This window comes from Budorcas taxicolor, chromosome 1, assembly GCF_023091745.1.
Source record: "Budorcas taxicolor isolate Tak-1 chromosome 1, Takin1.1, whole genome shotgun sequence".
NCBI classification, from domain to species: domain Eukaryota; kingdom Metazoa; phylum Chordata; class Mammalia; order Artiodactyla; family Bovidae; genus Budorcas; species Budorcas taxicolor.
The window spans coordinates 141,112,548-141,256,726 of record NC_068910.1 but is presented as its reverse complement, the minus strand read 5'-3'; the positions used below and the strand labels follow the sequence as shown (position 1 = coordinate 141,256,726).

Sequence of the window (144,179 nt, the reverse complement as noted above, 5' to 3'; positions counted from 1 at the left end):
GGAAAGCAGATGTGATTGAGGCGATTCCTTGCTGTTAGCATTACTATGAATAGTTTGAGAAAGATAGTTTGAGAAATATATATATGTATATGTATATATGTGTGTATATATATATGTATACACATAAACAGATGACAAATAAGTAAACAGAAAAAAATACAAATAATTTCAGGATAAGAGATAAGGGGGAAGAGGGACTGAAATGAAAATAATGACAACAACAACAATGTTGGAGGCTATTGGGGAGGGGCAGTTTTAAGTTTCTACCCCTTAGTCAGGGGTAACATCTCTGAGAAAGTAGTGTTTGAGCTAGAAAAAAGACTGAGAAGGAGCCAGGATCATTCTGGTCATGGTTGAAGTGGCAGGGGTCTGGTGAGAGGGAAAGAAGGCCGGGGGAATGAGGTCCTAAGATAAGCAGGGACTAGATCAGAGTGGCCTTCGAAGCTGAGGTAAGGGGTTTGGATTGTATGCCAAGTGCAGCAGGAAGTTACTGAAAGGGCTAAGGTAGAATGATAACCAGGTTTGACGTATTTAAAACCTCAAACAGAGAGTGAAGGAAAATGGAAGAATTTATTTCTAAGGTGAAGAAACAAATTGTTCTGATCTCCTGTAGGTTCCTAGAACAAACGAGGATACAATTTAGTTTCATTGATGAGTCATTTATAGCCTTTCTTTCCCATTGTAATGTCCAGCAAAACAACAAAAGAAGCAGGTTAAATAGGCAAAACCAGTTTCCTTTTCTTTTTCTCAAACGGTATCATTATTTTTTCCAAATACACTAAGTAATCAATGGATATGTATGCACTGTTGCTCAATTCAATTCAGCTGGAAATTTTACAGTTCTTGTGTAGGTGTTTTATGTAATCAATCCCCCAAGACATTGGACCTAGAGCTCTTTCTTTATGAGATTTTTAGGTACCATTTCCTGAAATCTGCTCTCCTAAAGGGTGAGCATGTAAAAGGCAAATTTAATTCTACCTGAGCTCAATTTCTTCTTGCTGGTCTAAAAGTCTAAATGGCACCTAACTCTTCTCTCAAAAAGTAGAACTTCTCCATGAAGTCTTTACTGACACATGCATAGGTAGGCTCATACATGCCTCCTGATAATGTAAACTTTACAAGTATTAACTTATCAAAGCCTCAGAGTAAGTTTAAGAGGTAGGTGCTGTTATAATCACCATTTTACAGAAGAGAAAACTGAGGCCAAGGTCACAGAGTTAGTCAACTGTAGAGTCAAGTTTGAGCTTGGGCAAGCTTAACCATTGTTCCATATTGCTTGCCCTTGATTGTAAGAAGTGACCCTCAATAGTTTATTTATCTCTGTGTGTTCCATTTCACGGTGCTTCCTATGAAGGAATAGTTCAATAAATGTATTGAATCAGTGAACAAATGTGTGACCTTTTAAACTGTATTATTTTATTAGCATAGAGTAATAAACATGTGGGTTTTAGACTGCAACAACTGGGCAGGGTAATGTACTTAATCTCTCTGAGATATGGTAAAATTACTTCACATCTCTAACCCTGTTTCCGTGCTATTGGCATAAGGATGTAGAACTTTTTTAGAATTAAATACTTTTATAAAGTGCTTAGCAGAGTATCTGCAACATAATTAGTACTTATTTCACTTAAGCTTCTTTTATTATTTTTTGAACTAAAACAACCTCTCCAAACATGCTTACACATACCATTTAGTTTTTCAGTTACACTAGTTTTATTAACGTCCTTTAAAAATCAAAGCCCCAAATCCAATCATATAATCAGTGTATAATTTTCTTCCAGGACCCATTCTGGTACCTTGCCCTCAGCAGGACACGTCAGTAGGTAGAAGGGCCAGTCATGGGGAACAAGATGGAGTAAAGGTTCTGTAGATCTCCCTTGATTCTATCCTCCAAGCATCCCCTCAGGAAGCATTTCTAATCCTGCCCATCTCCAGCCAAACCTGGCTTGATGTAAAATTATTTTATCTTCCAGTGATGGCCCCAGAGCATTCTGGGTGACTAAGGAAAAACAGCCAAAGACTCAAATTTTTGCCCCAGATAACACTTAATGAGGCTAATTTATACAACTTGCCAGGCTTTTAGGACCTCTTGCTAATCACTATCACTAATATTGATCCAATGCTTCTTGTGTGCCAGGAGCTGTGCTGAGTGCTTTATTTCCATGATCTCATTCAATCCTTTCTCAAACGCATGTGAGTTTTAAATTTTAATTGTGAACTACCGGAAAAAAATTTTAAAGTGCCACAGTTGCCTCCTTGTGTGTATTGGGAGCTGTGATGATAAAAAACAAATATTTCTTACTAATGTTTTTTTGCCACATTTTTCTTCCAAGGCTAACTGAGCAGGGTTGTAACACCTTTAGAGTCTCCTGGGACCTTCCCTGCAGTGAAGAGGTGTTTGGCAGAGAAATGAGGCAGCGGTTGTGAGGGAAGGCGAGAAGCTTCATTCTAGTTGACAGTTTATTTCTCCCTGGAAGAAGCTGGCAACAATGAACTCCGTCCTATTTTGTTGGCTGCCTTTACTTGCTTCTTGGTAGGAAACCAACGTGGTGCTGATTTATAATGACTTCCTTTTCTGCTTTCTTGATGAGATATTTTAAAGGGTGTGATTTTTTATGGTCCCACTTCTCCCAAATCTGATGATTTCCTTGGAGCAAAGGTACACAAACACTAGAGAAGAGCACCTGAATCATGGCTGATACTCATTACACATTTGTTGAATAAATGCATGGCAAAATCAAAACAAAAAGTCCTTTTTTTTCTGAGAATGGGTGCCACTATGGGATTTTTAAATGATGAAATCTCAATAGCTTTTACATTTTTTGTTTTTGTTTTAAAAGTAATTTCAAAAGAAGATTATTCTAAAATATGTAACACTTAATATTGGTGATTCAGGACAGTTTATTGGATGGACTGTAATTCCTTTAGAATTTATTGAGGTGAGATCATTTACCTGTATACTAAATGGCCTCAAACTGGTATCCTTTAAATTTGTGTAATCTGATTTTCATACATTTTCTCTTCCATTGTCTGCTATTATTTCTTGCTTTTAACATGTTTTACTCTACCAGTTATCTCACTATGCTCTGTACAGTTAGCTCTTCCTGTTTTTCTATAGGTTAAGGAGCCAACTAATGAGTTTTACTAGAACCGTGTATAAGATAAGAATAAATAGTGTTGGATTCAGACTGGAGAGGCTCTTCTTTAAGGGAAAAGAATGGAAAGGTAAGGTAGCTTAGAAATAATCTCCATATAAGTGAGAGAATGCCATACACAGTAGCATTAGTTCTTCCTTGCCCATGTTATTAAAAAGGGATTGGTGGTATGGAGAATTCATTTACTCCTTTGAATACCAAGCAGTTTTTGAGATCCTTCTGTAGTTAAAACCCTGATGAAATTTGGAGATTCAATTGCAACTACATAAGCACAACTCCAGAAGAAGAAGAATTTATAGATCATTATGAAAGAAAGATACACCAGAGGTTGTATTGATAATATAACTTGTATAATAGTTTAGCCTAAGAGTCTATAATGTAACTTTTAAAATATATGTGGCAAAATATTTTGATGTTTTGAAGGAAGAAGCAGTTGTGTCACTCAGGAAGGGGTTTATGAGAAGTGGTATTTGAAGTGAATCATGAAGTGATGGACAGGCAGGTTTTGGACACAGAGAGATTGGTGAGGAGGAATGATGAATGATGTATGCATTAGGGACTGACCAGGGAAGCAGAAATGATATGGATGAATGGTATGGACTGTGGATTTGTCATAAGGATTAGCCTCACAATGGTGGGAGAAGCAGGGCAAAGAAAGGCCCCAAAGAAGATGGTTGGGGGGTCACTAGGAATGCTGAGAAGGAACCAGTAAAGAAATCCGTTGCCTCTGCCTGTGATAGGCAGGCAGTCAGGAAGAAATGCTGTGAAATGGAAAAAAGCCACCTGGAGCCCGCGGGAAAAACTACACCTCACCCCTTAACTATCTTGCTGCGTATCTGACTGTATCGTGTGAGTGTCCTGCAAACGGACCTGATACTCTTCTCCACGGAGCTTCATAAATACCTGGCCTTGGGCAGGAAGAAATTGAAGGAGGGATCTGGCAGGAGCTGAGGGAGCAGTGGACCTATCTGCAGCGCCCACCTAGGAGGTGAGCCACCAGATCAGCAGTAACGTGCGTTGGACGCAGTAATACCCAGGTACCTAGACAGATCCTCCCAAAGCAACTTCTGCTGCTTTATTTCTCCCCTGCAAATCCCACGCACATTTCCTTTTGGCTGCAAAGAGTCGGACACGACTGAGCGACTGAACTGAACTGAACTGAACTCACAACCATACAGAGAAGATGATTTTGGAAAACTTAATTCCAGTTGAACTAATCTTATGAAATTAAAAATCACAAATGATACTACAGATAAAGGAAACATGATGAAAACAGAAAGCAGAGGAGGGAATCGGGTGCCTTACTGGTCAGAGCCCAGTTTGACCAGGAGGTGGGTACATGCCCATTGGGGTCACTGGAGATTGGACTTAAAAAAGGTGAGTAGAGGCTATGTTTTGAGGACTTTACATACTCAGTTGAGGAATTTGTGTTTAATCCTATGAGGCAGGGGGAAGCACTGACTATTATTGAGCAAGAGAGGGAAATAATCAGACCTGTGTTTTAGATTGGTCTGGCAATTAGTGTCAAAGCATTGGACCTAAGAAAGGGAATAGGTGGGGCAATGAATGATCATTCTATTATAATAATCCAAGCAAGAAAATTTACATTTCCAGAGCTCTCTTCTGTTCTCACCAAAGGAGGTGACTCAGAGTCATCATAAGAGGTTGCTCAGGACCATCCTGAGAATAAAAAGTCTTTGTGTACATTGCAAGCCAAGCTGGTTTGATCTATGGCTAATATTGTCAACTATAATGTCCTTGTGGCATATAAGATAACTGTCCTTTAAAACTCCCTAATGCTTCTGCTGTGGTGTGTGAAGAACAAGAGAACGTGTGTATGTAGTTGGAAATGAAATGAGCTTATGCAACCGCATCAGTATCATTTTGAGAGGAAGATGCTATGATTTATTTATTTTCACTTAGTAAAATAATGCTTTTCGGTTTTACTGAGTGGTAATAGGAGTGTTCCCATATGTCGGTCCAGTGCCTGACAATTTGCAAACCACTTACATGTCCATTATCTCATTTGATTTGACAACAACTCTGTAAGGTCAATTTGGTCTGAATTAGTATAAGTGAGAAAACCGAAGCTCAGAGGTGGTGATGACCATCGAGTGACCTCTTAGCCCTTGATGATTCAAGAACACTCACTGCAGTTCCATAGATTCAATGGACACCTTTCTGCCGCTCATCCTTTCATTTCACTCTGTGCACCACTGCCTGCTAATCTTCTTGGGACACATCTCTGGTTTGACTCCGTTTCTGTTCTAAATCTGTCCATAGGTTTTGCACTTCATTGCCTTCAAGGTCTGTTTCCATCTGGAAAGCAGTCTCCTTGTAACCCAGGTGTTACAGTTCCAGCTGTCTGACACCTCACCCTCCTGCAGGATTTTTACTGTCTTCCCCTCAAAGCACAGAACACCAAACATAGGGCAAAGAGGAAAGCCTCCTTTACAAAAATATATCTGAGCAGGTACCTTAACATCCTGAGGAGATGCACACAATCTGAACTAGGCCATTCCATAAATCTTCCCTAACAGTGGTTCCAAGCACATATTCCTGCATGTTTAACAATCATATCACCTGGCTTTTTACTTGTCAAAACACAGCAGAACTCAGTCACTTATCTTGACATTTAAAACACACACTTACACTCAGTCCTGTATGACTGAGATTTCAACAGTGAACAGCAAGTGCATACAAAAGCTATAACCTCCATTCAGTGCACCTCTGCAGTGGTTTGTTCTCCTTGAGGGGTCCCTATGGCATAGCAAGTTAGGATGACAACTTCAGGTCCTATACCTCAGGTCATCTAGGGTTGTTGCTGTTATTAATGCATGGCACAAGGGAGCAGGAGGAGGTGTATAGAAATCAAGTTTCAAGGAATACTTGCAGGAGTTCTCTGAGAAAACTGAATTGTAGAGTCAGAGAGACTAAACCTCTGACTTTGCAAATAGGCTGGAAAAGGATATCCCTGGTTTAGAGTCAGTCAAACCTGTCTATACCTGGCCTTCCAAGTTCTAGTCCAGTGTACTTTCTGCTCTAATATACGGCTTCTCCTACTTTGGTTCTCCCACCTGAGCATTGCCCTCATTTCTTTCTACCCAACAGGTGGGTTTTCTGCTTCCTGAATTTGCTACAGTATGTAGGGGAACATTTAGGAGAATTGAAAGCTAGACTCCTAGTAATGAGAAAAAATAATTATAGCTAAGGAATTGGAATGCTTACTATGTGTTGGGTGCCTTATAAAATTATCTCACATGATCCTCATACCTCTAATGCCATGAGATGTCTCACTCACCCCACCCACAGATAAGGAGACTCAGCCTGGCTAAGAATCTTATACAGCCATTGGGGATTGGAGGCCTGGTCTCTGGGATTCCAAAGCCCATGCTGAAGCCAGATGCTTTGTCCCACTGTGATGCAGTGTCCCCTCTATCCTGGGACCTCATCACATTGCTTACGCACACATGAGCATCTTGTAAATGATGTTTAATTGCTACACTGATCAGTCTGACAATTTCCTAGATATCCAGCTTGGGTGAGCTAGTTCACTGGTCATTTCTGGCCTCTTATTGCTTTCCATTCTCCTTTTTCAATTTCTTTTCAAGTCCAGGTAGCACAGAAGGTGCCTTAATGAGTTGATGCCACTTCTTCCTGTTTTAATGGCATTTTCATTTCCTCAGTATGCTCTTCTCACTTTGAGGTTTGGAAAGGTGAGTAGAGGAATAAGAACTTTCCAAAAGCCCTAGTCTCCCACCTTTGGGAGCTCTGTGGAGACTTGAAAATGATGCTTTCAGATACTGGAACTACTGGTTTAAATGTCCAAACGTTTCTGTGGAAGAGAGAGTCATGTTCCTGACATGGCTCCAGAGAACTCAACCAGGACAGGTAGGCAGAAATTGCAGGGGATCAGAGTCTTGCTTGACATAACGAGATGTGTGTACCATTCAGGTCACATGAAAAGTGAACTGGTAATGATTTCACCATCCCTAGAGATATTTAACCCCCACCCCCCACCCCCACATCCACTTGGCAAGGATATTACAGGGAGAATTGAATATCGGAAAAAGAAGTTTGAATTGAAATGACTTTTGAGGGCCTTTTCCGGCTTTGAGATTCTGTCTTGAATTCACTTAGAAACTTTATCTTGGGAATAAAGGTTTGTCCTTGTTATAATGAACACCATCTAGTGATATCGCCCCCTCCCTCCCCACTGTGTTTCCCCCGTCTGAACAACTACTCGATTTAAGAAGGGGACTCAGGATGAGGAAGGATGTGGTTTCCTCCCGCTTGGCAGCACTTCGTGTCAGAATGGAAGCTTGTGTCTGTGCCTGGCACGGATCCGTGGGGCCCTCTTACCAGCCCGGTCGTGTCTGTGACCAGAACACGTGGGAGGTGCACTTCCGTGTAGAAAAATCTACCCCTGGCAGCCGGCTCTGGATTTTTGTTTTTCAATTACTAATGAATGCAGTCTTGCCTAGGGCAGACCTCTTGGAAGAACTGAGACACACCTTGAAACAAGTCTGAATCAGATCAGACAAGCTTCCCCTGCAAAAGAATCCCTCTGCAGTTGGCAGCATGTGAGAAAGCGTCTTTGAGAGCCTTTTCTTCTTGCCATTTCAAAGGATAGCCGCTTGCAGCCCAGGATGACAGGAGTGCAAGGTTCCTGCACCCGCCCCCATTTTCTTTTATTTTAATTTTTTTAATTGGCTTACTACTAATCTGAAAGTTGTGCTGTTCAGAATTGATAATTGATTTAATATCAGAATAGAGATAGTATCTCTGTTCTTGAAAGAAGGAGTGTTAGAATGATAGAAAGTGTCCAGGAGTTGATTAACAGATTAAATTTGAAAGAATAGGAAGAGAGTTACCAAAACTGACAGTGGGTCATTCAGACGGGTACTGCGTGTAAAAGTGGACAATGCTTTTCAATTAAATGAGATGATCTTTTCCCCTCAGAACTTAAAAAGAGTTTACCAATGTCCAACCCAGTTCAGCTTTTTTTTTTCCTCAAAGAAATGCTATGTAGCTAAGTGTGCTTTGAGCTTCCCTGGTGGCTCAGATGGTAAAGAATACACCTGCAATGCAGGAAACCCAAGTTCAATTCCTAGGTCAGGAGGATCCCCTGGAGAAGGGCATGGCTACCCACTCCAGTATTCTTGCCTGGAGAATTCCATGGACAGAGGAGCCTGGCAAGCTACAGTCCATTGGGTCACAAAGAGTCAGACACAGCTTAGAGAATAACACTGTTTTCAAGTATGCTTTGCTGAAATCTATTCTAATTGGGTATCTCAAACTATGAAGTCATATCCCTTAAAAGGAGGCTTCAGGAACTCACAGCTGTCTGGTCAGGCCAACCCCACTGTTCTTAGGAAATAAACACATTGAAAACATCATAGCTCCAAGAGTATCTTGGGATCTGTTCCAACACTGCCTGAGTGTAGCTTGGCCAAGATTCATACATACACCATACATCTTTACAAAGTTGTGGGACAAAAACACAACTTCAGCTCCCCTGGCAGCAGGCTCATGGCTCCTGGGCCCAAGTAGCTGTCGTACTTTGACATAGGACAATTGCTTGACTAGAAATGACACTTTTCTGGGATATAAATGGGATATTATTTTATGGGATGGTTATGTTTCTTAGTAATTTTTCAGAGTTGGAAGGCAGCATGGCTTCAACAGAGAAAAGCTTGAACTGTGAATCAAAAGCATTTTGATTTTTTTTCACATTTCACAAGTGAGCTATTGACCCCAGGAAGGTCACCTCTCCTTTCTGGGCTTCTGTTTCCTGAAGAGTATCCCAAATAAAATTATTTGACTTCCAAGGCCCTTTCTAACTTTCTAGAGGTCACCTTGGTAAGAAGATAGATAAGGAGGGGGGTAATTAAAAAAAGAAACAAGAATAAGGTAAGGCATGGAAGGAAATGGCAGCCCACTCCAGTGTTCTTGCTTGGAGAATCCCAGGGACGGGGGAGCTTGGTGAGCTGCCGTCTATGGGGTCACACAGAGTCGGACACGACTGAAGTGACTTAGCAGCAGCAGCAGCAGCAGCAAGGCTTAGGAAAATCTGTCAATTTGAAATAGAGGAACTCTTTGTTGCAACAAGCATTTACTGCAAATACATGAAACTTCATCTGTACAGGTATTGGATAATACAGGATATTCTGATTTCCCCTTTGCTAAGACCTGACTAGAAATATGAATCATAGCCACAGGAAAGCTTAGAAATCATCAAGTTTAAGTCATTTGCTTTACACGTAAATAACCCCAAGGCCCTTATCCAGAGTTACAGGGAGACCTGAACTATTGCCTTCTTGGGCAATGCCCTTTCAAATGCATTGCCTATTCAGTTTATTTAGCAATGATGAGTCTTTAGAAAAAGAATCAGGCCAAATTCTCAAAGTTGATTTCTTCCAAACAATAGTTTGGTGACTGGAAGAACATGCTGACAAGAAGATTTGATTTATGTGTATGACTTATTTCTCCCATGATAAACATCTTGTACCTAAGTTCCCTTTATGCAACTCTCTTCTGGCCGACATATAACACCTTTCTTTCTCTTAGGTTTAGAAGTCTCTTTTCCTTGGAAAACTACACCTTATAACTCATCTTTGATTCCTTATGAGGGCCATTCACCTTGACAATTCTGATTATAGTGTTTTTTAAGGTAGAACCTCAGCTTTCTGAAAACACTCAATTTTTTCTAGGATGTGGAACATTATGAAAAGTTAAGTTTTCAAGTCCTAATTACCAATTTTTTAATCATGAGATAGCCACAAACATGGCATAAGATTTAATCTATCCTGGATTACTTTGGTCACCTGATGCAAAGAGTGACTCTTTGGAAAAGACTCTGATGTTGGGAAAGATTGAAGGTAAATGGAGAAGGGAGTGGCAGAGGATGAGATGGTTAGACAGCATCCCTGACTCAGTGGACATGTGTGAGAGTGTGCTTAGTCACTCAGTCGTATCCAACTCTTTGAGACCCCATGGACAGTAGCCTACCAGGCTCCTTTGTCCATGGGGATTCTCCAGACACGAATACTGGAGTGGGTTTGAGCAAACTCTGGGAGATAGTGAAGAACAGGGAAGCCTGCCTTGCTGCAGTCCATGGGGTTGCAAAGAGTTGAACACAACTTAGCAACTGAACACACACACATTCTGGGTTATAGATCTGATTATTTAACAACAAGCTGACCTTGGATCAGTCATGTTATCTTTGTATTTTTGTTTTTCTGCCTGTCACATGAGGTGGTTGTCCCAAGGTCTTCCACAGGTCTTCTAGGATTAATGATCTTATAACTTTTAATATTAATAGTATGTTTTTCTAAAGTGTATTCCATATGACACAGCTAGCTGTCTTATAGTGAGTATCCTGAGAAATTACACTTCTAATTAATAAGTCAAAGCCATCATTTGAGCATCAATTATTTTTTACCATGCATAATGATGTCCCCAGCACCTACTGAAATATTTAAGGCTCTAACACTATGTGGCCTCAGACTTTTATAACACTGTTTTTTATATTTCTTTTTGCTTTTTAGTTCTCTTGTTTGCATTTTTTTGTAATCCTTTGATAATTTAATGGTCACATTTTGAAGGAAAACTGTATTTATTTTGGCTGCACCTTCTGGCTTGCAGGATTTCAGTTCCCTAGCCAGGGATTGAACATGCACTCCCTCAGCAGTGAAAGGTCGGAGTCTTAACCAGGACGGCCAGGAAATTCCTCCTTTGGTTTTAGTGCCTCAAGTTTCCCACTGCCATTAACATGCCTACTTATAAAAAGATTTGCCTTCCATCCAAATTTACTACTCTTCTGTACTCTGGCCTAAAGACTCAGATAACCAAGTTGTTAGAGTGAAGATAAGAGGAATGTACTATAAGCAAATTAACTGATTTTTTTTGGTTGATGCAGAACTGTTTCGGGTTGCTGTCTAGAGCACCATTACTGGCTCTGGAGTGTTTACTTGGTGGCTGACACTGTGTAGTAACTGAGTTACCAACTGTTGAGGTATAACTATATGCCTTTGATCCTGTGTGTTTTACTTTCCTCCTCTTTTAGAGGTTATGTTTCTTAGCCACTGGAATAATTTAAGATTTTTACTGTGATCTTCTGAGTAGATGCTAGGGATCTTATGGACTTTTTTTTTTTTTTAAATTAATACTAAAATCACCATAAGCCTAAGTATGGTATGAGAAGAGCAAATTTTTAAAAAGTAATCAAAATGTCGTCAATAGGAAAATGGTTAAATAACCCATGGTATATAACTGGTTAATAGAATTGTATTTAGCTATTAAAAGGAATAAAGTATAATTTTATAAACTGGTGTGAAAAAATGGAATGATATATTGTTAAATAAAAAAGCAATTTGTGGACCCACAAGATTTTATTTCTGTAAAAAAAGAAAATAGTTATGTATGAAGAAATGGAAAAACCTGAATCTAAGACTTACAAATGAATATGTTGGCAGTGGGTTTAATTAAGGCTGAAAAGAAAAGAGAAGGGGACATAATGTTTTTCTTCCTATCCAATATAATTTTTTAAAAGGTTATAATGAAAGTTATGACCTACCTAGACAGCATATTAAAAAGCAGAGACATTACTTTGCCAACAAAGGTCCATCTAGTCAAGGCTATGGTTTTTTCAATGGTCATGTATGGATGTGAGAGTTGGACTATAAAGAAAGCTGAGCACAGAAGAATTGATGCTTTTGAACTGTGGTGTTGGAGAAGACTCTTGAGAGTCCCTTGGACTGCAAGGAGATCCAACCAGTCCATCCTAAAGGAGATCGGTCCTGGGTGTTCATTGGAAGGACTGATGTTGAAGCTGAAACTCCAATACTTTGGCCACCTGATGCGAAGAGCTGACTCATTTGAAAAGACCCTGATGCTAGGAAAGATTGAGGGCAGGAGGAGAAGGGGACAAGAGAGAATGAGATGGTTGTATGGCATCACTGACTCAGTGGGCATGGGTTTGGGTGGACTCCGGGAGTTGGTGATGGACAGGGAGGCCTGGCGTGCTGCGGTTCATGGGGTCTTAAAGAGTTGGTTACGACTGAGTGACAGAACTGAACTGAACCGAATAAGGACTTCCCTGATGGCTCAGACAGTAAAAGCGTCTGCCTACAATGCAGGAGACCTGAGTTTGATCCCTGGGTCAGGAAGATCCCCTGGAGAAGGAAATGGCAACCCACTCCAGTACTTTTGCATGGAAAATCCCATGGACAGAGGAGCCTGGTAGGCTACAGTCCATGAGTCACAAAGAGTCAGACTCGACTGAGTGACTTCATTTCACTTCACTAATAGAATTATAGATAATTTCATCCTCAACATTGTAGTATTATGAAAATTTAAAAGCATACAGCACAGTTGAAAATATTACAGTAAACACTCATATAACCACCATCTAGATTATGTGGTTAATAATATATAGTCCCTGCCTTATTACTTATCTATCCATTTATGCAGGCTTCCCAGGTGGCTCAGTGGTGAAGAATCTACCTGCCAATGAAGGAGATGCAGGAGACGTGGGCTTGATCCCTGGGTTGGGAAGATCCCCTGGAGAAGGAAATGGCAACCCACTCCAGTATTCTTATCTGGGAAATCCCATGGACAGAGGAGCCTGGTGGGTTACAGCCTATGTGGTTTCAGAGAGTCGGACACAATTGAGCGACTGAGCAAAAACACACATCCATTTATATATATATATATGGGTGATATTTATGTGTTCCAGGATGTTCAGACTTATTTAACGAGTTGACCTCTTGCTACATGAGTTTCATAGTCTATCCCACAGAGCCATAATGCCATATTCACAGATTTTACTGATTTGGACAGAAAGTGAAAGTGAAAGAGAAGTTGCTCAGCCGTGTCCGACTCTTTGCGACCCGTGGACTGTAGCCCACCAGGCTCCTCCGTCCATGGGATTCTCCAGGCAAGAATACTGGAGTGGGTTGCCATGTCCTTCTCCAGGGGATCTTCCTGACCCAGGGATCGAACTGAGGTCTCCCACATTGCAGGCAGACGCTTTAACCTTTGAGCCACCAGGGAAGCGGACAGACACAGAAACAAATACTGATAGAGGATTTATTTAACTTGCTTGAGTATCCTAGGCATCCTGTGGATTTCCTTGACCTGAGTAACCGTGCATTGACTCTGTGCTGTGCCTTTCCATGTAGGCATCTGTGCAAACCCTACACATTCTTCTAGACCGATTTAGTTTCTTTCTCCAGCACATTATATTAAGAAATATTTCTGGAAATTGTCAGTTTAAAAAAAATAACTACAAATTATTTGTGATTCCACTGAACCACTGCTTAATTTTATAGTTCTGAATGCCTGTCCCTTAAGAAGCTTGGGGCAGATCACATTTAGTTTTGGTTCTACACAAACTCATTTGATGAAAGGGTATTCAGCTGCTGATGGGCTATGATTTTCAGAAGGCAGTTACATTAAAAAACAATAATGATTTAGGTACTTAGTTATAAATATAAAAATATGGACTATGAATAACATTAGACCAGACCTAACTTCTAGAATGTTCATTCTGCGTGTTTTATTTTGACAGGTAGAATTTGCCTTATTGGTGATTAAATGAATGCACCCTACCCAAAAAATGGGCTTCCCTGGTGACTCAGTGGTAAAGAATCTGCCTACAATGCAGGAGACCTGGGTTAAATTCCTGGGTCAGGAGGATCCCATGGAGAAGGAAATGGCAACTTGTTCTAATATTCTTGCCTGGAAAATGCTACGGACAGGGGAGCCTAGAAGGCTACCATCCATGGGGTCTCAAAAGAGTCAGATATGACCTAGCGACTAAATAAGAAACACACCCCAAAGGGGGTGAAATCCCTATAAGAACTCCATCATTTTTCCCTGGCTTGTCATAAATGGCCCACTTCCCATAATTCCTTGTGTGCTCCCCTTCAGATTACCCTCTAGTCTTATAGCTATCTTGTATTCTTCTAAATAACTCATGCACTTTTGCTTTCAGCAAATCAGTTGCTTGCCCAGCTTATTTTCTCCTCTCACAGTTCCTTCTCCTCTTTCCTTCTGTCCCTTCCTCTCCGCTCCCCCACTCCCCTCTGTGTGATCTCTCTGGTCCCCACCACCTACAAAGACGCATCTGTTACCTCTGCCTCTCCACCTGTTTCAGTGCAGGGTCTTCTATATGAAAGTTCTCTAAACCTATGAGCTAGAAGGAATCACATCCAGCTTCAGGTTCACGTAGTCTTTATTTACAGTTACATTTTATGCCTTAGGCTGTTGCTTCTCAGTCTACATGTGGTCCAGGGAGCAACAGCATCAGCAACCTCTGGGGGTGAATTAGAAAGATAGAATTTGGGGTTCTTTCTTCTTGTCTGTCACTTCTGTTTTCTCTTCTCTGCTCTTTGCTGATTCAGAGTCTCTAATTTACCAAGATCTGCAGATCATCTTTATACACATTACTATTTGAGAAATAGTGTCTCCAAACGTATATCTAGCTTTGCTTTTCACTTGATTGCTTTCAAGTCGCGGATTCTGATAGATTGAGTCTTGGGGTCAGGGACTGTGTCTTCCTCCTCTTTCATCTGCAGGGCATGAGGAATGGCTTTGCATGCAGGAGTACCCCTTCAGTGTGGATTGTTGAATGAAAGCCTGTTATTTCATTGAGGAGGGTATGTGAGGGAAATATGTATGTGAATGCAGGGTATTTTCACGAATCTTGTCAGTGAGATATCTTTCAAACTGTCTCATTCTTGTCATTGCTGTGGTTGGGTTTTATAACCCTTGGTCCAAAGGGGCTTACCCCATTATCAAACCTGTTTCCTCCTTTCACTTCTTTCAGAACTGCCACAGTGACATGGGGTATTGGAACTTTCAGAAGCTCATGGGAATTTACTGTTCAAGGAATTGCTATTAAGGCACAGAGAAACACTTTGTATCTGTATTTTATTAAAAGAGTTGTATCTGTACAACAGACATAATTGTGTATTTGTGTCAAGAATTGGAAGCCTGATCACAAGCTAGAGTAAGGTTCAGAATCAGATTTTGGTGTATCTGGTCTCAGGAAAATAATGTGTCAATTGATTATACTTGCTTTATGAAAATTTAGAAAAGGAGAAGCTTCATAATTTCAAAAGGGCCTTTTCTACCTCCTGTTATAGACTGCAGATTTTTCTCCCACCGTCGCCCACCCTTCGCACTCTGCCTAGAGTTACTATTTTTCTTCTTGTCAGTCACTTCTGTCTTCTCTTCTAGTCATGATGGATTTGTTTTGTGGTTCTCTCATTCATTCTGCTCATTATTCCCACACTGAAAACTTCTGAACTGTATAACTCTGATGAAGTCTCTGGTCCTTCACAAAAATGTAATTAATAAAATTATAAAAATATGAAAAAATAAACCAAATAAAAATATTAATTATGTAGTAACAAAATGAAATAAAATTGTATAATAAAATAAGTCCAAATAATATAAATATAAATCATATTACTATAAATTAAATAAGATAAAGTAAAAATAAAATAAAGTACTAAATAGTACTTTTTTTTTGACTCATGTAAGAACAAACCCAGTGAAAATTTGCATTTTTTCTCCTATTAAAAAATAATCTTGAATATGTCATGCTTGTTAAATCCATTTTTTTAATATTATTAAGATGAAATTGTTTGAACACTTCTTTTGACTTATAGTCATTAATTTATTTAGGGGATGTTTCCTAGGTCTGTGCTCTCTATATAGCATTGTAATTAATGAAAAATGAATTATAAAAGAGAAAACAAAATTTGCTTTTCTTTCAAGTCTTTAAAGTGCTCATGATAAATAGAAGAAGTGAGAAGTGTTTAAGAATGGCCATAATACAATGTGCAATAAGACAGATATTAACAGATGTTTAACAAAATTGTCATAGAACTATTATTTAGAGAAATCCAGAAGGCGCTGGATATGTGGAAATGGCAGAAGGTTTTTTAGACCAATGAGGGACTAATTTCTATGAATTATGATGATTATTATTCACATTCATATTCTCATTCTGCCTCTTTCTCTCTTTTCTTTCTCTCTCACTGTCTCCTTCCAGCTCTCCCTTACTTCTTCCCTCCTTCCTAAGGTCTCTTTTTAACTTTCTTAACTTTTGTCTTTACGGTTTTTTTGTCTTTGGTGGACCAGTTGTCTGTATGATATCTGTCATGAAGTTGAAAGCCTCAAAAGTCACAGAATTCTTATTTTGGAAATCATTCCAGAACCCTTTTCATGAGCTGGTCTACAAGGACATTGCTACCTGTCTTGGATGTACAATTAATCTTTTATTTGTTTTCACAGATATGAATGTATGTGTGTGTTAATCTGTGACCCCATGGACAGAGGAGCCTGTTAGGCTCTTCTGCCCATGAGATTCTCCAGGCAAGAATATTGGAGTGGGTTGTCATTCCCTTCTCCAGGGGATCTTCTTGACCCAGGGATCAAACCCAGATCTCTGACACTGCAGGCTTCCCTGAGCCACCAGGGAAGCCCATAGATATGAATATTCTTTTGTTATTTTGAAATCTGCTTGCCTTTTCTTCCAGAAGTCCAACTGGCCCTTTCTTCAGGTTTTCCTGCCAGTTTGTAATAACAAAAATTAGTCTCTATCTTTTATGTCTCTATCTTTTAGGGTTTCTTCCTTATTTTAGTGAAAATTATGTTATTGGTTTCGGAGATGTTGGGAGAATATAATTAAAAACAAAGCCTCTCAACTTAGAAATCCTCTCCACAAAGGTAAGAAAGAAAGAAAACACTCTTATGACTGAATAAGCATTAAAAATAGATGAATCTCATGCTATCCACTAAGAGACTGCAAAAACAGAAAGAAATCTCAAACATTTATATAATCAAGTGGCCTATTGTGTGTGTTTTCAGGATAAACAATACCTTGTTCTCAAGTAAGAGGATTTCATAGTATCATTTGTTACACATAGTTCATCCTGACATTACTTGGTAATGGGACTGACTGTTAGTTAATTGGCTTTATTCAAAGGAAAACATTCTCATATCTTTAATTTTTAAATTATTATTTATTGTGGTAAGAAGACTTAACATATGATCTACACTGCTGACAAAAATTTAAGTCTGCAACACATTACTGTTGACTAGAGGTCAATAACATACAGCCGGTTTCTAGAACCGATGCATCTCTCTCTTAACTGAAGCGGTATGCCCATTGAATATGGACTCTCATTTCCCCATCCCCTAAGGCCATGGCTACTACCATTCCACTCTTTGGTTGTATGAATTTAACTATTTTAGATAACTCGCATAAGTGGAGTCATACAGTATTTGTCTTTCTATGACTGGGTTATTTCACTTAGCATAATGTTCTCAAAGTTCATCCAAGTTATCGTCTGTTGCAGAATTGTCTTCTTTTTTAAGGCTGAATAGGATTCCATTGTTTGTATTTATACAACAGTTTTCTTTATCCATTCATCTGTAGATGGACATTTAGTTTTTTTCCACATTGTGGCTATTGTGAATTCTGTTGCAGTGAGTATGAGAGTGAGCTGATTTTAATTTGTTTGGATCAATACCCAGAAGTGGGATTGCTGGGTCTGACAAGGAGTGGTTTTGCAACCCTAGTGCAGTTGTCAAGGGATTAATCTCCAAATCTACAAACAGCTTTCCATAGTATTAGTTGCTCAGTTGTGTCTGACTCTTTGCCACCCCTTGGACTTTAGCCCACCAGGCTCCTCTGTCCATGGAATTCTCCAAGCAAGAATACTGGAGTGGGCAGCCATTCCCTTTGCCAGGGGATCTTCCTGACCCAGGGATCAGACTCAGGGATCAGGCTTAGGGATGGAACCCATGTCTCCTGCATTGCAGGCAGATTCTTTACAGTCTGAGCCATCAGGGAAGCTCCACAAACAGCTTATGTAGTACAATAAAATAATAATAATAATCCAATAAGAAATGGGCAGAAGACCTAAATAGACATTTCTCCAGAGAAAACATAAAGATGACCAAGAACACATGAAAAGATTCTCAACATCATTAATTATTAGAGAACGACAAATGAAACCTACAATGAGGTATCACCACATACCAGTCAGAATGGCCATCATCAAAGTCTACAAATAGTAAATGCTAGAGAGGGTGTGGAGAAAAGGGAACACTTCTACATTCTGTTGGAATGTTAACTGGTACAGCCGCTATGGAGAACAGTATGGAGGTTCCTTAAAAGACTAAAAAATAGAGCTACCATATGATTCAGCAGTCCCACTCCTGGGCATATATTCTGATAAAATCATGGTTCAAAGTACACATACATCTTGATGTTCATTGCAGCACTGTTTACCATAGCTAAGGCATGGAAACAACCTGAATGTCAATCAGCAGAGGAATGGATAAAAAGAGAAATGCTACATATACACAATGGAATATTACTCATCCATTAAAAGGAGTGAAATAATGTCATTTGCAGCAACATGGATGGGTTTGGAGATTATCATACCAAGTTAAGTAAGCCAGACAAAGACAAGTATCATATATCACTTATACACAGAATCTGAAAAAAATGATACAAATGAACTCATTTATAAAATAGAAACAGACTCACAGACTTAGAAAACAATCTTATGATTACCAAAGGGGAAAGGTGGAGAGGAAGGGATAAATTGGGAGTTTGAGATTGGCATATACACACTACTATGTTTAAAATAGATAATCAATAAGGATCAACTGTATAGCACAGGGCTGCTCAATACTCTGTAGTAACCTAAATGGGGAAAGAATTTGGAAAAGAATAGCTATATGTATTAACTGAATCGCTTTGCTGTATACCTGAAACTAACACAACATTGTTAATCAAATATACCCCAATATAAAATTAAAATTAATAAAGGAAATAAATCTCCTTCCTTATTCTCAACAAGGAGAATAAAGCCTCTTATCTTTAATTTGGACATATGTTAGTATGTTTCGTTAACTCAGTTTAGAATTAAAGTCATTTTTTTCTGAGTTTATGATCAACTGGAAAGCTGAAGTTGGTCTTTAACCTTGTGTAACAAATTATTTCCTTTCACAATGGAATCTGATTTGAAAATTCATTAGCATTTTTCACTTTAAAAATTTTTTCTATTATGGTAAAATACACATAAAATTTAAAATTTACCATTTTAACCATTTTGAAAGCGTACATTTTGAAAGTGACATGTTAAGTAGCTTTACATGGTTGTGTAGCCATCACCACTATCCCTCTCCAGAACTTTTTCATCTTCCTCAACATAAATCGTACCCTTTAAACACTGACTTCCTATTCCCTCCCCTTCTAGCCCCAGGCAACCACCATTATTAGCATTTTTACCTACCTATTAAAAACTGCCCGTGAAATTTCAATACCCTGCCCCTGGGCCATAAGTGGAGTTCTTTTTGGCCTGGATTTGAAACACAAAGGTATTTCTTGGGAAACTGAGTAGGAAAAACAACTTTAAAGCCTTTGAATGTGGGGCCCTCATTTATACAAGTGATGCTACACTAATTACAAATAATCTAAGTCTGTGCAGTTCCCAGAAACATCTCATTTGTGCCACTCCATTACTTTCAAAGTAATAAAAATCACTTTCCCAGTGAAAATATTTTTTGCTTGTAACTCAAGGATTTTGCTAATATAGATTGGCATTTTTCACAACCTTGGCTCCAGTGAATCTTTATCTTTTCTAAGTTGATATTTTGGATTATTTTGTGAAATTTAGCAAACTAAATATTGACTACTTCCTTTGTCTCTTTTATTTGTAGCCTGCCATGGGCATTGGGTGGGGGGATGATGTAAAAGAACCAGGAGAGATACTCTGCTGCAATCTGAGGTCCCTATTCGAAACCAAACTCTGCTATTTGGTTGCTGTGAGATTTTGAGTAAGACACTTCACTTTTTTGCACCTAATTTCTTCATCTGTAAAGCAGAAAAATTATATTCCTTTCTGAATAAGGATTGCAAATGTCAAATAAAATAAGACTGGAAAGAAAATGTTGTCTATACTGTCAAAGCATGGATTATTTCAGTGGAGTAAGGTACCTAGCATATATAAGGATTTGGAAGATATTTGTTGAATGAATGAGAAGTTACAATGTTCTCAAAGTTAAATTTCCTCCCTCTTGAAACTCCCTCCCATCTCCCACCCCACCATGTTGATGTATGGCAGAGACCAACACAATGTTGTAAAGCAAATATCTAGCAATTAAAAAAAATTAAAAAGTTAAACTTTCTAGATTTACCTTCTCTTTACATGTACTCTTGGCTTGGCTTTGAAGTGAAGTGAGTGAAGTGATTCAGTCGTGTCTGTCTCTTTGCAAACCCATGGACTGTAGCCTCCCAGGCTCCTCAGTCCATGGGGTTTTCCAGGCGAGAGTACTGGAGTGGGTTGCCATTTCCTTCTCCAGAGGATCTTCCCCATCCAGGGATGGAACCTGGGTCTCCTGCAGTGTAGGCAGACGCTTTACCGTATGAGCCACCAGGGAAGCCTTGGCTTATTGCTGCTCGACTCTGCTTTCCTCTGGTTTCTGATCATGAGGCAAGCCTGGGACCTCAGATTGGCTGCAGTCCTGCGATGCTTGCACTTGGGCACACATCTCCTCAAGCAACAAAATACCAAGAAACTGTATGAGACTAAAAACAACTGTTTTCATGCACGGTTGGGGCAAATTGGACCTGAAAGCTACAAAGAGACCAAAAAACCCAATAGCACCTTCTGAAATGCCTGGAGCAATAGCAGAGTAGTGCACATGTCCCACACAACACTGCCCAAGGGGTGTGCAAAACACCTCGGTCACTCCCTTGGTCTGACCCCTGGACACATCTCTACCCTCACCACATATAAGGAACAAGCTTACCTTTCTTGGGGAGCAAGCAAGCAAGGGAACCTGTTGTTTGTTCTCACTTTCTCATGCTGCAGCAGGGGCCCCGATGAAGCCATGTCTGAATTTGTTGTCTGGCCTCTAGTCAATTTCTGTTGATTGGGGGAAGTTCAAGAACCCTGGTTGGTAAGAGCCACATGCCCCTCTCCTGACAGAAATCATGCTTCAGGCTTTAAGAATTCCAGAGTGCAAGATTTGCGGAGTGATACAAAGGGGTCAAGGAAAGCTTGTTACATTCTTCCATCGGCTTATCCTTTCTAAGTCTAGATAGTGCCTCAAAGCTTTTGAGGTGTTAGAAATGGCAGGTAGAAACACACTCATCCTCTGGAACACATACAGTTAGGAAGAAGGGAATATTCTTCTTGCCCAGCACCAGCACACTCAAGGGGTTTCACCCTGGCCAAAAAATAATGAGCTGTAGTATCGTTGAACCAGACACTGTAAATCCAAATTAAGCAATATTCCAGGGTTACTCCCAGGAGTTCCCTATAGGGACACGTGGGCAGGAGCTCACTCTGGGTCTTTCTCAGTGTATATTATGCACAGAATAAATGCAATTGTGTGTCTTATAAGGCATAACCAGGTCTTACCCTGATGAGACAGAAGACAGTCTCAGGGTATTCATGTAAACTGTCTCTGGATTTTAGTAAGGAAACACCCCTCTAAAGATGACCTGGAGAAAGAAATGACTGTTGAGAGGCCGGAGCTGTGGAAAACAAATAAAAGAGTTTTGGTATTTTCCTGGACTGAGAAACAGCTTGTAAAATCACTGTGTTCAGATGGTGGCAATTGCTCAGTCCGCAGGTCGGAGCCCTTTCATGTGCTAGGTTTCCTGTGAGGCCCTGTGAGACAGACATTCTTCAGAGGTAGACCCTGTTCTCAAGAGAGAAGACATATTCACTTAACTATAGTACAAGGCAAAGGATGGCATCACTGCAACCAGATGGGAAAGTTGTAAGGAGAAGAAATAAATTATGTCTGGCTAAAGGAAGCGGGGGGGAGGGGGGGCGCTTCATGAAGGAAAGGTTTTTTTTAAATAGATCTTGAAGGATGAGCAGCGTTTGTAGATGTGAAGGGGGGAGGGCAGGGCATTCCAGGCAGAATGGATGATTAAAAGGGAAGGGAGGAGCAGGGTTGATTTATATCCCTGTCCATGTGTGTACCTGTGGCCGGAGACTGGGTTGTATGAAGAGTGATGTGGAAAAGCATTTTGCCGCCAGATCCTGGAGGAGCCGGAATGTCATATGAAGGACATCAGGGAAATAGAATTAAGATGTGTTATGTGGGAAAACTGATTTGGTCCTTGTCGTTAGGCAGCCTTTACAGGCGTCCTCATAGCACCCAAAACTTACCTAAGGCTTTTATATTCTTCTTGTTTGTGATGTGGTAAACATCTCTTCTTAGACTTTGGAGAGCGAGATTTCAGTCTGGTATTTTTTTTAAGCATCGGTGGATAGAAAGAATATTTACATGCAAAAAGCCACTGTTTTTTAGGTCAGCCTAATTAATACACATTTTCTTGTCTTTCTCTTGTTCAGAGTAGGGCAGCCCAATTAAAAATAATGGCACTTTTAATGTTTCTAGCATATTTTAAGGTTGCAGAGGTGAAAGGGTTATATCTCTGGTCTCATCATGTATACTCATTCCTTTTATAACTGGAGAAATAAGAGCCCCCCTCTGTTTTCTGACACTTTCTCTGTGGTAGCTGATGTTCTGATTTGGCAACAGCGTCAAAAATTTGGAAGAAATGAAATCATAATCAACTCTAATTAGCGATACCAGCCGAGCATAGCGTTATTGTACTTAAATCCACTAACATGTCCTATGTCTCACTTTAGCTAGTCACTATGCTCCTGTTTCTGAATTCTTGCTTGCCACAGGGATGGCTTCCCAAATTAGAAAATTGATTTGAATTTCCCACTTTTTTTTTCCAGTTAAGAATTCATGACCCTTACCTTACTAAGAGTTTTCTCTAACATACCTCCTGGGAAAATTAGCGGGAATTTCTCAAAGCTTGTTCTACTTACTGGGATGCCTTATGCAGATGAAACCCCTGTTTTTCTGAAAGAACTTCAGTCAGCATTTATAAGCTGTGCCCAGAATCCTCCTGCTTATAGAGATATTTTAAACAAGGATCCTAAAGTCAATCGAGTTTGAGGAGCACTGTTAATGATTCCTAAGTAATTTGGTTTCACAGTGTGCATTCTAAAGGCCCAGAGAAGTCATGTAGAAAAAGATAACTTTTAAACTTAGTATTTCGCCTAATATTAACAACCTCATGTTTCTCTAAAATGTGGGCACAATACCAAAAATGTAATTTCTTGAAATCACTTTGTAGAAGCCCAACCTGGACAATATGGATCAATATGTGGTCTTTAGAGGCTCCAAGTTAATCTGAGAAGAAAATATAAATATGTATCAAGAACCTTGAATTTAGTAGGTGTATTAGGACCATGTGTCGAATTTATCCTGTCTACCTACCAGGATTTATGTGAGGGTTTTTTGTTTTGGTTTTTGTTTTTTATGATTTGGTGATCTTTTAAAACCCTGTGTCAACAGAGATGCTGCATCTGATATTATTTTCCTGAATCCAAAGAAACACCAAAGGGACTAAAATAATGAAACATTAATTTCGGCTGCAAGAATGCCAATGTTGCTGACCCTGCCGGGTTATTGCAGAGCGAGATTAATTATGCAGATGTGCTCCCCTAGGCTTTGGAGTTGAAGTGCCCTGTTGTAATTCACTGCAAGATCATTCATGTAGCCAGCATATTGATATGATTATTATTCCACCAAGGTTTTATCCGCCCCTAGACAGTTACAGAACAAGCATCTCTCATTGACTTCTTATTTAAAATTCTCAGGGCCACAGCAGGCATTCAGATCCTTTTGTTGGAGATAGTTACAGATCAATGGCATGAAGCAACATGGGATTTTCTTTAGGACATGAAGAATACTGAGACTTTCTGCTAAGCAGAAGGTAGACATTCAGACTATAGTAGAAAATGGTGCTTCTGTGGCCCCGTGTCTCTAACACAAATTTTTAAAATAATGACAAGAGCAGAGAGGGAGCATGTAGTGGAAATATCAGGAGGTTTGGTATCATGGTATCTTACTTTGAATACTGGGATCACATTTATTAGCTTCCCTGGTGGTTCAGACGGTAAGATATGTGCCTGGAATGTGGAAGACCTGGGTTCAGTCCCTAGATGGGGAAGATGCCCTGGAGAAGGGAATGTCTACCCACTCCAGTATTCTTGCCTGGAGAATTCCATGGACAAGAGAGCCTGGCGAGCTATAGTCCATGGGGTTGCACAAAGTCGGACATGGCTGAGTGACTAACACTTTCACGTTTATTATCAGTGGAACTTTGGAAAAATCACTACTTCTGTAGAATGGGATTGACATTAAATACCATACTCTACAGAGCCTTCAGAGGTTTAAATATGTGTGGGGAAAAACAAACAACTTTTTGAATGGCAAGTGTTTTAAAAATATTTTTTGTGCTGATGAGAAAGGCTTCCATTCTTGAACTGGCAGTGTTGGCATAATTGAACATGCGTTTTATGGCCCCAGTGCTTGGGTAATGTCCTATTAACTTCTATTATCACCAGTACTGCTACCTAGGGCAGAATGTGGTAACCATGCATTGATACAATTAGTGGCTCCAAGGAGTATACGGCCTTGAAATGATGTGCAGAATAAAATTCTTGGTTTTAGGGACTTAATAACTGCAAGATAATACTCATCTAATTAGAATCTTTCAACAAGTTTTCCTTCCTGTTCTATGCTCGGTGATAAAAAGTAATTTTTGTTTTAATTTTGTCCTAAATGTCCATCTTTCTATGCCTGGTTGCATTTCAGAGTGTTACCTGTGTTCAGAATCCAGCTGTAAGGCCATCCAGTTCAACCACTCCCACCCAACTTACTCCCAACATTAAAGCACAAGGAATCAAGTAATTCCTTCCTTAGAGCATGTTCTTTGGACTTACATGATTAATAGTACCATGGATATACACAGCTAAACTTTTGTACAGTTATAGAAATAATGGTGATTTAGTAGCTAAGTCTTGTCCAACTCTTGTGACCCCATGGACTGTAGCCCACCAGGCTCCTCTGTCCATAGGATTTTCTGGGCATTTCCTTCTCCAGGGTGTCATCTTGACCCGGGGATCGAACCCAGGTCTCCTGCACTGTAGGCAGATTCTTTACCAACTGAGATGCTGTTGTTTTCCCCATTTTACAGCTGAGAAAACTAAGGCACAGACAGATTAAGTAAGTAACTTGACCAATATTCCATGACTACTTAATGGCAGAGCCAAGGATTGGAACTTTTGACTAAAAGTGTAAGCTTTTAGCTACAAGGTTAAATTAGCAAAGTGTATGCTGGAGATCACTGCTAGGTTTTGATTTTCCTGATGTCTGAGATATATCATTAGTAAAATCTGTTTCATCCTTTAGCATTTAGTACAGAAGGTCCACATAGTGAATATTCAGATACTGTTTATTAGCTTTGCACTGGAAAAAAACACCCCTAAAAGGCTTATAGTGCAGCCATGAAACGCCCCTCTTGTACTCTGTCAGTATTTTTTTTAGTATATGTTCTACCGCCCTGTTCTATTTTCTTGTCAAAGCATTTTAAAATCTTGTATTAAGTACTGCCTGAGCACCTTTCTGTGAGGACACTTTTTTTTCCCTAAGTAGCTGTATAGTGAAGATAAGGCATACTTGTTGAAATTAGGGTCACTTGAGTCTTTAGTGGTTTATAGATCAGTGCATAATAGCCCTATAAAATTCCAGCTTACTCTCATTCTGATGAAAGGGGGATTGCGTGGTCTTACTCTATTTACAATAAAGTCACCAAATGTCAAATGCACATATAAAGGATTATTGCCAGAACTCCCCCACCTTTTCCCTCCATCCAGAGTGATCTGGTTGACTGAGGTCACATCCCAGACTATGGGACTGGTGGGTACACATTACCATCTGTCAGGATGATCCTGGTGTCCAAAAATCAGTGAAAGAAGCCATAGAATTTTCTCAACAGGGACACAGACTCACACAGACCTCCTCAGTGTTAGTTCATAAGGGGATTTTCTTTAACACTTTAGATACAGAGTGAGAAGATTTTCTTCAGTGTTCTCTAGTTTTGGCTTACGTGGGTTCCCAGGAAGACTTGGAACGTTATCTTTGTGTTTCAGGGACAAGGTTGAGGATGGGAAAGGGGTGGATGCCTGGTGGGCTCTGTGCCCCAGTAGACAGAATGCTTGAAGCTAGAGGCGTCCTGAAGCCCCTGTGCTTTCTCACAATTGGCACAGTGTCAGTCTGGTATGTGAGGAGTCTTCTGTGAATGTTCTGCTTTAGCTTTTGATTTTAACTCTTCTTAACCAAGCTAGCTGTGGAAACTGAGGCACCAGGACAGTTTAGTGCATAGACAAAGTCACACAAAGCAGGACTTGGGACTTATTCCACCTGTATCTCTGTGTAAGTGAGCATGAGGAGCCCCCAAGTGCTGCAGGATCGGTTTTAGTAGCTGAAGCTACTGAAACATCCAGGTCCCTGAACACAGGTGAAGCTCCATTCTGATACGTGATCTCTAGGAAGCCAGTCTTTTTTTTTTTTTTTTTTTAATTTCTCTAATGGGAGCAGGGGAATGACATAGGGACAAGCTCTTGTGAAAGGACAAGTAACTTGATGGGGGATTGCTTGGACGCATTCAAGTCTAATTACTGAAGCGTGTTTCTTGATAAGGAGTCACAGAACTTGTAGTGACATCTATGTAAACCCACTGCTGGAGGAGACTTCATTCTCTGCATGACCTTTAGCCTTACTGAAACTCAACATTCATGTGAATATGTGTGACAAATAAAACATCAGCACTTCTTATTTGCATCATAATTCACCATTACGGCTTCCCTAATAGCTCAGTTGGTGAAGAATCTGTCTGCAATGCAGGAGACCCTGGTTCAGTCCATGGGTCAGGAAGATCCCCTGGAGAAGAAATAGGCTACCCACTCCAGTATTCTTGGACTTCACTTATTTCTCAGCTTTTAAGAATCCGCCTGCAATGCAGGAGACCTGGGTTCAATCCCTGGGTTGGGAAGATTCCCTGGAGAAGGGAAAGGCTATCCACTCCAGTATTCTGGTCTGGAGAATTCCAGAGGCCAAATAGTCCATGGGGTTGCAAAGAGTCAGACACGACTGAGTAACTTTCACTTCACTCACCATTCATAAAACTTTTCATAAATATTATCTAATTTGATCCTTATAAGAGCCTATGAAGTATTTATTATGTTATTTTATTAATAAGAATATCTGGGCCCACAGGGATTAAGTAAAGTATCCATGGGAGCACAGTTAAAAAGTGACCAACAGCAAACTAGAACAGAGGTTGACTGTATCCTGGGAGATGCTCTTTCTACCACCTAGCAATTGCCTTAGGGTTATATATGTTCATTATGTAACAGCATTGAACTATTATACAATGGACACAAACTTGGAGTACTAGCCCCAAAAGAGAGGTAAAAAGAGAAAAACCTAAATAAAACAGATTGGACAAAAATTTCTCAGAGCTCTAAGGGAGATATAGATATCTGAACTGAGTTTTCAGAGAAAGCATCAGTTCAGTTCAGTTCAGTTCAGTTCAGTTGCTCAGTCATGTCCGACTCTTTGCGACCCCATGAATCGCAGCACGCCAGGCCTCCCTGTTCATCACCATCTCCCGGAGCTCACTCAGACTCACGTCCATCAAGTCCATGATGCCATCCAGCCATCTCATCCTCAATTGTCCCCTTCTCCTCCTTCCCCCAATCCCTCCCAGCGTCAGAGTCTTTTCCAATGAGTCAACTCTTCGCATGAGGTGGCCAAAGTACTGGAGCTTCAGCTTTAGTATCATTCCTTCCAAAGAAATCCCAGGGTTGATCTCCTTTAGAATGGACTGGTTGGATCTCCTTGTAGTCCAAGGGACTCTCAAGAGTCTTCTCCAACACCACAGTTCAAATGCATCAATTCTTTGGCATTTAGCCCTCTTCTCAGTCCAACTCTCACATCCATACATGACCACAGGAAAATCCATAGCCTTGACTAGACGGACCTTAGTCGGCAAAGTAATGTCTCTGCTTTTGAATATGTTATCTAGGTTGGTCATAACTTTTCTTTCAAGGAGTAAGTGTCTTTTAATTTCATGGCTGCAGTCACCATCTGCAGTGATTTTGGAGCCCCCAAAAATAAAAGTCTGACACTGTTTCCACTGTTTCCCCATCTATTTCCCATGAAGTGATGGGACCAGATGCCATGATCTTTGTTTTCTGAATGTTGAGCTTTAAGCCAACTTTTTCACTCTCCTCTTTCACTTTCATCAAGAGGCTTTTGAGTTCCTCTTCACTTTCTGCCTTAAGGGTGGTGTCATCTGCATATCTGAGGTTATTGATATTTCTCCCGGCAGTCTTGATTCCAGCTTGTGTTTCTTCCAGTCCAGTGTTTCTCATGATGTACTCTGCATATAAGTTAAATAAGCAGGGTGAGAAAGCATGCATAGTTTAATTCCAACCAGTGGCAAGAAAAGAGAGAACCCAGAAGGGCTACAAAGGTGAGGTGGAGCTTTAGAACAGCTAGGATTCATTCTTTCCCTGGTTTAGTTTCAAGTGGAGTTAGGTGATTCTGAAACGCAATTGCATCTTGTGGGCTGAAGATTAATAGGGAGTTAAGGCCGGGGCTCTCCTTCTTCTAATTAGAACTGTCACTATGTATTTCAGTATTTTCAGTGGAGCCCTAAGAGTTTTAATGCATCATAAAGGAGTTCATGGTGAGATAACTTTGGTTAATGCTGGGTTAAAACAACTCAACCACAATATTTGCTTGGTAAATGACCTGAGCCTTTAAAATGTTAATGTATACTGTGAATCTCTAAGAAAGAGATACATGACATATTACTTTTAAAAATCATATGGTCCCATGATCCTTTGTCAGGATGTTCACCATACGATATGATAGTTTTTATCATGCATTTTGGTGTGCTTGTATTGTATTTGATCACTTACTTGTTCTTTTCTTTACTTTTCTTTCTGTTTATTTTGTGTTTAGAAGTCTGACTTTGCTCTCAAACTATGAGATCCATGATTATAAGAGCTGTGTGTTTTATTTCTGTATACTGCACAGTTCCTATTAAAGTGTATGAAATGGGAGTTCAATGAACACTTCTGGGTTTGAACAAAATTCAGTTCTGTATACTCAGAAGCTGGAGCTTGCAGTCTTTATGGAGAAACCTATGAAGACTTGGCTGCAGTTTTGTTCGTTGTGGCCTCTCTAACAGTGTGTAGATGAGGTCTGTCTCTAGACAGCCTCCCAGACTAGATCGTGATCTTCAGACCACCCCTTTGAATTAGAGAGGTTATTAGTGGCAATGAAATTTAAGGGGAGAAAAACCTCAGATAGTTAAGAAGTTTTTCTATACTGAAAAAATTAATGAATTTCCTAACCTGGAGGTGACTAGATCTTAGCCTATAAGGTGATGTGACTGTTTTTTGTCAGTGGTGGTTAAATTTCACCTAATTCTGTACCTGAACTTCAAAAACATCACCTTTCCCCAGTGACCTGCTCCCTCCTCTAGGCTTTCACATGCTATGAAATGCTTCTGCTGTAGCCCTGTTCTTTAGACTCTAGTAATTTATATGCCTTAGAACTGCAGGCTCCACATGAGCACAGGGGACATTTCCATTCTTTCTTCTCCTTCAGATTGTGTCCAGAGCTTGATAAATATTTGCCAAGTGAATTAGCACAAATGTTAGGCTCATCATAAATATTTCCCCCCTCTCCACGGGTTTGAGGTTCCCTGAGATGCCTCTCTGTCATATTCTGTGTTGGATTTTAAGCTGCTTTGTTGATTTACAAAGTTATATTGTTATCCTACGCCTTTCTCTAATCTCTCCCTGTTGTTATAAATCATACCTTTAACTTCAATCAAGCAAAGGTTTTTTCCATATTTATAATATATTAACACTAAAGTACAGAAATATTAAATGTACAAATTGCTGAATTTTTATAAATAAATGTACAAATTGCTGAATTTTTACAAATCCCCTTCTCCAGAGAATCTTCCCAACCTAGGGATTGAACCCAGGTCTCCCACATTGCAGGAGGATGCCTTACCAGCTGAGCGACAAGGGAAGCTCAAGAATACTGGAGTGGGTAGCCTATCCCTTCTCCAGTGGATCTTCCTGACCCAGGAATCAAACTGGGGTCACCTGTATTGGGATCACAAGAATTGGTGGATTCCTTACCAAGTGAGCTCTCAGGGAAGCTCTAACACTAAAGTACATAAATATTAAATGTGCAAATTGCTGAATTTTTACAAATGCATCATCATGTAGCTGGGCTTCCCTGGTGGCTCAGTGGTAAAGAATCTGCCTGCCAATGCAAGAGACATGAGTTAAATCCTTGGGTCAGGAAGATCCCCTGGAGAAGGAAATAGCAACCCACTCCAGTATCCTTGCCTGGGAAATCCCTTGGATGAAGGAGACTGGTGGGCTACAGTCCATGGGGTCACGAAAGAGTTGGACATGACTTAGTGACTAAACAACAACAGCATCATGTAACCATCACCTGACTAAGGAATAAAACATTACCTGACCTTGGAAGCCTCACTCTTTCTCCTCTCTGTTAATACAGCAAAAGGCTATCCATATTCTGCTTTGAATTAAGTCATTTAATAGACTTTAAGATCTCCACTCCTTCAAATGTTTAAAATATAAACAAACAAAAAAAAATCCCATCTTATCATAATAAAAACCAATGTTGGTATACTTTTATAATAGTATGAAGTAAAGTAAAGTGAAAATAACTCAGTCATGCCCAACTCTTTGCAATCCCAAGGACCATAGCTTCCCAGGCTCCTCTGTCTATGGAATTCTCCAGGCAAGAATACCAGAGTGGGGGTAGCGATTCCCTTCTCCAGGGGATCTTCCTGACCCAGGGATTAAACCTGGGTCTCCTGCATTGCAGGTGGACTCTTTACTGTCACAGCCACCCCAGAAGCCCCTTATAATAGTATAATACTTTGCAATTAAAGTTTTCCACGTGTCACATCATTTGATCTTCTACAGCTGCCCTACCCTATGAGATACCAAGGCAGAGGCTTTCATTTCATTTTGAAAATGAGAGATTAGAGGTCTAGAGAAGGTAACCATCTGAACTATGATTTTTCCAAGCTCAAGTTTTTTATAAAGTGAATCATTACAATTGTGGCTTATCTGTAAGTTACAGAGGCCCGACTTACAATCATGACTGCTTTTCCAGAAATAGTTTGGAAATTAAACTCGCACCTGGTATGTTCAAAAAGTAGAACATGGCACGTTTTGCTTAATGGTCAATGATCAACCTGAACCAAGTAATTTGGTCTGTTCTTTGTAAATGCTACTAAAAATAGCTCATCTGTCTCCTGTGCCACAATTTCTGAAGTGTTTTTCATATATTGCCTCATTTAATGAGTTTATTATAAATGAAATTTGCTGAGAGTTATTTATGTTCCTGGACAGTGCTAAGTACTCTACAGGAGTTATCAAGTACACTACTCCCAACAAACTGATGAGGTAGGTATTATTAATAGTTCTTTCACCTCATGTAAAACTCAAGCCTCAGTATCCATAGGTACAGAATAGCTATCAAATTTTTCACCTACTGGGGAGAATGTACATTGGAATACTCTTCCTGCCCTAAGAAGGGTCCACAGGTGTTAAATTAGTCATTGAGACAGTGACCAGGTTATAACTTTAAGTGTTTGCTGTGAATAATTCTCTTGTCCCAGGCCATCCACGATCATACAGTGAGACCTAGTACACCAAGTTCAGTGCACTTTCACCTTCTTCTGACTGAAAACCTAGTTCGAGTTCTCTTTTGTGAAAGGTGAGACTTAATGATGATATTTTTTCCCTCATCCCATGGAGCATGTTGCTATTCAAAATATTAAAGAACAAAAGGAAATCAACCTGCTCACATTCTATTCCAAGCTTCTAAAGATGGCAGGTGGTATATTCTGTTATATATGTCCTCTCAGAGTTCCAAACACTTTGAAGCTATTTAGTTAGAAAGAAGAAGGCAGTATCTAAGAAGAGTGTGCTCATGTTTTCTGAACTCTGACTCTGCTGTGGTATCGAGGTCACCAACGCTGGCTTGATGTGCTGGAAGTTGGGACAGTTTCATTGATCTCTCCATGTGCCTCCACTGCTAGGCTTTTCTGGGAGCATTTCATACTTAACGATAGGATGGTGTTACTTTCAAAGTGAAATTTGAAAATAGAAACCAAATTCGGGTTAAAACAGCTTTCATTTATTTAAATTGTCTAAAGGGGTTCACGAATCATTTGTGAAGCTTTTTAGAAATAAAAATCATGTGACTTACACATATCTTGTCAAATTAATATGCAATAAAATTGGCTTTTTTGGAAGTACAACTCTATGAATTTTAACTTATGGATAGCCTCGTTTAATCATTGCCCCAATAAGGACATAGAACTGTTCTGTGTCCCAAACAGCACCCTTGTGTTGTGTCTGTAGCAGGAGCTACTGTCTCTAGCCACTGATCTGTTCTGTGTCACTTTAGTTTTGTCTTTTGGAAATGTCATTTAAATCTGGATGGTGGATATAATATTGAAACTGGCCTTTTTTTTTTTTCCACCCAGCATAATGCCTTTGACACTCAGCTGTTGTTATCAGCAGCTCATTGTCACACACTGATGGCAAGGAGTCCATTTTGGGGTTGTACCAGGGTTTGTTTGGATTTCTCAGGTGGCTCAGTGGTAAAGAATCTGCCTGCTCATACATGAGATATAGAAGGTTCCTGGTTCGGGAAGATCCCCTGGAGGAGAAAATGGCAACCCACTCCAGTACACTTGCCTGGAAGGTCCCATGGACACAGGAGCCTGGTGGGCTACAGTCCATGGGGTCACAAAGAGTTGGACACAACTGAGTAACTGAGCAGACACAAACACACACGCACACACACACACACATACAAGAATTTATCTGTTTCCCAACTGAGGGACATTTGAGTTGTTTCTAGTTTATGGCAATTAATAATGGAGTCACTATAATCATTCACGTATAGGTTTTTGTCCAAACAGTTTCCATTTCTCTTGCATAAATAGCTAGGAGTAGGATTGCTAGGTTCTATGGTATATGTGCGTTTACCTGGCTTCCCTGATGACTTAGATGGCAATCTGCCTACAATGCTGGAGACTTGGGTTCGATCCTTGGGTTGAGAAAATCCCATGGAGGAGGACACGGCAACCCACTCCAGTATTCTTGCCTCGAGAATCCCCATGGACAGAGAACCCTGGAGGGGCTACCATCTATGGGGTCGCAAAGAGTTGGACATGACTGAGTGAATAAGCACACACAACTGAATAAGAAACTGACAAGTTGTTTTCTTAAGAGGCTGTACCATTTTGTAGTCTCAGCAGTAAGAGAGTTCCATTTTGTATTCTCTTCAGCATTTAGTATTGTATTTCTTTTTTCTTTTTAAGATTAGTTATTTTTATTTTCTGATGTGGACCATTTTTAAAAAGTCTTTATTGCGTCTGTTACAACACTGCTTCTGTTTTATGCATTGTTTTTTGGGGGGCAAGAGGCATATGGGATCTTAGCTCCATCACCAGGGATCAGACCTGCATGCTCTATGCTGGAAGGCAGAGTCTTAACCACTAGACTGCTAGGGAAGTTCCTACTGTCAGTATTTTTTACTTTAGTTTTTCTGAAAGGTGTTTAGTGGTATCTCATTTTATGGTTTTAATTTCCATTTCCTTATAGCTAATAATGTTGAATTTTGATAACATACCTCTTTAAGACTTTTGACGTTTTAAAATGAGTTGGTTGTAGTGTGATTCCTATAACTTTATTCTTCTTTGTCAAAATGGTTTTCTATATTTAAGGTATTTCTCTTTCCATATAAATTTTAGAATCAACTTGTGTATATCTGTAAAGATCTTTCTAGAATTTTTGATTAGAATTGCATTAAGTCTGTCAAATAATTTGGGGGAGAATTGGCATCTTTTTTATGTGGAGTCTTATAATCCATGAGCATGGTATATCTCTTGTATTATTTTCTGTTACCAATATGAAAATACCAGAAACTTAGCGGCTTAAAGCAACATCCAAAATTAATTAATTAATTAAAAATCATTTATTAACACCAGAGATTCTGTGAGTCAGAAGTGCAGGTTAGTATGGTTTAGTTGGTTCTCTGCTTAGGGCCTTACATGGCTAAATCAAAAGGATCAGGGTTGTCAGCAAGGTGGTGTTCCATTCTGGAGGTGCTTAGAAAGATGACTCTTCAAAGTTGTTGACCAAATTCCACGCACTGTAGCTACAGGCCTGAGGTTCTTATTTCCTTACTGGTTGTCAGGTGAAAGTGAAGAGGAACTTTAAAGAGTCTCTTGATGAAAGTGAAAGAAGAGAGAGAAAATGCTGACTTAAAACTCAACATTCAAAAAACTAAGATCATGGCATCCAGTCCCATCACTTCATGGAAAATATTTGGGGAAACAATGGAAATAGTGAGAGACTTTATTTTCTTGGTCTCTAAAATCACGGCAGATGGTGACTGCAGCCATGAAATTAAACAATGCTTGCTCCTTGGAAGAAAAGCGATGACAAACCTAGACACCATATTAAAATTAAGCACAGACATTACTTTGTTGACTAAGGTCTGTCTAGTCAAGGCTATGGTTTTTCCAGTAGTCATGTATTGATTTGAGAGTTGGACTATAAAGAAAGACAACCACTGAATATCTAATGCTTTTGAACTGTGGTGTTGGAGAAGACTTTTGAGAGTCCCTTCAATTGCAAGAGATCAAACCAGTCAGTCCTAAAGGAAATCACTCCTGAATATTCATTGGAAAGACTGATGCTGAAGCTGAAGCTCCAATACTTTGGCCACCTGATGTGAAGAGCTGACTCATTGGAAAACACCCTGAGGGTGGGAAAGATTGAGAGTAGGAGGAGAAAGGATGAGGATGAGAGGATGTATGGCATCACTGACTCGATGGACATGAGTTTGAGTAAGCTCTGGGAGTTGGTGATGGACAGGGAAGCTTGACGTGCTGCAGTCCATGAGGTCACAAAGAGTCAGACATGACTGAGCAACTGAACTGACTGTCAGCTGAAGATTTCTCCAGTTCTTTAATGCAACTGGCATTCCATGGCATGTTTCTATATTTATCTTTCAATATCAAAGACCTATAGCATTCTTCTCTTACTTCCCATTTCTTTGGCTCATCCTTTGCTACATTTCTCTGACTTTAGCCAGAGAAAGTTGTCTGGCTTTTAAGGGCTCAAAATGCAGAGTTCCAAAGAATAGCAAGGAGAGATAAGAAAGCCTTCCTCAGTGATTAGTGCAAAGAAATAGAGGAAAACAATAGAATAGGAAAGACTATTCTATTAAGATCTCTTCAAGAAAATTAGAGATACCAAGGGAACATTTCATGCAAAGATGGGCTCAATAAAGGACAGAAATAGTATGGACCTAACAGAAGCAGAAGATACTAAGAGGAAGTAGCAAGAATACACAGAAGATCTGTAAAAGAAAAAAAAAAAGAAGATCTTCATGACCAAGATAATCACAATGGTGTGATCACTCATGTAGAGCCAGACATCCTGGAATGTGACATCAAGTGGGCCTTAGGAAGCATCACTATGAACAAAGGTAGTGGAGGTGATGGAATTCCAGTTGAGCTATTTCAAATCCTAAAAGATGATGCTGTGAAAGTGCTGCACTCAATATGCCAGCAAATTTGGAAAACTCAGCAGTGGCCACAGGACTGGAAAAGGTCAGTTTTCATTCCAATCCCAAAGAAAGGCAATGCCAAAGAATGCTCAAACTACCACACAATTGCACTCATCTCACATGCTAGTAAAGTAATGCTCAAAATTCTCCAAGTCAGACTTCAGCAATACGTGAAATGTGAACTTTCAAATGTTCAAGCTGGTTTTAGAAAAGGCAGAGGAACCAGAGATCAAATTGCCAACATCCGCTGGGTCATGGAAAAAGCAAGAGAGTTCCAGAAAGATATCTATTTCTATTTTACTGACAATGTCAAAGCCTTTGACTGTGTGGATCACAATAAACTGTGGAAAATGAAAGAGATGGGAATACCAGACCACCTGCCCTGCCTCTTGAGAAACCTGTATGTAGGTCAGGAAGCAACAGTTAGAACTGGACATGGAACAACAGACTGGTTCCAAAGAGGAAAAGGAGTACGTCAAGGCTGTAAATTGTCACCCTGCTACTTAACTTATATGCAGTGTAGATCATGAGAAACGCTGGGTTGGAAGAAGCACAAGCTGGAATCAAGATTGCCGGGAGAAATATCAATAACCTCAGATATGCAAATGACACCACCCTTATGGCAGAAAGTGAAAAAGAACTAAAGAGCCTCTTGATGCAAGTGAAAGAGGAGAGTGAAAATGTTGGCTTAAAGCTCAACATTCAGAAAATGAAGATCATGGTTCTGGTCCCATCACTTCATGGCAAATAAATGGCGAAACAGTGGAAAGAGTGTCTGATTTTATTTTGGGGTGGGGGGCTCCAAAATCACTGCAGATGGTGACTGCAGCCATGAAATTAAAAGACACTTACTCCTTGGAAGGAAAGTTATGACCAACCTAGACAGCATATTAAAAAGCTGAGACATTACTTTGCCAACAAATGTTCCTCTAGTCAAGGCTATGGTTTTTCCAGTAGTCATGTATGGATGTGATTGTTGGACTATAAAGAAAGCTGAGCACCGAAGAATTGATGCTTTTGAACTGTGGTGTTGGAGAAGACTCTTGAGAGTCCCTTGGACTGCAAGGAGACCCAACCAGTCCATCCTAAAGGAGATCAGTCTTGAGTGTTCATTGGAAGGAGTGTTGTTGAAGCTGAAACTCCAGTACTTTGGCCACCTGTTGCGAAGAACTGACTCATTTGAAAAGACCTTGATTCTTGGAAAGATTGAAGGCAGGAGAAGAGGGGACAAGAGAGGATGAGATGGTTGGATGGCATCACTGACTCCATGTACATTAGTTTGGGTAAACTCTGGGCATTGCTGATGGGCAGGGAGGCCTGGAGTGCTGCAGTGTATGGGGTCACAAAGAGTCGGACATGACTGAGCAACTGAACTGAACTGAACTGAGTGGTTAGTTCAAGCCCATGTGAATAATCCAGTATAATCTCTGTATTTTAAACTCTATAATCTTAATTACATTTGTAAAATTACTTTTGCCAAGTGAAGTAACATTATGGGTTCCAGAGATTAGGGCATGAAGGCCATCTTGACAACCACGTATTTAGTTTCTTTGGTTTCTTGTCAATGTTTTGTAAATTTCAGCATACAGATTTTACATATGTTTGATTAAGCTTTTTAGCTGAACATTTTAGTTTTTCTTTGAGTTATTGTAACCATATTAAAAAAATCTTTATAATTGTTCATTGCTAGTTTATAGTAATATGTTTAATTTTTGTGCATTGACTACATGTTCTGTAATCTTGGTAACCATATTTAGTTCTATTTACAAATAGATTCCTTAGGACTTTCTATGTTGAAAATCATGTCATCTGTGTATAGCCTTATTGCATGGGTAAGACTTCTAGAATGATGTTGAATAGTACTAGGAATATCCTTTCCTTGCTCCTTAAAGCATTCAGTCTTTTAACATTAGATGTAATGTTAGCTGTACATTTTTTATTAGATGCTCTTTTGCCATTTGAGTAAGTTCCCTCCTATACTTAGGTTCCTGAGAATTTGTATCATGAATGGGTATTGAATTTGGTCAAGTACTGTTCCTGCATCAATTGATATGATGATGTGTTTTTTTTTCTTCAAATCTGTGAAAATACTGAAACCAATCTTGAATTCCTGGGATGAACTCTGCTTGATTGTAGAATATCTGTAAATTTGTTTTCTTGTGCTGTCTATGGTAGGTTTTGTAATGAGAGCAATATTGATGCCATTAAACGAATTGGAACAGTTTTGTCCTCTTTAATTTTCTGGAGGAAATTGTGTATAATTGATGTTATTAATTCTTTAAATGTTTGGTAGAATTCACCAGTGAAACCACCAATGCTTAAATATTTATTTTTTGGAAGATTTCTACCTACACATGCAATTTCTTTTTAATAATTATAGGACCATTCAGATTGTCCATTTAATTTTGGGTGAACTTTGGTAACTTGTGGTTTTTGAGATGGTCCATTTTATCTAAATTGTGGCATTTGTGTGCCTAGAGTTTTTAGTATTGCCTTATTATAATTTTAATGCTATGTAATCAGTAGTGAAATACCCTCTTTTATTCCTAACATTAGTGATATGTGTTTTACTTTCCTTTTTGATTCTCCTGGCTAAAGATTTAGCGATTTTATTTTTCTTTTCAAGGAACCAGCTTTTGACTTGGTTATTTTTTCAATGCATATAATTATTTCTGGTCTAAAAATCTTTGAGAAAGAGAAAAAGGAGGCAACAAAGGAGGAGATGGTTGGATGGCATCACCAACTCAATGGACATGAGTTTGAGCGAATTCCAAAAGATAGTGAAGGACAGGGAAGCCTGGCATACTATAGTCCATGGGGTCTCAAAGAGTCTGACACAGCTTAGCGACTGAACAACAATAGAAATCTTCATCTCCATTCTTTATTATTCCCCTCATTTTGCTCGCTTGGTTTAGTTTTCTCTTCTTTTTGTAGGTTCTTAAGGTAAAATATTAGATTATTTTCTTGGGATCTTTATTATTTTTTTATTGTGAACATTTAATACAGAAAATTATTCTCTAAGCACTGATTTAACTGTATCCCATGCATTTTGGTATGTTGGATTTTCACTTTTGCTCAGTTCAAAATATTTTCTAATTTCCCTTGAAGGACCTAAGCTACTCCATTTTGTTAAAGAAGACTACATTTTGTAAAAATTCCCAGAAAAGAGCTTTGTGGAAATCCCTTAACCTCACCCCACCACCCTGGGACCAATCAGAACCCGTGGCAAGCCTGGGAAATGGGAACCAATCAGAACCCAACACCTAACCCTTCCACAGTAGGTAACCAATTAGATGTCTCCCAACCCAGAAACTCCCGTTTTTCAAATTTTTTGCACAAGAATACCCTATATAAGCAATGAAACCCAGAGCTCGGGGCTCCTCCCTATAGCTGCTGCGTTGGTATCGGTGGGAGCCCCAGCTCGAGCTTGGTAATAAAAACTCTCTTGCTTTTGCATCGGATATCGGCTCCCTGGTGGTCATTGGGAGATTTCGCGACTTGGGCTTAACACCCTCAAGACTTGCTCTTTGTTCCGTGTATTATTTAGAAGTGTATCTTTTAATTCCTAAGTCTTTGGAGATTTTTCATGTTATTTATTTATTTATATTTATAGTTTAATTCTGTGGTTAGAGATATACTTTGAATTCCTTTAAATTTGTTTAAGTTTGATTTGTGGTGCATGGTATTGTGGTGAATGCTTATGTATACTTGAACAGAATGTGCTATTGCTTCCAATTTAGAGTCTTCAAAAAGTTGCTCCATGTACTCTCGCCAGGTTTATGGCTACATTCATTAAGAAAGACAAAGTGGAATATGCTTACTTCATAATACCCAGATTCAGAGCCTGTTATGTTACTTTGCTGAAAGGTTTTGAAGCAAAACCTGCTCAAACATTATCAGTATATTAGAAAAAAGAAAAGAAAGATCTAGATGAAATTCAGGCTCAAGGAAGTAATTGGGCTGCAGGGCTGATCCTGCATGTGGATGACCGTCTAGGTTCCGTGACTTGGTGTTTATGTCCAAGTATTCAGTGGACAAGTCAAAGCACAGGGTATCTGTCAACGACAAATGAAGCAGATAAAGCTTCATGGTTAGATGAGGTTTATCCAGCTTAGAGTAAGATATTACAGGGAAAATAAATGCAGGCTCCTAGAACAGTGTGCTGCTAAGAACTAAGTTGAAGGACCATGCCCCAACCAGGTTGCTGAGATTCGGAGAGTGGCTATGATCTGATTATGGAGCTGCATATGGAATTAAGGAAACTGATGGATGAATCTAGTCTGTGGTCTTGCAAAATACTGTTGTATAGAAGGAAGACTGAGCAAATGATGATTCAGAGATAATCTGAATTATTATCTAGGGGTAGATAGCCTAGTTTCAGCCTATCTCCTGGTCAGTGAGAAAATCCAGTGATCAGGGCAAACTCAGAGGTAAGGAAATTTTGAAGCTTAATGTTGCTAGAGAAGGCAGACACTGGAAAGATTAATTGGCATGGATAGATGTTAAAGTGAATATGTAATCAGTTCAGTTCAGTTCAGTTCAGTTCAGTCACTCAGCCGTGTCCGACTCTTTGCGACCCCATGAATCGCACCACGCCAGGCCTCCCTGTCCATCACCAACTCCCAGAATTCACTCAGATTCATGTCCATCGAGTCAGTGATGCCATCCAGCCATCTCATCCTCTGTTGTCCCCTTCTCTTCCTGCCCCCAATCCCTCCCAGCATCAACGTCTTTTCCAATGAGTCATCTCTTCACATGAGGTGGCCAAAGTACTGGAGTTTCAGCTTTAGCATCATTCATTCCAAAGAAATCCCAGGGTTGATCTCCTTCAAAATGGACTGGTTGGATCTCCTTGCAGTCCAAGGGACTCTCAAGAGTCTTCTCCAACACCACAGTTCAAAAGTATCAATTCTTCGGGGCTCAGCCTTCTTCACAGTCCAACTCTCACATCCATACATGACTACTGGAAAATCCATAGCCTTGACTAGACGGACCTTAGTCGGCAAAGTAATGTCTCTGCTTTTCAATATGCTATCTAGGTTGGTCATAACTTTCCTTCCAAGGAGTAAGCGTCTTTTAATTTCATGGCTGCAGTCACCATTTGCAGTGATTTTGGAGCCCCCCAAAATAAAGTCTGACACTGTTTCCACTGTTTCCCCATCTATTTCCCATGAAGTGATGGGACCAGATGCCATGATCTTCATTTTCTGAATGTTGAGCTTTAAGCCAACTTTTTCACTCTCCTCTTTCACTTTCATCAAGAGGCTTTTGAGTTCCTCTTCATTTTCTGCCATAAGGGTGGTGTCATCTGCATATCTGAGGTTATTGATATTTCGAAATCCTGGCAATCTTGATTTCAGCTTGTGTTTCTTCCAGTCCAGCGTTTCTCATGATGTACTCTGCATGTAAGTTAAATAAGCAGGTTGACAATATACAGCCTTGAATATGTAATAGCAATCTTTATTATCATGTCGATTACATAGAACTAAGTACATATTTGAAACTTCTTGCTAGGTGATGTAGATGTTATACTAGGAAACAATGGCATTGTATATAAGATAAGTACTAATATCTAAGAGGGAAAGTGTGGAATGATCATATAGTAAACAAAATGCAGGGAAGGATGACTAGGAATTTATTGTATTAAGGTTCTAGTCATCTGAATCAAAGGCAGAAGCTATTAAACCCCATCACAATAATGTAAAGCTAGGTTGTACTTCAGACCATGAGAAACTCTGCATTATTAGATAGGTTCCTTTTCTTTTCTGATTGTTTCTCCAGGTCTAAAAATACCCAGTCCCACTCTCCATAAGAAATGAGAATTAAAAGCTTATTACTGGACTTCCCTGGTGGTCCAGTGGTTAAGATTCCAAGCTTCCACTGCAGGGGGTGCGGCAGGTTCGATCTCTGGTCTGGAAAGTTCTGCATGCTGCAGTGCAGCCAAAAAAAAAAGAAAGAAATTGTATTACTTGTAACAATAGTAAACAACTTCTGAGGCTGAATGCAAGTCTGTGTTAAATGAATCAATCTTGTCAGAAATATTTCAGATCATTTGTACCTTTAGTCTTTTAAAATCAGCCTGCACAATCATATTTTCTTTACAGTCTGATTTATTCTGATGCATTACAAGGCAGGACTGACCCTGGATTTGTATTTCCACATGTTATTTTAAGTTTATCTTGGTAACCTGACTCATTGTTGCCTCCAGCATAATCCAGTTACTCCTGCGATTATCAATTTAGGCTCTCAATCACACACTAATTAGAATGTCTTCAAAGTGTTGCCATAGGAACTCAGCAGCTTATAAACAGGCAAACTGTGAAAGCAGAGAGGTGTGAGGCTTTTTTTTTTTTTTTTTAATAGCCAAAAACAATTGGGAGGTTAGAATCCTTTAGCATAGCTGAGTATTGGGACTGAGATTACTTTGCCTTATATCAGCAATTAAATGTCTACTTGCTCTCTGTTGACAAGGACTAAACAGAATTGTTAATTACTTTTGTTAAGGTCTTGGATGACGACATAGGTGGAATGTTCGTCAAGTTTATGGATGACACAAAACTAGGAGCATAACAATTATTGTGATGATCGACTGAGGAATCAAATTGATTTCAAGACAGAATTTAGTGGCAATCCATCCAATGTGTGCCTGGAGGAATGACCTCCATACAGCATAATTTGATCACCGTATCATTCCTCTGATCAGAAAATTTCAGTGATTCCCTCCTTGCTGTTTAAATTAATCCCAAGTTCTTAGCCTACTGTTCAAGACCTTGCAATATTCTGATCCTAAAACCCTATGCTTTCCACCAAAATCTTTTATAGTTCTTTTCCTAATACCCTGTGCTTGAGTCAAACTGAATTATTTATAGACGATTTCCTATTTATGTTCCATGCTTTCCTCTGAGCATTATTCTCCAGTGAGTTTCTTTCCCCGACACTTTCCTTCTGCCTCAATTCTAAATTTCCAAACCACTTCTTTCAGTTTAAAGCTAACCTCTTCTGTTTAGTCTTCTTTGACTGCCTTAGCTGGAGTAATCTCTTTCTTTTACTAATCTTCAATAACACTTATCAGCTCCTGTCTGTTTTTATCACTTTACTTTGTATTGTAGCTATTTCTGTTAGACTCTGCTTAGTGCTCAAACTTCCATCTGATAAATCTTTGAACATCCTGCAGTGCCTCTGCATGTCTGTTGTTCAAAGTTGATAATGCTGAAGTGGTTTGCATGTGGTTTATTTCCTCTACTGGGGATAAGTGCCTTTAGAGAAAGCCCTACATCTTGCTTGAGAGAGGTCTCTGCAATTATAGGCTAGTGACTTGTAAACAGAAAGTGTTCAATACATGTTTTATTGAATTAAAGAATGCCAAAAGGAAAACTCCCTAAGGTAAGGGTATAAGAATTAGAAGGGAATGGTGGTGTTAAGAAAGAGACATTTAATTTCTGAGATAAAATGTTATTTAAGATATAATAAACTCTCCTGTGATTTGTGTTGCTGTTGTTCAGTTGCCAAGTCATGTCTGACTCTTTGCAACTCCGTGGACCTTATACAAGTCCAGTATGCCAAGCTTCCCTGGCCCTCACCATCTCCTGTAGTTTGCCCAAGTTCATGTCCAATGAATCGGTGATGCCATCCAATCATCTCATCCTCTGTTGTGCCCTTTTCCTCCTGCCGTCGGTCTTCCCCAGCATCAGTATCTTTTCCAGTGAGTTGGCCCTTCGTGTCAGGTGGCTAAAGTATTGAAGCTTCAGCTTCAGCATCAGTCCTTCCAAAGAGTATTCAGGATTGACTGGTTTGATCTCCTTGCTTTCCATGGGACTCTCATGTACAATCATGCTAAGAAAGAAGCACAATAGATGTTTTTGGTGATGTGTGGCCAATAGAGGTGACAAGTGTATGAAACTTGCATCCTCCTTTAAAATGACCACACATTCTGGATGGCTTGAACAGTCCTGGTTTATACCTTTTGTTTCAGTGTAGCACTCTTATAAATGTTGCATTTCAAATGCTGTTAGTAGGTCACCCTATTAATAAATTTAATAAAATACTTCTATGATTTTTAGACTACTGTGTTACTGTGAAACTTGTGACATGGGCTAATATTTGGGATGATAGATGTCATTTGTCAGGTGTGGATATAAATCTCATCTCTGCCACCTAGTAGAAATATGATCTGGACAAGCTACCAAGACCTCTGTAATTACCCCCACCCATGTGGTTGTTATGTTCAAAATAGAGAGTGGAGGTCCTTGATATGGAATTTCTCAATAATATTCAGGTTCCAGTATTTATAACCCCACAGAGGTTTTATCAGGGGCCAGATATGTCTAGAGTACTGGGGAAGGAAATAGTCAACAGAGTTGTTATACCTCTAGCCCTTCTGCATTAAAGATCACACAACCAAATAAAAGGGCATCGTTCTTACTAGTGAACTGTTTCAGCTGGTTACCAACAGAAGGGCTAAACATCACAGAAACTGGAATCCAGCATCATTTGTCTCTTGAGTAGGAAGAGTAGAGCATCAGTAAGACATGAAGGTTATACATTTCCCTTTACTATAAATTCAGAGTATGTTGGACTGAAAACCAAATCTGAATCTAGGATTTCTAGACTTTCTGTTCCTCACTAAGAAGAAAAAGTGTCTAGATAATAAAACATTTCCAAGTGGAAATAAACCAAGACAATATGATGAAGGGTAAGAAGAACAAACTTATCTGCCAGAAATTCAACTCTGATGAAAAAAAAATCTAAAATAAACTATTTTTAAGTAGGCAGAGTTCAGTGATTAAGAGACCATTCTAGAGCCAGGCTGTTGTAATTTAATCATCACCCTATCACTTTCTGGGGCTTCCCAGCTGCCGCAAGTGGTAAAGAATCTGCCTGTTAATGCAGGAGACTTAAGAGATGAGGGTTTGATCCCTGGGTCTTCAGGAAGATCCCCTGGAGAAGGGAATGGCAACCCACTCCAGTATTCTTGCCTGGAAAATTTCATGGATAGAGGAGCCTGGCAGACTACAGTCCATGGGGTTGCAAAGAGTTGGACGTGACTGAGCATGCACACGCTAGATGCACCAGTTACCCTTTTGTAGCCAAAGGATCTTTTATGTTATTTACACTTGTCTCAGTTTTCTTACCTGTAATATGGAGATATAAAAAAAGCCTATCTGCCTGGTTGGTTCTGACAATATTAACATTGTAAAATTGTTATAATTTTGATTGTGTTATTTTTTATAAATATTAAAAATGTATTATAAATATAATATTTTTGTGTTAATATTGTAGAAGTCTTAAAATAGTTTCTAGTCAATAGTCAGCCTACATATGCACTAGTATTATTTAAGCACTTGAGGGTAATAAGTACTCTCCTTGCCTTTGTATTTGTATTGACAGGATGGGACTTCTGTGGTGTGTAATGAGTCTGTACTTCTATGGGATCCTGCAAAGCGATGCCTCAGGTAAGTGAACGTCTTTTAACAATCTGTTAAGATGCAGATAAGACATAGAGTAATGTCGTATGTCTGAAAATGGGTTAAGAGACCATAATGTTGCTTATTTTCATTGACTTCTGTGGTAATATAAATCTTACATTTGACAGAATCATATAGTTTTTGATGGTGGCAAGAACTACTGAAATCTTTAGTCTTTATGGGACAAAGTACACTGGGGGGACTGGTTTGGTGTGTTTGATTATAGAAATTTATCTTCACCTTCACATCTAAGGCAACTAGAATCATATTTCTTCCCCTTACCTCAGGTCCTATGGGAAAAGAAATGACAGTGATAGTGCATGACTTCTGTTTTCCAAACTTGAGCCAGTGGTGGAGAAAGCCTTGGTGGTAACAGCCCATTGATACCTTATAAAAACAAATAAATAAAGATAGAGTTTTGCTCTGATGACTCCTGCAATGGAGGAGACCCAAGAGACACAGGTTCAGTCCTTCACTTGGGAAGATCCCCTGGAGAAGGAAATGACAATCCATTTCAGTATTCTTGCCTGAAAAGTCCCATGGACAGAGGAGACTGGAGGCCTACAGTCCAAAGGGTCACAGAGAGTTGGACATGGCTGAGCAACTATGCACACAGAGAGCACACATAGGAAAGAAAGAACCTATCATTAGGCTCATTCTTTCTTTAGATGTTACTTCATGAGCATAAGAAGTTGCAGCCAAAATATTTATTGAGTTTAAATAACCAAACTCAGCTATCATGGACATGGATTGTATGACATCAGAGTTACAGGGGACTTGAAAGTCTGTCTTTGTGGGTCTCATCTCATCTGTAGAAGTACTGCTCAGAACTATTTGATGGTACCTCTAACTAGTGATCATCTCATTTTGGCCCATTGTGTCTTTGGACTGATCACATTATTAGAAAATTTTATTACTACATATAACTGAAATTTGTCTTTAGTCACATCCATACATTTCTTTGGTTCAACTGCTTGATTTAAATGGAAAATAGCTCATCCCATGAGTCTCTAGTTTTAATTCAAGGAACTGAGTTATCTTCATTTAAAGAAAAACATTCCCATGTATAATTTCCCTGATGATCATGGATCATACTTTGAATATCATTGCTTTACTTCTTCTTCTATGTGAGAGGCCAACAGAGATGTTTAACAGGGGTCACCAAACCATGGCCATGTTCTCCCGTATATACCTTCAACTTTTCTTCATGTGGCATGGATTTGAGCCTTCCTACTATCCTGATTATTTTTCCTGTGTGTGTTTTGGCTTTGCTATACCACTTAAGGCATTTTATTGGAAACCAAAAATAGTACTAAAAGAGGGGTATAACTTGGACAGAGGACAGCTCAAAGCCAAGAGAAGGAGAGAGAACTTCTAACCTTGTTGGCCCTTAGGGGCTTTACAGAGGAGAGGATATATTAAAAGCAGGACTGATATTCAACTGGGATTCACTAGTATAGGGCTCTACTGCCTGTTGAAACCAGCATCTACCGTGCTTAACTGAGTGTCCCATTTGGCTGGCCAGTTCCGTGATGTCCTGATTTTAAATATGTTGAGTATAACCTCAATAGCAGTTTCTTCTTTGATTTAGTTCTGTCCTTGAATGGTATCTTCTTACAGAGGCCTTCCGTAACCATCTTAACTAAAATAGGCTGCCAGTCACTCCAGTCCTCTATCCTTCTTTAGTTTTCTTCATAACACTCATTATTTTTTGTCACTGTATCAATCATTCTCATCCTTTTCTCCTCCTCCTTTTTCATGTTCTTTTTCCTTTCCAATCTCTGTTTTCCTCTCCTTTCTTTCTTTCTCTCTTTCCCTTCCACAGTTCAGTTCAGTTCAGTTGCTCAGTCATGTCCGACTTTTTGCAACCCCATGAATCACAGCACGCCAGGCCTCCCAGTCCATCACCAAATTCCGGAGTTCACTCAGATTCATGTTCACCGAGTCAGTGATGCCATCCAGCCATCTCATCCTCTGTCGTGCCCTTCTCCACCTGCCCCCAATCCCTTGCAGCATCAAAGTCTTTTCCAATGAGTCAACCCTTTGCATGAGGTGGCCAAAGTACTGGAGTTTCAGCTTTAACATCATTCCTTCCAAAGAAATCCCAGGGTTGATCTCCTTCAGAATGGACTGGTTGGATCTCCTTGCAGTCCAAGGGACTCTCAAGAGTCTTCTCCAACACCACAGCTCAAAAGCATCAATTCTTCGGCACTCAGCCTTCTTCACAGTCCAACTCTCATATCCATACATGACCACTGGAAAAACCATAGCCTTGACTAGACGGACCTTTGTTGGCAAAGTAATGTCTCTGCTTTTCAATATGTTACCTAGGTTGGTCATAACTTTTCTTCCAAGGAGTAAGTGTCTTTTAATTTCATGGCTGCAGGCATCATCTGCAGTGATTTTGGAGCCCCAAAAAATAAAGTCTGACACTGTTTCCACTGTTTCCCCATCTATTACCCATGAAGTGATGGGACCGGATGCCATGATCTTTGTTTTCTGAGTGTTGAGCTTTAAGCCAACTTTTTCACTCTCCACTTTCACTTTCATCAAGAGGCTTTTGAGTTCCTCTTCACTTTCTGCCATAAAGATGGTGTCATCTGCCTATCTGAGGTTATTGATATTTCTCCCGGCAATCTTGATTCCAGCTGTGCTTCATCCAGCCCAGCGTTTCTTGTGATGTACTCTGCACAAAAGTTAAATAATCAGGGTGACAATATACAGCCTTGACGTACTCCTATTTGGAATCAGTCCATTGTTCCACGTCCAGTTCTAACTGTTGCTTCCTGACCTGCATACAGATTTCTCAAGAGGCAGGTCAGGTGGTCTGGTATTCCCATCTGTTCCAGAATTTTCCACAGTTTATTGTGATCCACACAGTCAAAGGCTTTGGCATAGTTAATAAAGCAGAAATAGATGTTTTTCTGGAGTTCTCTTGCTTTTTCAGTGATCCAGCAGATGTTGGCAATTTGATCTCTGGTTCCTCTGCCTTTTCTAAAACCAGCTTGAACTTCAGCGAGTTCACGGTTGACATATTGCTGAAGCCTGGCTTGGAGAATTTTGAGCATTACTTTACTAGCATGAGAGATGAGTGCAATTGTGCGGTAGTTTTAGCATTCTTTGGCATTGCCTTTCTTTGGAATTGGAATGAAAACTGACCTTTTCCAGTCCTGTGGCCACGGCTGAGTTTTCCAAATGTGCTGGCATATTGAGTGCAACACTTTCACAGCATCATCTTTCAGGATTTGAAATAGCTCAACTGGAATCCCATCACCTCCACTAGCTTTGTTCGTAGTGATGCTTTCTAAGGCTCACTTGACTTCATATTCCAGGATGTCTGGCTCTAGGTGAGTGATCACACCATTGTGATTATCTGGGTCGTGAAGATTTTTTTGTACAATTCTTCCATGTATTCTTGCCACCTCTTCTTAATATCTACTGCTTCTGTTAGGTCCATACCATTTCTGTCCTTTATCGAGCCCTCTTTGCATGAAATATTCCCTTGGTATCTCTAATTTTCTTGAAGAGATCTCTAGTCTTTCCCATTCTGTTGTCTTCCTCTGTTTCTTTGCATTGGTCGCTGAGGAAGGCTTTTTTATCTCTTCTTGCTATTCTTTGGAACTCTGCGTTCAGATGCTTATATCTTTCCTTTCCTCCTTTGCTTTTCACTTCTCTTCTTTTCCCAGCTATTTGTAAGGCCTCCTCAGACAGCCATTTTGCTTTTTTGCATTTCATTTCCATAGAGATGTTCTTGATCCCTGTCTCCTTTAATGTCACAAACCTCTGTCCATAGTTCATCAGGTACTCTATCTATCAGATCTAGTCCCTTAAATCTATTTCTCACTTACACTATATAATCATAAGGGATTTAATTTAGGTCATACCTGAATGGTCTAGAGGTTTTCCCTACTTTCTTCAATTTAAGTCTGAATTTGGCAATAAGGAGTTCATGATCTGAGCCACAGTCAGCTCCTGGTCTTATTTTTGTTGACTGTATAGAGATTCTCCATCTTTGGCTGCCAAGAATATAATCAATCTGATTTCGGTGTTGACCATCTGTTGATGTCCATGTGTAGAGTCTTCTCTTGTGTTGTTGGAAGAGGGTGTTTGCTGTGACCAGTGCATTGATAAGTATAGGTAGGAATATATATATAAAATGAATGAAAAACTGTCCCTTCACATTTTTATTTTTTTGCCCAAGTTGGTCAACTATATAATTGGTCAGTTATAAAGTTTATAATAGAACTTGTTTGTATTCATACTAGCAATTCATCAATGTAGTTTTATGTCCTCACCTTGAAGGGAAATGGAAAAATGACCTTGTTAACCTTGTTAGAGATCAGTGAATTCTCAGGAGGTAGTGGCTCATTAGGGCTGGTGCCTCCCCACTGGTCCTGGCAGTGTTGCTTTTCTGAATGACCTTTACTGTAATCCATCCAAGGAGCCCCCTCCACCACCCCCTCAGATGTTGTTGGAGAGTGAGCTTTTTACCCAGGAACTGACTCATAATTCTGCCAGGGAAGCTGATTTCTTGAATAAAATACGTTCTCATACCAGCCCCATTGAGTCACCATGGGAGCAGGAAACATGTTGTAATGCCCTCGGCCCATCTGGCCCATATTCATTTGCCTTCCTTATGAAAAGGTATATTGTGTCTGTGTCTGTGATGCACTTCCTAGTTGGAAGGAGAGGAACAAAAAGTAAGTGTTATTGACAAAAATAAAAGGGGAACTGGCTCTGAGCTATGAGAGGGAAAAAGGGATCCGATGAACCAACCTCTCGTGCATCATGCCTTTTACAACAGAGTAGAAGACAGTAGGCTGGTTAGGCTTTCAAAGGCCCTTCCTGTGCTTCAGGTACCCATGTTAATGGAACCACAGGATTGATGTGAACAAAGAGAAATATCTTGAAAACCCTAAAGCTCTGTACATGCTTGTGATATTTGTTTTATCTTGTTCCTCTGGACTCCTTCATGTGGGCCCTTCTCTAAAGGAAAGTCCCAAATTTTAAAAAGAAATCACAATGACACAACAGTTTTATTTCTATGTGGAGCATTTCAAATACAGTCAACTGGACTTTAAGGCACACAATTCTGACTAGAAAGCATAGTCTTTTTATAGCAGTACTGTGATTTCCATCTTCACTGGGGAGTGTGGGATCAATTCTGATTAGAAAGCATAGTCTTTCTATAGCAGTACTGTGATTTCCATCTTCACTGGGGAGTGTGGAATCAACATTTCATTTCTGATAGTAATAAAAGCAAATAATCAAAAATCAGTATTTACTCTTTTAAGGAATTAGAGCTTGAATGATTTTAGTAGTGATAATATAATTATAATGTTACAGTTATAGAGGTGATAATAAAGCTCCCTTTGCTGAAATAAAGTTTGATTTGAATTTTACATATTCTTTGTCATTTAGTTCTCACACCCAAAACACAGCAGTCAAGGTATTTTAACTCCCTTTTAGGGGTCAGAAAATTAGAATCAGAGTGGCTGAGAGCTATCCGAAGTCATAAAGCTAGTACTTAACAAAACTGTGACAGCAGCTATTTCCTCAGTTCCTAAGATAGATATTATTTTTACTAAATACATTCCCCTTGGACTCTACTAGCATATAAATAATTTTAAAAAATATATTAAGATCCCAGGGATCATGAGTTTTGCTAATTGTTAAAGGACCACCCTGTAATAGATTGTTATGTTTTTTAATTAATACATGAGAATTATTTTTACTCCCTCTTCCCCCTCATTTGAGATGTTTTCTACCCACAAGGAAGAAAATCACTGTAATGTAAGCTCAAGACTTAATATTCCCATTTTTGCTTATCATACAATTAAATATTTCCAATATTATATGCAAAGAAGCTCTCCTTTGCAAGATTCTAAAAGCAAACTGATTTGTCACACACTTCTCTTTTGGTGTGTTTCTTTGGCAGCATGTTAGAAAGTTGAACTGTTAAAGCCACCTTTAGAGTAGAAATAAATATTCAGAAATAAATATTCAGAAATAAATATTCCAAGTTGGGGAGGTAGTTAGAATGGTACCATGTATAATCTGATGAATTTGAAAAATGCTGCCATCTCAAAATTATTTGCTGCAGACCATATGAAAAATGATAGCAATGAATTTTCTTCCCCAAATGCACACGCACGCGTGCGCGCACACACACACACACTCACATCTTTGAATACAGCTTTTTATTTCAGAGTCAACAAACTGTTGACTGTGTGCCAGGTGCAGGGCTAGATTTTTCACACATTATCATTAGTTTCATAGAAAACACTGTGATGGGGGTGGGGTGTAGAAATTCTTACAACCCTCTTATAAATTAGGAAATATAGAGCCGGGGTAGGGGACGAGTAGGGAGGAAAAGGTGAGAGGGGAGTGTGGGGTTGGCCTCAGTTAGCAGTACTTCTGATAGGGTTTCAAAGGCCATCTTTCCTCCAAAAGCCAAGCTCTTTCTTTTATACCACATTGCCTAACCTTAGGGCTTTCTTATGCTAACAGAGGTAAGATTCCCTGATGTTTTTATCATTATTTTTAAGAAATTTGCCGAGAGTGGAAATAATAGTGTGACTTATTGGAAATGAATTACACTATGTAGCATTGTGGCTTAGCAGGAATCAAGATATTGATTCAAGATCTGACTGTTTAACTTAATGAGCTGTTTAATGACATTAAGGTCATTTAATCATGCTGTTTCTCTGTGTCCTTACATATAAACCAAAGCAACAAACCGATTAGCAACAACAAACCTAACCATTCAGCCAACTAAACCAACTGACAATAGCAAAATCTCAACCAGTTCTTCATTATTGCTTTTTTATTAAAGAACATTGTGGGTCTTAACAATAAACCATGGACATATCCAAGATACACCATTCCTATTATTTAATTATTTCTAATGACAAATGTTTATCTTACAGTGATTTCACTTTATGCTAAATAGCATGTGTTTGACCATTTAATATTGTTAGAATCCAGGGTAAATAATGATAAGTTCTTATTGTAAGAATCTTACAGTCAAGTCTGAGAGAAAGAAGAGAAAACAAATACCAAACAAAGTTGCATGAGAGAGCAGAGAAAGTTATTAATCCTGTAGGGCAGTATTGAAGATTTCTTAATCAAAGAACAACTGCTCTTTTCTAGGAGAAAATACATCTCTTATTTGGGAACAGAATAGTTCAGTTTGGCTGAAGGGATAGTGTGAAGGTGTTTAGAAGCCAAGCTGGAAAGGTAGGTTGGGAACAGATTGTGGAGGACAGGAATCCCTGCAGGTGAAGGAAATATTTCTGTTTAATGCATTTTAGATACACTTGGGCAGTTCTTTGTTGTTGTTTTTCTTCTACAAGGATCTATTGTATTTTAGTGCCAAGCAATGGTTCCTTCAGTTTGGGGCAAATATTCAATTTGTTGCCAGCTCCCATGGTCTCATATTATTTGAATAGCTTTTTGAAAAACTCCTTACTTGGGTGTACTTGTGACATTCAGTCCTATCTCTGTTGCTCATGGCTGGTCATCCTGAACACATTTTGTTTCTATGCAATTTAGTCCAAACATTTAGAGAATGTGAGAAGAATACAGTTTCATTTTATTCTTAGACCTAAAGGTCATTGGAATTATAACATTCACCCTGATGTCCTTTAAATGTTTCTTCTTGGGAGCAGCTATCTTCACTCTTCTTTTCTTTTCTTTTCTCTTTTTTTTTAATGCTTTGAAAGACTGATGTTTATGTTTAGTTACTTGTACTTCCCAAGGGTGGGTATTGAAAAGATATTAGGGTACTACAATTTATTGGTGTGATGCTGACTTTGCAGTTATAAATTCTCTAGAAAGGCTTCTTGTAATGCAGTGATAATTCTATGTTTAGAAAAATGACCTGATTTTTCCTTCACATGTATGAATTAAAAGAGGACACTATTTTTGTAGGGAATACGTGAGTATACATAGTTCTCAGTGACAATGTCTGGCTTATAAGACTTTCTTGCCCTTTGAATCACCTTTGTTTCTGCAGGCCCATCCCACCCCTCACCCCTTAACATTTGTTTCTGCCATATTTAGATGAGCTTTAGAGAACCAAATCACCATCTGATTACCACCGACTCACTACTGGGCCAATCATAACCCATTTTATTTCACTATTTTTAAAACAGCTTTTGTATAGATGTAATAGATGAATTTCTTTAGAAAATAAAATATACTTCTATCCTCAATTAAAAAAAAAAAACAAAGTTTGCTTTATTCTAAAATCCACTGGGTGTTGCAATTGTTCATTTATTTTTGAGGGACAGGGAGAAAATGGGTAAATTTTATAGATAATATGAGAACCTTGGTCATAATTTCAAGTACCTGCCATACAAACCTATAAAAGCAATATACAGAATTGCCTTCTTTTGTCTTTCTCTGTTTTAGAGGCAGTGGGAACAATGAAAATACAAGATGGTTGAGAAAATGAGAGAAAAGAGACAAAACAATCACACACTTGATAATCTAAACTTGGCTGAGTTCTGTTATTTTCATGAATTTCTTTTCTCCTTCTGCCATCAGAATCAAAACTCCTGGCATAACTTTACATTATTAGGAAATAAATACCCTTTCCTACAGTGTTTGTAAGGTCTGTAATAATAGTTTAAGGCTCCTTGACATCATTGTTTTTTTTTGTTAATTTCCAAGATACTTTCATATTTTTTGAAGTACTCCTTAAGCTAGGCAGGAGCATGCATTTAAAAAAATTATTGGAGTATGGTTGATTTACAGTGTTGTGTTAGCAAAGTGAGTCAGTTATACATACACATATATCTGCTCTTTCTTAGACTCTTCTCCCATATAGATCATTACTGTGCATTTTGATATATACGCCACTTTTCTGATGTTTGCATTTTTCCCGTAACTTATATAACAGAACATTGCTGTCCCTTTAAAGTTTGGGCTTTCCATACCAGGGAGAGGGATGAACTGGAGAGTATTTGCCAACGATGCTTCCTTCAAGGAACTTACGTAGACGCTCAAAAGATAAGAAATAGAGAGGCCATCCATCAGTCACTGGTAGCTTTTTCTATATAAATATAGCTCTTTGTTAATATAATATTGTGGGTTTTATTTGATTATTAGTTGAAATGTAGATCTCTATTAGTGTTAAGGCAAACACAGATATACAAATTATTGTTCTCAAGCAGTTCTCAACCATTGTTGACCATTATTTAGTCTAGTTTTGTTTACCCTTTTTCACTTTTGGAAGACACCTCTAATCATTCATTGTGGACTACTTTGCTGTTCAAACATTTTATACTTAATAAATTAAATGGATGCATCAGAGTTAATTCTGTCCTTCGCTAGATCTTTGGGACGTCAGATGGCCCCAGAACTCTTAATGAACTAATTTTTGCTTTTCACTTAGAAAGCCTTAATTTTATCCTCATATTTTCTAATTTGCTTTGGACTTTTTGATCTATCTAGTCTCCTGGGGAAAACTGAATTTCTCTTATACAGGACTTTTTGACATCCATGGCTTGCTTCTAAATGTCTTTTCAGCGGTTTTTTATTGTTCACTCAAGGTAAAGGAAAACAAAGAGGAGTGGGGGTGAGGAGAGAAGAGGAAAGAAAAAGGAGAGACAAAGAAAGAGAAGATATAGTAATACAGACAGAGACACATAGAGAGAGATACAAAGACAAAGAGCTACAGAGTCTTTCTGTAGAGGAACATTGCTGCATTTGATGCAATCCCAGTTATATACTTTTTCAGGTCATTAAAAAAAACACACACTTTTTTGAAAGATACCACACTTAAATACTCTCCCTTTCTAACTGAACTTTACATTGAACGGTGTCATTTCAGAATAGCTCAGCTTCTGTTGTTTATCTCTACGTTCTCTTTCCTTTCTTCTTAGTATATTAAAATGATGAGATGAAATAGAAGCCTGAAATATTATAGGAGTTTCCTTGTATCTAGTGTTCTTCTAGCCAAGAGTGCCATCAGCATCTTTAAGATACTTGTATTGTGAAGGCAGAATACGGCAGAGATGGTGGAGGCAGGGAACTGTGCATTGCTGGCATGGTAATGAAGGAAGAGGAGATGGCAGGCAAGAGTGTTCCCTATGCGCTCTGCATACCTAAGGTCTAGGGCAGAAACAGTCTGTTTGCAATTGACACTGAGCTGTAAAAGTCTTTTCTATTAGCAGTGTATTGCTTGAGGCTCAGTAGAAACCCAGCTTGTATTTAGGTCTAAGAGAAAGGTATTGCTTTGTTTGGAGGATGGTTGAAATACTGGAAATTGTGAATAAAGCAGTTAGTAAATGGAAGTGTTGGAGGAGTCCCTCCCATGGCATGCACTATTCTTAGTGAGATGCTAAGGGGGATTTCAGGAAGAAAGTGAAGGCAGGGTCTTTGTTTCTGGTTACTTATTAAAGCAAGCTCTTAGCTATTTCACCTTTATTACTCTAAATATCCTATTATTAAAAATGTTCTTCCTCTCATCTACAATGCAATGATAATTTATGACTGCAAAAATAGCCATGAAGCATTATGTAATACTGAATTTTTTAATCACTAAAGGAAGATCTTGTTAAACTAAGCATGGTTTTAAATATCTTTTATTCTAATTCTCTGTAAATTGGTAATAACTATATAGTGGAGTGTGTGTGTTTAATAAAAAAGAAGGAAGGTGAGGGAGATAACCTTAATTGAATTAGGGAGTTGTGTACATGTATGTATTAACACAAAATAGTACATAAATTTCTAAATAACCTCATAAGATAGAGATAAATGTTTTCATCTATCTTTACCAGTGAGGAACTCCAGATTCAGAAAAGTGAATTTAAAAAGCTCAATTAACTGAAAAGCCCTATTATGAGGGCTTCCCAGGTGGCTCAGTGGTGAAGAATCCACCTGCCAATGCAGGAGACTTGAGTTCAATCCCTGGGTTGGGGAGATCCCCTGGAGAAGGAAATGGCAACCCACTCCAGTATTCTTGCTTGGAAATCCCAGGGACAGAGGAGCCTGGCAGACTACAGTCCATGGGGTCGCAGAGTCGGACACAACTTAGCAACTAAACAACATAACTATTACTCAGTGGTAAAACTTGTTTACACGACTGACTTTAAAATGCATGCTGTTTGCTCAGTACCATGCTACCACTTAATTCTTTATGATTAAAACTCTTCATTTTCTACATATGCCAACCAAAACTGTCTGTCAATAATTGATACAGAGCACACACATTTAAAAGGAAACATTCAGCCAATTAAAAAAACAGAGAACATACGATGTGATTTTTTCATGGTGCAAATACTATGTCAAAATTGATTTGTTGCTTCCTGAAGCATATACAGTGCACTACAATTGCATATATTCAGATAACGTATTTTTCCAAGGTCATAAAAAACTTCCTAAAGGAAAGCAGCTCTAAAGATCGCAGATGCATGCCGGAACAGTGGTTCAGTGCGGATGTAGTGGGTTTGAGGGGAATGGGAAACTGTTAATTGTAGTATTCAAGGTTCAGTTCAGTTGTTCAGTCACTCAGTCATGTCCGACTCTTTGTGACCCCATGAACCACAGCACGCCAGGCCTCTCTGTCCATCACGAGCTCCTGGAGTCCACCCAAAGTCATGTTCATTCAGTCGTGATGCCATTCAACCTCATCCTCTGTCATCCCCTTCTCCTTCTGCCCTCAATCTTTCCCAGCATCAGGGTTTTTTCAGATGAGTCAGCTCTGTGCATCAGGTGGCCAAAGTACTGAAATTTCAGCTTCAACTTCAGTCCTTCCAATGAATACCCAGGACTGATCTCCTTTAGGATGGACTGATTGGATCTCCTTGCAGTCCAAGGGACTCTCAAGAGTTTTCTCCAACACCACAGTTCAAAAGCATCAGTTCTTCAGTGCTCAGCTTTCTTTATAGTCCAACTCTCACATCCATACATGACCACTGGAAAAACCATAGCCTTGACTAGATGGACCTTTGTTGGCAAAGTAATGTCTCAGCTTTTTAATATGCTGTCTAGGTTGGTCATAACTTTACTTCCAAGGAGTGAGCATCTTTTATTTCATGGCTGCAGTCACCATCTGCAGTGATTTTGGAGATATAAAGTCTCTCACTGTTTCCACTGTTTCCCCATCTATTTGCCATGAAGTGATGGGACCAGATGCCGTGATCTTAGTTTTCGGAATGTTGAGCTTTAAGCCAACTTTTTCATTCTCTTCTTTCATTTTCATCAAGAGGCTCTTTAGTTCTTCTTCACTTTCTGCCATAAGGGTGGTGTCATCTGCATATTTAAGGTTATTGATATTTTTCCTGGAAATCTTGATTCCAGCTTGTGCTTCCTCAGCCCAGCTTTTCTCATGATGTACTCTGCATATAAGTTAAATAAGCAGGGTGACAGTATACAGCCTTGATGTACTGCTTTTCCTATTTGGAACCAGTCTGTTGTTCCATGTCCAGTTCTAACTGTTGCTTCCTGACCTGCATACAGGTTTCTCAGGAAGCAGGTCAGGTGGTCTGATATATCCATCTCTTTCAGAATATTCCACAGTTTATTGTGATCCACACAAAGGCTTTGGCATAGTCAATAAAGCAGAAATTGATGTTTTTCTGGAACTCTCTTGCTTTTTTGATGATCCAGCAGATGTTGGCAATTTGATCTCTGGTTCCTCTGCCTTTCTAAGACCAGCTTGAACATCTGGAAGTTCACGGTTCATGTATTGCTGCAACAGAATGATCTCTGTTCATTTCCAAGGCAAGTGATTCAGTATCAAGGTATTCAAGGTTATGTTGGCATTATTCATTTGGCTTCCCATGTGGCTAACTCAGAAATATTAATTGGAACTCGTTGTCTTTTCCTCCTGGCCCAAGTACAGCAGGCTCTTTGCCTCCTCTTAAGTGTTTAGGGACTTGGTAAATGATGTTTTCATGTGGCTCAGACATTTTTTAGATATATACCACCACAAACCAGCTCAGTTGTGTCTGACTCTTTGCAGCTCCCATATATAGCTCACCAGGCTCTTATGTCGATGAGATTTCCCAGGCAAGAATATTGGAGTGGCTTGCCATTCCCTATTCCAGATCATCTTCCTGACCCAGATATTGAATCTGAATCTCTTGTATCTCCTGAATTGGCAAGCGGATTCTTTACTGACTATGCCACCTGGGAAACATTTTAATGTATAGTCTTAGAAAATAGTTTTTGGTCTAATAATGCCAGTTTTTTTCCTGCTAGCTTTTAGTGGTATTTGGGTATGAATTTTGAAATTTGGTGGTAGATTAACTCTGAGTTCCATTTTATTCCTGGTGGGCCTGGAATATTTTATCTTTTTTCATTATAGAAACTGTTACTTTGTATGTATGTGAGTGAGTGAGTGTGTGTGTGTGTGTGTATTGAAGGACAGAGGGAGGAGCAAATGCACCCACTCAAGAAGCATCTTGAGGCTGAAATATAAGGCAGGTAGCTCATTATAGTCAATGGATCAGTTTCTTATAGGTAACTTACAGGGTGGGATCTGGATTGGGTGGACAAGTATTCTGAAGCATTTGTAGCTGCTCTCTGCACCACCAAGGGGCCATGGGGACAATTTTATAGTTAACCGAGGGTAGGAATGTAGGCCCTTGGAAGCAGGACATGCATCTCTAAGTCAAAATTCATGAATGAGTAACCAGTCTTGTGGGTGCTGGAATATGTCATCCAAAGCTTTCATCATTTTGTGGGGACTACGGCTGTCTGGGGAGGCCTTACAAATAGCTGTGAAAAGAAGAGAGGCGAAAAACAAAGGAGAAAAGGAAAGATATAAGCATCTGAATGCAGAGTTCCAAAGAATAGTATGAAGAGATAAGAAAGCCTTCTTCAGCAATCAATGCAAAGAAATAGAGGAAAACAACAGAATGGGAAAGACTAGAGATCTCTTCAAGAAAATTAGAGATACCAAGGGAACAATTTCATGCGAAGATGGGCTTGATAAAGGACAGAAATGTTATGGACCTAACAGACGCAGAAGATATTAAGAAGAGGTGGCAAGAATACACGGAAGAATTATACCAAAAAGATCTTCACGACCCAGATAATCATGATGACGTGATCACTAATCTAGAGCCAGACATCCTGGAATGTGAAGTCAAGTGGGACTTAGAAATTATCACTACGAACAAAGCTAGTGGAGGTGATGGAATTCCAGTTGAGCTGTTTCAAATCCTGAAAGATGATGCTGTGAAAGTGCTGCACTCAATATGCCAGCAAATTTGGAAAACTCAGCGGTGGCCACAGGACTGGAAAAGATCAGTTTTCATTCCAATTCCAAAGAAAGGCAATGCCAAAGAATGCTCAAACTACCACACAATTGCACTCATCTCACATACTTCCCTGGTGGCTCAGACGGTAAAGAGTCTGTCTACAATGTGGGAGACACGGGTTCGATCCCTGGGTTGGGAAGATACCCTGGAGAAGGAAATGGCAATCCACTCCAGGACTATTGCCTGGAAAATCCCATGGACAGAGGAACCTGGTAGGCTACAGCCCATGGGGTCGCAAAGAGTTGGACACGACTCAGCGATTTCACTTTTTTTTCACATGCTAGTAAAGTAATGCTCAAAACTCTCCAAGCCAGGCTTCAGCAATACATGAACCATGAACTCCCTGAAGTTCAAGCTGGTTTTAGAAAAGGCAGAGGAACCAGAGATCAAATTGCCAACATCCGCTGGATCATGGAAAAAGCAAGAGAGTTCCATAAAAACATCTATTTCTGCTTTATTGACTGCCAAAGCCTTTGACTGGGTGGATCACAATAAACTGTGGAACATTCTTCAAGAGATGGGAATACCAGACCACCTAACCTTCCTCTTGAGAAATCTGTATGCAGGTCAGGAAGCAACAGTTAGAACTGGACATGGAACAACAGACTGGCTCCAAATAGGGAAAGGAGTACGTCAAGGCTGTATATTGTCACCCTGCTTTTTTAACTAATATGCAGAGTACATCGTGAGAAACACTGGGCTGGAAGAAGCACAAGCTGAAATCAAGATTGCCAGGAGAAATATCAATAACCTCAGATATGCAGATGACACCACCCTTATGGCAGAAAGTGAAGAGGATCTAAAAAGCCTCTTGATGAAAGTGAAAGAGGAGAGTGACAAAGTTGGCTTAAAGCTCAACATTCACAAAACGAAGATCATGGCATCCGGTCCAATCACTTCATGGCAAATAGATGGGCAAACAGTAGAAACCATATCAGACTTTACTTTTTTGGGCTCCCAAATCACTGCAGATGGTGACTGCAGCCATGAAATTAGAAGATGCTTAGTCCTTGGAAGAAAAGTTATGGCCAACCTAGATAGTATATTCGAAAGCAGAGACATTGCTTTTCCGACTAAGGTCCATCTAGTGGTTTTTCCTGTGGTCATGTATGGATGTGAAAGTTGGACTGTGAAGAAAGCTGAGTGCCGATGAATTGATGCTTTTGAACTGTGGTGTTGGAGAAAACTCTTGAGAGTCCCTTGGACTGCACGGAGATCCAACCAGTCCATTCTGAAGGAGATCAACCCTGGGATTTCTTTGGAAGGAATGATGCTGAAGCTGAAGCTCCTGTACTTTGGCCACCTCATGCAAAGAGTTGACTCATTGGAGAAGACTCTGATGCTGGGAGGGATTGGGGGCAGGAGGAGAAGGGGACAACCGAGGATGAGATGGCTGTATTGAATCACGGACTCGATGGCCATTAATCTGAGTGAACTCCGGGAGTTGGTGATGGACAGGGAGGCCTGGCGTGGTGCGATTCATGGGGTCACAAACAGTCGGACACGACTGAGCGACTGAACTGAACTGAACTGAACAGAGCATAGAGGCCACCGGAACCTAGTAATTATTAAGCAGTATCTATTAACTACAAAGCCCTTGATGACAAAGAAGTGACACACTGTCCAGTACAGTCCTGGGTAGGGTTGGTGAAGGACAGGAGCAGCTGTCAGGGCCAGGATGGTGCCAGTTATACTAACAGTCACAGGTGTTCAGTCACCCAGTCATGTCCGACTCTGTGACCCCATGGACTGGAGCCCACCAGGCCCCTCTGTCCATGTCATTTCCCAGGCAAGAATACTGAAGTGGGTTGTCATTTCCTTCTCCAAGGGACCTTCCTGACCCAGGGATCAAACACACGTCTCCTGCATTGCAGAGAGATTCTTTACTGGCTGAGCCACCATTTTAAAGCATGTTATACTTTTAATCACAGAAGGATAAGTATTTCCCTCCTGTTTTGAAAAAGTACCTCTGTGATGTTATAAAAACAAGTCAAAGGTCTCTATTATACCCACATCTAGGAGAACTGGTCCTTCATGACTAGATGTGGAACCCACCTCAGCAGACGTTTCCTGGGCACCTGTTAATGTTCCCTTTCCCACAGGGCATGTAAAAAAAAATTAGGACACTCACATCCATTCATAGTAGAGCAGTATATGCTGGGCACTCCGCCTCTGGATTCGTTGGTAAACTAAGCACAGATGATACCTGCCCTCATGAAGCTTAATTCTTGCGAAAGGTGTAGGACAGAAGAAAATAAGTAAATAAATACATTTTTTAAAGTTCTGCGAAGATAATTTATAGGACATTATACTGATGAACAGTAATAGGACCATACTCTCATTGTCAGATGGTTGGGAAGATCTATTTGAGAAGATAGCCAGGAGAAGGCAGTGGATGTCATGTGTGAAGGCCTGAGCCACAAGGATCATGATGCCAGTGTTGCTGGAACTTCAACGACTGGGGGGAACTTTCAAATACACGATTCAGTATTATTAACTGTAGTCCTCCTGCTTTGCATTATATCCCCATGACTCATTTTGTAACTGTAAGTTTGTAACCTGTTTCACCCACCTTTCGATCTCTCACCTCTGGCCACTACCAATCTGTTCTCTGCATGTATGGACTCAGGTTTTTGTTTATTTCATTGTATCTGTTTAGATTCCACATATGAGATAATATGGTGATTGATGTATATCACTTAACATAATGTCTCAAGGTCCATCCGTGTTGTCACAAATGGCAAGAGTTCCTTTTTTTAACTGAATAATACTGTAGTAATAGTACATCTTCTTTATCTATTTATCCACTGAAATTTGCTAAGTGAGTAAATCTTAAAATTCTTCATCCCAAGGGGGAAAAAAAAGTAGCTATGTATGGTGATGAATGTTAACTAGACTTACTGTGGTGAACATTTCACCATATATGCAAATATCAAATCATTATGCTGTATGCCTGAAACTAACATAATGTTATATTATACCTCAATAAAAATATTTTTAAATGCACACAAAATAGATACAAAAGAAAAGAACTCTGGAGGAAGAGACCTGAGATGAGGAGGAAGAGATGGTCAGGGTCCAGGGACTAGTAGGGATGTTGTTGCAATCGTCTTCACTATCACAAAAGGTTATTGGAAGGACTTGTGCAGATCCCTGACATTATCTGTTTATTGAATGTTCATGCTAACCAGCACATCAGAAATAGATTGGAGAAGATTTCAGTTTTTCTCAGTATGGTGGACCACGTCCGCTAAACAACCCTTTTCCTGTAAAGCAGCTAGAAATTCTGCATTTAAAAATAAATGTCTTTTAAAATGAATTGCTGAGTTGGTAAGAAATTCTCCAAGGACAAAATTGAAGTGAAAACAGAAATCCAGAAAAGCAAGGAAGCCAGCCCTGCAGCTGGCGGATGCCCAAGGTAGCATCCAGAGTCAGTGGAAAAGATATATTTAAATGCTAGGACATTTGGATAATTCCTATAAAAATAAAGTTAAATTTTTTACCTCATTCCTTACTTCCAAACAAATCTCAGTTGAAATAAATATTTAAATGTTAAAAAATAAATTAAGCCCGAAAAGTACTAGAAGAAAATATATGCAAATGTTTTCACAAGGTTGAAATAAAAGCCTTTCTAGATATATCAATCATCAAGGATGAGGCCATTAAAGAAAATTTGATATGTTTGATTACATAAAGATTGACAACATTGGTGGAGCATCACAATATTATAAGTTAAAGGACAAATGAGAATTTGGGAAAATATAGGTATATGGCAGTGGTTAGTGCCATCACAACACAAGGAGCTCTTGTGCACAAAAGAAATCCATTCAATATAAAATATATTCTTCAAAAAATATGAAAAGATTTTTAACCAGAAGTTCAGGCAGTTCAAAAAGAGAAAGAAGTTCATCCTAAAAAGAAGCTCAGATTCATGAGTAAGATAGATACAAATTAAACCAACAATGAGATGTCACTTTCCACCCATTAGATTATCAAGAATTAAGGGGAACAGTCCTGTCCAGTGCTGGACAGGACATGGTGATCTCATGCCCAGGTGTGGTGTTCTGGTACCCTGTGTGTAGGAGTATACCTGGAATAGGTTCTGTGGAGGATACCTTGACTGTTTGTTTCAAAGACACAAAAGTGCCTCCCTTTGACCTTTTAATGAGCTTTGCACACATATATCCTGAGGAAGTAATCAGAGAAATGCATAAAGACATATTCACAATTTTGTTTTTCACACTTCTGTTCAAATAGGTAATGCTGAAAAAAGCAATGTAATCATCCATTGATAGAGGATTCAAAAAAAAAAAGGAGAATACTGTTGAGTCTTTAAAATTAATTTTATGTTTGTTGACTGTAGCCTCCCAGGCTCTCTGTCCACGGGATTTTCCAGGCAAAAATACTGGAGTGGATTGCCATTTCCTTCTCCAGGGGATCTTTACCACCCAGGGATCGAACCTTGGTCTCTTGCATTGCAGGTGGATTCTTTACCAACTGAGCCACTGAGAAGTGATAAAGAAATGAGTTTATGATGGGTATTTCTGTTTAAAAACAGGTTCAGTTCAGTTCAGTTCAGTTGCTCAGTCGTCTCCGACTGTGCGACCCCATGAATCGCAGCATGCCAGGCCTCCCTGTCCATGACCAACTCCCGGAGTTCACTCAGACTCACGTCCATCGAGTCAGTGATGCCATTCAGCCATCTCATCCTCTGTCGTCCCCATCTCCTCCTGCCCCCCATCCCTCCCAGCATCAGAGTCTTTTCCAGTGAGTCAACTCTTTGCATGAGGTGGCCAAAGTACTGGAGTTTCAGCTTTACCATCATTCCCTCCAAAGAACACCCAGGGCTGATCTCCTTTAGAATGGACTGGTTGGATCTCCTTGCAGTCCAAGGGACTCTCAAGAGTCTTCTCCAACACCACAGTTCAAAAGCATCAATTTTTCGGTGCTCAGCTTTCTTCACAGTCTAATTCTCACATCCATACATGACCACTGGAGAAACAGGTATCACACAGCATAAAGTTTTCAAAATCTGAAACCTTTAAAACAGTGGCAGTTGTTTGCTGACGTTTAGATTGCAGGGCTTTTGAGAGTTATTTATTCAATCTTCAGGAATTATGTGAGTCAGCTATTAAACCATTGGTAGTTTGAAACTGGCTATGGTGAGAGTATTTACCCAAGGGGAAAATAAAAATTGCTACAAATCAGCCCCCATCCTAACCCCATCACTGGTTTACCATACACCACTGTGTGCCTGTGTGTATAAGCACATTTGTGCACAGATACAGAAAACTTCTGGTAGAATGAACCCAAATCTTAATAGTGATTATTGTATGGAAGGAAAAATATGTTTGACTTTTTTTCTACCCTTTTAAAATAATTTTGTATTATAATCTGAGTATATTATAATCTACTTATATTTATAGTTATAAATAAGGAGTAAAAATTTTTGGAAATAATGAAGTCAACATCTGCTTACACTATATGATGTTGTTCACCCACTATAATAATTAGTTGATATAATGATGTTAATAGCATGAACTGTATCTGGCACATTCTACAAGCCCAATAGTGTATATGTTTATTGTTAGAGAAATGAAGGAATGCTGACAGATAAAGTAAGAAATTTTAAAATATTTGTATTATTTGATCATCAGAAAAGCAATAAATTATATTATTATCCTTATTTTGCAGATAAGGAAACAGAAACTAAGAGAGACTAGGCAACTTAACCATAGTCATAAAACAGTAAACAAATGAACCAGGGAAACAGAACACAAACCCTTGTGTTTTACTCCCAACCAATTATTCTTTTTCCTGGTATATCCAGGGAATTCTAACCCTTTCACTACTGAGGACATTGTTTATTTCATATTTTCTTTCTGAAGACTCCATGTGTTGAAAGCAGTAGCAACTCGTTATGTTAGCAGCCATCACCAAATCTAAGAACATATTCATCCCTTGAAATAGAAATTCTTTTCATTAGCTGCCAGTTCACATCCCTTCTTCCCCTTTCCATCATTCCTAAACCACCATTAGTCTACTTCCTTTTGCCATAGATTTATCTGATCTGGACATTTCCTATAAATGGAATCATATGACGTTTTTCGTGACTGGCTTAGAATAATGTTTTCACTTAATGTTTTCAGGGTACATCCATGTTACAGCATGTTATGAGTATTTTGCTAACTTCTATTGGTGAATAGCCCCCTTGGTGAACCTCCCCTCCATCATCGATGGGCATTTGATTGTTTTCATTTATTCTCTATTATGAATAATTCTATGTGAACATTTATGTCCAAGTTTTGTATGTACATGTTTTTCCATTTCTCTTGGGTGTATACATAGAAGTGGAATTGCTGGATCATATGGGAACTCTGCAATGCAGGAGACCCAGGTTCAATTCCTGGGTTGGAAAGATCCCCGGGGGAAGGAAATGGCAACCCGCCCCAGTATTCTTGCCTGGGAGATCCCATGGACAAAGAAGCCTGGAGAACTGCAGTTCATGAGGTTGCAAAGAGTTGGGCATAAGTGAGTGACTTTCACTTTCACTCATTGGAACTCTATGTGTAAAGTTTTGAAAAAGACTTCCAAACTACTTTTGGAAGTCACTGTTCTATTGTAAATGTCTTTTGAAGTATACAGTAGCAGATAAATTTCACGTTGTGTATGATAGATACCATAGCACTTTCTAGAATGGTTCCTTTAAGTAAAACACGTCAAAAAAGAAGAGATCACAGTGAATTCAGAGGTCTTTCCAAGACACACCCCCCCTAATCTGTGATCTAGGAGAGGAACATTTGAGCATTTTATTTTTTATTAGTGTAGTAAACTTAAATCTTAGTGCTATGGGGGTTCGGAAAAAGTCCTGAATAACTCACTGTATGTAATGCAGAGAAAAAGTATCCTGGACTCAAGTCACATCTTGTCTCCATGTGACTCTCTGTCTTTATAAAATGAAGATGATCATATTGGCCCTACCTACCTTGCAGAGTTGTTCTGGAGATTCAGTGAGTTAATACACTTCAAAGTTTTCCTGTAATTAGCAAAAGCAAGTATGTAAGCAGATACTCACTTGAATAAACTTGAAAACTGACACCATGCACTTGGCATATGGGTAAATACTACTGATTTTCCTTCATATATTATGAGAGTAGGACTGAGATTTTTGCACTTGAAGGTGGCTGTTTACCCATAAGAATCCACATTTTCATATGCAGGTAAACTCTTGTCAAGAAAGAATTTCGTTTGCTCCAGATATTTGTTTATTTACAAATTTTCTAAAAATTAAAATGCCTGTAGTTGCCTACTCTTCAAAACCAGTTGCTTGAAAACAAGCCTATGGTCCTATGATTCTCGGCCATTTACTTTGGCTTTGATGACTGTAAACTATTTGTAATTTGTATTATTTTTCAGTTGTATTTCTCAATATAGTGGCAAAAGCAAGTATATCCATTCATTAAGCAGTATTTTATTAAGACAATTTAATGAACCTGGCATTTGCTAAGCTTTAGGATACAGTGGTGAACAAATTTTCCAGTAGTCATGTATGGATGTGAGAGTTTGACTATATAGAAAGCTGAGAGCTGAAGAACTGATGCTTTTGAACTGTGGTGTTGGAGAAGACTCTTGAGAGTCCCTTGGACTGCAGGGAGATCCAATCAGTCCATCCTGAAGGAGATCAGTCCTGGGTGTTCATTGGAAGGACTGATGTTGAAGCTGAAACTCCAATAATTTGGCCACCTGATCTGCAGAGCTGAATCATTTGAACAGACCCTGATGCTGGGAAAGATTGAGGGCAGGAGGAGAAGGGGACAACAGAGGATGAAGTTGAATGGCATCACCGACTCAATGAACATGAGTTTGGGTGGACTCCAGGAGTTCGTGATGGACAGGGAGGCCTGGCGTGCTGTGGTTCATGGGGTCACAAAGAGTCGGACATGACTGAGTGACTGAACAACTGAGCTGAACTGGTGAACAAATAGGTCCTGTTTTTATCTCATTGCTATCTTACAGTCTCCTGTGTTTTATGTGTAAGTGTCTTGGGGTTTCTCTTATGCACCATGACCCATGTATGACATGTTACTGTGTTTGCTTTAAAAATGAAGAATAAAGAAAGAGATTGAATTTAAACTCTAAAATGTATAAATGACAAAAAGGGCAAAAAATGTAAAAGATTTGATACTATGGTTCAGCTCTGTTGCTACTTTCCTGGGTGACCGTAGGCAAATTCCTTAACTTTTCTAAATCTGTGTTTCATCATCTGTAAAACTGTTGGGTTGCTTCTGATTCCAGCTCTCTGGGATCCCATAATTGGAACTGTGAGGTTGAGGTCCAAGAGCCTCTGAACTGAGTTGCCTTTCTTACTCTGCACTTCTCTTCAGCCTATCTCAGTTCTTTTATGCAGCTCTGTCCACTTCTCTTCGTCTTAACTATCATTCCAGTCCAAGGCACACTATTTCATTCTTGGCCTTTTCTACAGTAGCTTTGTCACTGACTGTTGCTCCTCCATTCTGACTCCCTGCAGTCCGTTCTTCACATGACAACCAGCACTATCTTTTTAAAATGGCAAATTAAATCCTGTATCTCCTCTAGTGAAAATCTCCTCTGTATCTCCTCTCCTCTGATGAAAATCCTGGAAGTATTTCCTATTATTATTAATATAAACTTTCAGTTCCTTACATATTGCCCCTGTGTGTTCTCGTGTCTACCTGTTACCTATATCTTGTTGTATTTGACTGTCTTGATCCTGGCAATGAAGCTTCCTGAGATTCTTTCAGATGTGTTTCCTTTCTTCTTAAGGCTTGACACACTCTCTTCTAAACTTCACCCCTCACCTCTTCGTTTTACACCAGTCAGCTCAAAAGGCAGGTAGGTCTTCAGCACACAGCCTTCCCTCTCCTCCAAACATTCAGGCTCAGTTAAGATCCCTGTCATATACTTTTTCATATTACCCTGCATTTTTTTCATGGTATCCATTCATACAGCAACTAAATTATTAATTGTATAATTACTTGTTTAAGTATCTAGTGATTTAGTTATTTAATATCTATCACCTTTTCTCAAAGGAAATCTCCATGGGGACAGACACAGTTTTGTTTACCATTGTATCTTTAGTGCCTCGCAGTAGACTTTGCAGTTATTGGGTGCTCAGTAAATACTCAGTGAATGAATGAACAGATGTAGGAAATGCCTAACAGTTCATTCTTTACCTCAGCTATGAATTATTTTGGGTGGGAAAGCATGCTATGCATATTAAGAAGTTCTGAGGAAGCATAGCTTTTTATCTCTATGCTGTTCTTGATCTCTGTTTTTGCAGTGTGCTGACACTGTGTGGGGTGATAAGGATCTAAACCCTCACAGTTGGGTTCACAATCTAGCAGGGGGTCTATCATAATCTTAATGATTTTACATTGGTTGATGTCATAAGTGAGGTCCAGAGAAACTGCTATTGTGGTTTTGAAGTGAGAGAAATGACTTCAAAATGAGAGTAGCCAGTTGTGTCTAGAGGAGTTGTGTCCAGGTTAGGACTTTAGGATTCCTGTGATTTGACTACTTGGAGATGGATAAGAAAAGGCCCTGCAGAGTGGGTCCATCACCGAACTCTTGCCCCCTGCCAAACATTACGGATAGAGCCAAATCTCTAATCAAGAGGCTGGAATTATTTGGGTCAATTTTGACTTTAAACAACTCAACCATTAAAAAGAATAAATTATTGAAATATAGTTGACTTGTACATTGCATTAGTTTCAGGTGTATAGAATATAGGTATTGGATAATTAAGTTCCAGAAATTATAGTAAAGTGGCTGCTTCATGTATGATCAGTGAGGATAATATTGGGAGTTGGGGTGGAAAAAGCACAGGCACTGGGCAATGTCTTTCTCATCTTGACAAATCATAGTTTGTCTTTCTCATCTTGATAAATCATAGTTCTCGAATCCAACAATTATGGAGCAAGAGGACCACCTCAGAGGAGACTAGCTTCATTGTCCACCGTCCCTGAGCCCAGTTCAGTTCAGTTGCTCAGTCGTGTCTGCCTCTTTGCAACCCCATGAATCGCAGCACGCCAGGCCTCCTGTCCATCACCAACTCCCTCAGTTCACTCAGACTCACGTCCATCAAGTCAGTGATGCCATCCAGCCATCTCATCCTAGGTCGTCCCTTTCTCCTCCTTCCCTCAATCCCTCCCAGCATCAGAGTCTGTTCCAATGAGTCAGCTCTTCACATGAGGTGGCCAAAGTACTGGAGTTTCAGCTTTAGCATCCGTCATTCCCTCCAAAAAAATCCCAGGGCTAATCTCCTTCAGAATGGACGGGTTGGATCTCCTTGCAGTCCAAGGGACTCTCAAGAGTCTTCTCCAACACCACAGTTCAAAAGCATCAATTCTTCGCCACTCAGCTTTCTTCACAGTCCAACTCTCATATCCATACATGACCACTGGAAAAACCATAGCCTTGACTAGACGGACTTTAGTCGGCAAAGTAATGTCTCTGCTTTTGAATATGCTGTCTAGTTTGCTCATAACTATTCTTCCAAGGAGTAAGTTTCTTTTAATTCCATGGCTGCAGTCACCATCTGCAGTGATTTTGGAGCCCCAAAAAATAAAGTCTGACACTGTTTCCACTGTTTCTCCATTTATTTCCCATGAAGTGATGGGACCAGATGCCATGATCTTTGTTTTCTGAATGTTGAGCTTTAAGCCAACTTTTTCACTCTCCTCTTGTACTTTCATCAAGAGGCTTTTGAGTTCCTCTTCACTTTCTGCCATAAGGGTGGTGTCATCTGCATATCTGAGGTTATTGATATTTCTCCAGGCAATCTTGATTCCAGCTTGTGTTTCTTCCAGCACAGTGTTTCTCATGATATACTCTGCTGCTGCTAAGTCACTTCAGTCATGTCCGACTCTGTGCGACCCCACAGACAGTAGCCCACCAGGCTCCCCCGTCCCTGGGATTCTACAGGCAAGAACACTGGAGTGGGTTGCCATTTCCTTCTGCAATGCATGAAAGTGAAAAGTGAAAGTGAAGTCGCTCAGTCGTGTCTGACTCTTCACGACCCCATGGACTGCAGCCTACCAGGCTCCTCCACCCATGGGATTTCCCAGGCAGGAGTACTGGAGTGGGGTGCCATTATAAGCAAGGTGACAGTATACAGCCTTGAGGTACACCTTTTTCTATTTGGAACCAGCTTGTTGTTCCATGTCCAGTTCTAACTGTTGCTTCCTGACCTGCATACAGATTTCTCAAGAGGCAGGGCAGGTTGTCTGATATTCCCATCTCTTGAAGAATTTTCCACAGTTTATTGTGATCCACACAGTCAAAGGCTTTGGCATAGTCAATAAAGCAGAAATAGATGTTTTTCTGGAACTCTCTTGCTTTTTTGATGATCCAGCGGATGTTGGCAATTTGATCTCTGGTTCCTCTGCCTTTTCTAAAACCAGCTTGAACATCTGGAAGTTCACGGTTCACGTATTGCTGAAGTGTGGCTTGGAGAATTTTGAACATTACTTTACTAGTGAGTGAGATGAGTCCAATTGTGTGGTAGTTTGAGCATTCTTTGGCATTGCCTTTCTTTGGGATTGGAATGAAAACTGACCTTTTCCAGTCCTGTGGCCACTGCTGAGTTTTCCAAATTTGCTGGCATATTGAGTGCAGCACTTTCACAGCATCATCTTACAGGATTTGAAATAGCTCAACTGGAATTCCATCACCTCCACTAGCTTTGTTCATAGTGATGCTTCCTAAGGCCTACTTGACTTCACATTCCAGGATGTCTGGCTCTAGGTGAGTGATAATCACCATCGTCATTATCTTGGTCATGAAGATCTTTTTTATATAGTTCTTCTGTGTATTCTTGCCATCTCTTCTTAATATCTACTGCTTCTGTTAGGTCCATACCTTTTCTGTCCTTTGTCGAGCCCATCTTTGCATGAAATGTTCCCTTGGTATCTCTAATTTTCTTGAAAAGATCTCTAGTCTTTCCTATTCTGTTGTTTTCCTCTATTTCTGAGGAAGGCTTTCTTATCTCTTCTTGCTATTCTTTGGAACTCTGCATTCAGATGCTTATATCTTTTCTCCTTTGCTTTTCACTTCTCTTCTTTTCCCAGCTATTTGTAAGGCCTCCTCAGACAGCCATTTTGCTTTTTTGCATTTCTTTTCCATGGGGATGGTCTTGATCCCTGTCTCCTGTACAATGTCACAAACCTCCACCCATAGTTCATCAGGCACTCTATCTATCAGATCTAGTCCCTTAAATCTATTTCTCACTTCCACTGTATAATCATAAGGGATTTGATTTAGGTCATACCTGAATGGTCTAGCAGTTTTCTCTACTTTCTTCCATTTAAGTCTGAATTTGGCAATAAGGAGTTCATGATCTGAGCCACAGTCAGCTCCTGGTCTTGTTTTTGTTGACTCTGTAGAGCTTCTCCATCTTTGGCTGCCAAGAATATAATCAATCTGATTTCGGTGTTGACCATCTGTTGATGTCCATGTGTAGAGTCTTCTCTTGTGTTGTTGGAAGAGGGTGTTTGCTATGACCAGTGCATTTTCTTGACAAAACCCTTTTAGTCTTTTCCCTGCTTCATTCTGTACTCCAAGGCCAAATGTGCCTGTTACTCCAGGTGTTTCTTGACTTCCTACTTTTACAATCCAGTTCCCTATAATTAAAAGAACATCTTTTTTGGGTGTTAGTTCTAAAAGGCTTGTAGCTCTTCATAGTACCGTTCAACTTCAGCTTGTTCAGCATGACTGGTCAGGGCATAGAGTTGGTTTACTGTGATATTGAATGGTTTGCCTTGGAAACAAACAGAGATCATTCTTTCGTTTTTGAGGTTGCATCCAAGTACTGCATTTCGGACTCTTTTGTTGACCATGATGGCTACTCCATTTCTTCTAAGGGATTCCTGCCTGCAATAGTAGATATAATGGCCATCTGAGTTAAATTCACCCATTCCAGTCCATTTTAGTTCGCCGATTCCTAGAATGTCGTCGTTCACTCTTGTCATCTCCTGTTTGACCACTTCCAATTTGCCTTGATTCATGGACCTGACATTCCAGGTTCCTATGCCATATTGCTCTTTACAGCATCTGATCTTGCTTCTATCACCAGTCACATCCACAACTGGGTATTGTTTTTGCTTTGGCTCCATCCCTTCATTCTTTCAGAAGTTATTTCTCCACTGATCTCCAGTAGCATATTGGGCACCTACTGACCTGGGGAGTTCCTCTTTCAGTATCCTATCATTTTGCCTTTTCATACTGTTCATGGGGTTCTCAAGGCAAGAATACTGAAGTGGTTTGCCATTCCCTTCACCAGTGGACCACATTCTGTCAGCCCTCTCCACCATTCCCACCCGTTACTGTAATTGCTTCTTTTGTCATTATTTGTGGTTTGTGTAAGTAAACACAGAAATAGCAAATGGATAACTTCCCTGGTGGCTCAGTGGTAAAGAATCCACCTTCAATGCAGGAGATGCAGGTTTGATCCCTAGATCGGAAAGATCCCCTGGAGAAGGGAATGGCAACCTGGTCCAGTATTCTTTTTTGAAAAGCCCCATAGACAAAGGAGCCTGGCAGGCTACAGGCCATAGGGTTGCAAAGAGTTGCACATGACTTAGTGACTAAACAAAACAAAAGACATTCCATTCTTGACATATCTGGAGACGCACATGTGTGTGCGTGAGCCATGAAACAACCCCAGCGAGCAAACGTATTTCCCAATCCAGTCTTCATCTCGACCATAGTCATAATTAATATGTGTCACTCCTAAGTCAGTTTCTTACCCTGTATAAACCTAATCTCCCACCCTCATGCTTAACTAAGTCATCCCACACCCTATAACCCAGTCCTAGCTGATTTATAGTCTAGTCATGTCTCCCTTGCCTTCTCTGCCTTTACTTACAATGTTCCACCAGCCTGGACTCCTCCCTTTGTTTCTGTCAGTGCACATTTTATTCATGTTTCAGGCTTAAATCAGATGCTGTCTCTTTTGTGAAGGCTTCATTGAACTCTCCATCCTCCCCTACAGTCGGAATGAAGAGCTCCTTCTGCCCTCTAATGACATGGTGCATCTTTTTTCTTTTTAGCATTTACTTTATTTTGCTTTGCATTTAAATTAATTATTTGCCTGTCTACCTTCTTGAGACTGTGAGACCTTAGAGGGCAGACATTGTATTCCCTTTGTCTTTATCCCTCCATCAGAGCCGATTAGAAACTATTGTATGTAGTAGGTTCTCACTGAGGGTTTATTGATTGAAAGACATGGCATAACCCACAGTTCCCTTTGCTTTGTGACCCAGACAGAAGAGGTGTTTGAGTGGCTGGTAGTTGTAACTGGAGGTGACAACATGATCCAATGTGTCCTAAGCAAATGCAGTCTGTATCTCTACTGGCTGTGATTATGCTTTACTGTCTAGAATAAGAAAAGGGTGATTTGGTTTTGAGTAATAAGCAACCCAGTTTTAACTGTGTACCTTAAATGCCTTTCATTGTTCTGCTTAAGGTGATTTTCTACCAGCATGAAATGTTCTCCTTCCCAGACAGTTGACAGAGGAGCTGAGTCATGCCTGACTATACTTAATAAGACAGAGGCAGTCAATGCCCGAGGGAGCTGCCTTCGAGGACGAGCTGACTTTTCTGATCCTCTGCTTTTTAAAAGTGGGTGTTTGAGAGAAAGTTGAGCATGAAGATAGCTTCGAAGTGTCCACTGGAAACAAGACTACATGATGGCACTCTGATTCAGACAGGTGTGATCTCCCCACTGCTCTGGGCTATGACATGTGCCTGCTGACACTGGAAACTGCTAATCACTGATTTTATTCTCCTCAGTAAAGAGACTCACTCAGTTTGGTTAGTTTTCTATTAACAAGTGCCCACCCACTCCCGCCCATATCCCTGAAAAACAGGCTTGATTTTACATTTTTAAGATTCAAGCTAGAAAACACTCGATAAACCCATCACGTTACAGAGATGGAAAGGGTTAGAGATCATCTGGTTTTACATCTTTGTAGTATCCATGAGAAAACAAAATTCAAGAGAAGAGAAGCTATTTGGCCACAGTCATGATTAAATTTTAGACTCTGGAAAAAGGCAGATCTGAGGTAGAATTCTTCTCTCACTTACCTGCTATTGTTAAAAGATAAATTCAGGCATATTAAAAATTTTAAGAGTTTATTTGAACAAAAATCAGTTCAGATTGGGCAGTGCCAAACTGGATGTGGTTAGGAACACTTCACATAGGGCAACTGGGGCAAGACTTCTATAGAGAAGAGGTGGCAGCAAGACAAGGAATTTATTTGCTTGGCCATAACTTAAGTGGTTACATTAGTTGAAAAAGATCAGTTGGCTCTTTGTGGCTGATCGTCCTTAGATTTTGACTTTCTTTACCTTGAAGTATCCCAAGCTTAGGTTTTGTATTGCTTAGGTAGGCTTCCAAGACATTACAACCACCTCAGTCTGATGGCCTCCTTTTTTAATTAATTTCATGCCATGTAATCCTGCAAGTACTCTTTTATTTACTAAGGCTCTCATTCCTCACTTGTTAAATAGGGACAATAATAAAATCATCTGAAAGAGTTGTTATGAGAATTAAAAGAGATAATAAATGCAAAGCACTTAATACTTGGCATATAGAAAATATTCAATACTAGGTGGCCATAGTGGTAATTATTATAGCAATGGTGTTGTCACCGGCAGAGTTAGTGCAAGAAATCAGGTCTGCTGACCCTATATTGTTATTCCCTATAAAGAATACTATTAGATGTACCTCAGGAACTATATTTAATGGCAAGGAAGTTTAAAGATATGTCTGAAAGTGAATTTGTATATTCAAAGAAAAGGCTCAGCAGTTTATTATAAGACTTCCCTGGTGGCTCAATGGTAAAAAAAATCTGCCTGTAATGCAGGAGACACGGGAGACATGGGTTCGATCCCTGAGTCAGGAGATCCCAAAGAAAGGCAATGCCAGAGAATGTTCAAACTACCACACAATTGCACTCATCTCAGACGCTATCAAAATAATGCTCAAAATCCTCCAAGCCAGGCTTCAACAATACATGGACCGTGAACTTCCAGATGTTCAAGCTGGTTTTAGAAAAGGCAGAGGAATCAGAGAACAAACTGCCAACATCCATTGGGTCATCAAAAAAGCAAGAGAGTTGCAGAAAAAAAAAAACATCTGCTGCTGCTTTATTGACTATGCCAAAGCCTTTGACTGTGTGGAGCTCAACAAACTGTGGAAAATTCTGAAAGAGATGGGAATACCTCCTGAGGAATCTGTATGCAGGTTAAGAAGCAACAGTTAGAACTGGATATAGAACAACAGACTGGTTCCAAATCAGGAAAGGAGTATGTCAAGGCTGTATATTGTCACCTTGCTTATTTAACTTATATTCAGAGTACATCATGCAAAATGGTGGGCTGCATGAAGCACAAGCTGGAATCAAGATTGCCGGGAGAATTATCAATAACCTCAGAAATGCAGATGACATCACCCTTATGGCAGAAAGTGAAGAAGAACTAAAGAGCCTCTTGGTTAAAGTGAAAGACGAGAGTGAAAAGTTGGCTTAAAACTCAACTTTCAGAAAATGAAGATCATGGCATCTGGTCCCATCACTTCATGACAAATAGATGGGGATACAATGGAAACAGTGAGAGACTTTATTTTGGGGGGGCTCCAAAATCACTGTAGATGGTGACTGCAGCCATGAAATTAAGAGACACTTACTCCTTGAAAGAAAAGCTATGACAAACCTAGACACCATATTGAAAAGCAGAGACATTACTTTGCCAAAAAAGGTCCATCTAGTCAAAGCTATGGTTTTTCCAGTGGTCATATATGGATGTGAGAGTTGGACTATTAAAGAAAGCTGAGCACCAAAGAATTGATGCTTTTGAGCTGTGGTGTTGGAGAAGACTCTTGAGAGTCCCTTGGACTGCAAAGAGATCAAACCAGTCAATTATAAAGGAAATCAGCCCTAATTATTCATTGGAAGGACTGATGGTGAAGCCACAACTCCAGTACTTTGGTCACATGATGTGAAGAACTGACTCATTTGAAAAGACCCTGATACTGGCAAAGATTGAAGGTGGGGGAGAAGGGGATGACATAGGATGAGATGGTTGGATGGCATCACTGACTCGATGGACATGAGTCTGAGCAAGCTCCAAGAGTTGGTGCTGGACAGGGAAGCCTGGTGTGCTGCAGTCCATGGGGTTGCAGAGTCAGACACGACTGAGCAACTGAACTGAACTGAACTCTTTTTAAAATTCTTTTCCCATATAGGTCATTACAGAGTTTCTAAGCTACCACCTCTGTTGTCACTTTCTCCACAAGGCCGGGAGCCACAGCATTGAGAGATGGAAATTACCCAAAGAGTGTCCTGGTCTTAATAATTTTGCCTTGGGATATATACCTTGAGTGGACACACAGAAACACAAAACAGAGATATATACAATGGCATTCAAAGTTGTGTGCTCTCGAAAGCCTTCTTGGTATGACTGCAGACCCTTTTCTTGATCTTGCACCTATTTCTCTTGTTTTCATTTTTCTTCTTTATCATAATTATTTGCTTTTTTTCAGTGGCAGAACATTGGCATACAGCCCTTCATGAGTGTCAATGGAAAATGTGTGTACTGTGTGAAAGAGGGCTGACAATAGGGTTATTAGCTAAAAAGTTCTGCATTTGGTTTCTTTGGAGTGTTTGCTTTTGCTTCCTATATTAAAAGTTTATTCTTCTGTTTTGCTTCCTATGTTTCAAGAGCTCTGGAGTTTAGAAAAGTTGGTTTGTGTTTTCTGCTTTCTTTTTGGCAATGAATATATGAGACAAATGTTCGAAACCCTTCAGTGAGTCAAGAAGCTGAGCATAAATATAAGCATAAAAGTTCAAACTTTGATATACCAGGAGTAAAGAAACACAAAAGTTGATGGAAGTGTGGTATAAATTATCTTTTGTAATTGATTTTATAGGCAGAAGTCATGCATGACATGGGGCAGATAACTAGGAATCTGGAAGATTCCATCCAGCCTCTGCTCCTAATTCAGTCTTTTTTTCAGGCATTCCTTCACCCGTCTGGTCCCAGAGTCTAGTCAGTATGACATGTCCTGGAACAGAATGATTTGTAATCTTCAAAGCACAGTGAGTTAGAAGTGTCTTAAACATTCAGAAACTTGGACCATGATTTAGTATTGGCATTTATCTTTCCAAGACCCTGCTCCTCCCTTTGGAAGCTGACACTGTTCTCTAGATGAGGAACCACTGGAAGCCCAGTCACTCGGAAACCTGTACCTTATGAATTCTTCCTGTACCCTCCATCATCATTCACACCTAGACATTTCCCAGAGCCTTAATGCTCGACTTTGTTGCTTGCTTCACCTGATTTTCTCTCAGAATCTTTTGTTTTCTGCCTGTCACTACCAGCTTTCAAGAAAAATCTACATGCTTGACACATTATTAAAATTGAATGAGACTGCACTTGCATTTTATAGGTGATACCTCTCTTAAATAAACTGGGAGTATTGTAACCCATGTCTCTTCCTCTGGCAGGTGATGAAGATCTCAAACACCCTTTTACTTCAGGCAATTTCCTGAGAATTTATGGGGAGATCGCTGGCAAAGCTCACAAGATGCTCTCTCTCTCTTTTTTTTTCCTTTAGCTTTTTAGTTGTTTATAAAATATGATTGCCCATCTTGAGGCATGGGAATCATATAGCTTTTAATTAAAAATTGAAGGCCTCTGATGTACTTTGCACTGAGCACGCCTCCCTGAACCTCCAAATGGGATATAAGACACGAGGAGGGAGGCTATAGAGACCAATTGAGTATATGGAGGGCTTTGCATTTCCATCACAGGGAAAATTGATCGCTTGGCTATCATTGTTAATTAGGAAGTAGGTTTATGCTTAGCCTGCTTTCTACATTTTAAGACTCAACTCTTAATTTTGAATTTTCTTTCCTGACTCTGGTAAAATGCAATAAAAGCTTGAAAACAAATGCATGTTATTTTTCCCTGCTATCTTTCCAGTTTTTATTTCCCTCATCTGTGAAATAATTTTAGCTAAAATTTGTTGAGTTACCAGGCATCCAAGCATGTGGTATTTTCATATGTGATCTTTTCTTACCCCTGTCAGTAGTTCCATGAGGTAGGAACTTTTATTTGGTCCACGAGGTAGGAACTTTCATTAGCTTCATATTTTGCTTCATGTGTTATTACATATGAGGAAGCTGTGGTATGAAATCTTTCTTTCCAAGTGCCACAGCTATGGGCAGGGCTGTCACTTGTTTTAATATCAGCCTCAGCGATAAGACCCATATGTCATCTGTAAAATGAGAGGGGGAATTGGGTGGCTTTATTATTCAGAACACATGTAGAGTTCCCTCCTGCGCTTCACTATTACTCTTTTCTGTTTCAGTCTTCCTGGATTGGCTTTCTTACCCATTTCAACCTGTTTTCTAGGAGAATATGTTATTGTACTATTTACATTGCTAATACCAACTGGGAATGTTTGCACAGATCTGTATTTCACCAGAATGATGGAGTAGAAAGAACATGACACTTGCCTTGAAAAAAAGTTTCTGTGCTTGCCCGTGAGCTCTGAGTCATTCATCAAGTTAGCTCTCTGGGCTTAGCTACTTCATATGTAAAATGGGAGGGTTGTTCTAGATGTTTCAGAAACTCCCTTGTAGTCTAACACTCTCAAACACCATGTTAGAGGGAAGTCCCCATAGGTTAAATGTTAACAATATTTGTTGGGCTATATTTAGTTTGAAATTATCCATACTCTGTTTGGAATCAAGAAAGAGAGGAATATAATATTAAGAACAGTGAGGACTACTGAAGATCTCTCTGTTGAACACATTAAAAAGGATTGTCTGTTTAGTCTTAAAACCAGCCTTCTTTGGCACATAAGAATATTTACTTTACTTGCACATGCCCCCGTGGCTAGCATGTAGCAAAATAAGGATTCAAACTGGAATTGACAGGCTCCAGAGACTCCACAGGTGGCTCAGTGGTGAAGAATTCACCTACCAATGCAGGAGATTCAGGAGACTGAGTTCGATCCCTGGGTAAGAAAGATCCCCAGGAAAAGGAAATGGCAACCCACTCCAGTATTGTTGCCTGAAGAATGCCATGGATGGAGGAATCTGGCAGGCTACAGTCCATGGTGTTGCAGAGTCAGAAATGACTGAGAAAGCACATGCAGAGGCTCTACAGGGAAAACCATGTCAGGATATGAGATCTGTTTGTTCCTTCCCCACCTCTATCATATAGAATTAGCCCATCTCTCAGGTATGTCTTTTATCTTCTCTTAACTTCATTCACCTCATCTGTGAAATGAGGATATTACCAGATATTCTGCTGGAATGGAAGGCTACAACCAAATCTAAGACCCATGTGTTTTGGGATTCTATGATGATGTCCAAAATGCCTTTACTTCCAATACTGAGGGCCTACTTCTTGAATGGAAATTTAAAAGCAAAGACCTTGCTTTTTGCTACATTTGTTTATATCCCCTAGAACTCATAGGATCCAAGCAAATATTGAGTAATAATGAAAATAAAGAGAGCGAAGGCTGCTTATTTTATGTGAATAGTAATTGGATATTTACATCTTAATCATGGATTAGAAAAAATTGCTTGGGGAAAAAACATAAAAACCAGCTAATGACTGCTTAGAGTTTCCCTAGTGCTCTGTGTCACACTTGACATAAGCCAGTTTATTTATTGTCACAACAGCCCTGCAAAGAAAATCACTCCCTTCAGCCACATGAGGATGCTCATTACAGCGATTTTTTTTTTTTTTAAAGAAAATAATGGAACCATGGTAAAGAGGCAGCACACCCACAATCCATTTTTTAGCCTGCTCACCCCTGCTGCCACTTTGATGAGAGAAGCAGAGCCTTTTCTAGGCGGCTGTTAGATAATGCTATTCCATATTCCTCCTTATTATACACAGCAGCAGGAAGGGCAGCCATGGGCCTTTCTTGGACATTAACTCATGATGATGAAGGGTCTCTTTGTTGATGCTCCAAACACCAGTTGGGGGATGACTTGATGGAGACCAAGAGTGAGCCTGGAGACCTTCAGCAGATCCTCTAAACCTGAGAACTGTAAACATTTCTAGAGCACCAGGGTTTTTTCTCAAGTCCTCTGTCACAAGGAAAGCTCTGTAGAAAGTGACACTCATGTTCACAGACTGAGAGAGAAACAGCCACATGGCAGGTATTGAATAAAAACCAAACTGTTCAGAGAACAATCATTAGACTTAGAAAGATCGTAACTCTGTGATCCTTCAGATGGTTTGATTTTGTAACTGTAAGTATCACCTATTTTGGTGTATGTTTTAGATCTAAACATCTCTGGTTTGGTTGTTTTCAACCAATTGTGAGATTTCACTGTCCTTTTTCACTTCTTATTTTTATTTTCATGTTTGCCTGGTAATGATTTTCTCTACTTTTTTGTTGTTGTTTTAATTGTAAGGACTACCACTTCTAATTGATATAAAATAGCAGCCTTTAGGTCAGTGTAAAGATAAGTGCTCAGTGTGTCAAGGAAGACTTATATACTATCTGGAATAATACTTTTTTCTAGCAGCAAACTCTAAACTGCAAAACTGAAGCTATAACTTGTGGATCCTTACCCTCCCCCAACCCACTTTCTGAATTTGGCATTCTTTTCTTATCTGGCAAATCTTATCCTCTTGGAGCTAGTTCTTTTTTTTCCCAAATTACTCAATCAAGAAAACTCCCTTCTTTGGTGGGAGTAAGGTATGTCTAATTATCTGGTCCAGGAAAGCCATCTGCCAGTTATTAGCTGAATATTATTGAACAGTACAAGCATCCTGAGATGTCTGATGGGTGCTCACAGCCTCTCCAGCTTTCCTCCCCCATCAGGAACTTGTCTCTCTCCTTGTGATGGCTTAGTTGACAACTATTAAATTTCAGCAACATTTTCTAGACCTTTGAGTAGCTCTGCTCTGAATAAAAATTATCTAAATTTTAATCATCTTTTTTTTTCACTTAACTCATGCTCTAGGAAATGTAGTTTATAGATTTTATTTTTTGAAAACTGGTGGTTTATAATATGATACTGATAAAAAAAAAATCTAGATGGTTTAAATATTTTTTCCCCCCACTGAGGAACAAAAGAGAATATATTTTTAAATGTAAATGTTAATCGGAGTCATAGACTCACAGGGTGGATACAACCTCAGAAATAGTTTGACAACCTACTTATTATAAGAGATGAAATAGGACATTGTTATCAATTAGGATAATGATTAGCTGTGAATAAGAAGATTCAAAATAAATTAGTAGTTCCATAGAAATCACCTAGGGATCTTGCTGAACTATAGATTCTGATATAGTGAGTGTAAGTGGGGCCTGGAAGTCTGTAATTCTGACAAATTCCCAAGGGGTGCTAATGAGATAGTGGTCATGGACCACACTTCTAGTAGCAAGAATATTAAAAGATACGTATTTCTTATGTAAAATCTAGAGGTAGAATATTCAGGTTTGATAAAGCAGCTCCATACTTCATTCAAGGCCCCATCTCCTCCCACTTTTACCTTCCTTCCTCTATCTTCAGGGCGTGGCCTTTATTCTTAGGGTCAATAAGGCAGTGTCAGCTGTCACTTTGATGTTTCCAGCAGCAAGAGGGAAGAAGTATGACGGTAGCAAAGCCCAGGGGACATCCAGTATGTCAGTGTTTCTCAAGGCAACTTTCTGAAATCTCCCACATGACGATTTCACACATATTCCATTGGCCAGAACTTAGTCCCCTGACTCTGTCCAGGTGAGAGTGAAGCTGGAAAAGGTAGCCTTTATTCTGGATGGCTGTACATGAAAGTGGAAATCCCCAAACGCTAAAAAAAAGAAGGGTGCAGGGACATGGTGAATGAGGCATGTTTAACAGTTTCTACCACAGACCTGGAGAGAATCATTTTCCACAGGTCACGTCGAGAATGGCAGTCTACATAAGAATTGCAGCTGGTACATGCATAGAGCTTTATAGTTTCTATAGTACTTTTCATCCCCGCCTCACTCTGTTTTTCTTAAGTACTCAGTACTATTATAATCTTCATGTTTTGGATGTGGAAACTGAGGTTCATTATAATTGAATGACTTACCCTGCCTATCTTTTTTTTAAAATTTCATACTTCTGACTCTCCTTTCCCCAACTCCCTCATTCTTGATCCCTCTTATGAGATTCAGTGTTTTTCTTTGCTTCATTGGCTTATTACTTTCCAACGTACTCTATGCTTTTCTTACCATTTTTATTGTCAGTCTCCCTATGTGAGAAGGTGTACTCTGTGAGACCTTTATTTCATTCACCAATGAATTCTAAGTACCTGCTTCAGTACTTGGCTTAGGTGGTGCTAGTGGTAAAGAAGCTGCCTGCCAATGCAGGGGACATGAGACTCCAGTTCCATCCCTGGGTCAGGAAGATTCCCTGAAGGAGGGCATAACAATCTACTCCAGCATTCTTGCCTGGAGAATCCGGAGCCTGACGGGCTACAGTACATACGGTCACAGAGTCAGGCATGACTGAAGTGACACACACACACAGGATGGGTTGCTCAGTAGTTATTTTTAATTGAGTTGATACAGTCAGTGGGTATTAAAGCCTGCTTCCGAATCATGTTTGTTAACCCCAGTGTTAATGCTCTGTGCCTGTATTCTCTCTCAGGGCTCCTGCTAAGGGTTTTGGTTCTGACACTTCTCTATCTTACCTCAGAGACTTGCCCACACTTAATTTGTTGATTTACTTCTTGTCTTCATGCCACTCATTCAGCGTCGCTTCCCAGCCTAACCAGCTTGCTCACCCCTTAGATTCTCTCTGGATCACAGTACCAGGGTAATATTTCATGAGGAGACAAGCATACTACTAGAAAAACAAAACTATTCAAAATTACCAAGATGGTTGTAAAACCAGCCTTCCATTAGACTGTCTCTGCCCTCAGACATAGGACTACTAGAACAGGCTACTAAAACTCCTATCGGAGTTTTTGAGGTGACTTCATCTATGTCGCATTCTAAGATGGGATGTTAAAAGGGCCTGGTTCTCATCTGAACTCAATCTCAGGATTGTTCTTTCTACCTGCACCGTGTATATACGATACTATACTATACTACACTACACTATATGACACTATACTTCACTACACTACTAGACTATACTAATATAATGACTACTGTCCTGCTTCAGTTCAGTTCAGTTCAGTTCAGTTGCTCAGTTGTGTCTGACTCTTTGCGACCCCATGAATCGCAGCACGCCAGGCCTCCCTGTCCATCACCAGCTCCCGGAGTTCACTCAGACTCACGTCCATCATGTCGGTGATGCCATCCAGCCATCTCATCTTCTGTCATCCCCTTCTCCTCCTGCCCCCAATCCCTCCCAGCATCAGAATCTTTTCCAATGAGTCAACTCTTCGCATGAGGAGGCCAAAGTACTGGAGTTTTAGCTTTAGCATCATTCCTTCCAAAGAAATCCCAGGGTTGATCTCCTTCAGAATGGACTGGTTGGATCTCCTTGCAGTCCAAGGGACTCTCAAGAGTTCTGCTTAGAGGCCTGTTTTAACAGTTGGTTCATTTATTCTACCAAGTATTTTCTTTTAATTAATTTTGTGTCTATGTCTTTCTCTTTCCAAGATTATTAACCTCTTGCTGGACAAAGACCCACTCAGATTTATCATGCAGATCCAGCTAATATGTACTGAGCTCTTTACATATCTCTAGACCTCAGCATTCCATATAGCACTATACAATAGGCATATGACACATGGATCTGAGGGGGAAGCATTGTGTCCAAGGTTGTAAGTGGCACGGGGCAAATAATTACATGTAGACATTAATTCCACTTTAGTTCTTCCAATATTTAAACCCCCCCCACCTTTTTTTTTCCTCCTGTACTTGAGCTTCTTGATTTCTTAAATTTACATTCTCTTTACTGTAGCACCCAGCACTGCAGGCTTCCAGTAAATATTTAATAAATACAAATATATGAGTAGCTTTCCTGTGGGAAATATCTTGCTTTGTATGTGTGAACATAGCTTTGGAACAAGCCTCCCAGAGCTATGTTCAGGCAGCTTTTATTTGTGCTACCACTCAGGCAAAAGTAAGTCAATTAATCTTTCTTTCGTTTCCTGGCATGTAATGTGGGAATGGGCATGAAAGCCCAAGAGGGTGTTGTGAGATTAATTAGTTAAAATGTATACCCTGCTATATAAATGCTAATTGCTGTCAGGAGCGTGGGTTGATTTTCCAGTGACTTGGCTTTGCACATTCCCATTAGTCCTCTGTGCCACCAAGCCCCAGCTTTAAGAAATCCTTTGACTGAGGGAAATGATGACTTTATAGTCCTCTCATGTTAAGGGACCAACTTAAAGAGGACTTCCACTATGGAGTACACTGGATGAGAAGGGACATTTTAAACAAAAAAGTAATTCTCTGTGCCAGTAATTCGTTAAATTCCCTTTGCTGTTATTAGAGGTACATCTATTTGCATAACAGACATTTCCCCAGTATCTTCTTTGCCTGGTGCCTGCAGTGAATCATATAATTAATTTGGTATTGCATGACACTCCAGCCTGTTGTCATAGATTTTATTTTTATTTGTTCATTGAATAATTTAAAAATCTCTGACAAAGTTCTCTCAGGTGGCTGGCTAGGGAAAGTTAAAGAACTCACAGAACTAATTTCAAATGGGTAAATGCCCCAAAGAAAAAACTCAATACTAATATCATTTTTACTAATGCTTACAGATACTAATATGTGTGGTTTTTGGTCCCTACTGTAAAGGAGTCTGATTCACTCTATAGATATACTCATTTGATCCATGAAATATTCTGTAAGGGAGATACATTGCAGATATAAGATGTCTTTTCCCCTTGACACTGTATTGCATTTAATTTGGTTGAAAAGATATTCAGTGAATAAAACAGAAATTTTTGTTAACCTGTGTTTAAAGTTTAGTATGTAAGGGTCTTTAACATGTTTTAAAAATAAGTCTGTTTGCTCTTGATTTATTATTATATTATGAAAGAAAAATTCTGGCTTCCTTTATTAGTCAATTTGCTATAACAAATTAATGTCTTACATCTCAGTGGCTTAATTGATAGAGATTTGGTTTAACTCTTTGAAAGTGAGAAGCTTTCAAAGCTTTCCTGAGAAGCTCTGCTTTGACTGATGGCAGGAATCCAGGCTCCTTCCATGTTTCATGCTGCACTTTTCACAAATTCAAGGACTCCATGGAAGGGAAAGGGAAAGCATCAAAGATTATGCTGGGAGTTTCAAGCTGTACAGTATTTCTGGTCCCTCACTGGCCAGAACCAAGTCACATGGTCCCAACCCAATTGCCATGGATATGCAGGTTTCATACGGACCAAGAAGAGAAACAGAACTAATGAAGATTTACCCAGTCTCTGCCACAGTGTGCCCCAGTGAACACCAAAATTCCATTTCAAACTTTGTTCTCTATTTGTCTGCCTGAGTACACCCTTCTGGTTTTGATGTCTCCTTTTCCATTTCCCTTTCACAATTAGCATTCTCTTGTTTAAAAAAAAAAATCCTCCTGTCACTTATCTGTCTTACTATTAATTATTGTTCAGGGTCATAAAGACTTCTTAGGGCTGGGACTTCTGCGGCAGTCCAGTGGTTAAGACTCTGCTTTCCAATGCACTGGGTGTGGGTTGGGTCCCTGGTGTGGGGGCTAAGATCCCACATGCCTCACAGCCAAAAAATCCAAAACATAAAACAGAAGCAATATTGTAACAAGTTCAATAAAGGCTTTTAAAATGGTCCACATTAAAACAAAACAAAGCAAAAGTCCCTAGCCAAAATAACAATTTAAAAAAGGATGTGGGATCAGTTTAAATTATGTGGGATCTTAGTTCATCTTGTGGGATCTTAGTTCTCTGACCAGGGATTGAACCTGCAACCCCTGCAATGGAAATAGGGAGTCTTAACCATTGGACCGCCAGAGAAATCCCTAGTTAGTATCTTTTGGTAACTATTTTTATACTTTTCAATTGCCCTTCAGCATAATTGTTCACTGTGATAATCTACTCAGATGGTCCATCAGTTACAGTTTTTTTCCTTTATTGGGGATCTCCATTTTTCTTCTGTCTATACTGATTTACCACCAAACCCTAATGTATAGCTGCTTTCCTAGGATATTCTGCATTGTTATCCTGGGAATCCCTTCCCCTCTCCCTTTAGTTGGATCCCCCTACTCCTTGCTCTCATTTTTCCTCTGTTGTTTTTTCTCTTTTTTTTTGGACACACATTCCCCAGAAGCTTCTTGAAAAATAGTATAGGAATAAAAATTACTGAGTCTTTATGTGTCTGAAAATGTCACTTTCACATGTAATTTTTTAGTTGGGTTTAAGGTTCAAGATTTTTTTTTTTTACAGCTGTGCAATCATATTTATTTTTATTTATTTATTTATTTTTACTTTACAATACTGTATTGGTTTTGTCATACATCAACGTGAATCTGCCACAGGTGTACATAAGCTCCTTGATAAAACATTTCCGTAAGATGCACTGAGTCATTATCTTCTAGTTTCTCGTCTTGTTTTTGAGAGTTGCAAAGCCATTCTGATTCCTAGTCTTCCTAGTATGTGACTATTTTTTTTTCTCTTTCTTACTTGCCAGTAGTTTATATAATCTTTTCTTTTTTCAGTTAAAAAAAAAATTTTTTTTGGTGCAAGTCTGTTTTCATCCACAGTGAGGGAGCAATTGACAGCTCTTTTTAATTTAGAAGGTTATGTACTTTAGTTCTGAGATTTGTTTTGCTTTGAATTATTTAATTGAGAGTTTTCTCTCTCTCTCTCTCTCTCTTTTTTTTTTTTTTCTTTTGGGGATTCTATTAAGGAGATCTTAAGACTTCTGGACTAGTTTCTAGCTTTCTTGTCTATTTTTAATTTATTTTTTCTTTGTATTCTAGTCTTTAGAAAATTCTCAATTTCAACTTCCAAAGAAACCATTTATTAAAATTTACCTCTCTTCAATCATGTGTTTAATTTTAATGAGCTTTTTGTTTTTCTCTGAATATTCCTCTGTTGTATCATCCTATTCTCGCTTGATGAATGTAGAAGTTTCCTTATCTCTCTGAGGATGTTAATGATAGTTTTGTTTTCAAAGATTTCTTTTACTTGAATAATTTTAGTTTCATTAAATTTTTTTTTACAATGTTTCTTTGGGTGTTGCTGTTAATAGTTGAGATTTTTTTCAGATGTCTCCTAGGGCTGTTCGTATTTAAAAAGTAGTCATTAGGAAGATGATTAGAAATTCTGAGTGTGTGTATGGGGTTTGTTAATCTTGAGTTTTTAATGTTAAATGATATGGCTGTACAAGTTGTTTAAAAAAATTCTCTCTTAGTAAGATTGTTAGATCTTTCCTCTGAAAGTAGTCAGGTTTCCTAGAGAAGATTCATTCATTCTCCCCCCTGGAGTGTAAAGTCTGTTTACACTCTCCTGGCTGTTCCAATCCTTGAAGCTCAGTGAGAAAGGTTACTGAGTGCTAGGATGGTGGGCTTGGAACAAAAAATGACACTTTTTGATATAGCCTTCATCCACTTCTCCTTATTTTACTATTTCATATATGTGCTTATTTTTAAGGTATGTGGTTGCATTTGCCAGGATAATATAGATGATTCATATTGGTGATAAGCAATCCTAATTCTCTATGACTTAAAATAGTAAAGCTTTGCCATATGCCATCTATATCAAGGGAAATAAGCTAAAGGAGTCTCAATGTCTATGTTTTCCTATTTGCTAAGGCAGAAGAAAAGGAAGCATAGTGAAACATACTCTGGCTCTTAAAACACTCAGCACAGGTGACACTTGGTACATCATTTTGGCCAAAGTGAGTCACATGGCATCCTCTTATTTCAGAAGGACATAAAAGTACAATCTTACAATATGCCTAGGAAGAGAGCCCTGAAATATTGGGTGTTAAGGTAGTAGTGATTACTTATCTTGATACTGACAGTTTCTCCTCCTGATGTTTTTTGCAGTCTACTTTGCAGATTGGTTTGTTCTCCAGCTTTCCTCTCCTCATTCAGGACTTTTCATTTAAATGGGCCAAACTGGTCACCATTTTGTCCGTTATGGTATTGATATTGTCTTTTCTCTTATCATTGCTATTACTTGGGATAATGTCTTGAAAAATTAGTTTTAGTGAAGTTTCATTAATGGATGAAATTAGATGCATGTATTCAATCTGACTTATTTATCTGAAAAAAAAAAAAACTGTGGTTAAAATTTCCTATAAACTAAATGACCTAATTCTACAACTTTTCAGTGTGGGTGAAAATATATTTAAAGAACGTTATGATATATGTTTAATTAAAATATGTTAATATCAATTTGTCTTAATGTGAACAAAATGTTGGTCTTTCCAGTGTTTTTTTTTTTTTGTATATTGGATTTTAAAAGGTGTTTCTAAATGAAGCATTACAGTTGTAAACAGTACTAATTTGTTGAGTCTTAGAAAAGTCAGTTTGTTAAATTTCCTGAAGATCTATTATTTATTTAGAGATTTATTACTTACTTACAAAACATTTTGCAAGTCATAAATCTTCAAATTCTTTGCTTTTATCAACATTAGTCATTGTTAGTTGTTTTATTAGCTATCTGTTACCCCCAAGATGTTGCCTAACAAATGATCACAAACCCCTTTTAATTTATTACTGATGCAAGCTGGCCCTGCTCTTGCATCTTTGATCGGCTGTGAAAAGGTCTGACAGTTCTGCTTCTGTAGGGTGTAGCTATCAGCAGGGTGCCTAAGCTCTACCCTATGTATCTCCTTTTTACTAGAAAGCGTTCCTGTGTATTGTAGTCGGTCTGATATGTGCAACAAGTGTAAAGTATATTTAATTTTGAAGATTTATTATAAAAAAGAATGTCAGTATAAAATATTAATATTTGCAATGTTTTAGATGTATCAAGTTTAATAAAATATAAAAATTAATTTTACCTGCTTCTTTTTATTTCTTTAATGTGGCAATCAAGACATCTAAAATGACATGGCAGGCATTTTACTTAAATATGTGGCAGGCATTTTACTGCTATTGGACAGTGAAGATCTAGCCCCCAAATTTGGAGACCAGGGGAGAACTAGGAGTCTTCTCTTTTCAGTTATGATCTTATCCTTAGAATTGCCTTTGTCCCCAGAAGAGTGAAAAAGCACATGATTTCTTGTCCAGGTGAGAGTCTCCCTCATACCTTGTTGGGTTCAACAGGATCAAACTATCAGATCACATTGTTATCCAAGAGATAGTCAAAAGATGATGAAGGAATGAGAGGAAGTCATCTCTTCACAGCACAGCTATTATAAGCTTTTATTAGAAAGAGGCCAATTAATATGGCCAGAGAAGAGGGTCCCGAAAAAGGTTGGGGGTATCCTAAGGAGAAGGTATGTTCTTTAGAGGTGAGATGATTCAGCTGCCTTTTTTTTCTTTTTGATTATTCCAGAACGCTGTGATGACTGGGGACTAGATACCATGAGGCAGATCCAAGTGTATGAAGATGAACCAGCTCGTATCAAGTGCCCACTCTTTGAACACTTCTTGAAATATAACTACAGCACAGCCCATTCAGCAGGCCTTACTCTCATCTGGTATTGGACAAGGCAGGACCGGGACCTGGAGGAGCCAATTAACTTCCGCCTCCCTGAGAACCGCATTAGTAAGGAGAAAGACGTGCTCTGGTTCCGGCCCACACTTCTCAATGACACGGGAAACTATACCTGCATGCTAAGGTAGCCTGACCCTTGTGGTGTCTTTCCCTTTTTGCTTCTGTTCCTGAACCCTTATCTAAATGATGGGTGTAGAAGAAACACCTGGGGAGGGGAAGAAGGAAGCATTTATCCAGAAAGAGTTACTCTTCACCTCATTGGCTTAGCTGAGATTAGCTGAAAGAGATGTGCAGAGAGAAAGGTTGAGCTTCTGAGAACATTCTCCATTGGTGGCTCCTTTTCAAACCAGACATACATCAGAGTTGTCTAGAGATGGAGGTTTATTCATATGTTCCGTTTCCTTGACACTGGAATCTACCTCCACTTTTGAGTCACTTGGAGATGTATCTGTTTCCTTATACAGTGAACAGGGCTGGCAGTAGAACCCGTTCATGTATGTTATTCTTGGCAGTGTTTTAAGTGCCTAGCACAGAATGAGGGCTTCTTTGGTGGCTCAGCAGTAAAGAATCTGCCTGCAATGCAGGAGACCTAGGTTCAATCTCTGGGTTGGGAAGATCCCCTAGAGAAGGGAACAGCTACCCACTCTAGTATTCTGGCTTTGAGAATTCCATGGACTATATAGTCCATGGTGTCACAAAGAATCAGACACAACTGAGCAAAAGCCTCAGCATGCCATATAGATGAAAGAATATTTGAGAAGCATCAAATGCACTTAAAACAATGCTTTTCAAACTTTTCATCAAAATTTCCATATAAAGCAAATGAACACCAGATCTCTGGGAATCTAAGAATATAATCCAAAGCATTCTACCATTACTACAAAATTTATTACAAACCCACTTTTTTTTTCTTGTGAAGGTTCATGTAGATTCTGCATTTTACTTCATAGTATATGAATTTTTCTTTTACAACAGATTAATATTGTTTTTGCTCTGAAGAAAAATCTTGAAAAAACTGAGGTTCCTCTGACAATTTACCATTTTAAGGCTTAGTTCTTTGACTCCCTGAGGTCCCCTTTCAGCTTTCAGGCTTTACTTTGTTTTTTAAACTCCCATCTAGGTTATGGATATTTTAAAACATTGCTTCCTACCATTTAATAAGTACATTGGTTTTTCTAGGCTTCCATTACAAAATACTGCAGATTTGTGGCTTAAACAATGGAAATATGACTTCTTATTGTTCTAGAGGCTAGAATTCCCAGATCAAGGTGCCAGCATGGTTGTTTCATTCATCTCTGCTGGGCTTGTAGAGGGACATCTTCTCTTCAGGTCTTAGCATCTTTTCCCCCCATGTCTTCTGTGTCCCAGTCTTCTCTTCTTTTAAGAGCATCAGTTTTATTGGATTAGGGTCCACCCATATCAACTTGCTTTGACTTAATTTCAAGACCCGTCTCCAAATACAGTCTCATTCTGAAGTACTCAACTTCAACATATGAATTTGGGGTGGAGGACACAACCTAGCCCATAATAGTAGAGCTAGATGACATAACAATAACAGAAGAATAGGTAATCCCACAGCTTTTGAATGTTCTTTGTCTCTAATGGACGTTAACTGTTCTCTGATGGAGAACCATAACTATATTTTGATAAGTTTAGCCAATGTGATTTCATGAAAAAGCACTTCTTTATCACAAAAAAAGCCCACATATTAATCAACGTGACCTTGAAAGTCTCCTGTTACCTCTTAAATCCACTGAGGCTTTCACCCCTTCTATTTCATTTTATTGGATTGAACTCTAGACTGGGGTTTAGACTTCCAAGGAGCTCATGTGTCCATTGTTTATGTTCTAACACAGCTTTGGTATGTAAACCTACAAAATGAAAAAGTTGGCCTAAATGTTCTTTGAGCCCCTTATTATCTTTGACAATTAATAATCTAGTAACATTCCATACATGGACCTCAGCAAATACCTGGGAACAGGTTGTCAGTAGCTTTCTGGTTGACCTTTGTCTGCTATGCATTCTAGTGTTTCAGTACCTCTATTTCTTTTTCCTTACCAATATAATACTTCTCTAGAGCTCTCTCTCAAACAGTTTCAGCCTTCTTTTCATTATAGAAGCAGGGCTCATGATCCTCAAGGTCTGAGTATATCTTTACTGTTATTTATCGGTTTCCAGATTGCCATCTCTTCAATTCACCTTCTGCCTGTCTTCTACATCTCTAAAGAAAATTTGAATTAAACTTATCTGGTGGGGGCATCAGAAGCCTCCTGTAATCATGTGGTGATTCTTAAACTGAGAATGACCTTAAGCTGAACCATGTGAAATCGTCGGCTTGATGTCATTAACACCATAAAGCTCAGGTTCATCCTCTAGGATTTTACTGCTTGTATTCTTGCTTCAATACGTCTGTTAAGATAACATTCATATTTGACTTATGAAGCTGGAAAAGTTATTCTAACTATTATTCATCAGTTTATTTTTATAGTCAGAAAATGTATCTTATTAAGCTGAAGTTTACCTTCTGTAATGTCCACCTATGGAACATTTTTTCTTCTTGGAAGACCTTTTGTTATTTATAGGCAAAGATCATGCTTGCCACTCACCCTTTCCACCTTATTACCATTGTCATAAGTTATCTTTAAATGCACTTTCCTCTCATCTTGGGAAGGGTAATATATTCTCCCACATCTTCCTTTGGATTTAGTCTTAGTTCATGAGTTACTGAGTATATAAGATGTTTTAAATATTGAGAGAAATCACAAAAGAGGGTGAACAATTAATGACCCATTTACATATCACCCTAAAAATCACTTATTGTTATTATCTATGTTCTTTTCATTGTTTTTCTATATGTAACACAATTTTACATCTATCCCATGTCGCTAACAAATATTTATTCAGTGCCAACTGAAAATTTAGGTATTGTGCTAGATGCAAGAAATAAAAGAAAACACATATGGCTATGCCATGTGATAAATTCAACCAAGGAATTGTCTGACATGCTGAGAGGATGAAAGTCTTAATTTAAATATAGGATGACATAAACCTCCAAGTGAAAAGTAGGATGATGGGAGAAGAAGAACCCTCCAGGCAGATGAAATGACTTATATAAACATTAAAGACATAAATACAGTTCCCCAGCCATCTTAACACATTCTATGCATTTGTTAGTTTTTCCCTTCGTGGTTGATTTGTGTGTATGTGTGTGTGTGTGTGTGTGTGTACAACAACTCTGGATGGTTGTACGATGGTTTTTTTACAGGCTTCCTTTTCATATGTGTTTATAATGATTCCAATATCTTCCTTGCTGATACAGCAAAGGATGGACTTTTTTGATCAGGTGCTCCCTCTATTCTCACTTTTCCTACTTCTGTCATGTGAAAACATCTCCAGATACAGGGTGACTAGGGCAAAGGTTAGGCTTTTAAAAATACTTCTGGAAACATTTCTTTTCCAAAACTTGTTTATACCATAATCAACCATGAGTTAATATGCTGTTCTTACCTTTGCCTTTCCAGTACTAGTGTTATTAAGAGTGTTTTAAGGGTATTAAACATTTTATATCCCAGGTGACTCAGTGGTAAAGAATCCACCTGCCAGTGCAGGAAACACAGGGGATGCAAGTTTGATCCTTGGGTTGGGAAAAATCCCCTGGAGGAGGGGGAGCAACCCACTCCTATATTCTTGCCTAGAAAAATCCTGTGGACCAAGAAGCCTGGTGAGCTGTGATCCATGGGGCCACAAAGAGTTGGACACAAGTGAGCATGAAATACTGAAGGCAGGAGGCAGGAGAAGAAGGGGATGGCAGAGGACAAGATGGTTTGATGGCATCACCAACTCAATGGATATGAGTTTGAACAAGCTCTGGGAGATGGTGAAAGACAGGCAAACCCCGAGCACTCCAGTCCATGGGGGTCACAAAAAGTTGGACACGACTGAGCAACTGAACAACAGATATATATGTGTATATATGTGTATGTGTATATATATGTGCGTATATATAAATACATATGAAAGTGAAAGGCGCTCAGGCATGTCCAACTCTTTGTGACTCCTTGGATTACACAGTTTATGGAATTCTCTGGCCTAGAATACCAGAGTGGGTAGCTGTTCCCTTCTCCAGGGGATCTTCCCAATCCAGGAATGGAACCCAAGTCTCCAGCATTGCAGGTGGATTCCTTCCCAGCTGAGCCACAAGGGAAGCCCATAAATACATACACACACATACACACATATGTGTATTTAGGAGTATATCTAAAAATGTAAGTAGTTTATCAATAGTAGTTAATTGTGTCTGTCTTTATTTTGTTATGTCTATTGTTCTAGGAAATACCTCCATAACACATTTAATTGTTACATGAACTTAATATATAAAGTCTCAGTACATAGGAGTACTTCACTTTGCTCATTTCAATGTGTTTGCAGCATGAAAACAAATGAAACTGCCCATTCACTGAACATTTTTCTTTTCAGGAATACCACCTATTGCAGCAAAGTTGCATTTCCTCTGGAAGTGGTTCAAAAAGATAACTGCTTCAATTCTCCCATGAAACTTCCAGTGCATAAACTGTATTTAGAATATGGTGTTCAGAAGATCTCTTGTCCAAACATAGATGGATTTTTTCCTTCTAATATCAAACCAAACATCACTTGGTATATGGTAAGCAAACTAGAGGTCATTTACCCTCTCTAAAACAATAATGACTATTTGTTAAATTGAATTAATATAGAAACTGAGATTTGTCTCGTCATAATTTCTTCCTTAATAACTTTACACAAATCTTTTACTGCTTCCTCACTTTGTACCATTTTAAAGGAAGTGGTGGAGACTTTACCTCAACTCATCATGTCTTAAATTATAATCTCTGGGCTACCAGAACTATCTTATTTCTATTAACTTCTTATGAAATACTATTTGAGAAATATTGCCAACTTCTACTCACTGCTGAGTGAAGTCAGACGCTTCACCAGAAATTCCTCTGGTGAATTTCTACTCTTTAGTTAATCAGTACTGTATTTAATACTTGTATGTGTTTTCATGGTTGCCCTCCTTTGTGGGCACATTTGATCTGTGATCTATTTGACATCTGAAACCTTAGGAAATTATTTAATCAAAAATGAAAGTATTGGGAGATGGATTTGTGGCAGCAGCATAGTTTTCTTATCTCTTCAAATATCTGCCTGAGCCAAATCCCCAAACTCCTGAGCAACATTTAAAACAAAACTCAATGACAAGTTATCCATAAGAATCACTTTCAGTAAACCAAGTGATATAATCACTAATATGACCCATATAGATTCAGTGTCTATAGAGAAGAAAGCAGATGGAAATGGAAATAATATGGTATCTGGTAGGCTCTAGAACATGAGAATCCCAAAAAGGCCAGTGGAGAACAGCAGCTGAAATTGGGAGGGGTTTTGCCCTCTATAGAGGGTAGGTCTGAAAAGCCTATAGCTAGACATTCTGAAGGAACTGAAATAGTTTTTGTGCTTCAGAACTCTGTAAAACAACCACTCACACTGAGGAAAAACTGCTGATCGAAACAAAGATCAAAATAAACAGGGTCAGGGCAATGTAGAGGATGGAAAGAGAACTGGCTGAGAATGGAAGAGCAGAACAGAATCAGGGAATCTCAAGAGCATAGTTTTGAAGAAGGATCTCTGTAAAGTTGAAAACTTCAATTAAATCCTAAAGCTCAGGAAAAACTAGTTTTACATAACAATGAGCAAGAAACTGCTCTGGCAGTTCAGTGGTTGACTTTGCCTTCCAGAGCAAGAGGCAAATGTTCCATCCCTGGTTGGGGAACTAAGATCCCATAGGGTTCATGTCCAAAAAAATAAAAACCAAAAACAGAAACAATATTGTAACAAATTCAATAAAGACTTTAAACATGGTCCACATTAAAAAAGTCTTTACAAAAAAAGAATCAAAGTAAAATCCCATTCAAAGCTATAAGGAAAAAAGAAGAAGAAGCAGAATAACATTTCTATAGAAAAAAATGAATGCATGCTAGGACATATTTGTAACTTGTTTCAAAAACTGGCAAAAAGACATTAAGAAGTGATGAAAGATGAGAAAGAATAACAAATAAGAATAAAAAATTCCAGAAATTATATAACTCAATAAAATTTTAGAAAAAGATAATTTCAAAAATAATGCTAAACTAAAAGGAAGATAACAGAAAAGGAACACCATAAATAATACCTGAAGATTAAAAAAAAAATGGAAGATAGAAAAATTTTGATCAAAAAATAATTAATAAAAATAGAAAGGTTAGAATGGATATACAAATATGTAAACTGTAAGATGATTGATATTATGAGATATAAAGAAGACCTTTTAGAATAATAAAAAGGTGAACTCATCAAGAAGGCATAAAAATAATAAAAAAATATATATGCTTGGTAACAGTGTTTCAAAATATATAAAGGAAAAGGTGAAAAAATTAAAAGAAGAAACAGGCAATTCTATAATCCTAGTTGAAAACTTAGTATCTATCTCTGTTTAAGTCATTAATGAAAAAATTTAGGGAGCCAAATTTAAGAGTTTTTCATTGGCCAAAGATGGAATAATTTGAATTTTAGCAAGGCTTTTCACAGGTTGCATCTCATGAGTTAAGTTTAAAATCCATAAATTTATAGTGATATTTCAAAATATGGCTGTATTTGGATGTTAATAGGAAATAAACACATTATCATGAAAGCTGGTAAATAAACAGGAAAAAAAATCAAGATTTTATTCTGCTTTTTCTATAAGAAATGTACACTGAGTAATGAAATAATTCAGGGAAGTATATTTTTATAAAAGTATATAATCACTTTGCAAACCCCAATGAATTACTAAATCTAAGCATCAATGAGTGCTACTATCATAAGAAGGGAAACAGCCATATTGCTTTTAATGAAAGAATATAGTATTACCTGTATTTGTGCCAAATGGGTTAAATCTGAGTCTGATAAAACCTTTGGCTCCTGTTTCCATTTTTCAGGAAATATAGAGAACGGAGGAATGTATTGATCTGTACCATGAGTTTGCAGTCAGCAAAATCTAAATAGTGAGAAGCTCTATAGGCCAAATGTTTTATGTTCATCAACAGATAAGCTGCCAAAAAAACAAAAAAAGCAGCATAGAGTGAGAATGAACAGATTAAAAGAAACAAAATACATTTAAAATGATTTAGTGATTAGACTATAGTATCTAAGGATACACACATGAATAATAAAATTGTAACTGAGAACAAGGAGTGATTTCACTATGCAAAAGCAGATAGTTGCTACTTTGGGAGGTAGTAAAGAAGGTCCAGTTGACATGGAGCATGTGAGCACTTTCAAAACCGACTGTCAATGTTCTATTCCTGGACCTGAGTGGTGATTATAAAAGTATTTGCTTTATACTAATTCATTAACTCATACATATGTTTTGAGTGTTTTCCATATATGCTTCATTCTGTAATCAATACAAGAAAAGGAGACAGGAAAGGAAGGCGAGGTGGAGAAGACTGATTTAAGATACATAACAACAAATTGCAATGTATGGACCTTAAGTGGATCATGATTTATTCAAAAAAAGTTGTAAAACAAGTTAGGAGAAATCAGGGAAATATAAGCACAGACAGAATGTTGATGACATCGATGAATTACTATTACTTTTCAAATTGCAATAATGGTAATGTAGTAATGTTTGCAGAAGGGATCTTGTCATTTAGAGGTACACACAGAAATATTTATGAATTAAATTGTATAATGTCTGTGATCTGTTTTGAAATAATATTGGGATGCAGTGAGTAGATATAGATGAAACAAGACGTAGCTTGAACTGGTACTTTGACACTAGATACAGGTGAAGGGATCATTGTATAGTCTCTATGATTGTACTTTTTCATGGTAAAAAGGATTAAAAGAATAATATTAACAATTTTACATTAATAAGTATATCTTCCAGTTTAAAAGAATATATTCATCTATTTATCTGTAGTAAGGTCTCTCATTTCTAATGAGACCCTATTCACTTTCTGTATTTTTTGAATATTGTCTGAATAAAAGTTTTACTTTTATACATGTTCTATTATTTTCTCCTCTTTCTCCACACCTGGAACATCCCTCTGCCTGGAACATCATCTTTTTCTCCTTTAGAACAGATGAAATTCTAAACCTTCACAAAATGTCCCCTATTCTTTCCAGTTGAAATGATTTTCCCTCACATACCCTTATATAGCTATTTATTTGTGACTACTTCAGTGTTACTTTTAGCTTCCTTTATTGTTTTATAGTCACTTATTCATGCATATATTCAGCAGCTACTTGTTGAACATCAGCTGTATTCAATGCAATATGTCGGCAGTCTGGGGAGGACATGGTAAAAAATGCAATATATGCCCTCCTCAGCATAGTTTCAAAGGATTTCAGTTTAATTCAAGAAAGTTTATAAATAAGAATTCCTATTCTTATCAAAAAGTAGAATTATGAGTTCTATAAGAGAATTTATTATTGGTTTTAAAAAGAGAGGTTTACATATAGGCATTATATGAGTTTGACTGTTTCTTGAGGGCAAAATTGTGCCATATCCATCTCTGTATCTCCAATAATTCCCAGACGTCTGGCTTTCCTGATTAGACAAGTGTCCGTGCTATTAATCAAGATATGAAATAGCAGAGGAGGAACAGATTTGGGGGACAAGTAATGAATTTATATCCTGTCATATGAGTTGGACTTATCTGTGTGACATCTAGACGGCAGTGGCTAATAGTGGCTACATGTGTATGGGTCTGAAGCTTATTTAAAAAGAACTCAAAACTGGAGGCAGAGAATCGGATGCATTTATGTGATAGTTGAAGCCCTTAAGTAGACAAAATAAAGTGAGAAAAGGGCTAAGATACAAATCTGGAGGGAATGTTCATGAGGTGAATGAAACCTGAAAGCCTGGAAAGGAGACCAGGAAATAAAATCATGGTTATAAAATCATGACCATGGCAGATACCCAACAATGTGCAGGTGACTAAAGAAGATAACCAGTAACCAGCCATCTTTTCTATTCTCTGATTATGAAAAAAGGTGCTATTGATGTGTGTTACACTGCCTTTTATTTTTCTACATTTTGGTAATTGATCAACAGCTTTACTCCTAAGTGCTTCCATTCTGGGAATAAAATCAAGTCTCTTGGTAACTGCATTCTCCAATCGCTGTGTAGCAATGCTGCTACTTTTTTTTTAAATTTTGCTTTCTACTTTCAATAGTCACTCCCTGCATCCACCAAGGTATCTTGGTCCTCCAACAATAGTCCTCTTTGTTGTTGCCAACTGAATTCCTTACCTTGACATTGTAGAACTTGTCTCTTTTAGTAATACAAATAACTCTAGAGTAGTTAAAAGACACATTAATCACTTCCAGTAAATTTGCTTCCCTGTTAGCAGAAGGATGAAAGCTAATGAAATGAAAAAAGGAAACTAATGTTTCTTTCATTTTACTCAACATTCAGAAAACTAAGATCATGGCATCTGGTCCCATTATTTCAGGGCAAATAGATGGGGAAACAATGGAAACAGTGAGAGACTTTATTTTCTTGGGCTTCAAAATCACTGCAGGTTGTAACTGCAGCCATGAAATTAAAAGATGCTTGCTCCTTGGAAGAAAAGCTATGACAAATCTACACAGCATATTAAAAAGCAGAGACATTACTTTGCCAACAAAGGTCCATCTAGTCAAAGCTATGTTTTTTCCAGTACTCATGTATGAATGTGAGAGTCGGACCATAAATAAAGCTGAGCACCCAAGAATTGATACTTTTGAACTATGGTGTTAGAGAAGACTCTTGAGAGTCCCTTGGACTGCAAGGAGATCAAGTCAGTCCATCCTAAAGGAAATCAGTCCTGAATATTTATTGGAAGGACTGATGCTAAAGTTGAAACTCCAATACTTCGGCCACCTAATGTGAAGAACTGACTCACTGGAACACACCTTGATGCTGGGAAAGATTGAAGGCAGGAGAAGAAGGGGACGACAGAGAATGAGATGGTTGGATGTCATCACCGACTCGATGGACATGAGTTTGAGCATGCTCTGGGAGTTTGTGTTGGACAGGGAAGCCTGGCATGTTGCAGTATGTGGGGTCACAGAGAATCAGACACAACTGAGAGACTGAACTGAGCTGAACTGAACTGAATATTTCTTTCATTCCACTAGGGCAATACATTGTGCTATGTACTTTAAATATCATCATACATAATACTCATCACAATCCTTCAAGGTAGATATTACCCTTATGTAGATTGGGAAATGGATGTTTGGAGATACAAACAAGAATCACTAACATTTATTGAGCACAGGAATTCTAAATGCTTTAATAATTTCACTCAGTTATCTCAACTTGAAGTGAAGTCGCTCAGTCGTGTCCAACTCTTTGCGACCCCATGGACTGTAGCGTACCAGGCTCTTCCCTCCATGGGATTTTCCAGGCAAGAGTACTGGAGTGGGTTGCCATTTCCTTCTCCAGGGGATCTTCCCGACCCAGGGATTGAACCCGGGTCTCCCGCATTCCAGGCAGACGCTTTAACCTCTGAGCCATGATAGTCAAGGAAACTGAAGTGTGGAGTGGTTGAGTGATTTGTCCAAGATTCAACACTATGCTATCTATATCAAGAGCCCAGACTTTTCATATTCTCTTATATAATCTACTCAAAGCAATCCAGCTGATAAGATGAGAATCTGGAATTGCAGGCCAGTTCTGTGTGGTTCCAAACCCTGTGCTCTTCAGAAAGGCCACAGAGAAGTTTGGTCCAATCTTTATTTCTGGGACAAAGGGCACTTTGAAGGGGAGGACTATCTCTGAACACATACTGGGTTGTAGACTGGACTGTGAGCCATAAGGAAACCTATGAAAACAGGACCCTGGAAAATCAGAAAGAGCTCAGAAAAACTGAGATCGGAGGGAACAGAAAGTCCAACATTTCTGTCTTGGCGTCTTAGGGAAATGGGGCAGGATTTTGCTTTCTTCCTCCACAGGTCTTCCCTTCTCTCCTTGTCTTCTTCATGGCATGATTTTCTTCATCCAGGGCCCAGAATTCACAGTTCTCTAACTCAGCAGTCTTGTGAGTGAAATCGATGTTCAGTAAATGTTGAGTAAGCCAGTATTTGTAACTAACTTGGAAAAGCAAACTGCAGTTTATGTCATTTATTGAATTTCAAATAACCAGCTTCTGAAAGAACTTCTGAAACACAACATGTATATAAATTGGAGGCTACCTGTTTATTCACAGAGCCTACCAGATATATAGTGGTCATGACACAAGTAAGTATGATCTTGTTATTTTCACTATTATTGTTAAATGGTTTGGACACATGAGCTTTAAAATAGGACAAGTCATTTTGACATTCATATAATGGATGGTTACTCTTCCTCGTTATAATTGGGTATTTGAATTTTTTTTCCCCAAGACACTTTATGAAAACAAAGTCAGTATTCCATTTCTTCCTGAGGATTGGAGAGACCACTTTATTGAATGCTTTGGGTATTACATTTATAGCAGCTGCTGAAATGCTCTCAGTTGGTATTTAACAGTATAGATATCATTCTGGATATCAATTTTCAAAAAAAGCTGGTTGTCTGTGTCCTTAGTATAATCATTAAAATTGGCATTTTATATCCACCTTTAATTTTCAGTATGAAATTCATCACAATTGATTGGATATTGTCTAGAAACCTGTCAGGGAATAGGAAAATCTTTGGAAAGTACCATCAGTAAAGCACATTTCTGAAACTGCCAGGGTTGGCCTTCTTGTTAGCACAGCACATATTATCAGGAAGTTAGTGCAAGGTCTATGTAATAGACGTTATTTTTAAAGTGCTTATTTGATCTGACAACGTATTTTGGTTGGTTCTTTATCTCTTTCCTTTCTCTACTGTCCCTATATAGTGATATTAAACTTTTGGTATAAGGGAAGTATGGTTCTCCAGGTCGTTCAGTGGTAAAGAATCCACCTGCCAATTCAAGAAATGCAGGAGACATGGGTTTGATCCCTGTATTGGGAAGATCCTCTGAAAGAGGAAATGGCAACCCACTCCAGCATTCTTGCCTGGAAAATCCCATAGAGAGAGGAGCCTGGTAGGCTACTGTCTATGCAGTTGCAGAGTCTAACACAACTTAGCATAGTATAGCACTTAGCCTATTATATAAAGAAAGCACGTATCATAGTCTCTTCTAAATTACCTATTTAATTCCCTGCAGAGGAACCTAGAAGGCTACAGTGCATGGGATCTCAAAGAGCTGGGCACAACTATGACTGAGCACACACATACACACAATTCCATACATGCATATCTACACGCAGCATTTTGCATATAGTTTTAGAGCTGCTGAGGACCTAAAGGTTCATCTTTTAAACTTAAACTCAGTTCAAATATCTGCGATTCCTTCTGGGAGAATTAGGCTGGATGAATTACCCTCTCTATGTTTTGATGGCACTTAATTTATATTTCAACTTTGTTACTGTAGTGGTTGCATTCCTCTCTTCTGTATGAAGTAGTGTCTTCTCTCTTTTGCTTTCCCTTGATTATCAAGCACATATCACAAAACTGAGTCAATGTATTTTGTATTTAGGAATTGATTAGAAATTGAATGAATTAGTTTGGACTAGAAGATATCATGGGAATAAGGGCCATGTCTGTTTTTACTGGCTACTGAATGCCTAGCTTCTAACTCAATGCCTGACACCTAATACTACTAAGTCACTTCAGTCATGTTCAACTCTGTGCAACCCCATAGACGGCAGCCCACCAGGCTCCCCCGTCCCTGGGATTCTCCAGGCAAGAACACTGGACTGGGTTGCCATTTCCTTCTCCAGACACCTAGAGGGGATTTTGTCAATTTTTATTGCACAGATATTGTGTGACATAGTTCTGCTCAGTTAAAGTGACTGGTGTATAAAACTCTTGTGAGTCTTTTTGAACAAGTGTGGTGTATTTTATAACAACTTAATTTTGGGAGCAAAAATGTCAGTAGATATTTTTGACTCTTCTATCCTCGTATCTTAGCTTAACTCTTTTTATCCTTACTTCTACTTTCCCCATTCATCCTACGGCTCACCCATCCCATATCTTTATAAGTCTGTATACTCACTATCTTATTATCATTTGCATTCCAAGTGAGCTTGCAGGTCCATGTATTATGTCTTTGCTTCTCTGGTTCAGTTTATAATTTTGATCATGCAACACCAATATATTGAGCATTTACCATGTGTCCAGCATTGAGCAGTTACTGGCTCTGCAGATGAAGTACTAATCTGCCTACCCCCCACTTTACTCCATAGAAGTAAATTTTCTGAGAAAGAGATAAGATAAATGAAAAGAGATGATTATGATGAAGTTAGTTAAGTGCTAACATGGAGAGCAAAATGTTATAAGAGTAATGAAGGGATGTTGTTTGTACTTTATTTCTGTCCTTGGAGGGTACCTCTCCATGTCTCCCCTCTTCCTGCATGACTTAATAATCTACCTGTCCTTTAAGATCCAGTTCAGATCTTCTTTTTCCATACAGATTTTCTAGAAGTTTTGTGTTTGGTCTTCTTCCTCCACTTCCCCATCCCAGTATGCCTTTCATAGTATTTGTTGCAGTCTTCCACTAGACCACATATATCTATCTGTAGATTCAGTTCAGTTCAGTTCAGTTGCTCAGTCGTGTCCGACTATTTGCGACCCCATGAATCGCAGCACGCTAGGCCTCCCTGTTCATCACCAACTCCCGGAGTTCACTCAGACTCACGTCCATCGAGTCCCTGATGCCAGCCAGACATCTCATCCTCTGTCGTCCCCTTCTCCTCCTGCCCCCAATCCCTCCCAGCATCAGAGTCTTTTCCAGTGAGTCAACTCTTTGCATGAGGTGGCCGAAGTACTGGAGTTTCAGCTTTAGCATCATTCCTTCCAAAGAAATCCCAGGGTTGATCTCCTTCAGAATGGACTGGTTGGATATCCTTGCAGTCCAAGGGACTCTCAAGTCCTCTCCAACACCACAGTTCAAAAGCATCAATTCTTCGGCACTCAGCCTTCTTCACAGTCCAACTCTCACATCCATACATGACCACAGGGAAAACCATAGCCTTGACTAGATGGACCTTAGTCGGCAAAGTAATGTCTCTGCTTTTGAATATGCTCTGTAGGTTGGTCATAACTTTTCTTCCAAGGAGTAAGTGTCTTTTAATTTCATGGCTGCAATCACCATCTGCAGTGATTCTGGAGCCCCAAAAAATAAAGTCTGACACTGTTTCCCCATCTATTTCCCATGAAGTGATGGGACCGGATGCCATGATCTTCGTTTTCTGAATGTTGAGCTTTAAGCCAACTTTTTCACTCTCCTCTTGTACTTTCATCAAGAGGGTTTTGAGTTCCTCTTCACTTTCTGCCATAAGGGTGGTGTCATCTGCATGTCTGAGGTTATTGATATTTCTCCTGGCAATCTTGATTCCAGCTTGTGCTTCTTCCAGCCCAGCGTTTCTCATGATGTACTCTGCATATAAGTTAAATAATCAGGGTGACAATATACAGCCTTGACGTACTCCTTTTCCTATTTGGAACCAGTCTGTTGTTCCATGTCCAGTTCTAACTGTTGCTTCCTGACCTGCATACAGATTTCTCAAGAGGCAGGTCCGGTGCTCTGGAATTCCCATGTCTTGAAGAATTTTCCACAGTTTATTGTGATCCACACAGTCAAAGGCTTTGGCATAGTCAATAAAGCAGAAATAGATGTTTTCCTGGAACTCTCTTGCTTTTTCCATGATCTAGCAGATGTTGGCAATTTGATCTCTGGTTCCTCTGCCTTTTCTAAAACCAGTTTGAACATCAGGAAGTTCACAGTTCACGTATTGCTGAAGCCTGGCTTGGAGAATTTCGAGCATTACTTTACTAGCATGTTAGATGAGTGCAATTGTGTGTGGTAGTTTGAACATTCTTTGGCATTGCCTTTCTTTGGGATTGGAATGAAAACTGACCTTTTCCAGTCCTGTGGCCACTGCTGAGTTTTCCAAATTTGTTGGCATATTGAGTGCAGCACTTTCACAGCATCATCTTTCAGGATAGAACTGTCTTTTCCATCATTGTTCCTTAACAGAGTTCTTTAAAAACAGTAGGCTTATTGAATGGAAATATTTGTTCTTATTTAGTCAAGCCATCTGGCCACCCATACCCCATACCTCACCACATGACTTATTTCCTCTCAAGGATCTCAAAGTCATTTCTTATGCTTATTTTTACCTATATACTGTGGTAGGTTGCCAAGGCTACCATTACGCGGTTGAAGAGTTGCTCTCCTATTTAACTTCTGTTTCAAATTCAGAATGAGGAACTGATGGCTTAACTCAGTGAATGACTTGTCTTCTAGTCAGATGTCTGCTTCATAGTGGAATCCACATGTTGTTAACCTATTTCTTATATTTGGAAATGTCTTTTTATTATTTTGGGGGTATCAAAATCTCTGTTCATATCTTTTTTTTTTCTGGATTCCAAGTGAATGATTTTGAAATCACCAAAAATATGAAGGATTTATTTTCAAGAATGATTCATTATGTTCAAAAATTCCCTTCATGTCTTAGGTCCATGAAGGGCCTCGAGAAGCAGATGCTTATAAAAAGCAGAGCTCATCAGATACTACAGGCTAAATGGGTGTTTTTAGTTCAACAATGCCCTGAAGCTACCCCCACTACATACATAAAAACCTATAATGTATAAATTTTGTTCATTTCCTCTTCTAACATGTTGTAAGTGAATAGCTTTTTATTGTTTTTGTTGTTAATTTAATTTTGAATGATCACATTTTTCTAAATGGTAGATTAGACTCCAAAGTTTTTCACTCCTTCGTATGGAATGTTCCTCAATTTGAAATATTTTTCCAATCAAATAAGCTCCAAGAAAACCTGTCCTTGGCCTAAATTTTTATATTTCCTTATGGAAAGAGGAGAAAATCCCAGAGAACTCGACTTACAACACTTACACATAGAACCAAAGATAGTCAGGCATATTCAGCCCAAATTTCAAGTCCATCCTCAAGAGTTTGGAATAAGGTGAAGAGAAAGAAGACTTTAGCAAGAGATCAACACACACTTGTTTTGTAACATTTTCCTTACAGTTTAGATGTGTCAGATTCCATTTCTCTGTTAATGAGAAGTTCATGAGGCCTGACTCTTGTTCTATTCAGTGCTGTACTCTCAGAACCTGGAAAAGTGCCTGGCATGCAGTTTACTGATTAATATTCAAGGGTGAATGAATGAATGAGAAGACTTTGAGTCTGAAGCATTTCTTTATAATTATAGCACATACTATATCTCTTAAAGCAATATGTTTTAAATAGTTTTTACATAAATGATATGTGGTGAGTTAAAAAACATTGTGTGTGTTTTTGTTTTACTGATTTGAAAAATATGAAATATTTTTAACCTTTTGACTGTCTTGGATCTTCTTTTATTAGAGTATAATTGCTTTACAATATTGTGTTATAGTTTCTGCTATTGACATATATATATGCATATATATATACATACTACAGTGGGTAAAAAAATTTTTTTAACATTTTTTTAAGGAGTGCTGTTGACAAGTTTAGTATTAGTAGCTAACTTCTCATACCAAAAGCTATGTTTTTCCAGATTACCACTAATTCTAAGAATTAAACTCATATAACAACCACATCACACTATTAATACTGGGACTGGTCCCAGGTGTGTCAGAACCACTGTGGGTGGGGAGATAGTGTCTGGTGGGATTAAGAGCAAGTCCCTCAAAACATGTAGATCTAGGTTTAAATTCCAGCTCTGACACTGCCTGGCTCCATGATAATGGTAATCACTTAACCTTTATAGGCCTTTGTATTTTCATCTATAAAATGGGCATAAGAACATTCTAGACTTGCTAAGTTTGGAATAGGATACAACGATGCAGTACACCTAAGCACAGTTCCGTTCCGTTCAGTCGCTCAGTCGTGTCTGACTTGGCGACCCCATGGACTGCAGCACGCCAGGCCTCCCTGTCCATCGCTGACTCCCGGAGTTCACTCAGATTTATGTCCATCGAGTCAGTGATGCCATCCAACCATCTCATCCTCTGTCGTCCCCTTCTCCTCCTGCCTTCAGTCTTTCCCAGCATCAGGTTCTTTTCAGATGAGTCAGTTCTTTGCATCAGGTGGCCAAATTATTGGAGGTTCAGCTTCAGCATCAGTCCTTCCAATGCACAGGTCTCAGTATAATTTTTTTCAGCCTCAACTAATGGATGAAGATTAATGTTCATTCTTCATCAAGAAGCTAATGAAAGACCTTTACTCAGCTGTCTAAAAAAATTGGGTTTTAGCTCCACAGTGTGTAATCTAGAATATCTCTTTATCTATCTCGTTGTTTTCCACCTGTAAAACTAAGGCATATTTAATCTGATTTGTCTACTTCACATGGACAGCTAAGCTAACACATGAAAGAGGAAAATAACTTTGAACTATTTAACCAAAAGTTGCTAGAAAAATTATATAGTTCTATAGATAGTATAAACTCAATGTAAACCAAATGTGACATGAATTTATTATAAGCATATGGGGTTTTGTTGCCTAGTTTGTGATAACTTTAGAGTGTTGAAATACTGTGCTGAGGTGACAATTGTCTAGAGGCACTGCTTATCAAAACAGGATAAATTGTATTCATATCCAGGAAAATAACTTGAGTATATGTCATCTTCCTCTTGATGATCATTACCATGAATCAGAAGTTTAGTACTATTCTTAAAAGATGTTATTTCTTGTGACAGAGAATTACAAAATGTGCCACTTAGTGGAACTGTCATATTTCAAAACATATGTGCCAGGAATTGAAGTAAGAAAACCTTGAGGATACAAGAATTAAAGTTAAATGTATGAACATAGGAAATTGAAAGTACAAGCTGATAATAGACTCCTGAGACTTTTAAAGATCTGGAGTACCTTAAGGATGCCCAGTTCTTTTTGTCATTAATAAAGTATTGATTTCAAAAGAAAACACAAATTTTTCTAAAAGTAAATGTTCAATGCATATTTTTGTCACGTATGATGTATTGGTTCTTTTCTTTAAAAAGGAAAAGAGTAAAACAATACAGCCAATTAGTGGGGCTGAGCGATCTGAAACAGGATTCTAGTTATGTTGAATGAGATATTTTAACATCAAAATTTTAAAATGCAACTGAGTTATGTGAAAATATGAATTAGAGTACAAATAAACTCTTAACATTTGCCAAGACTCATAAAATATATTTTACTTTTAAATTCTGGAGTCTATACTATTCAAATTAAGAAATGGGATAAACAGAAGAAAAACAAAGAAGTTTGGAAATAACTGATCTGGTGAGTCAACAGATGCCAATGCCAAAACCAGACATCTAAAGCAGAGCCTAGCTTGTCAGCATGACTGTACTCTGAGTTAACATAATCAGTGTAGAAATATTGAAAAATAGTTGTTTTTTAAGTAGCAGTGTATGCATTTGCTTAAGCTTTCTTAACCATCTTTTTTTTTTTTTTTTTTTTGAAACTTTGACGTTGCTTTACTATTAACTTGAAATTCCCAGAATTTGAACACTAGGTCTTGAGACAGGAACCTTGTGCTTTTGAATTCATATTTCAGTTTAAGAATATTCATTTCCCTTTTATAGAAAGGATAATAAAAGTTACTGCATTCTTAGCAGAAACATCATCAAATATAGGACCAAAATAGTTTTGTAAAAACTGTTGCCAGCATAGATATGTCTGTGTTCTGTGCAAAGTTAGATGTGAATATATGTGTTTGTATATTTTCTATGCATGTAAACATATTTTCCTTTACTTCTTCTTAGGGCTGTCGTAAAATACATAACTTTAATAATGTACTACCTGAAGGCATGAACTTGAGCTTTATCATAGCCATGGTTTCAAATAATGGAGATTACACATGTGTGGTCACATATCCAGAAAATGGACGTACCTTCACTCTCACAAGAACTCAGACTGTAAAGGTGGTAGGTAAGCATGATTTATATTAAGTGCACACAGCAAAGTGCAATAATTTTGTTCAGGCTCTTAATATTTTGTTATAAAGAAGTATGTAAATTCTGAAAGAAAAGTGGCTTAGCTTTTTGTTTACTGTAAATATGTATAAAAGAAACAATTGAGGAAGACTTGAAATCAATTAATTGCTAAGTAGTATGAGAAAGAAACCTACCTCCTATAGGCTTTGGAAAGCAAAAACACTGGATAAAATAGTTCTGTTTGAAACATGAAGGATACTTAATGTATTCTTTTCCCTTTGTTTGCTTGTTTTAAATGAAAGAAGTGTTGTAATTGATTATACATGGAACTGTGGGTCCTTTCAAGAATGGACAAATTGTGCCAGGAAGTTGGGCAATCTTCACAGAAGAGCAGATTTTTGAAATAGGTTATGTGAAATTAAAGGTCCGTGATTTGACATCATCTCCCTTGGTTCCTTCCTCTCTACCACAGGCTCCCCAAACGATGCAATGCCTCCTCACATCTATTCACCTGATGATCATGTGGTCTATGAGAAAGAACCGGGTAATTACAGCTGTGCCTCTGAATAACAGTTAGATTCTCTTAATTACAATGACTAAAAATGTCACTTAAGTTAATGCAAGAGCATGGAGAGCTCTTGTAGAGAAACACATGAATTGAAACAGAAGTGTCATCAGAAATCAAATCAGCTCTGGGGATGGGCTCCTTCTTTGATCTCTTGCGCAGCTCAGGGATTCTCTGCTTCTCTCAGGGCAGATGCTCTCTTTTTCCTCTGTGAGCAGTTTTTCTCTCCTGATTAGTGACTTCTGTTTGATGCAAACTTTAGCCTGTGCAGGGTTCTGGTATACTGAGACTTCAACATGAGCAAAAGACTTCCTTAAACTTCTACCCCACTACAAAGGAGTGGGGAGTGGGACTGGGGGCAGAACTGGGAATTCAACAGGTAACAACTAATAAAACTAGTACTTCTTGGTTTGAACACTGTCAAATGTTTACACCAGCTATCTTCTTCTCCTTTTAGTTTTCGTATTTTTCATTCTATATAAAAATTATTTGGAACCGACCAGTTAAGGCATAATATGTTGTACTTCTGACACAAAGCCTCTCGTTAACTTGAAAACCACAGAAAATTGTAACATCCTTGATATTGTATCCCTCCCAATATATTCAATTCCAACCCAATGAAAGATATAAAAGAAAATTTGTTTAAAATGTACTAAAGATAATAGAAGCAGTGTTCAATCCAGATGGAGAACAGTAACCCCCTCAAATTAAGGTACGGTTTCAAATAGTGATCTGCCTTGTGAAAAAAGCAAGACCACACTGAGGGAGTCTGCCAATCCTGAATGGACCAGATTTTCTAAACTCAGTAGTGGTTTTATATATTAATATGAACATTCTTTCTGGCATTAGGGTAAACCCATATTAATCATCTAAATGCCTTTCCTCTGTCTGTCATATTATGGTTACAAAAGCATGCTTGAATCCATGGTCACTTCATCTTTATACATATTGTTATAGGCAACTGTCTAGAGAATGGCATAAGAACCTTGCATTGGAAGAGAGGGTATGACCACTCAGTGAGACAAATCTGAGTTCAAATTGGGATGACAATATAATTTATCATCTCAACCTTTTGAGAATGAAAGCAGTCAATATTAATAACTAACTAGGAAAGCAAGCATAAAACAGAACTGTTCTGGGCAAACAAAAACAGAAGGTCAGTCTGGATGAAATCCTGGTCTGTCACTTATTTGCAATTTGACCTTGGGATAGCATTTAAGCTTCAATTTTTGCATCTGTAAAACATTAATTTAAAAAATAATTCATAATATCCTGTTAAAATTAAATGTATCTATTGATAAGTAGCTAAAACGTTTAGCACAGGGAATCATTCAAAGTCCTCAGTGAGTCTGCTGCTGTTGTTACAACTATTATTACCATGTTTTGCCTAGAGATTCCCCCTGTCTTCACCATGTTCCATCTCAGAAGGATAGCATAGCATTTGTGAGTTGTCTTTAAGCTCATTGACTGAACCATGATAACTTGAATATTTCAAGTTATGCCTGGTCAGTCCTCTCAGCGATGGCATTGCCTCATCTTCTCTGGGCCAAGGACCAAATATCTGGATAACCATTCCTCAATCTCTCGTTGTTGGTGAGGGAAATAACAAAGGAGAAGAGCAGTCCATGGAGGTTTAGGGCTAAGAAAAGAAACGTTATCAGAGCCTTTTGAACAAATACTGTCATTTTAGGACATATATCGGCTCTATTAAATGGGCATTTTAATAATTTTATATAAAAAGCTGCTGTCCTTTTCCTGGTTTGTTTGTTTTGCAATGAAGTATGGTACATTATCTTATGGTAGTCCACTTGAAATTAATCAGAAGTAAGCTTACAGGTACATAGAACTTTTATAACTTCTGATTAATCACAAAATACAACCAATATAACCATGTAACGGTTACAAATTCATGAGTTAACTGGTTTTTTTTTAGGAGAAGAGCTACTCATTCCCTGTAAAGTCTATTTTAGTTACCTGAAGGACTCTCGCAATGAGATTTGGTGGACCATTGATGGAAAAAAGCCAGAGGACACCACTATTGACGTATCTGTTAATGAAAGGTATCATTGACACTGACAAGGGGGTGACTAACCCTTGTTCCTCAACCTAATGCCTTCTGGTTTATGCTAATTGATGAAAATTCTAATTTTTGCCTGTCAGTAACAAAAATCAGCCTAATGTTCAAGTCTTTAGTGGCTATATCCCAAAACAGGATTCTCAGACTTGCAATCCAAGCCGCAGATACTACCTGATGGTTATATCTTTATGATGCCTTCTTGAAAGTAGTTGGCATGAATATCCTATATGAATGAAAGGCCAGGACTTAGAGTTATAGACAGATGAAAGCCTGCCAGCATGGCCCTATTCTGTCTCTCAAGCCTGGCGTCTGGGCCTATGTTTTTGTGCCTCAGATAGTTGTGTTATTTCCTTATCTCCCATTAAGCATGTATTTCCTGTCTCCTTCCTCTCCTTTTTAATTTTCATAGCATATATATCACATTTATAAGTGATAATTTTTACTATTGGCTAAAAACATTAATGTTCTTTAAATTTTATTTTTTAAGTGGATGAGGTGGTAATATAACTCACTTTTAAAATAACAAGCTGGGTCATGACATAAATAAACATATTTTTTGAAGTGGCTTGATTTGGCAAGGAAGACTGCAACAATAAATAAAAATGAGCAGCTAACTGCATGACAAAGTAGTTCTGAAAACTTACACCTTATCATCTATGTGCTGATAGATCTTAGGTTACTTGAACTTCAAGAAGTTAAAAGATATTTATTCCCTAGTAGTAAACTCAGACTTTCTACAGAAATTATGAAGTATCATCAGGTAATATGCAAGATACTTAGTTCCTAACTGAGTAGATTTTACAGATATAACAATGATACAACAGAGACGTCAGTACAATGTGATAAATGCAGTAAAAGGGAAGTATCGGATATTTGGAAAGATTTAGTTGGTAAGTTCCAGTCAGCTTTAGGGAGTTAGGTAATACTTCCCAGATGATACATGGCCTAAATAAAGATTTGAAGGATAAGTAGAAATAAACTGGAGAAAGAAATAAAAGTATGTTCCTGGTAAAAAGAAAAAAAAATTTTTCTTTTTTTTACATCATGCACAAAGGTGTAGAGTTTCAAGAAACAGAACATATTTAATAATACAGAAGGAGTTTCCTGAAATTGGAGCAATTTTTGCTGAAGGAATTGATGAAAGATGTGACTGAATGCACAGAAGGAGAGTTATTGACCATTTCAGGAATTCTGAACATTGCGCTTCCAACGCTTATAAAAATAATGAATGAATAGTAATGACAGTCATACTGTTCCTTCTTGCTGCTATTGAAACACAAGTCGCTGTTCATAGTTGAGCAGTGCAGTTCAACTTAGGTTAACTCCATCACAGCCCTTAACCAAGTTTTCATGACTGACAGTAAACCTCATAAGAACCTGGATGTCAGTCAACTGTAAGAGAGAGAATTTTTTTTTTTCCTTTAGAGCGCAGTAGTTCAGAGAGATCTTCAGTCTTGATCTTAGACTTGATCTCTGACTTTCAGAGAATTGGATATACTTATTTTCACAAAGTTTACTTGCTCTGAGTAGTTTCTTCTTTCTTTAGGATATAACCAGGAGGTTTCAGCATTTTGACCAAAATGTTCTATCTGTGTGCAAAATCCAAGTTTTGGGAATCCCTGAAATGCATCAGCTACTACTGTGAGATAATAATAATAGCTTATATGAATATTTATTAAGCATTGTTCTAATGATTCCCAGGTGGCGCTAGTGGTAAAGAACCCACCTGCCAGTTCAGGAGTCATAAGAGACATGGGTTCAATCCCTGGGTGGGAAGATCCCTGGAGAAGGGAATAGCAATCCACTCCAGTATTCTTGCCTGAAGAATCCCATAGACAGAAGAACCTGGCGGGCTAAAGTCCATAGGGTTGCAAAGAGTCAGACATGACTGAAGTGACTTAGAATGTACTCATGCATTGTTCTAATACTTATGAATTAACATACTCAATCTTCAGAATTCTTGAGTAAGTTAATACATGCAATGCACTGTTAACAATAGTTAATTAGACATAGTGCATTAATAATGCATTAAACAATGCCAGTTTCCTCCTTTTCAAAGGAGGAACTAAGACATGGAAAGATTACTTACCATGCTCAAAGTACGTAACCAGTAAGTGCAAAACCTCGATCAAAATTCAAAGGGGTCAGTCCTGAGAAACCTCTCACTGAATCAATGCTGCATCCTGCCTCATATATTTGAGGAAAGGAGACCCTTCGCTTTGCAGAGTGAACTGTAGTATGATGCTAATGCTGGGTGTTGAATCTAGATATTGGGATTGTGAGTAGTAAAGATGGTAAAGAATGATATTAGAATCCAGAGGCTAGTCTCCTTTTGTATCTTCAGGATCATGAGCACACAGCTTATTGACATTCTGTCTGTCCTCACCCGGGAGATCTATGATTATCTACTTGTCTGATTTACATACAGCCTTTGGCTCTTGAATCTCACTAATGCTTTGATTTTCTTTTTCCTACTCCTAGTGTAATTCTGAAAGTAACAGAAGATGAGACAAGAACTCAGCTTTTGAGCATCAAGAAAGTTACTGCTGAAGATCTCAAGCGCAACTATGTCTGTCATGCCAGAAATGCCAAAGGGGAGGTTGACAGACCAGCCAATGTGAAACAGAAAGGTAATGGATGCACTCAGCAGATGAATGTGTGAAGTCCAAATGCAACCCTCCAGTGAATAAAGGAAAAGGAGAAATTGACAACGAGAGCTCTATCACTTAGCACATTCTGACACATAGTAATGAATTAAACTTGAATGAAAAATCTTGCAAGTTTCCATTTATATAATGATACTGAAAATATGATGTCTTATGGTTTTAGTATTTAATTCCGATATGTGACTTAAAAATTTCATATGATTATGATAATAAGGCACAGTGTCATATCTATAAAGAAAAATGAAAACTGAAGAATATTTCCTGTTCTCAGAGATATAACAAAACTGGTAGAACCACGTATCATTGGTGAATTGTAAAGACCATTTTAGAAATCACTGATGGCAGAGTTCAGAAGTCATAAATACTGGTCATACCATATGACTTAATACTTTTGGAATTTTCCTTGAACAAGTAACTTAACAGAAAGAGAATTATGTCCCTATCGATATTCTTAGAAGCATTATCTATAATAATGAAACATTATAAATAGCAATCATCTAATTGCATGTAAGTAGTTAAGTAAGATATAAAATATTCTTAAAAATATAATTTAAAAATGATAATTTTAAATCCTCTGTGCCAATATTTCAAGCAGGTTTTTAATACACCACTAGCCACAATTGCTAAAATGAAAATTAATAAAACTATTAAAGTGATGTGAAATGATTTCTATGTTGATATTACTATATTTTCCTACAATAAATGAAAATAATAAAGCTTTCTTGTGTGAGCTGTTGCTCCTGAAACATATTGTATCTAAGATTTTCTTTGGATCTCTCACCTAACAAAGAACCCTAGATAATGAATCCTTTCATGAATGTTTTTCAATGATCTAGATAATAATAAGGATGATTCATCACGCATGAAGTCAACCCATTCAGAATCATTTTGGACCTATGTCAAAGTTAGAGCCCTTAATATATACACAAAAAAATTAAAAATGTTAATTTAAAACTACTGCATTTTGCAATAGGATTAAACCTCTCTTAAAACTGATTTAAAAAAATACAGGCTTCACTTTAGCATTTTATTACAACTTAGGAAGTAAAGAGCAAAGGCCTGAAATATATGCCTCTTAAGGAGACTTAGTGGATTGGTTCTGAATAGTTCATTGCTTCTGGTCCTCAGAAGGCAGTGTAAAAAGAGAAGACTGAACTGCATGTTGTAAGACAGTGTTTCCCAAAGTAAGTTCCTAAGAATACTACTAAGCCTCTTCATAGTACTGCAATTCATTTTTTGTACTCTAGACACAGACGGCCTACGTTGGAATACTGTCCAATTCTGTGACCTTGGAAAAAAATCACTTAACCTCTCTGAACTTCGTTTCTATTTAAAGTAGGCAAAATATTAATAATAGCACTCCCTCACAAAGTTGTCTTAAAGTACTCAGCACGGTTACTGGCATATAAACATATATAAATATTATATGCTCAATGAATGTTAGATCTTATTATACTTGCACAAGATTTTTGTAGGTATTATTTGACAAAGGCTTTTATACTCAAGTATAATTAAGGTCTGTGATAAGCAAAATCAATCAAGTTAATTTAGTTCAGAGCCTCATGATTTTTTCATATGTTAATACTTGATATGAATATCAAATTGGAATGTAGAAGAGTTGAAATGTAGTAGGTAGCATTGATTCAAATTGACTTGATTCCAAATTCTTTAGGTATGGAACATTTTTGTGGGTTTCATCTTCTAAGGCATGTGTTTTGGGAAAAATTATGGAGGAATAATAAATTAGTAACAGTGTCAGATGGATAGGATCAAAAGAATCAGTTGAAATCATGTTGAATCTAGGAGTGATATGGAAGTCTGTCCACCAGAGCTGCTTTGAGTAACTCTTCTTTCACAGAAGGCTGTGTTCCCAATGGTTTAATATGAATGGCTTTAGGAATATGGAGTGACTAGTGTTGCACAGAGTCGGACACGACTGAAGCGAATTAGCAGCAGCAGCAGCAGTGTGTCTACTGGAGAAGGGAATGGCACCCCACTCCAGTACTTTTGCCTGGAAAATCCCATGGACAAGGAGCCTGGTGGGCTGCAGTCCATGGGGTCTTGAAGAGTCAGACACGATTGAGTGACTTCACTTTCACTTTCCACTTTCATGCATTGGAGAAGGGAATGGCAACCCGCTCCAATGTTCTTTCCTGGGGAATCCCAGGGACGCAGAGCCTAGTGGGCTGCCGTCTATGGGGTCACACAGAGTTTGACACGACTGATGTGACTTAGCAGCAGCAGCAGCAGCAGAGCATCCACTAGACCAGATGAGCTCTGCTGAAATTATATTAGTATTACATATGACATGGTTGGTTCTTTGTGCACTTAGTAGTACCAGAAGAGCTGTGTGATTGCTTATGTGGATTCTATTCTGGGCCAGCTAATCCTGAGATTCATAGGTGATATCTGTGTTCATGTTCATATGCTATATGTAGGGGTTCTTCTCTGAATTCCTTGACAAAGTCCATTTAATAGTTTCTTCTGTTATAGCTGGTACTTTTTTAAACCCTATATTAACAATGTTTCATTTATGAGGACTTTTATATTTAGGCTTATGACCCATGTCTTTTTTTCCCCCATACAGAAACCACATTGAAAGATCTCTCTTTTTCTTTTTTTATTGAATTGATTTTACACCTTGGCCAAAAAAAGACTCTCTTAATGTTAGTCTATTTCTGAATTCCCTATTATGTTCTATTAATCTGTTTGTGTGTCTTTAGTCCAATATTTACGGCACCCCACTCCAGTACTCTTTCCTGGAAAACCCCATGGACAGAGGAGCCTGGTGGGCTGCAGTCCATGGGGTCTCGAAGAGTCAGACACGATTGAGCGACTTCACTTTCACTTTTCACTTTCATGCATTGGAGAAGGAAATGGCAACCCACTCCAGTGTTCTTGCCTGGAGAATCCCAGGGACGGGGGAGCCTGGTGGGCTGCCGTCTATGGGGTCGCACAGAGTCGGACACGACTGAAGCGACTTAGCAGCAGCAGCAGTCCAATATTACTTAGTCTTGACCGACAGCTTTAAAGTAAGTCATGAAATCATATGCTCATATACTTTATGTCCTTTCCTCCATATTTTCTTTTCCAAGATGGATTCAGGGACCATATATTTTTCATGTAGCTTTTACTATCAGCTTGTTTATTTCTACATTAAAGGCTCCTGTGATTTGATTGGAATTGCAAACTAATTTATAAATTGATTCAATGGGAATTGAAATTTTAGCAGTATTGAGTTTTTAAATTCATTAACATTATATCTCAGTTTATTTAGGACTAATTGAATATCCTCAGCAATGCTTGTCTTTATTTTTTGGTTTCAAGTCTTTTGCACATATTGTTAAATTTATCTCTATTATGTTGTTGATACTATTATATATAATATTTAAATATTTTCATTTCAAATTGCACATTTGTAAAAAAAATGGAATTAATTTTTATGGCCCTTTGACTTTTCCAAATTCACTAATTAAATAGGGTTTCTTTTTTTTTTTTTTTTTTATTAGCATTTTCTATACACTTGATCATGGTGTGCATGCTAAGTTGCTTCAGTCATGTCTGACTCTTTGCACCTCCGTGGACTATAGCCTTCCAGGCTTCTCTGTCCCTGAGATTTTCCAGGCAAAAATACTGGAGTGGGCTGCCATGCTCTCCTCCAGGGGCTCTTCCTGACCCAGGGATGGAACCCACATCTCTTATGCCTCCTGTATTGGCAGGGAGGTTCTTTCCACTAGTGCCACCTGGAAAGCCCACAAATAAATAGACTTTTACTGCTTTTCCAAACTTCCTACTTTTGGTTTCTTTTCCCTGACTGTCTTACTCTTTCGGACCTCCAGTGGCACGATCAGCAAAAATTGAGAACAGCCATGTTTGCATTGCTTCCTATCTTAGATGGCAAACATTCAGTTTTCATAATAACTATGATGCTACTTGTAAGTTTTTGTAGATGACTTTCATCTACATGAAGTATTAAGCTTATATTTTTGGTTTACTGAGAGTTTTGTTTCATTTTATTTTTATGATGAATGTATCTTGAATTTTTTCAGACTCTTATCCATTGAGATGATGATATTATTTTACTCTTTTATTCTGTTAATATTATACTTTACATTGGCTGATTTCAAAATGTTGATACAACCTTTCATTTCTGAGGTAAACCCCAACATCATCAGAATTTATTACCCTTTTTATATGGATGTATTTGATTTGCTAATATCTTAGAAGATTTCTGTGTTGGGGAATTTGCTCATATATTTGTTCATGAGAGATATTAGTCTGAGATTTCTTTCCTTGCAGGGATATGACTAGTAAAAATGTCATACTGGCCTTATAATATGAATTGGATGATGACCCCTCCTTTGCTATTATCTGGAAGCTTATGTATAAAATTGATATTACGTCTTACTCAAATATTTAAAAGCATTACCCACGAAACTGTCTAGGCCTGGCATTTTCTTTATAGGAAAGCTTTTAATTATGAATTCAATTTCTTTAGTAGCTGTTTGGATATTCTGTTTCTTCATGTGTCAGTTTGGGGAATTTGTCTCCTCAAATAATTTTTCATGCTTTATCTACGTTGTCACATTTTTGGCATAAAAAGTTTTTACATCATTTTGTTATTTTTTTAATGCATGCAGAATTTATAGTCATTCTCCCTCCATTCTTTCCTGATAGTAGCGATTTATATTTTCATCCAATCTGTTTATCAATCAATAAAGAGGTTTTCCAGTTTTACTGATTTTTTTCAGTGAACAAAAATGTTTTCATTTATTTCTATTTTGTATTTTATTCATTTTATTCTGTATTTTTCTTTTTGCTTGTTTTGCATTTAGTATGTTCTTCTTTTCTATCATCTGAAGTTGAAAGCTACATCACTGATTTTTAAATAATTCTTTTTTTCCTGTATAAGCATTGAGCTATAAACTTCCCTCATTAGGCCACTTTAGCTTAAACAAGCAAATGATGAAATGTTGGTTTCATTACCATTCAATTCAAATTATTTTCTAATTTTTTATAATTATTTTTTGACCCATGATTTATTTAGAAATGTGTTACTTAATTTATACATGGTTGGGAATTTTCCAGATTACATTTTTTGTCATGTTATGTACTAAAATGTAATTGAATTTTAGAAGTGACTGTTTCCACTCTTTATCTTGATAATTTTTGATATTTCATATTGTCATTAAGTCTAGGTAATCTAAAAATTCAGCAATGAATATTAAAAGGCAGGGAAAGGGTACCTGTGATTTAAAACAACTTGGGAAGACTGTAGAGTGAAGTAGAAGGAACATAGGATTTGGTGCTAAACAGGCTTCAGCTCAGGTTGTGGTTCTGGTGCAAACTGTATATATGAACTGGTTCAAGCTTTCCATTTGTCATTCTTTCGATTTCAACTCCCAGAATGTCTGTGAGACTGGAGGGAACAAGCAACAAGTACTTAACATGGTGCAGCACAGTTGATTATAAATTCTAATTTAATTCTGTTATGACCAGAAAAGATATACTCTGCATCATTTCATTTCTTTTACGTTTATTGGTGTTTCTTTAAAAGTCACAGCAGATTGTCTATCTTGGTAAATGTTTCACATGCATTTAAAAAGGGTGTATATTCTGGAGTTTTGATGTACTACAAATGTCAGCTAAGTCAATTGATGTCAGTGATGTTCAAGTCTTCAATGTACTTATTGATTTTTTTTTAATCTGCTAAACTCTCATCTTCTGAGAGCGTGGTATTGAAATTTTTACATAGAATTATGTATTTTTCTCTCTTCAGTTCTGCCATGTACTTCACATATTTTAGAACTGTGTTTTTAGATACATACACTTTTGGGACTATTATGTCTTTTTGATGAATTGACTCTTTTAAATTATGACATGTCTTTTTTTGGTTAATATTTTGTTGATATTAATTTAGCCATTCCAGATTTCCTGTAGTTAGTATTTGTATGGTATATCTTTTGTTCATTCTTCTGTTTTATCAACATCTTCATATTTAATATACATCTCTTATAGATAGCATATTATTGGCTTTTGATTTTTAGTATAACATGATAATTTCTGTATTTTCATTTATATGTTTAATCCTTTTACCTTTAATGTAATTACTAGCATTATTGGCTTCAGGTCTACCATCTTCCTACTTATTATCCAGGAGTTACACCTATTCCTTGCTTTTTGTCTCCTTTTCTGACATCTTATGGATTAATTTGATAATTTCTTGGCATTCTATTTGGCCTCTTTGGCCTACTGACTTTCAGTTCAGTTCAGGCGCTCAGTCATGTCTGACTCTTTGCGACCCCATGAATCACAGCACGCCAGGCCTCCCTGTTCATCACCAACTCCCGGAGTTCACTCAAACTCATGTCCATTGAGTTGGTGATGCCATCCAGCCATCTCATCCTCTGTCGTCCCCTTCTCCTCCTGCCCCTAATCCCTCCCAGCATCAGGGTCTTTTCCAATGAGTCAACTCTTCCCATGAGGTGGCCAAAGTATTGGAGTTTCAGCTTCAGCATCAGTCCTTCCAGTGAACACCCAAGACTGATCTCCTTTAGGATGGACTGGTTGGATCTCCTTGCAGTCCAAGGGACTCTCAACAGTCTTCTCCAACACCACAGTTCAAAAGCATCAATTCTTCGGCACTCAGCCTTCTACACAGTCCAACTCTCACATTCATACATGACCACTGGAAAAACCATAGCCTTGACTAGACGGACCTTGGTTGGCCAAGTAAAGTCTCTGCTTTTGAATATGCTATCTAGGTTGGTCATAACTTTCCTTCCAAAGAGTAAGCGTCTTTTAATTTCATGGCTGCAATCACCATCTGCAGTGATTTTGGAGCCCAAAAAATAAAGTCCGACACTGTTTCCACTGTTTCCTCATCTATTTCCCATGAAGTGATGGGACCAGATGCCATGATCTTCGTTTTCTGAATGTTGAGCTTTAAGCCAACTTTTTCACTCTCCACTTTCACTTTCATCAAGAGGCTTTTGAGTTCCTCTTCACTTTCTGCCATAAGGGTGGTGTCATCTGCATATCTGAGGGTATTAATATTTCTCCCAGCAATCTTGATTCCAGCTTGTGCTTCTTCCAGCCCATTGTTTCTCATGATGTACACTGTATAGAAGTTAAATAATCAGGGTGACAATATACAGCCTTGACATACTCCTTTTCCTCTTTGAAACCAGTCTGTTGTTCCATGTCCAGTTCTAACTGTTGCTTCCTGACCTGCATATAGGTTTCTCAAAAGGCAGGTCAGATGGTCTGGTATTCCCATCTCTCTCAGAATTTTCCACAGTTTATTGTGATCCACACAGTCAAAGGCTTTGGCATAGTCAATAAAGCAGAAATAGATGTTTTTCTGGAACTCTCTTGCTTTCTCAATGGTCCGGTGGATGTTGGCAATTTGATTTCTGGTTCCTCTGCCTTTTCTAAAATAAGCTTGAACATTTGGAAGTTCACATTTCACATACCGCTGAAGTCTGGCTTAGAGAATTTTAGCATCGCTTTACTAGCATGTGAGATGAGTGCAACTGTGCGGTAGTTTGAGCATTCTTTGGCATTGCCATTCTTTGGGACTGGAATGAAAACTGACCTTTTCCAGTCCTGTGGCCACTGCTGAGTTTTCCAAATTTGCTGGCATATTGAGTAATTCCATGTTATTTAAATTTTTTTTCTATTGTATTTACAATATCTATCTTGAACTTATCACAATCTACCTTGAATTAATCACTTGACATATTTTATAAGAACCTTAAAATGGTAAAGTTCCATTTTTTTCTCTCCTGTCTTTGTTTTATTGTAACAATGCATTTCAATTTGCATTTAAATGCCACAATACATTGCTATTATTTTTGCTTTAAATAAGTATTCTTTAAATACATTAGGAACTGAGAAAAAATTATTGTTATATTTATTTGCATATTTTCCATTTCTGACACTCTTCATTTTGGTAACATTTTAGCTGGAAAACCATTTAATATTTCTAGTGGCATACATCTGCTGGTGACAAATTCTCTCAGCTTTGTTTTTATCTGCAGGTTTATTTCATCTTAATTTTTATATTTTGATACTTTATTGACAGTTTTCAAATACATGGAAAAGTTGAAAGAATTATCCAGTGAACAATTATATAACTTGTGTAGATTCTATCATTTTGCTATCTTTGCTTTATCACATATCTACCCATCAATCCATTCTGCTATGCATACATTAATATATCTTATTATTTATACCTTTAAAGTAGTTACAGTCATGAGTAAAAGTTATCACCTAAACATATAAGCATCTTATATTATCCAAATTTTAATATTTATTTATAGTTCTCTTAGGCTTTTTTAGGTAAAGTTTGTATACAGTGACAAATTACAAATCACAGTTATGTGAACTTTGATAATATTTTAAAAATGTGTACATATTTATGGTATAACTTAAAATCAAGTATAGAATATTATCATCACCATAGACAGTAACCTCCCACTCCTTCCCCTTATCAATCAATCCTGCTACTCCTAGCTTCTCCACCACTGTCAAAGCAACTGTTCTGATTTTCCTTATCAGAATGTACTATTTTTTTCCTCTTCTAGAACTTTGTATACCTAGACCTATACAGAATGCACTCTTATAAAGCTTCTTTCACTCAGAAAATAATCTTAATAGTCATGCTGTTGTATCATTCGTTAGCTGCTTTTGTTTGCCAAGTAATTTTTTGTTGTTGTTATTGTGTGTTTTCTTTTTTTTTTAAGAATTTATTGCAGCTTAGTTATTCTTTCTCTGGGTGGAGGTCATCTGGGTTGTTCACAGTTTTGAAGAACTTCTGTTAACATTCTTATCCAAGCCTCTTCATGGACTTTTATTTTTGCTTCTCTGATGTGAGTACCTATGAGTAGAATTACCAGCTTAGTTTTATCGGAAACTCTCAGCGCTTTCTTCCCAAGTGGTAGGATCATTCTCCCCTCTCACTGAAACAGTGTATTCACATCTTTGTCAATGTTGTCACTCTTTAGTTTTGGGCTTCCCTGGTGGCTCAGCGTGAAGAATCCACTTGCCAATGAAGGAGTCATGGGTTCAATTCTGGGTGAAGAGGAGCCCCAGGAGAAGGAAATGACAACCCACTGCAGTATTCTTGCCTGGGAAATACCATGGACAGAGGGGCCTGTCCATGGGGTCACAGAGTCAAACATGACTTAGTGACTAAAACAACAGCAAACAACAATCTTAGTTTCAGCCATTCTAGTGAGTGTGGTGGTACCTCATTTTCTAGTTTTTGTTTCGCTGATGATTAAGATGCTGAGCACCTTTTCATATGCTTGTTAGTCATTGGTCTTCTTTTGTGTTATGAGTGTTCAAATACCTTGTCCATTTTATAAGTAGGTTGTTTGTATTTTCATTATCAGATCTGAGCAATTCTCTTTTCTACCCTAGATACCAGTTCCTTCTTGGATAGATATTTTGCAAATACTTTCTCCCACTCTGTATCTTGCCAGTTCCTATCTTCAGTGGTACATTAGTGATGCAGTGTAATTTATTAATGTTTTCTTTAATGGTTATTGTTTTCTTTGTTCTTAGAAATCTTTGCATACCCCTAAATCATCATAATATTTTAGATGTTATAGAGAGAAGTCTGCCCCTGTCACTTCTCTAAGACCAGAAGCTGATTTTCAAAATGTACAAGTTTGAACTAAAATAGCCAAACAAATAAGGTCTGAAGGTTAATTCAGTCATAAATCTTTGATTTACTATCAGGTGACACTAGTGGTAAAGAACCTGACTACCAATGCAAGAGATATAAGACACTTTAGTTCGATTCCTGGGTTGGGAAGATCCCCTGGAGAAGGGCATGGCAATCCACTGCAGTATTCTTGCCTGGAGAATCCCATGGACAGAGGAGCCTGGTGGGCTAAAGCCCATAGGGTCGCAAAGAGTCGGGCACAATTGAAGGGACTTAGCACATGCACACATTCCCTTTGTTATTCAGGCAAGTGACTATTATTGTAGTACCAAAAATTGTCAAGTAGTAACAACAATTTAGCAAAGAATAGACAAATATTCCATGGCAGGGAATGCTTGAAAATTCAAGAAGCTGGCATTTGGTTGGGAGATTCAATGGATAACAAGGCCCCTACTATGATACTGAATATGAAGGAGATAAATTTAAGTTTTCAAGGAGAAACAAGATTGTAGACTGATAGCTTGAAACAAGGAAAAAGACTAGAGCTATTGTACTGGCTTAACCAAGGCTGCTGCTGCTGCTAAGTCGCTTCAGTCGTGTCCGACTCTGTGCAACCCCATAGACGGCAGCCCACCAGGCTCCCCCATCCTTGGGATTCTCTAGGCAAGAACACTGGAGTGGGTTGCCATTTCCTTCTCCGATGCATGAAAGTGAAAAGTGAAAATGAAGTCGCTCAGTCGTGTCCGACTCTTAGCGACCCCATGGACTGCAGCCCACCAGGCTCCTCCATCCATGAGATTTTCCAGGCAAGAGTACTGGAGTGGGGTGCCATTGCCTTCTCCATAACCAAGGGTAGTTAGCTGCAAATTTGGGCTCTGGAAAAAGGATAGAGGGAATTCTGATTCAGAAAGAAACATTAGAGCAAGTCACTAAATTTGTCTCCATCCTGTTTAGATGATCAGTGAGAACAAAGATAGAAGTAGTTTAGGAGTCCTATATCACCCCTTTGACTGGAAACCCTTTGGTTTGGGATTGCATCAGAGTAAAATCTCTACCCCCTAAACATCAAAGACTTGAGGTGGGGCAGACGGAAAATGTGGACTAAGGATCAGCCTTTCAAACAAACCAGCAAAGCTATATTTGAAAGCTTTTTAGAGCACTTCCTAAATGTGACTCAAACCATTCAGAAAATCAGGCTTGTGGATTATTTATCTTGAGTTCAATTAGTTAAATAGCATTAGGAACTTCTTGAAATCATCAAGGTGGTCCAACAAAATGCAGTCTGTAAATATGACATGTGTAATTGTATGACATAAAATTAAAAAGCTCTAGTAGAAATAAAACAGGCAGTAGTAAAATGAATGTGGCAGAGGGAAAGCCATGAGTGTAATTGATATCTTGATCACTAAACAAGGTAACTATTGATCTTTTTTAAGAAAAATCCATTTCAGGTAAGTGAATCCACTGACCTTTTTTCATTTTTTCTTATTGTGAAATGCCCATCCAGGCAGAGCCAAAATAGCTGAGCAAATAATGAGGATGACAGTGGGAATTAGCCCAGTGTGTCGTTAACATAACATCTACTCAGAAATACCAAGGACACAGCAATTTTCATGCCAGCTACTCAAACTGATCTTAATAAATTCTCAACTGCACTGACATAGCTTTATGGCATTTATTATCTTATTTTAAAGCACTATTGTTCATGGGTTGAGTACAAGCCTGTGTGCATGCATGCTCAGTCGCTTAGTTGTATCTGACTCTGCAACCCCATGGACTGTAGCCCACCAGGCTCCTCTGTCCATGGGATTATCAGGCAAGAATACTGGAGTGGGTTGCCATTTTCTACTTCTGGGAATCTTCCAGACACAAGGAATGATTGAACCTGGGTCTCCTGCATTTGAGAGGAAGATTCTTTACCACTGTGCCACCTGGAAATCATGAGTATTAGAGTACATGGTAATTCTGTACAGCTGACTCCCAGGCTATATCTGTAGCAGGATTAGTACCCTGAGTTTAGGATAATGCATGCAAAACTCAATGATTTTTCCTGTTAATTAGAGAATTTCAGATTTTGCTCTAGGCTACTCACCGTTTTCCCCTTAGAATAGCTACCTGTTTTAAAAGGGATTTTTCACTGGCATGATCAATAATTGAACTTCATGGTAGTGTTGTGCAAAGATCTCTGAACTTTGAAGTCAGGAAGCCTGATAACAGTTCCAGATTGAAGAACATTTTTCTGTGCCTTGTCCTGGCAAACACTTAATACACACGATGTTCAGGTGTTTAAAAAGGCTTTTTCTCACCTCCACCTAATATACCTCTCCTGCCCCAAATCCTCCCCTCAGTTACCTCCCTCATATTACCCTGGTTTATTTCCTTCATAGCATGGATCACTCTCTAACAGTAACTGTCTTATTTATTTTCTTATTTACTTCCCTGCATTAGAATTTTAGCCCCAAAAGGGCAGAGACCCTTCCTGTTTTATCTACTGTTATAACCTCAACAGCTTCTAGCAAATGGTAGATGCCAATAAGTAATTGTCAAATCAGCTAATATATAATTTAAGCCACTTCTGTTTCAGATCCAGAAATATTTTGTTCCATCTCAAACTCTTAAGTTTCACTCAGTTCAGTTCAGTCGCTCAGTCGTGTCTGACTCTTTGCGACCCCATGAATCGCAGCATGCCAGGCCTAACTGTCCATCACCACCTCCCGGAGTTCACTTAGATTCACGTTCATCGAGTCAGTGATGCCATCCAGGCATCTCATCCTCGGTCGTCCCCTTCTCCTCCTGCCCCCAATCCCTCCCAGCATCACAGTCTTTTCCAATGAGTCAACTCTTCGCATGAGGTAGCCAAAGTACTGGAATTTCAACTTTAGCATCATTCCTTCCAAAGAAATCCCAGGGCTGATCTCCTTCAAAATGGACTAGTTGGATCTCCTTGCAGTCCAAGGGACTCTCAAGAGTCGTCTCCAACACCACAGTTCAAAAGCATCAATTCTTCAGTGCTCAGTTTTCTTCACAGTCCAACTCTCACATCTATACATGACCACTGGAAAAACCATAGCCTTGACTAGATGGACCTTTCTTGGCAAAGTAATGTCTCTGCTTTTGAATATGCTATCTAGGTTGGTCATAACTTTTCTTCCAAGGAGTAAGCATCTTTTAATTTCATGGCTGCAATCACCATCTGCAGTGATTCTGGAGCCCCCCAAAATAAAGTCTGACACTGTTTCCAATGTTTCCCCATTTATTTCCCATGAAGTGATGGGACTGGATGCTATGATTTTCATTTTCTGAATGTTGAGCTTTAAGCCAACTTTTTCACTCTCCACTTTCACTTTCATCAAGAGGCTTTTGAGTTCCTCTTCACTTTCTGCCATAAAGGTGGTGTCATCTGTATATCTGAGGTTATTGATATTCCTCTCGGCAATCTTGATTCCAGCTTGTGTTTCTTCCAGTCCAGCGTTTCTCATGATGTACTCTGCATATAAGTTAAATAAGCAGGGTGACAATATACAGCCTTGACGTACTCCTTTCCCTATTTGGAACCAGTCTGTTGTTCCATGTCCACTTCTAACTATTGCTTCCTGACTGCATACAGATTTCTCAAGAGGCAGGTCCGGTGGTCTGTTATTCCCATCTCTCTCAGAATTTTCCACAGTTTATTGTGATCCACATAGTCAAAGGCTTTGGCATAGTCAATAAAGCAGAAATAGATGTTTTCCTGGAACTCTCTTGCTTTTTCCATGATCCAGCAGATGTTGGCAATTTGATCTCTGGTTCCTCTGCCTTTTCTAAAACCAGCTTGAACATCAGGAAGTTCACGGTTCACATATTACTGAATCCTGGCTTGGAGAATTTTGAGCATTACTTTACTAGCATGGGAGATGAGTGCAACTGTGCGGTAGTTTGAGCATTCTTTGGCACTAGTAAAGCTGATAAAGCAGCCACATGAGGTTACAAATACATGGTATAGTACTAGACTTATTTTAGGGCTTCCCTGATAACTCAGTTGCTGAAGAATCCACCTGTGATGCAGGAGACCCAGGTTTGATTCCTGGGTCAGGAAGATCTCCTGCAGAAAGGACAGGCTACCCACTCCAGTATTGGGCTTTTCTTGTGGTTCATCTGATAAAGAATATGCCTGCAGTGTGGGAGACCTGGGTTTGATCCCTGAGTTGGGAATATTCCCTGCAGAAGGGAAAGAGTACCCACTCCAGTAGAGTCAGACACAACTGAGTGACTTTCACTTTCAGACTTATTTTAAATATCACATAGTACTAGACTTATTTTAAATAACACTACTTAGAAGTCTGAAATGTTATATCCAGAAATGTTCATTCAGTTCCCAGAGTTCTCAAGATAGGATGGATGAAGAAGACATACTCTCTACCTAGACGACTGTAACAATGTATAGTTTAATGGTGAGTGATAAAGAGTGGAGAAGCAGGCTTGTAGAATGTATATCCCAGAACTGTACACCTGAGAGATACTTTCAGAGCCAAGCATACTTGGCTCTGAATTAGGTGGATATCCTCATTTTCTCTTCAATAATAATAAAATTGTTGAGGCCTATTGTGAAATATAAAGAAAAAGGAATTAAATTTCTTCCATATGGCGCTGGATAAGAGGATGAAACTAAGACTGATATAAACACATTAAAATTTTTGCTCAGTTAGCTGCTCCAACAATTACAATGCTACCAGTGTCAAGAGCTCATCTAGTAAGAGCTGGACATAGGATGGAGTTACACTTTACAAAAATATTTTTGAGAAGATTTAGTTGTCAGTTTGTGAGTCAGATTGGATGACCTTTTAAATTGTTCCCGATAAGATCTGTTCTAATTTGTAATATCATCGAAGTGTATTCAAATCATATATATTTGCTTAAAAGCACCTTCTGTGTCAGTTTCTGGGAACAAAAAGATAAATAGGCCACAATCTGGTATTAGAACATAGTGCTTAACCTCCACCATGTGATCTCTGCTTGTTCACAGATATAGGTCAGGTTCATGACTCAGCTGCTTGGTTTAACCAGCTGTTTGCAGAATGATGGGTCACCATGACTATCATGCACAAATCAGTTTGTTTCTTTGTTGGTTTCTCCAATGATAGCTCCAAGGTACACAGTGGAACTGGCATGTGGCTTTGGAGCCACAGTTCTCCTGGTGGTGATTCTCATTGTTATTTACCATGTTTACTGGCTGGAGATGGTCTTATTTTACCGGGCTCATTTTGGAACAGATGAAACCATTTTAGGTGAGTAATGAGAATTTCATGTATATCTCCTGACTAGAATCTTGAGAAAACATATTGGCTTGATAAAACCTGGATTAGTTGGAAGATATAATCAGACTAACTTTGGTTTCAGCCCTTACTATTGAAAATCTTTCTAATGCATATTAGCCTGCTTTCTTGGGTCAATATATGATTTAGTCTAGATTGGCACTATCTGAATAGAAATACAATATGAACCACGTATGTAATTTAATATTGTTCTAGTGGTCACATAAGGAAAAAGAAAATAAAAGTGAAAATAATTTTAATAATTATGTTATCTAACATGTTCAAAAGGCTATCATTTTAGCTTGTAATTTAATATTATGTTAACAGAGATATTTTAGTCTTATTTTTGGTACTAAAAAATCTTCAAAGTTCAGCATGTATTGTGTTTTACACTTGCAGCATACCTCCATTCAGACCAGATACATTTCCAGTGCTTAATAGCCACTTGTGGCTTGTGGTTATTGTACTAGACAGTGTATGTCCACACTTTTTACTCACAGGTTATCTGTGTACCAGAAGAATCACATGGAAGCTTACTAAAAGGAGCATCTAAAGGCTAGCCCCTATTATGAATCAGCATCTACATTTCAACAGTATCCCAAAATGATTTGTGTACACATTATAGTTTAAGAAACACTGTTTTGGTGCCTCTATGCCAGGTGACAAGAATGAAACATTTAATTACCAATTCTAATACCCATCCCATAAAGAATCTCATTGAATGGGTTGTAGAAGAGACAGGCACCTGTATTTTTAACAAGAGATGATTTTTATAATTAGGCAACTGGGAGAAAAATTGGTTCATCAAATCTAAGCATATTTTAATTGTAGGTATTTTCAGGTATACGTGATTTAAACATTTCTCAAGGTTTTGCTCAATTTATTATTCTTATATATTAGTGAGTGACATACGAGGGCAGGAATTAGAAATGTTCTGCATGGTATTTTTGCCAGCATCTCTGACTGAGTAACTATTTGCTTCCTGATTCCATCAGTTCATAGTCGAATGAGCCGAACCTCACTCATTCTCCACTACAAACTCTGAACTCACTGAGATGAGAGTAGAAGACACATCAGATAAACTTTGCAATTACACCTCAAAATAGTCATTTTGCCTGGAGCCCTGTCGCAGGTGGGGAATCACACTGAAATCTGTCAGCTAATTCACATGTGTAAAAAATGAAAATATCTAATATCCAAAAGTTTGATTTAAGAAAAAATACAGCACTATTGAGAAACTTTCCTAATTTATATTGGATCTGTGTTTTGTGTCTTTTATTAAATTTTTGCTAGATGGAAAGGAATATGATATTTATGTATCCTATGCAAGGAATGCTGAAGAAGAAGAATTTGTATTACTGACCCTCCGTGGAGTCTTGGAGAATGAATTTGGATACAAGCTGTGCATCTTTGACCGAGACAGTCTGCCTGGGGGAAGTAGGTATTTCAGATGAGTACAGGTGATGCTACACTGAAAGGCAGAGTAGATCTCTAGCTTCGGGTCACACGTAAGAGTCATAGCACAGTTCTGTGTTGACATCTTTGGACATTTAAATGCCCAGTTCGTTTTGTAACAGATAGAGACTCTCTAGGAATAAGTCTGGTCTTCCCAGATGTCTCAGTGGTAAAGAATCGGCCTGCCAACGCAAGAAACACAGGAGATGTGGGTCCTATCCCTGGCTCAGAAAGATGCCATAAGGAAGGAAATGCCAATCCACTCCAGTATTCTTACCTGAGAAGTCCCATGGACAAAAAGTTTTGGCAGGGTACAGTCCATGGGTCACAAAGAGTCAGACATGACTTAGCAACTAAACAACAACAACAGGAATAATTCTACATTGTAAGATGTAGATTATTCAAGTGCAGTTTTAGGTTTTAAAATATTTCCCCAGTAAGTTTTAAAAACAATGTCAGGAAAGTGTAGATGCAGAGTGCATTGGAGCTCTGCTAAGAGCCACAGCTTTAAACATTTTGTTTACTCACATTTAGATTTGTAGAAGGTTTAACTAATTTGCACTAATTTGCCTAGAATTTTTTCATAAAGAGTGAGTTTAAAACATTTGTATACAGATAAGATTTACTCAATTTTGCAAAAAGTGAGGCACAGAAGAGAGTGCATGGAATCCTCCATTATATTACTTACTGATAGTAATTAGAATATTTTCCTTCCTTTTTTTTCATTCTTGTTTTCTTGAAAACCAGTGCTGCTCAAATCCCTTCTTTCCTTGTGTCTGTTTCTTCCTTCATATCAAATTACACATTTGAAATGAGTTTAACATTTTACAAAGGCCAGTATATCCTAATAGGTATAAAAAGATTGAAATGCTGAATGATTTAAAATAAAATATACCTCTAATTTTCAGATCCAGACAGTAACACATAAAGTGATGCTACATTCGAGTCTCTTTTATAAATGCATAATAGCACTCATAAACCCACTGTTAAACTCTGTACTGTTAAAATGAATGAATATATCTAATCTTTGCAACAAACTAATTTATTTTCTTCCCCTAAATCCTGTTTACATTAATCAGTTAGCATATTTTTTAGTTATATTGATAATTTGAGAGAGAGAATGGACATTAATATTTATTCTTATTTTGAATTAGCTGGATCACTTTATGTCCAAAATCATCATCCAAAAGTCCATCATGCTTCTTTTCTGTAGGAGATATCTCTTTCAGCATAATTTTGTCAGAAAATGATGACTTGACTATATAGATAAAGGACAAATCCCACTCATTTTGAAGCTTAAAATCTTAAATAATTAATTCATCTAATTATTCCTTCATAAGTCTTTCAACTGATATTTACTACTATCTGAACAGTTACGTGAAGATATACAGTATAACAATGTAAGACTCCGGCAGGGATTGATAGTTTTTGTAGAATTCAAGTTCTATGTAATTACTCTTGCACTTTGCTCTTGATGACTGATCTTTGTGATCTTTTGCATTCTCCCTGCTGCTTTTACTCAGTCCTCTTTGCCTCTAGGTCTCTTTCCCTGCTTACACGCAGTCAATCAGCAACGGTGCTTCCTGGATTCTCCTCTAGGCTGCACATGCTATTTTAATTTCAACTCTCTCGCCATTGCCTCTGTACCTGTGAAGATTAAAGGGCAAGATGACTGCTAAGGGGAGTTGGGAGTATGGTAAACCTTGAGATGGTCTTCCACAACACTGGTGCATTCCCTGGAGTTGCCTTCTATCTGAACCCCAGGAAAAGGATTATTCCGTCCTTGATAAGCAACCTCGAGGAGATGGATTATTCCCAAGAATTTAGTGACAGGAACTAATCAGAACCCTTGACAACAGAATAAAATTATACAGCATTTCCATTTTCCCCTGCTGCTTCTTCTTTTTCGACCTGAAGAAACCATTTGCTTGCCAGTGAAGGCACACGCATCAGCTAGCAGCTGCTGAAACACATGGCTTCTTAGTAATGACAGGAGTTTAAGGAGAAAGATTCAGGGACTAATTTAGGCTCCAGAGCAGAGCAGAATAGAAAGCTGAGCTGAGAATGGGATTCCAGTCAAAATGCCATTCAATTGGCTAGATTTTCTTCAGTTCCTATTCCAATGATATAGAATAGTCTGTGTCTGGGAGGTGCCTGACAGTAGAGAGGGACTCCCAAAAAATGAAGTGTTTTACTCTTGCTGTTCTGTGTTAGTGAAAAGTGAATTTCTATGATTTAGCACTATAATGTATATTTTTTACTACTCATTGGCAGTAGAGAGTTAATACATGGGTATCTTTCGGGAGAGAGGGAACAAGACCTGATTTTGCTGGGCCAAAATATACCACACAGTTTGAAGAAATTGATTTCAGTACTACCCACACATTCTTCATGTCCCAAATGATGCTTCTGAAGACCAAGGTCATAGGAATACATTTTGACTTTATGCCTATTTGGAATTCCTTCAGGGTTGGAATGTGTGGATTCAGTCTCTATTCTCCCTGAAGAGAGTGACATTTTCTGAACATTTTCTGAATCCTTGGGTCTAAGGATTAAGTGTTGTTGAACAAAGTTTCACCCCAATTCTCAAACTATTTTGCTAATTTCTTTTCACTTGGTCCTCAAGCCCCACACTTTGAGGGAGTTCTTGGCCATCACTAATCCCCATGGTGTTTTCTTTCCCAGTTGTCACAGATGAGACCTTGAGCTTCATTCAGAAAAGCAGACGCCTCCTGGTTGTCCTAAGCCCCAACTACGTGCTCCAGGGAACCCAAGCCCTCCTGGAGCTCAAGGCTGGCCTAGAAAACATGGCCTCTCGAGGCAGCATCAACGTCATTTTAGTACAGTACAAAGCTGTGAAGGAAACGAAGGTGAAAGAGTTGAAGAGGGCGAAGACGGTGCTCACGGTCATTAAATGGAAAGGGGAGAAATCCAAGTATCCACAGGGCAGGTTCTGGAAGCAGCTGCAGGTGGCCATGCCAGTGAAGAAAAGCCCCAGGTGGTCTAGAAGTGGCGAGCAGGGTCTCACTTATTCATCCTTGAAAAATGTATGAAAGAGCCAGTGAATGATGGATGAAAAGATCCAGCAATACTCCAAGAAGGAAAGATTCCCCTGCTTTATTCCCAGTGTGTTGTTCATGAACAGAAACAGATTCTATGGAAGCCTCCCCATAGAGATAAATTCAGGGTTACTGTAGAACTGTTCTGCTTCCTCAGGAAATACCAAGGCTTAGAATGATCATGCCACCACTTGTCACCAGTGCCTGAGGTCACTCCATTTTTTTCAAGAATTGGTGATGCAAAATTCCGCTTCTGCATCCTCCATTCCTGTTTCTACTCATATCTATTCACTCACTCTCTCTCTCTCTCTCTCTCTTTTTTTTTTTTGGAATAATCTTAATATTATGGGGAAGCCTTTGTTATTGATTTAAAGACCCCTTATAGATGAGTCAGGACTTCCCTGGTGGCTCAGACGGTAAAGCGTCTGTCTACAATGCGGGAGACCTGGGTTCGATCCCTGGGTTGGGAAGATCCCCTGGAGAAGGAAATGGCAATCCACTCCAGGACTATTGCCTTGAAAATCCCATGGACAGAGGAGCCAGGTAGGCTACAGTCCATGGGGTCGCAAAGAGTCGGACATGACTAAGCAACTTCACTATCACTATAGATGAGTCATCTGTTAACAAGGTCATTAAGAGTTTCAAGTATAGTTTTCTTTTCTTTTTATTCATCCCTTAAAAGATAATCAGGGCCTAAATTTATCTTTGCTAAGGAAAATAAACTGTTTTGCTCATCCTACTATGCTAGACACCCTCACAGCAAGACCAACACCATTTATGATGTTATAAAGCAGGGTGACTGTAAACGTTCCTTATGATTGGCTTAAAGGGCTTTCCCGCATTGTCTACTGTCATCTCCCCCCACCACCCCCTGAACTCTATCTCAGGTAGTTGGTATCATATTTGTCACCTTGAAAACTATGTAATAGCATTTTATTACAGTAAACTCCCAATTATCTGTAGGTTGACCCATATCCATCACTCCATCTCCCTTCCTCCTGCATTCTGGGTCAGTCATTCAGAGCATGCAGGCGGCTCCACACTTGATTCATTGGAGAGGAAGCTTCTCTTACTGGTGCTAATATTGCGTAAAAGAAGAGCAAAAAGCTTTCAAGGGCATTTTCTGTCTTATAAGAAAAGCAAAGAACAGGATGTTTGTCAATTTGTCTTTTAATCTTAGCTTTGCTAATGTGAATATTATGAAAATAATTTCTCTTTACTTGTTTCTGTCTCCCCATTGTAAAGTGTTAAAGTTAGACTTAGGGACCTTGAGAGTGCTTTTAGCATTAATACTCTAAAAGTATTAACTGGACCCTGAGTAGTTTTCATATTTTATTCACTGATAAGTTAATAACACTCACTTCAAACAAGTTAGACGGAAAAGTCACTGTCAACTAAACATGTTTTAGTTTGTATAAGTAAAACTTTACTGTTCTTAAGACTTGGAAAAGTGAAAACTAAGTCCAGGGTTTACAGAGTGGTGAATATCTATGTTACATATAGATTTTTAAAAAATATATATGTATATACATACAAAATTATATATATATATAGCATATATACACATGAATTACAGATACACATACATACATACATGAATTGTATATATATACACACACACTACACACACATATATGTATATATATATCCACATATGACTTTAAATAGCCATTGGCACAATATTACAAATTACTGGAGCTCTTATCCAGTTTTTAAATTATGTTTTTTACTGTAATATTTTATGTCACTGTTTTCTGCACATTAATAATATTTGTGAATTTACAGCTCCCAGAGTAGTTGTTGTTAACTCCTGCCCTCCCTAAATTAGTAACAATAACTTACTACTGCCACAGTTGATCTGAGTGCAGTGGCTTCTGTTTTGCACAGAACTTCCATGGTCTCTGCTAAGCAGTAGCCAGCCCCATGGCATTAATTGACCATCTACTGTATTCTGAGCACACATACTTAGAAATTATGTTAATCTTAGTGCTCAACTCTTGGAGAGATAAGTCTCTATTTGGACTTTTAAGTAATAAAGGAAAAGAAAATAAAAATACCTATAAATGAGCCTGGGTATCCTATGAAAATAATAATTCATAATTTAAGGAAATCCTTATCTTAGTAGTATGAATGTTGATAAACTATTCTAAAATTATCTCCTATATTTGTGTCCTTCTGATTACTAAAGTCTATTTAATAAATCATATTTCTATGGAGGAGTTATTATTTTAAATAAAACAAAAGCTTCATGAATCATTGACTATAAAACTACGGTATGGGGGTCATCTTGGATCTAATGTTTTTAGCTTTGTTAATGCTTTTCATTACTACAAAGCACGATTACTCCTTCTATTAACCCTTTCATCACAAGACCAGGGGAGAACTGACCCCAGATAAGATTTGAATTTCAATTCAAGAATGAGCTTTAGGTAGATGAGGGACAGCCCCATTATCAAGGGGCCATTCTCTTGCCAGTGCAGCATCTTTTTGCACTTTTGGATTTCATATTTATGCTAAATGATGTTTGGTACCCCTAGAAACTTCTAGATAAATTTTGTTCTATTTATATTACTGTATTTGCTACTGAACGTTTTCAAATGCTAAAAATCTAAAGCAACTCAAATTGAAATGATATCTCATCCTAAGATAATTTTGTTTCAAGAGTTCTTTTTTTGTTTGTTTGTTTTATGATCCAGAAGATGCCCAGTACAGATTATTTGAGAGAGAAGGAGAAACATACATTGGACAGCAAGGAGAAATCTCTCTCTAATATTAAAAACAAAAGTATCCAGTGTTAAAAAGAAAAATCTCAAAGGTTTTAGGTATATGGTATAAAGACCTTCTGCACCCAATTAAACAAACAAACAAAAAAGACATGATATATAGAGTGTCCAATTACACAACCATATAAAATAATTTAATTTTTTCTGCATTGTAGTTTAGATGATTCCCTAATATTCTAATAAACAAGTACTCCATTTTATTGGAAAACAAAAGTTTCACTCCACGTGTTAATTCTCTATTTTCTTTCCATAGGTTTTTCATATTTTAAGACTATCTTTTTTATTTTATCCATAAATGTTTGTATTTTCCATTTTCCATTTGATTTGTAAATTTGTTTATTTTAAAAATAAACCATTTATTTTCACCTTTGAATTTTATTTTGTGCATGTGTTTTATGTATTTTTCATGTTTGGGCATAAGAAGTGAGAATAAAAAGAATGATACACTTAGAAAAAGAAATGTTTTAAGGGACATTAGTTTTCTCTTTCTGAGAAAAATCTGAAAAAAACTGGGAACTTCAACTCAACATTTTCTTTACCTCTGAGTAAAAGAGTTACTTAAGTAAAATGGATTGATCTAATATACCAGACATCTGTATGTGTGTGTGTGTGTGTGTGCATGTGCACACGTGAATGAGTGTGGAGAGAAAGAATCAAAAGAGAGAATGAGATGGAGAAAAAGATGAGGAATAGAGACAAAGAGAGAATAAAGAAAGGCAGAGAGAGAGGAGAGAGTTTTAATATAGAGACACAAACCTATTTCTTTTTGTTCAGCTTGAAACTTGGACAGTTAACAGTAGTAGCCTACCTTTTATAAGTTTTCAACTTGAAAGCAGTTGCCTTAAAAAAGATCAACTAATAATGCCTTGCCTTTAGTTAGCAGGTGATCATTTGAATCAGATATGCATTTCTATTTCAAACAAATCAGTGATAAATATTTGAAAAGACATTTTCTTTTGAGTTAATATTAAGTCTGTAGTAAAAGGGAGCTTTCTTGCTTTTTAAAATAAATCTTATTTATTTCAAGAATATTTATTGGGCCTCTATAATTTAACTGGTTTGCTTAGTAAAAATTTTCCTCCAAAACATTTCCTTGTTTCAAACCAGTCTCCAAAGAGTAGACTTAGGATCAATGCATGGAAGTTACAAAAAAAGCAATCTTTACTCATTTAAGAAACAACTTTAAAGCAGAGTTGGAACATAATGTATATCACTGTCTTTGGAGATATAAGCACCCAGGTGATGCAGTGGTAAGGAATCCTCCTGCCAATGCAAGAGATGCAGGTTCAATCCCTGGGTCAGGAAGATTGCCTAGAGAAGGAAATGACAACCTACTCCAGCCTATTTTTGCTTGGAAAATTTCATGGACAAAGGAGGCTGGCAGACTATACTCCATTGTGTTGTAAAGAGTTGGACACAACTGAGTGAACAACTGAGGTTATTAGGTCTTTGACACAAGTAAACATGAAGTATAACAGGAGACACATTCAGCAACTTATCTATTTCTCTGTTTTTACTCAAGGGATGTGAAGTATTCTTAGCAATGGGTTAACTAAGTATTTCACTTTTATTTTAAACCCTAATAGACAGAATTTTAAAACTTTGAATCCACAGTTTAAGTCAATCTTCTAAAGCTCCCATTCAATTCAGTTCAGTTCAGTTCAGTCGCTCAGTCGAGTCCGACTCTTTGCAACCCCATGAATCGCAGCACGCCAGGCCTAACTGTCCATCACCAACTCCCAGAGTTCACTCAGACTCACATCCATTGAGTCAGTGATGCCATCCAGCCATTTCATCCTCTGTCGTCCCCTTCTCCTCCTGCCCCCCATCCCTCCCAGCATCACAGTCTTTTCCAATGAGTCAACTCTTTGCATGAGGAGGCCAAAGTACTGGAGTTTCAGCTTTAGCATCATTCCTTCCAAAGAAATCCCAGGGCTGATCTCCTTCAGAATGGACTGGTTGGATCTCCTTGCAGTCCAAGGGACTCTCAAGAGTCTTCTCCAACACCACAGTTCAAAAGCATCAATTCTTCGGCACTCAGCCTTCTTCACAGTCCAACTCTCACATCCATACATGACCACAGGAAAAACCATAGCCTTGACTAGATGGACCTTAGTCGGCAAAGTAATGTCTCTGCTTTTGAATATGCTATCTAGGTTGCTCATAACTTTTCTTCCAAGGAGTAAGCGTCTTTTAATTTCATGATTGCAGTCACCATCTGCAGTGATTTTGGAGCCCCCAAAAATAAAGTCTGACACTGTTTCCACTGTTTCCCCATCTATTTCCCATGAAGTGATGGGACCGAATGCCATGATCTTCGTTTTGTGAATGTTGAGCTTTAAGCCAACTTTTTCACTCTCCACTTTCACTTTCATCAAGAGGTTTTTGAGTTCCTCTTCACTTTCTGCCATAAGGGTGGTGTCATCTGCATATCTGAGGTTATTGAGATTGATATGGAATCAATATTAGTCTATCCATTATTTTAATATTGTGCTCAGTAAACATTGAATAATAATAATTTAATCAAGGTGATTAATTCAAAAGCATACCATGCAGTAGACATTGACCTAATGGTATTGATAAATTGTCCAGCAACCCTACAAATTTGCTCTCATTATACGTATTTTATAGATGGATGAATTCAAACTTTAAAGATACTAAAATAAATGATTATACTATTAAGATAAATGGAGAAACCAGTATTTTAATTCAGATTAGTCTTTCAAATTAGATGCCCCTATTTTTTAAAATCTGTACTTCAAGTTTTAAGAGAAAGAGAGAGAGGTTTAATACACTCTCACATACCAGTAATCTAGCTAAAGAAAAAAATTACAGTCCTAGTTTTCTTTTAGTTTTCTTTCTACTCCCACGTTAATACCTAGGATACTGTAACTTTTATTGGCAGGATTATTCTAGAGTTGTGAAGAGTTATAGATCAGAAACTGTCACTCCAAACCCAATTTATGACCACACACAAAATAACTGGTCTTATCAATCTATAGCCACACCTCAGGTTTTCTTCTTCTTTTTTTTTTTTTGTACCCAAACAGAACAAACAACCTAATTTAAGATGCCCTCTCCAAATAATAGTCATCATTTAAAAATATAATAATTAACATCCTCAAATATGAAATTTAACAGTATGGAAGATATTAAAATAGGCCATAAAGGAAGCAGTTTCTCAAAGTATTATATGAAGATGCCAAGATATAGATCAACTCTTATCTGAAAACCATGTTCTAATCTATTCCTCAATGTCTGGAACTCCACCATTCATATTTACTTATTTTATTTTTTTGCATTACCCTCTCTAAAAGGCAAATCCTCCACTTTCAAGTGGATTACCAAAATTAAAAACAAACAAACAAAAAGCCATAAGCTTTAAAGACAATTTTTTTAGAGGGTCTAAGACAATGTTTTATTTTCAACAATGGTACCCCCTTTGGACAGAACAAACATTTTGCTAAAGTGACTATTTAGAAATGAACCACACATACCCAGAGTTACACACCTCCTCCCTACACGCAATTTGAGTGCACGAGTTCCTTTTGTTGAAAAATTATGCATGTTATCTTAAGGTTATATCATATTCATCATGATACAAGAGAAACAGTAGACTTCCTAAAGTCACATCCTTGGTTTTTTTTTTTTTCAAATCCTTGGTTTTATGAAAGGTAGAAACATAAGATTCTGAATAAGATAGGAAAGAAAAAGGAGTTACCAAGACACACAGATACACACACACACACACACACACACACACACACACACACACACAAACAGGCTTTGAAGATAAGTGATGGAAGCAAAAAGAAAAGATTAAAGCAAAAAGTCACTAAAATACTTTGCGCTTTTGATAAAGCCAGTCACAAGTTCTTAAACACTGAGCACATCTCTTTTTGTTTTTCTTCAAATTCATGTTAAACTTAGCAGTTGGAAAGAAATAATATGGTAGAGAGCAAAGCTCCTTCATTCCCTGTCAAATTCATAATCCAATTCACTGAAAGCTTTCAGCTTGTCTTCACAGACTGAGTTTCTCCCTCAGTGCTTCACTCCTGGCCTGAGAAGCATAGGTGCTCAATCTCATGGTCTGTTCACAGTATGTGTTTTCAGAGTTGTCAACAGCTGCAATTTACAAGTTTGGAATTTCCTTCAGAAAATCTGTTTAAGCTCCTAAATCTCACAATGAGTTTAGCACGGAGTTTATCTCAAGAAGCTTCTGTTAGGTTTTGCCCAAATCCACCGCAATAACTATTAGAATTGAATGCTTGGTGAGAAGTCTAATTGGATGGTTTTTACCAGTTATTGTTGTCATTGTTTTTGCCTCTTTAATTGTTATGCAAACCAATTCTTGGCATACAGAGAAAAAGAAAAGGAATTTTGGTTGCCATCACAGTCAATACTATGAACTGTCTGATATATCCAAAAATTTTAAGTATCAAGAGCTATAACTGTGTGGACCTTAGGAGCGAGTAATGCCCTGTAGATCTTTGCTGATAAGACTGTGTCTGGAGCATTATGTTCAGTCCTGTTCATGATAATACTCTTAGGTGACATATATACATAAACTGAATGTTATTAAGAAAAAAATCAATAAAAGTAGGGAAGAGACTTGATACCAATTCATATGGAGAATAAGATTTAAAATTCATGAAGTTATTTAATCTAGAGATGAGGAAAAAAATACAATGAGATCACAATAATTATGAAATACTTAAAGTATTTTAAACTGTCAGATCTAAGACCACTAAAGTACAAGGAAACAACTTTTCAAAACAAAAAATTATTTACAAGTAGAACTGAAATAAGCTGCTTTTACAGGTGGTTACTTCCTCATGCTTGAAGGCAGCAGACACTGCAACAATAAGAATAGTGTAGATGAGATTCCTTACCTGGGTAGATTATTTAACACTTCGATCTTGTATTTTCAAGTGTTCGTTGCCTGTCCTCCCTAAGACTATCAACAATGAACTGAAACGTGTATGTTTTCACTAGGGATTGTCCTATCTTTCATTTTCCTATAGATACAGTGGAAGCAGTTTTTGACTTCATTCAAAGGAGCCGGAGGATGATTGTTGTGCTGAGCCCAGATTATGTGACAGAAAAGAGCATCAGCATGTTAGAGTTCAAACTGGGTGTCATGTGCCAGAACTCCATTGCCACCAAGCTCATTGTGGTTGAGTATCGTCCCCTTGAACAGCCACACCCAAGCATCCTACAGCTGAAGGAGTCTGTATCTTTTGTGAGCTGGAAGGGAGAAAAGTCAAAACATTCTGGCTCTAAATTCTGGAAGGCCTTGAGACTGGCTCTTCCACTGAGAAGTCTGAGTGCCAGCTCTGGCTGGAATGAGAGCTGCTCTTCCCAGTCTGACATCAGTCTGGACCACGTTCAAAGGAGGAAAAGCCGTTTGAAAGAGCCCCCAGAACTCCAGAGCTCAGGGAGAGCTGCAGGCGCTTCTCCGGGCCCAGACACGATGTCGAAGCACAGAGGGAAGCCCTCTGCAGGCTGCCGGTGCTGTGTCACCTACTGTGAAGGAGAGAGTCAGCTTAGGAGCAAGAGCCGGGCAGAGATCCACACCCAGCCCCAGTGGGAGACACACCTTTGTAAGCCTGTTCCCCAAGAGTCAGAAACTCAATGGATACAAAATGGCACCAGATTGGAACCCCCTGCCCCCCAGATTTCAGCCCTTGCTCTTCACCATTTCACGGATTTATCCAATAACAATGACTTTTATATCTTATAATTACTGTGTGGTGGGTGGTGGCTGCTATTTCTACCAGCCTGTTATGTGTCATGAACCTATGGGAATAATTGACATTTTTATCATCTAACGGACTATCAGGTTGTGTCCCCTTTATTGATTTTTAAAAACTATTTATTTCTAGGAGACAAAAGACCTGAAGGACCTGAATCCAGATTTATTGCCTCTAATGGCCTCAGAAGAGCACACTCTTCTTGGGCCCTAGAAGGTCAGTATGTGCAAGTTGCCGAAAGTCTGATCCTCTCTCTTACCCCATGGTTTTAAACAGAGCAAAGAATTTCAGTGTTTCCTTTGAGTTTGTTGACCAACCTCATACTATAAGTCAGTCAGGTGTACTTGGGCTATGACACTTAACAGGGTATGTGCATCTCGAGGGAGCATCATGGAAAGAAGTCAGTTTCAGTTTTGGTGGAAGCTGTAGGAACGGGCTCAATGGGAAACCTACAGAACATTTTCCCAGGAAGAACCAAGTACTCCCACACAGGGATGTGTAGAGTTCTGTCTCACTGTAAACTAGTGTTCTCTAAATTGCCTAAAGTTGTTAGCATCAATAAAGTTATATTTTTATGTGATTTCATTTGTACTAACAAATTTTTACCTCTCTCTTTCCCTTCTACTTTTTCATGACTTTTAAATTCATATCTGCAGACTATTCTTTTAAGGAAATTGAGATTTGGTTTGGGTACTAGGAAAGCTGAGCTGTATCTTTAGTTTCTTTCTAGGAATGATCTAGGAAAGGGCCAAAAGAGAATAAGAAATGTCTCAAAGGAAATGAAGAGCTATACAAAAATATCATTATAATTTTAGAAATGATAGCTGAAAAATCCAGTACGGTTAGGGGTTAGGGTAGAGTTTGGTCCATCAATCCCTTCTTCTCATTTGGAATTCTGAGACTAGTCATTCAAGGACCTACAAGGATCAAAGAGTAAGAAAAAGGAGAAAAGACGGCCACATATAAGTATAATACAATGCTCTTCATCTAGTACTCATGTGTATATGGACATAGATAGAGATAAATATCTCTTTAAATATTTTAATACAATCATAAAAGGCACATAGCATTTGATTTCCAAGTCAGGGAGAAAATAGAGATAATTAAGCCTGGAGGTAAAGTATATATTTCTTTAAAAAGGAGCATCCTTCACTCTGTTTCATTTGATTCCTGTCAATGATTAAGCCCCAGTGTTGAAAAAGTGTCATTTTTCAAATGAATCTCAAAATCCAGATTTTTAAGTAATCTGTCAATTATGAAATGACTTAAAAAAAAAAAAAAACCTAAACACATGAGCACATATTCACCCAAAGGGCCACTAATTTGTAATTTCAGAGCTAAAGTATTCATTCAAAAAGCATATGTCGAATGGGTATCCAAATAACCCTGGTGATATTGAGACTGAAGAACACAGACTGGCCCTAAGGAAATAATGGAAAACATTTATTCCCTCCCCAAACTGAAGACATCCAGACACTCAGAATAGGGCTGAACTGACCCAACACTCCATTAAGGAGAAAAAGCTGGAAATAGCGTGTCTTCCATCTAGTCTGGTAAAGGGTCCCTGAATGGTGGTTTTACTGTAAGAAATTAGAAGCACAATCTACTGCTCATGAACAGGAGCAAAGCAAAAGGAGGCAAAGGTGGTACCAGACATTAGCACTCACTTCAGCACATAAACTTGACTCC

General features: G+C 38.4%; 1 protein-coding gene across 1 annotated transcript; it reads left to right on the top strand.

The window, feature by feature from the left end:
* Positions 1-45,186: 45,186 nt before the first annotated feature.
* On the top strand, positions 45,187-142,480 carry IL1RAP (interleukin 1 receptor accessory protein). Its single transcript, XM_052646552.1, has 10 exons — positions 45,187-45,250; positions 90,016-90,301; positions 94,654-94,840; positions 108,998-109,163; positions 109,641-109,712; positions 111,667-111,793; positions 114,292-114,440; positions 129,270-129,413; positions 130,734-130,877; positions 141,762-142,480. Exons 1-10 carry the CDS (start codon positions 45,187-45,189, stop codon positions 142,478-142,480), a joined length of 2,058 nt encoding a protein of 685 aa, XP_052502512.1.
* The last annotated feature ends 1,699 nt before the right edge of the window (positions 142,481-144,179 follow it).

What these genes read in the sequence shown, in the direction of transcription:
- IL1RAP (XM_052646552.1), top strand. Translation starts at nt 45,187, where the DNA reads ATGGGACTTCTGTGGTGTGTAATGAGTCTGTACTTCTATGGGATCCTG. An exon ending in CAAACATCACTTGGTATATG is followed by an intron (nt 94,841 to 108,997) that starts GTAAGCAAACTA and finishes ACTTCTTCTTAG; the next exon opens with GGCTGTCGTAAAATACATAA. An exon ending in TCAGACTGTAAAGGTGGTAG is followed by an intron (nt 109,164 to 109,640) that starts GTAAGCATGATT and finishes TCTCTACCACAG; the next exon opens with GCTCCCCAAACGATGCAATG.